Source organism: Ceratotherium simum, chromosome 12 (assembly GCF_057802395.1).
Source record: "Ceratotherium simum simum isolate JZ-2026a chromosome 12, ASM5780239v1, whole genome shotgun sequence".
NCBI lineage: Eukaryota > Metazoa > Chordata > Mammalia > Perissodactyla > Rhinocerotidae > Ceratotherium > Ceratotherium simum.
This window is the reverse complement of record NC_141911.1, coordinates 59,082,432-59,226,610: the sequence shown is the minus strand read 5'-3', so window position 1 is coordinate 59,226,610 and position 144,179 is coordinate 59,082,432. Positions and strand designations below refer to the sequence as shown.

At 38.0% G+C, this 144,179-nt stretch overlaps 4 protein-coding genes across 8 annotated transcripts in view; 1 reads left to right on the top strand and 3 right to left on the bottom strand.

Annotated features, from left to right (window-relative positions):
* Positions 1 to 9,018, top strand: part of EXOSC9 (exosome component 9) — a 12,545-nt gene extending 3,527 nt beyond the window's left edge. The window contains exons 6-12 of the mRNA XM_004426531.3: positions 1,177 to 1,259; positions 3,223 to 3,355; positions 4,437 to 4,525; positions 5,179 to 5,325; positions 5,942 to 6,126; positions 8,416 to 8,494; positions 8,871 to 9,018. Coding sequence (XP_004426588.1) covers positions 1,177 to 1,259; positions 3,223 to 3,355; positions 4,437 to 4,525; positions 5,179 to 5,325; positions 5,942 to 6,126; positions 8,416 to 8,494; positions 8,871 to 8,955 — 801 coding nt within the window. The 3' untranslated portion in view covers positions 8,956 to 9,018. The remainder of the gene's footprint in view (positions 1 to 1,176; positions 1,260 to 3,222; positions 3,356 to 4,436; positions 4,526 to 5,178; positions 5,326 to 5,941; positions 6,127 to 8,415; positions 8,495 to 8,870) is intronic.
* A 678-nt stretch (positions 9,019 to 9,696) lies between these two features.
* Positions 9,697 to 15,737, bottom strand: CCNA2 (cyclin A2). Its single transcript, XM_004426530.3, has 8 exons — positions 15,266 to 15,737; positions 14,242 to 14,485; positions 12,813 to 12,925; positions 12,391 to 12,614; positions 11,484 to 11,691; positions 10,941 to 11,054; positions 10,368 to 10,501; positions 9,697 to 10,016 (listed from the first exon to the last, which is right to left on the bottom strand). The coding sequence occupies exons 1-8, from the start codon at positions 15,476 to 15,478 to the stop codon at positions 9,968 to 9,970; spliced, it is 1,299 nt and encodes a 432-aa protein (XP_004426587.1). The 5' UTR covers positions 15,479 to 15,737; the 3' UTR covers positions 9,697 to 9,967.
* Positions 15,738 to 16,555: 818 nt separating this feature from the next.
* BBS7 (Bardet-Biedl syndrome 7) lies at positions 16,556 to 52,048 on the bottom strand. Of its 4 annotated transcripts, none has more exons than XM_004426528.3 (19): positions 51,854 to 52,048; positions 49,739 to 49,804; positions 43,816 to 43,878; positions 42,316 to 42,491; positions 39,767 to 39,953; positions 37,662 to 37,734; positions 37,113 to 37,229; positions 35,324 to 35,454; positions 31,354 to 31,438; positions 30,207 to 30,309; positions 28,378 to 28,570; positions 27,074 to 27,148; positions 24,669 to 24,734; positions 23,158 to 23,297; positions 21,312 to 21,476; positions 19,196 to 19,305; positions 18,960 to 19,063; positions 18,706 to 18,829; positions 16,556 to 17,787 (listed from the first exon to the last, which is right to left on the bottom strand). In XM_004426528.3, the coding sequence occupies exons 1-19, from the start codon at positions 51,887 to 51,889 to the stop codon at positions 17,654 to 17,656; spliced, it is 2,148 nt and encodes a 715-aa protein (XP_004426585.2). In that variant the 5' UTR covers positions 51,890 to 52,048; the 3' UTR covers positions 16,556 to 17,653. The 4 variants fall into 4 exon arrangements, with proteins under 4 accessions (XP_004426585.2, XP_087293799.1, XP_087293798.1 ...); XM_087437673.1 differs by having other exon boundaries at positions 18,706 to 18,768; XM_087437672.1 differs by lacking the exon at positions 18,960 to 19,063 and having other exon boundaries at positions 18,706 to 18,768.
* Positions 52,049 to 58,291: 6,243 nt separating this feature from the next.
* Positions 58,292 to 123,602, bottom strand: TRPC3 (transient receptor potential cation channel subfamily C member 3). Of its 2 annotated transcripts, XM_087437669.1 has the most exons (13): positions 123,384 to 123,602; positions 103,835 to 104,606; positions 97,809 to 97,997; positions 91,450 to 91,614; positions 88,554 to 88,770; positions 86,909 to 87,142; positions 84,427 to 84,691; positions 81,227 to 81,422; positions 79,673 to 79,882; positions 78,334 to 78,381; positions 76,410 to 76,493; positions 62,479 to 62,554; positions 58,292 to 60,036 (listed from the first exon to the last, which is right to left on the bottom strand). In XM_087437669.1, the coding sequence occupies exons 1-13, from the start codon at positions 123,593 to 123,595 to the stop codon at positions 59,894 to 59,896; spliced, it is 2,811 nt and encodes a 936-aa protein (XP_087293795.1). In that variant the 5' UTR covers positions 123,596 to 123,602; the 3' UTR covers positions 58,292 to 59,893. The 2 variants fall into 2 exon arrangements, with proteins under 2 accessions (XP_087293795.1, XP_087293796.1); XM_087437670.1 differs by lacking the exon at positions 78,334 to 78,381.
* Positions 123,603 to 144,179: the final 20,577 nt, after the last annotated feature.

The following is a 144,179-nucleotide window of genomic DNA, read 5'->3' as shown; positions in this document are numbered from 1 at the left end:
ACTGATGATGCTGGTGCAAGGAGCGCATTTTGAAAACTATTGACCTATACTGTTTACATGGTCTTTCTCTTTTGTGCTGAGTATGTCAGTTTATATAAATTACACGCTAGAATAATGAAAGTGCACCGTGGTGATAGTTTGAGACCTGAAGTTGCAAAAGGAAACATCAGATGCCCCAAATTCTCTAAGCAGTCATTCATGATGCTGCTGTTAGGCATTAGACTGGAACAGACTCTTTAAAGACTTACAGACAGAGACAGAGGTTTATTAACAATAGAGACATGTTCCTTTAGAGAAAGGAGTTGGTATAAGGAAATAAAAAAGTAGAGAGCAATTAGTAGAGAAAAAAAGATATCAATTAAAAAATACTGTTGAGTTATTACTGGCGGTAATGTAAAATGGTACAGCCACATTGGAAAATTTTGGCAGTTTCTTAAAAAGTTAAGTCTTAACTTATACAGCCCAGCAATTCCGTGCCTGGGAATCTGCTCAGGAAGAATGAAAGTGTATGTTTACTCAAAGACTTATGTGAATGTTCATAGCAGAATTATTTGTAATAGCCCAAAACCAGAAACAATTCAAAGGTGCATCAACTGGGGAATGGAAAAACAAAATGTGGTATATTCTTACCATGGAATACTATTCAGCAGTAAAAAGAACCAAACTACTGATATATACTGCAAGATGGATGACACCTGTGAAGTTGAAAGGAGACAGACGCAAAAGACTACAAATTGTTAGATTCTACTTATGTGTGATGCCCAGAAAAGGCAGGTTTATAGAAGCAGAAGTAAGATCAGTGATTGCTTGGGGCTGGGAGCGCAAGTGAGAATTGACTACGAACAGGCTCAAGGGCATTTTGGGGGGGAATGGAAATGTTAAAAAACTGGATTGTGGTGATAGTTACATGACTATAAATTTATTAAAAAGTGAATCATATACTTACAATGAGTGGGTTTTATGGTATATAAATTATACCTCAATAAAGCTTTTTGACCAATGCTAAAGTTTTAAGGAACCTGAGTGGCAAAGTGAAACAGATGATTATAGAAGAAGTTATTTAGGTGCTTACTGAGGAGTAAAGGAATTTCATGTTTTTAATATTTGATGTGCAAGATGACTTTTTGTACGTTCATAACATAGTGACTGATTATTGAAACATTTATTTTCAAACAGTATACACCTGAAGAGCGTGATGCTGTACCGTTGAGCGTCCACCACATGCCCATTTGTGTCAGTTTTGCCTTCTTCCAGCAAGGGTAAGTCTCTTCCTGGTCATGGGCTGGAATTGTAAATGCAACTAGGAACTTGTTTATTCTACTCAAATGTGCCGTGGACAAATGAACAAACCCCTCCTTTAATATTAAAGTACCTTATAGTTCTTTTCTTGCTTTGTAAGGGCATTAGTTGGCAAAGAGTTGTTTCAATAGAAGTGACCAACTTTTCTGTAATGAAGCGACTTCACGGTGTTTTTCTTTTCATGGCATACTTACAAATTTATGAATTCACTGCAGCATCGTAGTATCTTATCTTTCCTAGAGATGTACAGGTGTTAAGAGAATTGTATGCTAGGCTCTTATTTGGGAATATGGGGTGAGAATTACTGTGGATTAATGGAAGACAGAGTACTTGGGAGCATATTAGGGGAGCATATTAGATGGTGTTGAAATAGGAGCAGGTTGAAAGAGGGAATGGTTCACACATGGGAAAAAATCTAGTTTCCATCAGCTCTCCAGCAGTTTCTTCACAGCTCACTGTTAATTCCTCCTACAACAAAAAACCTGGAGTCTTAGGTCCATGTAATGGTGTCTTTAAATGAAAATTTGAGCCTTAAATCTCTTTAGAAATAAAGGGAGGGCTGGCCCCGTGGCTTAGCAGTTAAGTGTGCGCGCTCTGCTACTGGCGGCCTGGGTTTGGATCCCGGGTGCGCACCGACACACCGCTTCTCCGGCCATGCTGAGGCCACGTCCCACATAACAGCAACTAGAAGGATGTGCAACTATGACGTACAACTATCTACAGGGGCTTTGAGGAAAAAAAAAAGGAGGAGGATTGGCAATAGATGGTAGCTCAGAGCCAGTCTTCCTCAGCAAAAAGAAGAGGATTAGCATGGATGTTAGCTCAGGGCTGATCTTCCTCACAAAAAAAAAAAAGGGGGAGGTATAAATAAGATATTTTAACAATTTTATAAATAAGAATTAGAGAAAATCTTTCAACTTTTAGTCATTGTGGTATAGAATTTCATTAGAGTTATATAGACCAGCACTGTCCAGTAAAAATGCAATGTGAGCCATATATGTAATTTTAAATTTTCTGTTAGCCACTTTAAAAAGGTAAAAAGGGGCTGGCCCCGTGGCGTAGTGGTTAAGTGCACACACTCCGCTGCTGGCGGCCCGGGTTCAGATCCCGTGCGCGCACCGATGCGCCACTTGTCAAGCCATGCTGTGGTGGTGTCCCATATAAAGTGGAAGAGGATAGGGACGGATGTTAGCCCAGGGCCAGTCTTCCTCAGCAAAAAGAGGATTCGCATGGATGTTAGCTCAGTGCTGAACTTCCTCACAAAAAAAAGAAAAAAGTAAAACAGGTAAAATTAGTTTTGATATATTTTTACATAATATATCTAAAGTAATTATTTTAATATGTAATCAATATCTTAAAAATTATTCATGAGATATTTTACATTCTTTTATTTCTACTGAGTCTTTTAAATCCAGTCTTTTACACTCATAGTACATCTCAGTTTGGATTAGCCACATTTCAAAGGCTCAGTAACCCCATGTGACTAGAGGGTAACATTGGACAGTGTAGAAATAGACAGTATTTTTTTAATGAGCCATTAGCAGAATCTAGAAGAACTTCAGAGTACAGGACATCAGGAAAACTGTAAGATTAACCAAATTAATGTTATGTAAGTTTTTATTAATGAGTCACAAGTCTTTTAATCAGAGTGATAACATTAGGTTTAGATGATTATTTAAATAAAACCAATATGAACTTAGTGTGATTTTACTGTAATAGTTAGCGATATCTACTTAGCATTCATTTTGTGTCCATAAAAAGAATAATTCTCTTGTCTCTTCCCGTTAAAGTGACTCAGATTCACAGGCTCAGAGCTTTACTGGTTGACTTTATTAATGCCATCTTTTAAAAAATACCCATTGTCTTAAAATTGACAAGGGTTCAGCCTCAGATTTCTTCAGCTTCATGTAACTTTCATTTCAGAACCTACTTATTGGTGGATCCCAATGAACGGGAAGAACGTGTAATGGATGGCTTGCTGGTGATTGCCATGAACAAGCATCGAGAGATTTGTACCATCCAATCCAGTGGTGGGATAATGCTGCTGAAAGATCAAGTCAGTGCTTTGATTAATGTTCCATTAAGAGAGGGCTCTTCTTTTTAGAGAGTTTTTCTTGTTTTGTAACTAAAATCCAACAAGGATATTTTCAGTGATTGATGCTAGGATGTGTTAGAATCTGGTTTCAATGCTATCATTATGTTCCGTTAACTGGTGGCTACAAAGTATCCTTCATCCTCCGTTGTGGCTCCCGTGTATGGCCCTCCAGAGTCTAACCCCTCTAGATAGAGGAACACTTTTTTCCTTTGTGAGGAAAGAGATTTCATAACTCTATCAAAAAAAAGAAGTGTCAAAAAGTAGAAGTTAGGTAAAAAGATAGTTTTACTCTTAGAATTAGAATACTACAATAAGCAGTAGTTCTCAAATCCAGCTACATATCAGATTCACATGGGGGCTTTTAGAAAATAGATTGCCGTATAATATACAGTGTAGGTGCTTAAGAGAACAGAAGCTGCTTTAGTTGGAATTCCAGCTCCTTATACTAACTGACCAGTTTATCTGTAAAATAAAGAATAATGGTACTATCGACACCTTGTTAGAAGGATATAAGGATAAATAGACATGGATATATTGCATTGTATAGCATATATTAAGTGTGCATTAAATGTTAGTTTCTATTATTGTCATCATTGTCATTATCATCAGCATTACAACCAGTACCAGATCTCCATTTCTAGAGGTTCTGATCCATTAGGTCCCTGAGGCCTGGGAATCTTTGCTTTATAAAAGCTTCCCAGGGGACACTGCAGCATGTCTTGAACTAGTGCTGTGGATCCCTCACACAGAAAGGAAGTTAGTGCACCCCTGAGCATATAATGTATGTCTGTGGCCTCTTCAATAGTATCTTTTACACTGTCACAGAAAAGTTTTTACGTGTGCTCCCTTAACGTGATAGTCCTTCAGATATTTTAAAACTACCCTCAAATCCTATTTGTGTTTACTTTGCATTATTTTCATATTTGAAAAAAAGTCAGGCTTAAATTATACAGATAGAAAAACTAATCTTGTGTTTTTAGTTTTGTTGAGAAAGCTATTTGGTTTGTTGTCTTTAAATAACAGAATTCACTTTTATAAATAGGTTTTGAGATGTAGTAAAATAGCTGGTGTGAAAGTAGCGGAAATTACAGAGCTAATACAGAAGGCTTTAGAGAATGACCAGAAAGTTAGGTAAGTTTAATTTTTCTAGAACTAAATGGCTTTTTTATAGATTTTTCTGTTAAGGACCTTTCTTGCACAAGAGTAACCATATAATTTTCACACTCAATCTTTCCTTATCTATTAATTTCAGTTGAATATATTACTTAAGGTTTTTTGAAAGTTGATTGAACTCTCTTATATTGTATTCCAATTTAAACATAATCTGTATTGAAAAACCACATAATATTTTTCTTTAAAAAAATTAACACTTAGGAAAAAAGAATCTAACAACTTAAATTAACGGAAAGAACACAAACTGGAGTTGATTCCCATCTCTGCTGCTTGCTGTGTGACATTAAGCGAGATCTAATCCAGCACTTCAGTGTCTTCTGTAATGTGGGAAGTTAGTGCCTACCTGGTAGGGCTGGTTGGAGGATTAGAGAGTAATATACTTTAAGCACTTAGCATACGCCTGGCACATGGTTTAATAAATGGTAATTATAGTAACTTTCTATTATTTCTCTTGATAGACGTAATAAATTGGTGAGGTTAAGTTAGTCAAATAACTCTATTCCATATTTCTCATCCATCAAAATGATAAAATAGTTAACTTTTTTTTTCCTTCCTGTCTTCTCTCCTATATAATTATCATCCCCTTCCCTCCCCCAAAAAAACCCACACAGGAAAGAAGGTGGAAAGTTTGGCTTTGCAGAGTCTATAGCAAATCAAAGGATCACAGCATTTAAAATGGAAAAGGCCCCTGTTGATACCTCTGATGTAGAGGAGAAGGTAGAAGAAATCATTGCTGAAGCTGAACCTCCTTCAGAAGTGTATCTTTATTGGGTGCTTTTTTCAGAAACAAGAAGATTCATAACACTTTTGGATTGTTAGGGCTTTGTGAAGGGTGTGCATCCTGAAATTTGTTTTCTGAAACACTGTACTCTATTAGAGAAAACATTTAAGATACAAGACAAGGTAGTCACGAGTCATATTAAGTCGATGGTATAACATCTACCCTTCTATTCAGCTATCCTACAAAACCCAGAAAATTCTCTATTTTAACAACCAATTTACAGCATTTCATTTTTCTTTGGAATATTGTTCTGTAATCTCAGTGGCATGGTCAAGCACACTTTATACGCTATTGCATTGTCCTTGAAATTATTCATCCATTCACCAAATTTATTACTACAACTAAAATGTTAAGAGCCAGTGTGTCTCTTGATATTTCTCACCATTGTGTCCATAAAATCTTACCTGAGTTATAAATTTTATTTTTCTTCCTCTTTGTTCAGCCATCCATAGTATGTATAGCTATTAGTAAGTTTTTTTTTTCCCCAAGAAGTTGTGGCACACTTCACTCGGTCTTAAAACTCTCATTCTCATCTTTTCAACACTGCATCAAATAGCAGTGTTTTTGTTATTTAGTTTTCTTAACGTGTTAAGTGTTTCTCAACCTGTGCTATGGACTCCTGGAACTGCTCAAATTGGACAGGGAGTAGAAAACTCCTGGGGTGACCTTGAAGACTCTGAGAAGGAAGATGAGGATGAAGGTGGCAGTGATGAAGCTGTCATTCTCGATAGTATAAAGATGGACACTGGAGTAGAAGGCTCTAATGTTGGAAGCCAAGGTAGGTGATACTTTATGGCGTGTGTGTGTGTGTGTGTGTGTGTATCTATAAAATATATACCCGTATTTTAGGGATCTTATATTTAGCGGTTCCTTTTTTAGAGGGGCTAAATATTTTGTGATTTAAATTTCAACTAAACTGTTGATGCTAACTGCAATATTAACTCTAATTCTTTTCTAACAGAATATGCTTATCTCTATGTAGTGGTTCTCTTTGGTATGTAAATGTAATGTCAATTTTTGATTAAAAAATGTTTTGTGGGGCTGGCCTGGTGACATAGTCATTAGGTTTGCACACTCCACTTTGGTGGCCCAGGGTCTGTGAGTTCGTATCCCAGGTGCAGACGTACACTGCTCATCAGGCCATGCTGTGGTGGTGTCCCACATACAAAATAGAGGAGGATTGGCACAGATGTTAGCTCAGGGCCAATCTTCCTCACCAAAAAAAAATGTTTTGTTCTTTTTTTCGTTTTGTATATATAGCTGGGCCAGTTTTAAGGATGAGTTTCTTTTCTTTCTTTTTTTCCTTTGGGAAAATTCGCCCTGAGCTAACATCTGTTGCCAATCTTCCTCTGTTTGTGTGTGAGCTGCTGCCACAGCATGGCCATTGACAGATGAGTGGTGTAGGTCCACGCCCGGGAACTGAACCCCAGGCCACCACAGCAGAGCATGCCAAACTTAACCACTAGGCCACTGGGGCTGGCCTGGGATGCGTTTCTTAAAGATCTTATTCCTGCATGCTATTTTTTTCTTTGTATAGTTTCTAGACTTAAACTTAAAAAGCCCATATCATAACATGTACTGGAGTAGTGCTTTCCAAATAGAACTTTCTGCAGTGTTAGAAATGTTCCATATCTACTCTGTCCAATATAGTAGCCACTAGCCATGTGTAACTATTGAGCACTTGAAATGTAGCTTGTATGACTGAAGAATTAAATTCTAAGTTTTATTTAATTTTAGTTAATATAACATGAAATAGCTACATGTGGCTACCATATTAGACAGAGCAGTATTAGAACATACAAAACTCTAGAAGTACTTGAAATACTGGGAGTCTTAAGATATTCCTTGCATCCTGAAACCTGCAGAATTGGAGAAATTGTTTTTACCTGTGAGTATTTTTAAGAAAACCAAATTCTTGCATGGCGCATACTAGAAAATAATCATGAATTTTTTTTTATTTTAATGTAGTAAAAACAGAAATCATGCAAGGGTGGATTTAGGAACTAGGCTGGAAGAGAACTAAAGGAAGCACTTACTAAATCTGGCTGAGAAAATAGTGAAGGTGATACTGTTTAGGTGTGTAATGCACATACTTGCCTGCCTTCAAGGAAGGAAATTCTTGCCTGTAAACATTACTGAAAGCCTGCTGGGTTTTTTGTAAGGAAAAAAATCCCCACTGATTAGGACCTCTGAGATTAATAAGGTTAATAGTTAGACATTCAGTTACTGGTTTGAAGAGTAATATTTTCAACTGAGTAATGAAGGTGGACCTAAGATAATTGAGAAAGCCTTTCTAAAGCATATAAACAAAGGGAGAAACTAATTGAAAACTCAAAATATAAAACTCAAAATATAAAATGGTGTATCAATTGATACACCAACAACCAAAGAAAAGGGTTAATTCACTTTTTATACATATATCATTAACTAAGACTCAGGAGAAAAATGGGCAAAAGATACAAAGTAATCCTAAAATACAGATGGCCAGTAACATATTTTATGGCCAACCCTGATAGTAATAAAGGAAATAAATTCAAAGCAAAAAATGAGATAGCATTTTTTGACTGCTATATTGGGCAATATTAAAAATACCAGTATTGGCAAGGGTGTAGAGGAAAATGGGTTCCTTCACATACTGTTTCTTGGAATGTAAATTGGAACAATATTGCTGGAGGGATTTGGCAAAATTATCTTTTAGAATGTGTATGTGTTTTGCTGCAATAATTCTGCTTGTAGATATTTTCCTTCCAGTTTTGTTTATAATGGAAATTAAAAATTTAGATCTCTAAAACTAGCAAATTCTAAGATAAATTGTACCTTAAAAGATTTTTTCCTGTAACTTTTTAATTATGTATCAGATGGTTATGTAATTAAAGAATATTTAGTAAATAAAGTACACATTGCTTTTCAGAGCTCTAAGGAAAGAACCAAGTAGATCTGTAAGCCTCCATCCAAAGAGTAACTTGGGCTCTCTGTATAGAAATGGCATTTTAGAACTGCTGATATAAATCCACGTGGAAATTTTCCAAGCGATTACTTATATTGCTTTCTTAACATTTTCTTAAAGATGCCCCTATAATACTCTCAGACAGTGAAGAAGAAGAAATGATCATTTTAGAACCAGACAAGAATCCGAAGAAAATAAGGTAACAAATTTCTGGTTTATTTCAAATGTATATACATACTCAAGACTTAGAGGCTTGTTCTCTGGTTTATTCTCACCTTACCCTCCTATAAACAAAGACATCCCTTTTTCATTAGAAATCCAGCTGTTCTTTATGTGGTTTCTTCAACCTGAGATTATAAACATTAGGACCTAATTCTGTAAAGTTGGATGCCTTTCAAAGTTACTGTATTTTACTCTCATAGTTGGCAAATGTTATATTCTACTGGAAAAAAAGTAAGTCCTATTTTGGTGATTCAAAATTTAACAAGCAAAATGGTGTGAGGCTGGTAAATCATCTGTGGAATCAGCTTCTGTACTAACACTGTTAGTAAATTGTTAATTTACTTTATTCACAGAACACAGACCATCAGTGCAAAACAAGAAACAGCACCAAGTAAAAAGCCAGTGAAAAAGAGAAGAAAGAAGAGAGCTGCTAATTAAAGCTCACATAGTTGTATATTTGTGTATATAACTATTAAAAGGATATTTATTCAGTGCTAACAACCTTGGGTATTTTTTTATTCACAAATCCATTATAAAATCTAGTCATTTTTTTATACAGTCATGCATTGCTTAAAGATGGGGCTATCTTCTGAGAAATGCATCCTTAGACAATTTCGTCATTGTGTGAAAACCAGAGAGTATACTTACACAAACCTAGGTGGTACAGCCTGTTACACATCTAGGTTATGTGATACTAAACTGATGGGGCCACCGTCATATATGCGGTCCGTCGTTGACTGAAACATTGTTATGCAGCGCATGACTGTATAGTTTTTTACATTATGCTTTAAAATAAACCTCTGGAGAATTTTACATTATGCTTTAAAATAAACCTTCTGGAGAACTTCTTAACAGATTTTAGATAATTGTCACTTTGGTTAAGTATAAAAGTTGATGAGGAATGAAAAAGCATTTTCATAGTGTATACAAAGGGCTGAAAGAGTCTTACGATCATCACCACTGATAAGTAAGCGCAGATTTATTATGTCCACATCAGCACATTGGTTCAGTTGCTTAGGAAAATGAATGTCAGAACTGTTGTCTGTTTTCCTAAAACTACTTGTTAATTTTAAGAGAAGCCTTCCCAGTCCCCATTCTGTAGCAAATCAAATTAATTTTTCTGAGTGACATCTCCAAGTCAAATTTTTACCTCAAATTAAATTTGACTTACAAACCAAGTTTTCCAAATCAATTTATTAATTCTTATTATGCTGACAGGTGGCATCATTAATACTTTTAACAAAATGACTTAAAATTAGCCAAATATCTAAGAGAGTTACATGTACAAAAGATATACAAATTAAAACCTTTAAAAAGTAATAGATACCATAATTTGTACTTGACCATAACTTCTGTATTGAGAAATGATTGATTGTAAAATTAAAACCTAAGATAAAAACTGTACATCATATACTTTGAGTGATTTACATCTTAAGGCAGTTTTTCACTGTTACACATTTAGTGTCTCTGGTGGGTTGAGGAGAGAAACACCATGATACCTGTAAGTAGGAAAAAATCCATTTTTAGTAAACATTCATTGGGTGAAGATCATGGAATGATATAAAGACTAGGAACTCAAAAATGCTATTTCTATCTGATTGAGTTAATGGTTATAAAATCATTATCTGGTCCCCAAAACATGCACGCATGCCCCATTCCTCTTCTCCCCCAAATGCAAGACAGAAAGCATTAACTACAACCTATTCAAAACACATGGCCTGCTAAGAGAATAGCTTCGTAAGGCTGTGCCTGCTTTGTGAATCCTGTGATAAAGTTAAAATGTCAAGGATCTTTGAACCATATAATAGCCTGGAAAAGCAAGCTTCTTTAATATCCATGTTAATTCTTACTTTGAATTTTTGTACTTTTCTCTTATTGACTGTTGTGCATGCTGTGGTGCTCTGAGGTAGGTCTGGTGAAGGTCCATGAGACAAGGCTTAAGACTTTCCAGGGTATATCCAGTCTTTTGTACTAATGATTCAGGCTACAGAGGAGGGAGTAGAGAACCATTGAGTCTTGTTTTAGTAACGCATTAAACACGATTTAGTAGTTGGCATTAAGCTTGAGTTTTGTTAAATTTCATTACTAACACCTCCACCTAACATAGCTTCCAGTCTTCTCAAGCCGTTATTCCATCTCTTTTATGCTGACATTGATCAATTTTTACTACTTTCCCTGCCAGCAGCAGGTCTTAGGGCCTGAATTCTTTAAGCACACCTTTCAAATCCAAGTAATAACTAAGCTTTCTACCTAACAAACATGCTAGTCAACAAGTCAGGTGCTTTAAACAGTGCAGATGGTTGAATGGTTTTTCCAGGTCAGTACATCTAGACAACCATCAGTTGTATAGGACAGTTATTTAACATATCTGGCACAAGCATTTAAGTCACAAGGTAGATGTGTGAAGACATGGTAATACATACCCAGCTCTGTCCTGTGACTGTGTAGAGTGCTAAATGAAAGGCCGCTCCAGCAATAACTGATGGCAAATACTTTAGGTAGGGGTCAGCATCTATCAAACTTAACTCTCCCAAAAACTGGAATGAAAAAGTAAATAGACTTGATGATCACGAGAGTGCTAGGATTCAAACCTCAAATCTTTGCCTTCTGACCGAATGTTGTCCTAACTGGCTCTATAACAACCGTAGAGAAAAATTTCCATAGCCTCATCTCTGAATATATCCACTATTTTAGTGGTTTGCTCCATTCTCATCCTGTACTGTTTTCCTCTTAATAACTTTTAAAACAATTCTTCTGGCAACCATTTCCCTAGACTTCCTCCTCATACCACTACTCTTGGTGCTTTCCCAATTTATATTATCTTTTGCCAATGGTAGGCTTTCTTCTGAAAGCATTTATCTGTCCTCAAAATACTAAATCCCTTGACCAAAGCTGTATAATGAAACTAGGGCTTGTCCCTAATGAAGACCTAAGAATCTTCATTCAAAAAAATGAAAAGAACTTACCATTGCTAAACTTTCAACTTTGCAGTTTGCAGACTGCTGGTGCAGAAAGTATTGGGTAAGAAACTGATTTACTGTTGGTGCAGCTAAGTCAAAAGCAAGGACTTTCAAAACTAAGTGCTCCATTCTCAGAACTTGTTTCTTGGTATAGGTATCATCTGTAATGTACACAAACTCTGCTACTTCTGGGGGGTATATTTCTTCAAACTTTCTACAATGAGAAAAGTTTTAGGTAATCAGTCCTTCTAAAAGAGAAGCAAGCTTGTTTATCCCAATTCTGAACTCTCTTTAGCAGAATACATAGAATGAATCCAAAACCTACACTTTCCACCAACTGCCTGTTACCACTGATACTTGATCATTTCTAGCAGAGACTGGGTAAATGTAAATTAAAAGACCCAAATCAATAACAGACTTTTGAGATACTTCTCCCAGTGCAGTCAAAGGAAATAAACGAGAGGCTAGAGACTTCCCAAAATGAGAACAATGCCAGAGTTCACCAAGTAACTGAAAATTTAGGAAATTATCTTAGAAAAATAAACGTTTTGTGTTTTAGTTTTTAAATTTAGTTTTCATGTCTTAATGATGAAAAGGTTAAGATTTTGATTATATGCCAAAAAGCACTTTTTAGTGGAAGGAACCACATTTTTAAACTTTGTAATCTAGGACTAGTGTATTAAAATGTACCCTGTCTCCATGTTCATTCAAGAAGGTACCCTGAAATCCAGATCTGGGAAAACTAATGTTCTAAATTAGAAAACACTTTCACCCACACTGCTGCCCATAAAGTAGCCACTGACTCTCTCTGCCTTGTGTAGTACGTTAAAATGTCACACTGGTAAAAATCAGTTTCTTCCCTACACAGAAAGGTAGTGATCACTTTTAATCCAACAAACCAAGCTGGACTTACGAGGCTAACAGCATAGCAGCAGTGCCCACAAGCTGAAGTTTTCCTCTCAACACAGACATCGATGAAAGGAACCTGTCAATGTAGTTCACAGCTAAATGCAGGGTCTCATTCTGTAGTTTATATTCTTCTCCTACTTCAACTAACCAGTCCACGAGGATAGCCCTCATACTATTAGTGATGTCTGGCTGTTTCTTCATGTAACCCACTTTAGGCTTACATTTAACCTGTTGAGAAAGTTACTTAGTATAGTGTTAAAATTGCAATAGATTCTTCCATTAACAAAGATGCTATGGGCTAGAAACACAAGTATAGCATTAGAGTAATTTACTAACCGTAAAAAACTTAAAAACATTATCCTCTCAATTTCATTTCTCCAAATTGAATAAATAACATTATAAAAAGTGGATTCAGAGAGCCTTTACCTCCATTTCCCTAAGGTATGTGTGAATATCCTCATGGTAGTCTGGTACTTCATTAACACTTACTGGCTTTTCATCTTCCAATACAATTGACATGTCCATAGCATGTGGGGACTCTAGGAGAATCCAAAAGTGTGATTAAGTTCACTGTTTAATTTTCTATTTAATTTAATAGCTAAAAGTGATTGCCCTTGTAAGGATTCCCATACTATGAAGCATTTACTTCATCCAACTAAAAAGGGCTCCTCAGGACAAAGTACATAGAATATTTCCCTCTGGTTTTAGTACATCTGTCCACTTAGCTTTGGAATGATTTTAGTTAACAAGAAAAAATACCGTTAGGCCACTAACAGGAAAATGAGTTTGAGGATCAGGCATTATGTTCAAGTAGCATTCATCTTCCAGGAGAGAGAGGAGCAGAGAGCACGGTAGTTCTGTTAGGACAAACTTAAAATCCAAGTTTTGAGATAATATCCAGGATTTGCCCCATGAGTTTGCAGACCCCAAAGTCTGACATATTCAAAGCACAATCTAGGCAATAACTAGAAGCAAGGCTAACAAGTGTGTTGATGAGAAAATTAGGTTTGTTACTGACAGTTCAAATTAATACTACAATCAACAAGTGATTTATTTTTTGTAATTTTAAATTATCTCTTGAAGCAAAGAATATCATCCATTATTCTTTTTACTTCAAGGTTCACTGACTTAAAATTTGTTGCAAGTTTTAAATAAAAATACACAAATTATTTCCAAAGGGACTTGCCTGCTATTCCCAGACCACCTCTCATCAATAGAAGTAAAACTAAAACAAGATTGGATTTAGTGAGCTGACCAGGCACTCCACAGCCCTATGGTGAAGAGGCAGCGCAAACTGGGGGCACAGCTGTCTACAGCAGCTGCTTTGCTTAATATGTGGTTCAGTGCCAACAGCCACAGTTCAACTGCTGACTCACAGGAGGACAGTGTCCCTCTCTGGTATCAGACAATCACGCAGACCAGTTTTACAGAAACAAAATTTTAAAGCTGAAATAGATGTTAGACATCACAATATTTAAAGCTGCATCCTCAAAGAGCATTCTCGGCAGTGGTATGTACAAAGTAAGTCTTATGACTACAACTGAAATCTATTCTCCCAATCAAGCAAACATTTCCAGGGTCAGATTAAAATAAGTGAGATTCAATTAAATTGATGCGATTGGCAGTGTACCAAAAGGAGCACCTGATCAGGCTCTGGGTCCTTTCGTAGGTCACTAGGTCATGTATTAGAAATGAGGCCTAAGTCACACCCTTTCTAAACTTGTTACATTAAACTTAACTCATTATGTAGTAAGGATCAGGTAAGATAATGTCTTAAAATGCAAATTATTGTTAATCCAATCTATTTAATAATTATAATTACATTGATCTGACACAGATGTTCTTTAAAACTTACCAAAACTACCATCCATTGGATAATCAAGAGGTGCCAGTGGTTTTCTTGGTCCAGGCAAAGCAATAGCTGAATTAAAAGCCAGGGCATCTTCACATTCTGTTTTTTTAGATTCACTTGACCTCTTTTGAGTCTCTTCTTCTGCTTCATCCACATGAATGGTAAATGCAGGCTGTTTACTGTTTGCTTTCCAGGGAGGAACAGTGACATGCTCATCATTTATAGGAAGATCTTTAAGAGGTGCAACCTAAAAAGAAATGAATAACTGGCTTTGAGGCTATTTAAATGGAGTTTTGCTTTCTTTTATGGGTCTCAGCCTCCAGTTTTACTCCCAAATACTCTATCAGGAAAATTAAACTTTTTGGGGCAAAGGCAAGGATTTGAGGGATTGAAAAAAGAAGGGATGTTCCAATTTGTCACACGCATTCCTAGGAAGGTTATAGAAAGAGTCATACTAAGTGGAATTATGCAAAACTAATCAAGGCCACAAGATGGGTGGAGCGGCAGGCAGAAAGATGACAAGTTTAGGAGAGAGATGGCAAAAGTGTCGGTTCACCACTTTCGCCCCAGGGTGGAGCAACAGAGCAAATCCGGTAAAATGGCGGAATTTACCAAAAGCAAAGTATTATTATACCCTTTCGTAAAGTAGAGGTAATCTCTTAACCATATGGGGAGGAGAAAGGGGGTCTGGGTCCTAGAGCAGCGCCTGGGGTTTAAAAGCAGAGAGGAAGCCGCAGAGTCGTGCAAAGACCACACTCATGTTGTAGGGCTTGGTGTGACCCCATTATCTATAGAAACATACCTCAATAGAGATCAGACAGGCAACATAACGCACAGTGCTGGCAAGGAGAGTAATGGGAGAAACTACCATAGTGGCATCCCACATGCCAGGAAACCAGGGATCAAGGGGACTCCAGACCGAGGCCTCCCTAAAAAAGCCCGAGGATGCTTTCTCGCCACTCCTCTGCCTGCTAAACCCATGGAGAACTCCTGCTCGGCCCACCCTCCTGCAGATAGATCTCTTTACCCGTCGCGTCTTGGGCCTCTGCTGCGGCGCTGGACCCCGCGCGTTCCCGGCCTTCAGCACCGCCAGCCGGGCCCGGGTCCGGGGCTGCTGGGCGGGCGCCGCCTTCTCGGGGTTGATGTTCTCCTGGTCCTCCAGCAGCGCCGTCTGCTGCAATGTTAGCAGCGCAGAACCCGCCTCGCGGGCCGCAGGCCCGGGCGCGGAGCTGCCCAGCATCACTGCTCCCGGGGGCGCGGCGGGATCAGCCTGCGGCGCCAAGCAGCGTGCACTCCGTCCCGCCGACCGGCCGCGCAGAGGAAGGCTTCAGCCGTGGCCGCCCGCCGGAGCCCGGGCCCGCCTGCCCGCGCGCCCGCTCGGGATCGCGCAGGACCGGAGAAGTTGCGAAAGGCGCAGACAGGCACTGCCGGGCGTGGAAGGCGACAGACGCCCCCGAAAAGAAGCGAGCAGCCCGCCGGAGCGGCGGCTGTTCATGCAGTTCAAGTATCCCGCGACTATTGAAATGGACCAATGAACAGGGCCGCGGCCCGTGACGTCACTAGAGGCGACGCGGTCGCAGGCGAGTGAAGGCTGCCGCGAAGGCTACCGCGTAGGGGCGGGGCAGAGGAGCGTCGAACGGCGGCGGGAGGAAGGACGCCTGCGCCGGCCGGGGAGGCGGGGCCAGAGAGGGTGACTTTAAACGGAGCCACTAGGCAGGCTCAGGGCAAGGGCTGTCTCAAGGGTAAACTGACTTAACCTGGAGCGATTACTAGTGGGCCGACCAACCTTTAGCCCCGGGACCTCCAGTTAGCTTGACGGACTTGCTTCCCACGGTCTAAAATCGGGCCCGGCCACTCGCGGGCCTGGTAGTCTTCAGTGTCTGCGTTCGCAGTCCTCTTATGTCATTGGGAGGAATGCTATCCACACGTCATACGGTTGTCGTTAGGATTAAATAATGTGCATAAATCACTTAACACGCGGCTCACGTGGTAACAGGTACTCAAGTGGCAGACTATATATCTTAGTATTTAGGGGTTTCTTTAGTCTTATGCTTGTTATTTTTCCTAATGAAGATGCAATTAATTTAAGGTGCCACCTTGAACTACTTTTGATATATATCACAAACGTACTACAAGAAATTCAACTAGACAGCCATTAATTTTTATCTATTTTTCCCCAAGCTGTGGCAGCCAACACAAAGCACCCAGTGAAATTCTGGTGACCTAGATATAATTATGTGTTCCATTTAGAAATGAAGGTTGTTTAAATATAGTAAAAACAATATGACCTTATTAAAATAAAACTCTTAGCAATATGTGCCTTCAACAAATTTTCACATTTAATATACAACAAAGCTTGCACATAACTAATAAATATAATGGTATATAATTAATAAGCATTATTGTTTTCTGACAAATTCATGCATGTGCCCTTTTTGAAAACAGAAAGAATAGCTTATTTTCCATTATAATCTTTATGGCATTTTAAAACAACCTTTAAATACAATATTCCCCTGAATGTGAATAAAGATGAAGATTAATGAACAAAAGTCCCATACTCTTAAAGTCATATTTCCCTCCATATATGATAAAAAGGAAATTAGTGGATACCAGTGCAGGAAAATCTAAGAAGCCATCACTATTTCTGGACTATTCACATGTAGTAGACTTATATAGCTCTACTGGGTACACGACATCAAGTTAAGATCCCCCCAATCTGTGCAAACTCTGCTTATTTCCCTGGGCACAATTTATAGCACTGAGCCAACTCAAGCATCTCATACACTGAGTATGAGTCAAAAAATATTACCAAGCAAGATCGAAATCAGTTGTAAATCAATCTCAACTCCTAGAAAAAATAATTGGTAGGTTACTTCCACTGGATGACAACATACATAGTAAGCAGGCACAAACCAGGCACCAGAACTCGGGTTCTGGTCCCAGCTTTACAAAATAATAGCATGTCCTCTTAATCACTTAAACTCACTGAGAATCAGTTTTCCTATATGATTTGACAAAATAATAATAATAAATATACGTTGTGAAGATCAAATGAGGTAACATATGCAAATACATTTTGAAACCTTTACAGTTTATATATGTGTGCAGCTTGTTAAATATTTGAATATATTTTTATTTTCCAAATATTATTTCTCAATTTAAAAGTTAAAACATCCACTTGCAAAATATCCACTAAAATCTCTTATAATCATTCCACTTGTTTTTTTTTTTTAATTCTCTTTATTTTTAAAAAGCTCCATTTGTCAAAAGAAATAGATGCATTACTAAATATCTCAAATATTTTTAGATGATATTACACAGCATCTGAAATAAAAGTGGGTACAGTTAGCTTGTAATTCTGTTTTAACATTTTTCATTTAAACAGACTTCTTTGAAACTTTACCTTGTTTACATTTCATGTAGCATCAAAGAAAGCAATTAAGGCATTTTGGTCATAACTGTCCAGAATCTCCAGTAAAAGAGGTACTTTGGTTTTTACATTGGTGCCTTTGAATTTGAACTTATCTATGAAAAGATCAGTGATCATGCCTACAAAGAAAAACATTAGTTCTAATTAAGACACAGTGTTTAATGAAAGTAATTGCTTGAGAATCGATTTCTAAGCACCTGTAATTCCATTATTTAATATACACAAACCCCAAAAGACTGATGCTTAAAAAATATTTATTTTGGGGCGATTTTAAGACAAGTTTCAAAATATAAATCATTTGGCTAATAATCCTCTTAACAACTGGTTACAAGCTATTAATTTAGACAATCAACTGCTGACCAGTTTTGAACTGCTACTGGTATATATAACATCACAACAAGCAGTTTATTTTTCCTACCAAGCTGACCATTTTGACATAGTGTAGACAGATTCTATCCCTAACAGCTTTATTTGAATTAAAGTATTACATTACATATTGACCATTCTTGGGATTTGACTTGAAGGCAAATATTCCTAGGTTCCTCTTGCTCTCACTCTTTTTTCAATACAATTTGTGAAACACCTAACTTCTCACCACCAAAGCAAAATGAGTTTTGAACTGTAAACTGACACAGCACATATACATATCCCTTATTAAATTTTGCCTAAAAAATATTAAATGCTGCAATTTGATATTTCACAATAGCAACAAAACCTGAAAATTATTTGTGTGAAATATAGCCTAAATTTTAATGCTCCATAGGTAATATTCATTTCACACCAGGTTTCTTCATATATATAGATTAATTATTGCATTACACTTATTTCACTTCTTAATTTTTACTTGCATTTTATCAAGAATATTAAATATTAAAACTAACGACAAAATAAATATTTGGTGCAATAAATTGGTTGTCACTGGTTCATGACTGCTGTAATCTCTGCCTGTCTCCTTCTGCCCAGCTTCTCTCACATGATCCTTCGCAAATAGCCAGTAGAAAAGAAATATGGCAAGGTATTCTAGAATGTCCACTAACCATAAAGTCTTTCAAGATGTGCAGGTTGCTTTTTGTATTCTTCCTGGAGATGATCTGCCTCTTCTAGAATACAGCGATATTCTGGTATCAGAAAGTTTGTATTTCCCTCATGAACCTGCAATTCCTTATTTAAATTTAAAACAGAAGCACCTTAATGTTCAAAATTCAATCCAGTGTAGCTTTAAAGTCTTTACAATTTTAGAAATCTCATTACAATAAAATAATGATCATGAGTCCATGACACATTTACTTACTTTTAAAGCATCAATTAACTGCACTTTCTTAGCCAAAAGCAGCTGGTACTCCAGCTTTGGGTGGATTAGCTTTAAAGTGTGCTTGACTGAGACTTCATTTATCTCTAGAAGGAGTTGAGCCAAGCACAATTAGGTAAGTCACTTTGATCAGAAACACTCTTATTGTAACGACAACAACCAAAAAACCCCAGAAAGAATGATTCATTTTTCTTTCTTTTTTTTTTTTTTTTTTTTACCGTATGATATGTTGAGGTTAATTTTCCTTTTTGTAGCTTCTTTAGACAGCACATCTTTTAGGATGGATATAGTAGAAATGTTGTCAGATTTAAAAACTCCTTCTCCTTTTCTATAAAATTAATATATTTTTTAAAAGAAAAGCTTTAGAAGAAAATACATCAGAAAATATGTCCAGTAAATACATATTTTGTGACTAGAACCTAGTGTTTAGATTTCATTTGATTTTAGATTTCTTTATATACATATCTTATTAATATAAAGAATATTTAAATACTGTTATATTACTGTTATATTAATTCGAGTTCTGAACATACTTGTAAAACTAAACAAAACTTGTCAGATATACGTCTCCTAAAGATATGACAATTTATAAAAGTCTTTCATTTAAAACAACTTTTTTTCATTTTCTCTAATAAAACTTCCAATAGCTAACCCCTTATGTATGTAAAATGCATTCAGAATTGCTTACTTACATATATGTTTTTCTTTGCTATAATCACATAAATTACAGCATGACTATGTGTTTCATCCTTAAAAGAAAGCTGATATCAAACCTAAGAGTAACATCATCTGCTCTCCCATTGCCACTTCTTCTGGTCACAGGACCCTTCCTTCTCTTCAGGGAACCACTCCTCTCTCTCACCCTTCTCAATCCATATGGTTTTACTGGCATTGGCCTCAGTCCCGTCTCTGGGACCTCAGGAGGAACCATTTAGCAGTGTATTCCATACCCCTGACCACAGTAGTCCATGGCTCGACAATGATACTCAATCCTGGACTTTTACTGAAACTAGTGAGAGAGAGGCTCTATGGTAGCTGAAGAATAAGTAGAGTTTTGACTGTTAAGAAAAGAATATTTAAGGACACAGAAGGGGAAAGTGTAAAAGTGTGCTATTATAAAAATATATAATATGTCAGAGGCATATCAAAACTGTCTGCTATAATTAAAGTGTGAGGTTCACTGTGGTACTTCAAAACAGGGGTCATTACTACAGGTTTAGACACAGATAAGATTCCCTGAAGGGTACAGGGAAACACCACCACAGAACTGAAGCTAAAACCATTTAGCTTGGTCCCAAAGGCTGCATTCTGAGATAAAATTATGTGTTCACTGCTGTTTTCAGAACATAGCATGGTGAAGTCTCAGCTAGGAAGCAGGAAGTTAAATACCTCAATACTCTGCTTAGGGAAAGAATCCTTAAGAGACAGAGACAGAGAGAGGATAATAAGCCCCTTCCTCTCCAAACAAAACGAAACTGAAAAACAAAAGATCAAACAAAAACAACCTACAGATGTGAGAGAGAATAAAGACCCTTAAGAAGTGTGAGGGTGCAGGCTCAAAGAGGAGATGTAGAGAAATGAGCCTACCCATGAAGTAGGCCATTTCACATTCAGAAAGAGGAACAAAGGAGAAAAAAAAATCAGCCTCTACTGTATTCAGAAGTAGAAATTATGGGAGCCTATGAGAGGTGAGTGTGAAGTGACAGTGAAGGGGGCAGGAATGCAACCAGGAGCTTGAGAAGAGTGTAAACGAACAGAACGACCTCACCTCATAACATGACAGCCTCAGAAGCCTGCATGTTCTAAGCTCTGAAGTTCTAAGCCATTTCCTATTTTTGCAAAAAGAAATTCAATTGGAATTTTTATTGGAATTAGGATAAATGTTCCAATCAATTTGGGAAGGACTGCCATGTTTACAACTGCCATGTCTTCATACTGATGACTACAGAATATATTACTCCATTTAATCACATCTTTTACGTCAATAAAATTCTCAAGTTTTCTTCTTGTAAGTTATGCATATTTCTAATAAAGAACATTCCTGTAGACTTCATATGGATATTCTGTTATTGTTACTGCTACTCTGGAAGGGTCTTTCTAAACAATTTCTTTTCTAACTGGTTATTGTTGGGAATGGGAAAGGCATTGATCTTGCATACTCGCCCGTATTCAATCATTTTTTAAAACTCATTAATTCCACTTGTTTTTCCATAGATTCTCTTGAAAGTATAGGTTTTCAATCATATTATTTGCAAATTATTCCTGCGTTAAATGAAAATTTAGAAGCTCCATTTATATAAAAACACATTTGAACCAGTAGTAAGTTTTATTTACCTGTAGGTACTTTCAAGTTGTGTATCCAGGAAGGTGTTCTGAAAGTAGAATGTCACACATTCTCCTGCTGGAGGTTTTTCGGGAACCTCAGGCAGGCAAAAAACCACCCAGGAGTGAACTTCAGCAAAACTGAACTGGCCTGTTAAAGTCAGTGTATTCATGGGTCTGTAATTTAATAGCAGAGGTACACATTTGTGCGTGGGAATACGTGGAGGCAGAACAGGTACACAACACATTAACAAACAGAATTTTGCAATAGTAGCTAAACAAATATAAAAAGTCTCCATTTAATTTTTCTCAGACTAATCTTACCCATTAGATAAATGAACATTCTGATTTCATGAAAAAAAAAATGAATGCTTATCTATACCTGTGCTTTTAATATTCAGTTAAGTGACATAAATAGCTTGTTTTCATTATAACATGCTTTACAAATAAAATTCAGTTTACTCAGGTAGATTTCACTTTTTAAAAGTTCATCTAGTGTTTCTACTATATAAACTACAAAACATACTTACACAAGAATCTCCTTAGGGAAAGAATCAGCGTAATGTGAAGGCAAAGAATTGGGCCTTTAGGTAAGATAGACATGCATTTGAAACCTTGCTCCATTATTTACTAGCTGTGTGCCATTGGGCAAGTTAGGAAATGAAACCTTGTATCTTGCAGGGATATAAAATAATACTTTCTATCTTGCAAAATCACACTCACACACACATGCACAAACAAAAGGTTGTAAAATAAATCAAACGGATAATTATAAAGAGTTAAGAAAATGCGAAGTTTATGGAATCAAAGACTCAGAAGAAATTTTAAGAGGATCCAGAATTAAGAAACCTAAGAACTAGAAGGAACTTTTGACCCTTTTGACCCATCCAGACCAACCCTCTCATTTGCAGATGAGAAAACTAAAGCCCTGAGAGATTAAATTACTTTCCTAAAGTCACATAGGAACAGACATAAGATTACAATCTGAGTCTCTTGATTCCCAGTTTGCTGTTCTTTCCAGCACACCATGATACCTCCATTAACAACTTTGACTTTTAAGCAGGAAGACACCGCAAAAAGAATCTGTTCTCTTTAATGTTTTCCAAAAATCTTCCTTAGGAATATTTCTCCTTACATCTTACTTAAATTACATATCTGTAAAATTACAAGCTGCAATAGAAAAAACATGGGCTTTGGCTTCAAATCACAGCTCTGTTTCTTATAGCATCAAGTTACTTTTCCAAGCCTCCATTTCTCATTAGTAAATTACCACCTGTCTTGCTATAAGACTTAAATTATAATCTCTAAGCACCTAGCACAATGCATGAAAAAGGAAAAGTATTCAATAATTGTTCGTTTCTTTCCCTTCTCCTTCATTTAAACCCAGGTCTCTCATCTTCACAGAAGAAAGCAAAACTACAAACAGGAGGATGCTTAAGTTAGAATGTAAGTCAGAAACAACAGGGACTATCACAACCAATTGCTCTAGTAGTATTCCCTGAGGTGAAACAGAAAGGAAATACAATGTTTGAGACTAATATAGTGAGGTCCTGTTCACAGAGAACTCAAATGCTAAACAGTATTTGCTCACGATAGGAGTTTGAGAGAGAGAACTGTTACTCTACTGATCTCAGAATGGTAATATATGAGAAAGATAGGAAAGTCCAACCCAAACCAGCCTCCCTAAGCAGACAAAGAATCTTATATCTATTAGAAATATTAATCCATAGCATTTAAATATTTATTGAATTTTTAAAATATACAAATGGCTACCAGAATTTACACTACAAAAATAAAAAGTAAGTTTATCTGCATCATGTAATATCCTAAAAATAAACTGCTCTCTCCTTTGTCCTACCTGTCATGATCAATAAAATGAGTTCTTTGATGGAGTGAAAGGGGTTTGATAAGGTACTGGCGGACCTGACAGGTTTTGGGTTGAATTCTTGGAGTCACATATGCTTGAAGTGTGCCATACTGGCCTTCGATTGAGCGAATCTGATTCAACACAAAAGAGGACGGAAAATAAGAATAATCTAGCAATATAAACATTATCTTTAAAATGTCGAACACAAATAATCAAGTACTTATGCTTTAATCTCCTCTGTAGTATTTTAAAGGAAATAATGACATTCTATTAAACAACTACTTTTTTACCACTAGAATAAAGGAAAATTTAAAAAATTTTGGCAGTCCAAAGTAAAATTAATCCACCTATAAAAGTTATCCCCACCACATATTTTTAGGTGATTTGTCTATACTTAGCAATGTTATGCCATTCCAAAAGACACACATTCTCACATACTACCCTATCACATCTAAAAATACAGGTGTATAATATATTTTATAAGATTCACATCAAAAATGGTTAAAATTTAGACACTTTTGTTGAAGGGATAAGTAAGTTTTCCAAATAACTAAAACTTATATGGATTACTTCATTCTCTCAGAAATGGGGGTATTATAGACTATAGCTGTTATTATAGAAATCTTTACAGAAAAAAATGTTTCCAAGAACTTAATTCTTGCCTTTCTATGAAAATAAATGTATCAAAAGTAAAATTAAAAAAAAATCTCTCACTTCAAATTAAATAACTAAAATAGATTTGTGTGCTACAATCAGTATTTAATTATAAAAGTTATTATGTTACTAAGTTGCTAGAGAAAATTTTAAAAGATTTTCTCTAGAACAGGTAGTAATAACTGACAGCACTGGAATGCAATCAGAAAAATCCAGATAGTAGGAAACTATAGGGCAAATGCTCAGATACTTCAATAACCAATTTACCTTATTTGGACCATGACTAGATTGAACAAACTGTAAAAACAAAAATCAGTGAAATCTGAACACTAAATACTTGATGATATTAAGGAATTACTGTTAGCTTTTCTTAGGTGTAATAATAGTATTGTGATTATGTTTAAAAAAAAGAGTTCTTATCTTTTAGACATATGTATTGAAATATTTACAAATGAAATTATAAAATATCTTGTATTTGCTTTGAAATAATTTGGAATGCAGAGTGACAGTATAAACAAGACTGCCATGAGTTGATCATTGCTGAAGCTGCAGTCATTACTTTTACATATGTTTGAAACTTTCCATAATAGAAAATTAGAAAAAAATTTCCAGTTAGAGAAAATTTAGGATTGGTAATTTTAGAGAAGGTGACTGGTTGGGTGCTAAAAGCAGAGAAAGTCGTTTGGGCTGAATTAAAACCTAACAGGTCATTCAGAAGTCATTACTCCAAAAGGACTCATTTCAGGGAGAAATTTAATGCAAAGAAATGATATGATATGTTGCATGATATACCAAGGAAAAAAAGAAAGTTCAAACTTTCAAGTAAAGGTAATTTCAAACATTTTTACCTTGAGTTCCAGCCTTGTGGTATTTGCCTGGCACCGATAAGTGGCGAGAAGAAAGTTGTCATTTGACTGGGAAGAATTCAAAGTTGAGGAAAAGGATGAATCCATGTTTTTAACAATAAAAATAGCATCGATAATAATAATGGTTACTATTCACCGAGCACACATCACTTGGGTCGCACTGTGCTAAATGCTCTTTGCTTATTCCTACAAACAACCCTATGGTAAGTTTTACTAAGTAAGTTTTAACAGATGAAGAAACTGAGGCATGAGGGGTTAGGTAAATTTCCCAAAAGCTTGTTAGTGATGAAACTGGAATTCAAATTCATATCTTTAAGACTCTAAAGCTCATGCTCTTTCCATCTTCAGTCTCTACAATAACATTTTAAAATATTAACTGTTCTTCTAAAAATTTAACTGATGGTGCAAACTCCTAATGCTTATATGATAAAGACAAAAACACCAACGTTTGGCGTTGAATGTCTTTGATCGTCACACATACTTATACAGGACTGATAAATATCTATCTGCGTATTCCCAGCAAATAGCACAGTGCCCGGCATTCTGCAGGCATTCAATACATGTCTGTTGAATTAAATTGGAGAGGTTACTTCAAGTATTATAACTTCTCGAAACTGAATATTAAATTACTAAAAATAGAAAAATACATCTGGGTGCACGAATTACAAAAATAGACAAAGCAACATGAAATATTTGATATGAAATTTTCACGTACTGCTATTTCCCTATTTTTAATAAATAACCTAATAAATGAAAAGGATGCTAATATCAAAAAGAAGATTTTAACCTTTTGATTTAAAATAATATAAACTTAATAAACACAGAGGATCAATCAACCTAAAAATAAACATACTTTTGTGTGATTAAAAACAAATGTTATGTACTTAAGTATTTATCGATAAAATGACATAGATTAAAAGAAATAAAGTGTCTGGGATTAGGTCTGTGATGGGGGAGGAAGAGAGCGAAGAGCATAAAACAAGACCGGCCATATGGTGAAGTCAGTAATGAGTACACGGAGGTTATCATACTATTCTTTCTACTTTAGTATATACTTGAAATCTCCACAAGATTTTTTAAAAGCCATCATTCTAGAAAATAGGTTTTAAATTAGTATAAAATACTAATTTCAAAGAATCCTGTAGTGATGCAAATAAAACAGGTTAATCTTTCATAGTAACTTAGGAATTAAAGATTTTAAGTTTATATTAACTTGATTTTTTAAATGATCACAAAAATGTAGGTCCTAATCTTTTATGTTTTATTCTCAAACAGGGATGACAAACCCTATATGATAACGTAAAACAACTGTTATAGAATTTCTTACTAAAAAAGAGCTTTATTATGAAATTACATTGAAAATTATTCCCTAATATGGCTATCAACTTTGTTCTTTATCTACTCCTTTTATTCCTCCCTTTTTTATATGGATAACTACTTGCCAACTCCAGTCATCTCCTGCTCTGGCTTGCCTTCTCCAGTGCAACTACTCCACACCTTATCTTGCCCCTGACTTCCCTTCAGGAGCCACACCTAGCTCTGAGACAGCTAGTTTGTAGTACGTACTAAGCAGAAAGATGAGACACAGTGAGCATGCCCCAAAGTTCTGACTCAATCTCTTCCCAGGGTCTTTGCACATTGTCAGTGCTCAATAAATGTCTGCTGAATGACGGGTAAGCAAGATTCAACAAGCCCAGAGAAAGTGAGGAAGGGCAGGCAGAAGGAACAGATCATGTTCAAATGTAGAAATGTGTGAAACTGTACAGTATTTTCAAGAAATTTTAAGAACCTCAGTTTGGCAGAAATAACGTGCATGGGAGGGAAGGTGGCAGCTGGTGAGAGAGGTTGGAGATGTAATCAAGAGCTGAATCACGGAAAGTTTTTTATGCCACAATGAGGAATCTAGACTTACATGCAGCAGGAAAAAAGGAATCTTTAAAGGGTTTGAGAAAGAAATGACACAGTGATGTTTGTGTTTTAGGACGACCTCTCTGGTGGCAGTGTACAGCACAGCCTGGAGGTGAGAGGCAATACTGGAGGCAGAGAAACTGGTAAACGGGCAGTCCAAGCAAGACATGATGAGGGCCTGGAAAGTTAACAGAAGTGGAAATGAAGCAGACTAGAGGTACAACAGCCAGGGAGGCAGAACTGGCAGAAACTCATGACTAATTGGATTTAACAGATCAGAGGAAGGAATCAGGAACAACAGCCCAGTTTCTGGATTATCTGAGGATAGGGCGAGAGAGCAGAAGCAGATTTTGAGGGAAAGGCTATGAAAGGAAAGACTGAAGAAGAAACATCAAACCTTAGGAGCATTTATAGGCGTTATTCAAAATGGCATAATAGAAATGAAAGGGTCTTAAGAATTCTGTATATTTTTTACTTACCTCAGAATCACAGCTGCTAAAGCTGACAACAGCAGAATTTTTATCCACATCAAGTAAATCTATTGGAACATCACTCTACAGTCAATATTTAAAAAAAAAAAGGTTCAGATGGAAAACTAAAAATTTTCACAAAACATATTTTCTCTAAGAAAGGGTTCTCCTTAGTTTTAGTTTATGTTCATCTTTAAATTTAACAGTATAAGTTCTCTTAATTTATATTTGATAATACTTATTCCTAGAACATAAATATAATAAAGAATAAATTTTATATTACAATGACCTACTTTTTTCTAATTTAGATTATCAGAGATCATAGAATACCATCTCTCACTACCCCCTTAAAAGCATAATCTTCCTATTTTTGTCAGTGCTAAAAATGTTACCCATGGGCTGCAAATAATCATATGGCCATTCTGATTATATCAGTTCACTTTGATCAATTTTAATTTCACCTACGACACAGAAAGGAGAGAATTTTTGGTCTCCTCTGGAAGAAGAGAGTTTCTAGGACAATGCTGTTGCACTGCGTTCTATGTGAATGGTGCTCCTACAGTTGTTCAGTGCAGCAGCCTTCGGGCTAGTATTACTTAAGAGAGACTTCTGCCTTTAAGTTTTAATTAATAATCTCATCTTTCCCCTACATCTTTTTAAACCTTCTCTTCTTCCTCCTGTTTATTTCTTTCTCATTTTCTGATGGGTTTTCCATCTTTTGCTTGTTTTCCATTCATCCTACTATCACCCTTTTCCATTCCCTGAATATCTTCCAATTTAAAGAAAAAATAATTAAATATATTGATGGATTTGTGTATTATTATCCTAAATCCTAAATTTCACCCTTTGGGATTATCTACTTGGCCTATTGATCTACCTAGAAACTGGTTGTTAACGAGCTAGCTGTGCTGTAAGCTATCATTTTATTATTTGGAGCTTTAAAAAAGGTTCTAATACAGGCATTAAATACTGGAGTTTTTAAATTTGCATCTCTGTTAAGATTCTTCTAAAGGTTAGCCAAAGAACAAAACCCTTAGTGTTCTTTCTGACTTCCTGAAACTTACGTCCATCAGTCTTTTATTTAATATGTATAGGATAAATAAACAGTAAAGATATAATTTAGATATGAGCGAACTGATTATTTAATGGAAGATTAAGATAAACCTTTAAAATTACTATCTAAACTAAATATAACACTTAGATAAACATTTTAAATTACTGTCTAAAACTAAAAGTGTTCAATAATTAGTGCATATGACTGGTTTGCAAAATAGATCCAGTCATAAAATGAAGAAATGAAACACTTTGCTTACCTGTATTAAGACATTATCTATTGCTGTCTGCACCTCTAAGATAAGGCTGTAGCTGGCATCATCTTTATTTAACGTAAATTTGTCATTTACACTAAATGAAGGTACTGCTGATTTCGCTTTGCTCGACTGAGAAGACTGCTGATATTTCTCTCTTTCCTGTAGTACTTTAAACTGCAGATGTTCCAACTCACTCCTAGAGGAAAATATATACAACCTTGTCACCTATAAGTATAAACATTTGAGGTCCTTAGACTATTTACAAATTTGAGACATTTACTTCTGCAAAATGGATTTTTATTGGTTGAGCTGGAACTATAACACTAATAGGAACAAAATTTTTGTTTCTATGATGGACCAAATGATTCCACATTATTTATCTCTGATCTAAAAATTAACACATCTACTCAGTCCCATATCATCAATATTAATAAAGAGTTGTAAGTACCAAGGCAGCTAAATAATCAATTCTATACACAACAATCAATTCTAACAAATCTGGTTACAGTCACATATAGTACGAATCAGAAGAGAAACTGATTATACTGGGGCAGAGGAACATATTAGATTTAATGAGAAGAAACAAAATGTGTGAAACCAGTAAACATGTACCTTTCAGTAAGACGTTAGGGGAGACAGACAAAATAAGGAGGAGGCTGCAGAGTATTAACATTTTGGGGGACCACAAGGATGATCATGAGCCAGTGGTACAGCTGAAGTTCTACCAAGGGCTGGAGAGGATTCTGCTGAGATTGAAATTAAGAGTCTCTCCAGTTAAGGGGAAAGGCCATATGCAAATGAAGCAAATAGTAATTGGGATAGAACAACATGAAGCTCAGCTAGCTCCAACTTAGGAGGAAAAGTCTGGGGAGGAGCTTGGAAGGGATATGTGCAATGAACAAAGAAAAAGACTCATTCATCCAAGAAACATTTACTGAGTGCCTCCTATGTACCCATGTTCCAGGTGCCGAATGAACAGAACAGACATAAGCTTCTCATGAGCTTACATTCCAGTGGTATCAGGAGGGGGTAGACTTGGTTACAAACATAAGGTACTGGGTTGAGGATGTGCCAGAGTAGTCATTAATTTTACTTGGTAGCCCTGTTGCATGAACATTAAAGCTTGCTTTCCTGGTGGCTTTGGTGAACTGACTTGTGGTGAACTTGCGGTATGGCTTTAGTGAACTAGTACTTGTGGCGTTTTGCTGCCTTAACTTCTGTAGCCCTCAACTACCACCAAAAAAACCACAGCCCTCCCTCCTCCAAGAGGCTGGCAAGGGTGGAAGCAGAGACAGCAGTCATTAAAAGTTTCAGCAAATCTCACTTCATTGTATAAGGCAATTTTACTTGAGGCTAGGGTCCTTGTCAAGGACTTGTCAAACTGAAAAGGCCACGAAAGCAATCCTTGAGTCTAGGGGAGTCAGCATTATTCACTTCCAGTATGAAAACTTATAAGCCAAAGTTACAGACTCAGAAGGGTCCCCAGGAGCACTGAATGTTAGAATTAGTGAAGAATAGAGCCATCTGTGTTGGTTTCTTTCTAATGTCTGAAAACTAAACATTACAACTATCTATAATCAAACAAATGAAAAAATACAATTCTTGATCTAAGAAAAAGTCAATATAGAATAAAGCATACAAAAAGTATATTTCTAACTCTACAATATTAATCAGCACTTACTAATGGTCTCACACTAATAAACTTTCATTAAAATAGGTGATAAACTAATTAATTGCATAATTCCTTCCAATAAAATGACTGCATCTATAACTAACAAAAGACAACAACCACATACTTCACGAAATGAAAAAAAAAGGCAAACAAAAATTACCGTAAAGAAGAAATTTTATTCTGCATCTCCTGATTAATTTTCAGTTCTTCTCCTGGTCCGCTTTCCTTATGAACAGGCTCTGTTGTCAGACCTGTGACCCAGCCTGGAGAGATGAATTACAATCGTGCACCACTAAGTGCTGCTGGTGTCAAAAGAAACCCCAATATACACTCCCCTTTGTCCAGCAACATCAACCTCACTTAGTGTTAGGACTTATCCCTCTTTAAAACACGAAACAAAACACAGAAGAAATCAAGCTGGAAAATAGTCAAACCAAAAAGAAATTACTTAAGCATTTTTTGATACTATTTTTGTTTTGCCTGAAATAGTATACTACTATGATTAAGGAAACCTTTAACTCCTTAATTTACAGTTTTAGTTTTCAAGTATGGAATAAGTCAACATATTCTAGCAAATACAAAAATAGCTGACAAATAAGAATTGTCTTTCAAAAATTATTTTCATGGAAAGTTAAATTCTCATATGACCATTATGAGAATGTAAAAATGACCCACTCAAAAAGCAAGTTTTAATAAGAAATGTACACAGTAACAAAACAGAAAGTTCAGCAAATACTTCTTTTAAACCAAAGAATATCATTTAATTTTCAAAGATACTCGAGACATGCTAATGAGTACCCTTAAAAAGTATTCAAATGTTAACGATTTTATAAATTAACACACCCACTCCTTCTCTCATTTTTTTTTTTTTTTGTGAGGAAGATCAGCCCTGAGCTAACATCCATGCTAATCCTCCTCTTTTTTGCCGAGGAAGACCAGCTCTGAGCTAACATCTATTGCCAATCCTCCTCCTTTTTTTCCCCAAAGCCCCAGTAGATAGTTGTATGTCATAGTTGCACATCCTTCTAGTTGCTGTATGTGGGACGCGGCCTCAGCATGGCCAGAGAAGCGGTGCATCGGTGCACGCCTAGGATCCGAACCCCGGGCCGCCAGTAGTGGAGCATGTACACTTAACCGCTAAGCCACGGGGCCTCTCCTTATTTTTTAACCAATAAAGCTTTTAATGCTGTAGGTAAGAGTGACTTACTAATAACACTTTTTAAGAAAGTAGTCATCAAAAGCAATTTATTAAATTTATATTTTTATTATTCATTCTTTCTTCAGCTACCAATCACCATTTACCTTACCTGAATATGTGGATACCACGATTTCATCATAGCCATCTTTCCCTACACAACCACCCTGGATAGATGTGACACTTTCAGACAAAGCCTAAAATAAATTTAAGATCAAGTACTTTGTTAATAACTAAGAATTTCACAGATATGTTAAAATAAGCCATAAAACTTACTTTCCTGTCCCCAGACACTTGACATATATACTGAATACTTATGATGTGCAGACACTGATTGGAAAGGCAAAAATCCCGCACAAATGGCAGAAAATTCCAGAGGTTTTAAATTTTGGGAAACAAGACTGAAAATGAGTCATCTATTTGTGTGCACCACTCAGCTACAGTAGTCATCTAACGAGCAAAAACTGATTATTCAAGAAAGAAAAAATTACATAAGCAAAACTCTCAGTACGTTTAGTATATTATCTGTATTCCACAGACCACCTCTTGAGTGTTTTCTCCAAATAGTTTTTTAGATGGATAAAGAAGATGATAGCCTATATGGAACCTTTAGGAAATTTGTTACTATTGACAGAAACCAAGTTTCTCAGATAGTTCAGGATTTATATCTCTTTTAAGCAATACTTCAACTGGTCAACTAGGAATCTGTATTTTTAACAAGTACTCTAGGTCAGTGGCTTTCAAGCTATTTGGAAAGCAAGCAATAAATTTTATATTGCAATCTTGTATACATTCACACATGAACATATACTCATAACCTAAATGCTTTGCGTTGTACTCTGATATATTCTAATCTAATCTATTTCATTAAAAAAAAAATGTGTTGTCAACCCACTAATGGGTTTTGACCAGTAGTTTGAAAAACTCTGCTAGGTAATTCTTATCAGGCAATGACAAGAACCACTGTTTTAAAGGAGAAGGTGAAGAGAATGGACACTAGCAGTAAAAATGCTAGTTCTCTTAACCTTCCCTGTAGGAGACAAACCTCTGAGCTCTTCTGCAAATCAGGCTATCTTAGCTGTTCCTGAGGTTAATTACCTGAGAAACTCAAGTACCAAAGGTCTGATTATAAGTTTGCATAAAGTTAGGTTCACAGGTACATTTTTAATAAATGTCCCAGTGGATCGCACATACACGAGAAGTCTTGAAACTTTTTTGTACATGTTCCCGCTAACGTAATCCTGAAAAAAACCTATGCATCCCCCTCTATACTTTTAAAGATTTTATTTATTTTTTTTTTTTAAAGATTTTATTTATTCATTTTTTCCCCCCAAAGCCCCAGTAGATAGTTGTATGCCATAGGTTCACATCCTTCTAGTTGCTGCACGTGGGACTCGGCCTCGCGTTGGACGGAGAAGCGGCGCCTTGGGGCTTGCCCGGGATCCGAACCCGGGCCGCCAGCATCAGAGCGCGCGCACTTAACTGCTAAGCCACGGAGCCGGCCCTCCCTCTATACTTTTAACCTGACCTTTAGATTTTTCATCACAACTGTAAATAGTTACAAAGAATGTAACTCTGGAAGTTTTAGATATTATCATTTTAAAACAAAACTGTCACATCCTTTAATCATACCCAATGAGTCTAAATACCAGGACAAATTTATACACACAATCATTTGACTTAAAAAATGGAGAAACAAATCCTTCTTTAACGGTTGGAAATTTTACCTTGTTCTTTTTTCTCCTTGAACTTTTACTTTCATTCTACTCGCCCCACATACATTCTTCTTAACATAATATACTCATATGCTTGAAATTTTTATACTTCTCTGCAACCCCCCCAAAAAAATAAATTGAAATTTTTATCTTTTGTGATCATAAAGCTCTCAACATTAGAAATTTCTATCTTTATCATTATTGGTATACACAATTGATAAGACAAATATACAAGTTTGACAAAAGCAAAATTCTATACGAAATGTATCTTGTGAGATGAATGGGACTTTTTTCTTCCAAATTATTCATGTATCACAAATAAATATTATTTGGATATTGCTAGAGTGAGACTGGGTTCAACATCAGTTCTATTCCTATTTTTCATTTTCACAGATAAAAGTACTGATCAACCTTAGTCACATAAAGATGTTGACGAGAATTAAAGAAATTTTGTTGTAGCAAGTTCATTCAATTGTTTAAACATCTTTCAAGCTATATATCTAAAATCACCAACCAATCTACCACCAAAATGTTTTGTAATGACACATCATCTCACAACTCGATTAGGTCCTCCTTCAATTTATGGAAAGCAAAACATCAGAAACCATTTGATTTACAGAAGGACGTTTTACCTAGTCAACAGAGTCATACATGTGCTCACTTTCTAAGTGGTGTATCGAGTAACTATTAATCATAACTTTTACACTTTCATTCACTTAGAATTATCTTATTTAACCCAATTTATTCAGAAAAAGTTAAAATATCAAAAAGCTGTTAATTTCTACATGTTTTTTGCCAGTGCATTTTAAAGAAATTCATTTATCTTACGTACTTCAAACACAATTTTGTAAAAGTCTTAGAATGGCAGATTTAGCTAATTCAACTTATATTTAAAAAACAGTCATATAACCATAAAACAAGAGATACTAGACAATATAGTATAGACATGGTTTATGTAAGTAACAACATGGAATGCCAATCAGGGGACCTAAACTCACAAAAGAAGACCTTGGGTCATTCTTCAAAACATTGGCAAATGAATATATATTTATAAGTTTAAGTTAAAATATGATGTCTACAGTGTGTGTATATATATACATATATTCTCTTTTTATGATTTGCTCCTTAACTTTTTTGAGTAACCGACCACCCACCTGACTGTGTCAGACAAGAGGTCTTCTCCTGATTAGGAAAACAATAAAGAGTGACGGCATGAACCCAAGATGAGGCAGTACATATCTGCAGCCTTAGCATAATCTGAGAGCAGTACCTCTGTCATTAGAAGAAAGAGTTGGAAGGCAGAATCTCTTAGTGCCATATCTGGCAGAAGAGGGAAATGCTACATTATTACTGGGGTTTGGAATAGAAATCAAAGAGGAGACTTGGGGTCTGAGGAAAGTTTCTCAGGGGCTGATGAGAAAAAAACAGGAAATCATCAACAAAGGATTATTATACACTTTTAAGCCTAAACTATTATTTGCATCATTAGCAAGATGACTTTTTACACCAAAATAAGATGAACAAATATGAAATAAATCCAGAAACTAAGTTGCATGGTGTTTTTATCCTCATATTATCTGTATAATATACTTTATCTATGCACCGAAACATCTGCATTTGATGATCTTCAGTTAAAGTTGGGCCTGGGAGGGACCACTATTAAAGAAAATAGACAAAGAAAGAAAAGTTGATAATGAGTTGTGGCTTTTTTAAAAAAAAAAACCAGCCTCAAAGCATCCTGCATGAGGCAGGATAGGGAAACTCTGGACTGGAGAACACCACTTCATGAAAATGAAAGATTCAATTTATACAAGAATGCTTCTCCATGTGACTGCCTATCTTGGGATAAACAAGCTTAATTACATTTAAAATACGTGAACTAAAAATTACTCTTATCTAGTATTTCTTCTTACACGGTTGATTTCTGGGTGGCTAGAACCGAAGTTGCTATTTTTCCCTCTCTGCTTGAAGATATTTTTGATATTGTCCTAACAATATGAAGTTTACTCCTAAAATCTTACTACTTTAAAACAACACGGTCTCATTTATGTTACCCAAACACACACATGTAACTCCTGTAATCTATTATACATTACAGAAACTAAGGCAAAATATTTAATACTTTAGATATACAATATTTAGAAACCAAATGAAGAAGTAATTTATTATTCAGCTTGAAGGCAATAGTCTATTATTCAAACACAAAAGTAGCCTAGAGAAGATTTTCATAACATCAAAGCAGCAATATTTTAAGCCAAATGTAAGATTTTAATATACTTCATTTACTAAAACTCAAACCATCATAGTCATCTCTATAATTATTTGATGACTAATCAGCACATATAGTCTTTTTAAAAATAAACTTACCTGGTCAAATCGTAGAACAGGTTCATTTGCATTATCAAAACTATACACTTCCACCATTCCATCATCTCTCCCAACAAGTAAATCTTTAACCCCATCACCCACAATGTCAAAGCTGTCAACACACAAAATACCTTTAAAAAAGATGATACATGTGATAAGTTATTAATAAAACTAATATAGTCAAATATATACCAAGTAAAGATGAAGAAAACATATATACCAAATCAGAATGGAAAAAAACCCAAAAAACTTGGAGCATCATCAGGTGTCCTTCTCTTTCCCATCCACATTCATCCATTTCCAAGGCTTTAAATATAATCTATATGGCAATGGCTCCTGAGTTTACATCTCTAGTTCTGGCCTCTCCCCAGAGTTCAAGATTCATATATCCAAGTTCCTATTCAGCATCTTCTCTTAGACATCCATTTGTATCTCAAACTTTCCATGCCCCAAACAAAATTCTTTATTCTCCTCTTTATCACATCCCATCAATAGTGCTCCTTCCCCAGTCTCCCCTCATCTCAGGTATGATACCACCCAGTTTCTCAGGCCAAAAATCTAGACTGCATCTCTGATTTTTCTTTTCTTCTCACTTCCTATATCAAACCCATTAGCAAATTCTATCAGCTCTATCTCCAAAATATATACTGAAATTTTCTCCTTCTTTCCATTTCCAACTACCATTAGCCTAATCCAGGCTTCTGGTATCTCTAGCCTAGACCAGGATAAATTATAACAACTATAACTTCCTAACTGATCTCCATGTTTCCAATTTTGACCTGCTTCTGTCAAAATCCATTCTCCATGGAGTGTTTTTGTTTGTTTTGTTTTGGTAAATTAGATCATCTCATAACCCTATTTATAGTTCTCCAACGACTTCCCACTGCACCTAGATTAAAATTCAAACCCTTTTCCAAGCCTCACAAGGACCTACATAATTTGGCCCTACCCTACCTCTCTAACTTCATCTCACGCCATGCTAATACATCTAGCCACACTGGTCTTCCTACTGCTCCTCAAATGCATCAAGCTTACCTCTGCCTCAAGTCCTTTGCCCCTATTTTTCCCTCTTCCTGGAACATTCTTTTCCCCCAAATCTTTACATTATTAACTCCTTTTCTTATCAATCAGATCTCAGCTCAAATATCACCTCTTATAAGAGGCCTTCCATGACCACCCAGTCTAAAAGTCGCCCTTTACTCTGCCATCTATCACTCTATTACCCTGTTATGTTTTCTGCAGGTGACTAGCTGAGGCTATCTTATTCATTTGTTTATCCTCTGTCTCTCCTTGCAAGTATTTGTTGAAGGAATAAATGAATATATGAATAAATATGCTGTACCTATAAATAGCCATTTCACTACCTACCAAGTCAGATATAAATCCCCCTTAGAATGTATATAAGTTTCTTAGAAAACAAGAATATTCCCTGACCTATTGCACTTCTTCCTTGCCTAATACCAAGTACTCCCAAATTCCAATTAATTCCCTACACCAAACAAAGAAAAATGGATTTGAGCATAGAACGACGTTATAGATGGACATTAGCCCACAAAAGCGTATCTAACTCAAACTACTATTAGCATTTCTTACTTAAAAAAATTACACCAAAAGTATGATACACCTGCTAAATAAACAAATAGTAAATAAATCTGAGGTGGCCCTATGAATTGCTAAGCTAAGTCTGCCGTGTATTATGAATAAATAAAACAGAATGAACTATATAATCTAGGATATTTTATTTAATAATCATTGAAATTTCAGAATCTGAACTACAGCAAAAACATACCTCCCCTCGTCTTCTCATTTCGAATTTCCCATTTATGTATTGGTTTGGATGTAGTGATCTGAATAAGCCCAAGTTTTCCATCTGATGTTCCAAACAAAAGGTCTTCTCCAGAATCACCTAGTTGTAATTAAAGTCAACATATTATATTGATGCCACAACTCATAATATCTCTTTAAAATTAAAATATTTCCATATATATTGACTTTCATGTAAAAATCTCATTTAAAAATATTAAAAAAGACAGAAACTTAATTTGGGAGGATGCTTATATATTTACAGAATTTTATAACCATAAGAGATAAGACTTCTCATCATCTGATTTTAAGATGAGAAAACTGAAAATTAAATCCAATAACTCATTAGTGTTAGTTACTGGCAAGTTATGAGAAGACAACTGTCTCAATTCCAGTTCATGTTGTTTCTACAATTTCCCATTTTATTCCTATTTTAACTTAATACACAGTTAAATTATTAAAAACCTGAAATATCTAGACTTAACTAAAATAATGCACTCCCTTATTTGACTGTGAAAAATGAAATCCTGATTACCGCCATTTCCATTGTGCAGTGCTAAAACAGTAGGAGGGCCAGGCACTTCAACTTCATACATCACATCAGACCCCTGAAGGAGAATAAGCATTTTAAAACTGAAACAAAACACACATTTAAAATAATATAGGCACTCATAGATAACATCAGTATTCATATGAAGTACTCTAGAATAAAACTGTTGAAAAAAATTAGGTCATGAATATTAACTTGCATTTGTTACCAATTTTGCATGTTAACCCATTTTAAAATAAAATATATATAAAATGTAAAGATCAAGGAAAGAAATATTTAAAATATTCTCCACTTTCAATACTTTTCATTTTAAATACTTTGTTGGCTTGAAAACTTGACACTGGTAAATTTTCCTATCAAAACTTGCCAGAAACAAGTCGCTTCTTCTGTCCTAACTTGAGGGCTTTAACTTACAGTACATTCAAACATTTAAATAGACCCAAAGGTACTTCCTAAGGAAAATTTTGGCTTTGCCTTTGGGTTTTTCCAAAACCCACTCCAGTGAGAGGCAGAATGACCTGCTATTTAGGTAAGAAAACAAGCTGGATCCTTTTATTCGTCGTCGTTTCAATTTTGCCACTCACAATGCTTTCATTTAGTGTATAGTATTTGTGAAGCTGTTCAAGAATGAGGTAGAAGTACTTATACTCACATGGAAAAAAAACAATGATAAATTATTCAATGAAAAAAAAATTTGCAGAATTATAGTAAATATGGTATGATACCATTTTTGTCTAAAAAATTTAAATATATATAGAACATATAAGAGAGCCATATGCTTTATCTTTTATTTAAAATAACACTTTAAAATTCACAGATACCTACATATAACTATATGAACACAAAAGAATACATACAAAACTGTTTAAAAAAGGCTACCTCTGGGGCAATGAATTGCCTAAAAAGGCAGACAGGGAGAAGTATAGAAGTGTGCAGGACAGAAGAAAGGTGTCAACTTTTTACTTTCCATAAATCCTTAGTGATTTTTGTTTTTTTTTTTAAATAAGCATATGGTTCTCTTGTTAAACAAAATAGAATCCTAGAACTCAGCCAGATCAATTTCTAATTGAATGCTAGCCAGCTCCTGTTAAAAACCTTATTCAAACAACTCATATTTGGGTACAGAGACTAGGGGAGAAATTAATCGTTTACGCCTCTAGAATGAACCTTGAACAATACTTTACTTCCCCATAGGCAAAAAAAAAAAAGCTCAAAGAACCACTGGATTTTTCCTTCTGTAAAAGGGATGATGCTAAGAAATGGCCCTCTGGCTATGAAATTCCAAGGAGCCTGTGGTGGCACAGAATAAACAGCTAGACTTTTTGTTCACTACACTGTCATCATCAGCCTAAGTTTCTGATACAATTACTCGTTATATGTTATTTAAATTTAAACGTTTTTTATGGGTCCTGATGTGTGTATGTGTATTTTATTGAAAGTCACTTTGAAGAAGACATAGCTGTAACTATTATTACTAACAACAATGGCCTTAAGCAGTTGTTTTAGCCAATCACAGTTTTTAACAGACATAAGGACAATAAAATGACTTTTTCCTCTATCACTCATTTACTTATCCAATAAAAACTTACTGAGTGCTTATTCTGTTCCACATACTGTCATAAACACTGGAAAAACTCAAATGATACATCCCTGATCTCAACTATCCCTTGTTAAAGCCTAACACCTGCTCCCCAACCCAATTTCCTCCTTCAATTTGATTTTTTGGCAGAGGGTAGGGTGATGGAGAAAGAAAACAATGGAAAAAGAAACACCGGCACAGGTCCTCTGTAGCAAAGGTACTCTATTCTGATTGTGTCAGCTCAGAAATTATGCATGGGGGTGGGGGGAAGTATCTTTTTTCCATATATGCCTCTCTAAAAACTTGCCAAAGATCTCAACACATTTGCCTCAAGTAAAAAAAAAAATTAGTTGATCAATTAAAATATTAAAAACTTTTTTTCAGATATAATTTTAAGTAGTACATTCAAAGTGGTAGTAATAATTAAAGTAATTTATCTCAAGTACACATTGTTCATCAATATTCATTTACCTAAATGATGAAAAATTATAAAAATGCAAAAAACAGCAACCTGTAAAACTCTGAGAACTCTGTCCTGGCAGGCCAAGACCGGTGTCATGCGAGGCAATCTTTCCACTGGCAGGCAGATGACATCATTGATTTTGTCCCCAGAAAGGTAATAATGTTGGTCTTTGCAGTCACAATAATGGTTATAGATGTAACTCGCACTGAGAAAGAGGTCTGAGCCAGATATGTGCCTGAGAACATTAAAAGTAATTTAAGATATACATATTTTAAAAATAAGCATAGGAAACTCCTGAATTTTTTCAGAGATAAAAATAAAAGTTTATTTATACAGTTTGCTATCATTTGATCACAGACTTAGAGAATATAGCTTCCCTTCACCCCCAACTTAATTTTTAACCCTTTGGTATAACACTTGATTTTGAAAGCTGAAAATGAGGACCTTAAGGTGTCAGACTTCTCAAAAACTGAGCTCAAAAAAACTGAAAACAGACAAGACAATGATAATTGTTTATATCTGAAGACAATTAATATGTCAAGAAGTAATTTTTTTTGAATGTGTACTATGCGCCAAGCACTGTCCTAAGTGCTTTACATGTATTAGCTCAATCCTCATAACTCTATATAAACTAGAAAACATTATTATTCCTTTTTACAGGTGAATAATAAAATGTAATAACTCACCCAATGGCATACAACTAGTAGATAATGGAGTGGACTGCGGCTCAGGTAGTTTTTAACTCTAGAGTTTAGCTTTCTTACTACCACACTAAGGTGCCTGGAAAAGGCTATTTGAAGCGAATCTACTTTAAACTAAATGATAAACAGTGGAAAAATAATTTCATTAGAATTTTATCTTGAAAAAAGAAAAGTTAATTTCAAATTATATCTAACGAAATTTAGGCAATAACCACAACTATGTTCTAATTCTTAGACTGAATCAAGTTTTCACTTTGGGAGAAGAAATTTTTTGACAAAACTTATATACTAGTGTATTATCTTTCACTTCTGGATTGCTATCGCCATGTGATCATAAAGAGGGTTATTTTATTTGAAGCTTTCACCTATTTCTCCACCTCTAAGGTCTATTTAAAAATTTTTTGCTACTAAAATTATTCCTTATCCTACAATGATCCTCACTGATTTTATCTTCTTCAATTATTGCTTAGGCGGCCTCACTCTGTGGCTCTGCATATGATTTCAGTAGTCCTCTTAATATCATTTTTATCAATCTAATGAAATTCTATAGCTTTTCCAAGATTTGAAACTTCATTTTGAAATCCATCTGCATTATATTTGCATTATACTGTCCAAAGCACTACTTGCCAATCACTATTGTTGACAAGAGTCGGGAGAGATGGAAGTATTAAGCAGGGAAGGATGTGTGAATGGTAACCAGTTTTGTAAGTGGTTAGTTTCCTTATTGAATATATTCAGGTTACAACCTCGTTTTCCTATGGAACCTTATAAATGTGGAGATTCAGATAATAAATTTTCAAAAATTGAGTAAAGAACCTTTCCATCCCACCTCTGCCACTCCAGTAAAAACATTTAAGAAACTAAGCTAAAGAGGCTACGGGCTAGGAAACTCCTTACCTTCCCACCTCTGTCCACATACCCTTCTGAATGTGGAGGTACGCTAATAATTAATTACTTTGATTTTAGTATTTCACAATTATCATTGGCCACGTCTATCTACAAAAGCATTTCAAAAGTATTACATTCTTGTTAAACCACTGAAATTACTTCCACTTACCATTGTGTAATTCTTATCTAATCTCACCAAGCCAAAGCTTCACAGCCTAGACATGAGGACACGTGCTGTGCATTATACAGAATTATCCAAGACAGCTGTGCATTATACAGCACTCTGGACTAAATCAGTAGTTTCCCAACCGAGGTCTGGCTGCTTATACAATCTGGCTGCATCAGATTCAAATGAAGAACTTTTTTCTTTTAACCCCCGCCTAATAATTCTGATCCTGCAGGCATGAGGTAGGACAAGGAATCTATTGTTTTAAGCTTCCAAGGGATTCTCCTCAGTAGCAGGTTTGAGGAACAGTGGATTAAATGAACTTTTAAAACACTTTCTAGCTCCCCATGATTCAAAAACTAAAATTTTAATTGCAAAATTTCACATAACAGGAAGCCATTAAGGAGCTATTTTTCACTTAAAGTCTTACCTGACTCATCTGAAATTATACTCTATTGGTAGTCACCAATTTGGACGGCTAGCCTTTTAGCAAAATGATGCTACTTTCAAAACCAGAACTACCAGAGTCAGCAAAGAAACAGGAAGATAAATACCTGGAAATTTCTTTCACTTTTTTCTTTTATACCTTGATCGTGAATCATAACTGAACCAACGAGTCAAAAATAAATGTATCAATACTATACAAGTCTTAAAAAGAAAACAACATTTCAACAACCAATTGATTTTGTATTGATTCTAGTTCAAATTTAATTTCTGACTAAAGTACCTTTAATCAACTTTATTTCCCAGAAAACCTATTGACGTATGCTACTTAATCAAATGTTTGTCACTATCCAAAATACTGTAAAGGCATACATAAAAATTAAAAAGAATAAACATACATAGCTTTAATGCTTTCAGTGAGGTTTGTTTCAAAAGAGAGGAACTGTTTTCCTCTCTTTGTGAAACCTCTAATCTCAGATCCTGCAGCAATAAAAATTTTCTCCTGGGGTGTGTTAAGAACCCCTCCTAGTTCCAGTCTTGCAATCTTCTGCCCCGGTAAAGTCTTGAACACTGTCTGCAAAGATCATTGGGGAAAAAATTAAGTACACAAGTTTACTGTAAGCATTGTCCTTTACCGTAAAAAATGCTGTGATTTTAAACTTAAATAAAATTTTATTTTATTTTAACTTAAACTTAAAGTTTATTTAATTTAAACTTAAATAAAATTTTAAACTAAAATATTATAGTTCTACTATATAGACACACCTTTAGATACAAATGTACTTACTTTGGTGGGTCTTCTGGTTTTTTTACTAAATATCTTCAAACTTTGGAATATTTATTCCCACACATATTTCAATGACATCATTAAAATCTAAACTCTTGCAACTCAAAGTAGGGCTCACTAAGCAGCGGTATTAGCATCACTAACTTATTAAAAATGCAGAATCTCAGCCCCATCCCCACATCTACTGAACGAGAATCTGCATTTTAACAAGATTATCAGCTGGTTCCAATGGACATGTTTTTACAGTTTAATGATCTTTTTAAAACTAATCTCTCCTGGTTTTTTTATAATTTTTATAAATTTTAGTGTATAAATAAAGGACTATAGAATTTACTGAGAATCTCAATATATAAGTTAATATTTCCCTATTTAATTAGAAACAACATTTGTATCATTAATTTATTCTTGGTTATTTTCCATTTTATTATTGACATTAGTCTCTTAACTTCCTCCTCAATGACTTTATACACAGAGGATAAAATATCTGGGAGGATATATGAATAATGGAATAACGTTACATTATGTTATATAAGACTCCATCTTAGCAGACTGGACAGATTTTCCTGCTGGCCTGAAGAAGTAGGTCACCATCTTATGAGAGGGCCTGTCAGAGGATCACATAGCAAGGAATTATGGAGGTCTCAAGACCCTGAGAGCAGGCCCCAGCTTACAGACAGCAATAAGGTGGGGACTTCAGGCCTACAACAGCGAGGAACTGAATTCTGCCAATAACCATGTGAGTGTGGCATAGGACCTCGAGCTCCAGAAAGGAAGAGCCTGCCTGACATCTACACCGCAGCCAGGTGAGACCTTGAGCCTGGACTCTTGACCCACAGACACTGTGTGATAATAAGTGTGCGTTGTTTTAAGCCCCTAAATTTGAGGTAATTTGTTACACAGCAAAGAAAACTCCCTAGGCTGTCAAAGGTGTTTTACAATCAGCTAGCAAATGACTCTTGTGCTGCCTGCAGCCTCATACTTCACACAACTACTTCCCTCACAACCCATTTTTCATTGCATTTTAGAAAATTTTTAATCTAGGTTTATTCATTAAGTAGGGTGTTTCTCTTTTAGAAAATCCTTTCCCCCCGAATAAAAAAGCGATACATACCACTGCTTCTCCTTTCTTCATGCCAAAGCACAGAACTACCCCATCGTGATCTCCAATAACCACCTGGAACAGATTGAAGAGAATCTCAAATTACCAGTTTTACGCCCTATTAACTGTATATGGGGAAAACAAGATTTTCAATATATAAATTATGATTTTAAAAGTAGAGATCATAAAATCTAGGAAAGAGAACCCCACAAAAAATAATCCTCCAAAGAATTATAGGAAAGGGCCAAAGAGAAGGCTATAGAAAATCATTATGGAAGTAGTTGGCCATATATTCTGTTCCTACAATGTAAAGAGAACAAGACAATAGGGACAGAAATGGCATGGAGATAATTTTATTTTCTTAACTGGAGCATAAGAACATTTTTCTGTGTGTGTGAGGAAGATCGGCCCTGAGCTAACATCTGCCAATCCTCCTCTTTTTGCTGAGGAAGACGGCCCTGGGCTAACATCCATGCCCATCTTCCTCCACTTTATATGGGACGCCGCCACAGCACGGCTTGACAAGGAGTGCATCAGTACGCGCCTGGGATCCGAACCGGCAAACCCCAGGCCACCGCAGCAGAGCGTGCGCACTTAACTGCTTGCGCCACCAGGCCAGCCCCATAAGAACATTTTAAGATTAACTTTCAAAACAGATTATCAAATAAGATTGTGACTGACCTATCTGATATTTTAAACCTTTTTAATGGAAAAATTTTAATATATGCAAAAGTAGACAGAATATTATAATGAATTTCCATGTATCCACCACCCAGCTTCAAAAATTACCAGCATGTGGCCAATGGATTATTATTATTATTTTTTTTATATAAATTTTTTGTTTATTGCAGTAACATTGGTTTATAACATTGTAAAAATTTCAGGTGTACATCATTGTACTTCAATTTCTGCATGGACTACATCATGTTCACCACCAAAATACCAATTACAACCCATCACCGCACATGTACTGAATTATCCCTTTCACCCTCCTCCCTCCCCCCTTCCCCTCTGGTAACCACCAATCCAATCTCTGTCCCTATGTGTTTCTTTATTGTTGTTATTATCTACTACTTAATGAAGGAAATCATACGGTATTTGACCTTCTCCCTCTGACTTATTTCACTTTGCATTATACCCTCAATGTCCATCCATGTTGTCACAAATGACTGGATTTCATCGTTTCTTATGGCTGAGTAGTATTCCATTGTGTATATATACCACAGCTTCTTTATCCATTCGTCCCTTGATGGGCACTTAGGTTGCTTCCAAGTCTTGGCTATTGTGAATAACGCTGCAATGAACACAGGGGTGCATGTACCTTTGCAAATTGGTGTTTTCAAGTTCTCTGGATAAATACCCAACAGTGGAATAGCTGGATCATATGGTAGTTCTATCCTTGATTTTTTGAGGAATCTCCATACTGTTTTCCATAGTGGCTGCACCAGTTTGCACTCCCACCAGCAGTGTATGAGAGTTCCCTTCTCTCCACATCCTCTCCAACACATGTTGTTTCCTGTCTTGTTAATTATAGCCATTCTGACGGGCGTGAGGTGATATCTCATTGTAGTTTTGATTTGCATTTCCCTGATAGTTAGTGATTTTGAACATCTTTTCATGTGTCTGTTGGCCATCTGTATATCTTCTTTGGAGAAATGTCTGTTCAGGTCTTTTGCCCATTTTTTAATTGGGTTGGTAGTTTTTATGATAAAAACTCTGAATAAAATGGGTATAGAAGGAAAGTACCTCAACATAATAAAGACCATATATGACAAACCCACAGCTAATATCATCCTCAATGGTGAAAAACTGAAAGCTATCCCTCTAAGAACAGGAACCAGACAAGGATGCCCACTGTCACCACTCCTATTTAACATAGTACTGGAAGTCCTAGCCAGAGCAATCAGGCAAGAGAAAGAAATAAAAGGGATCCAAATTGGAAAGGAAGAAGTGAAACTGTCACTATTTGCAGATGACATGATTTTATATATAGAAAACCCTAAAGAATCCACCAGAAAACTTTTAGAAGTAATAAACGAATATGGTAAAGTTGCAGGATACAAAATCAACATACAAAAATCAGTTGCATTTCTGTACACTAACAACGAAGTAGCAGAAAGAGAAATTAAGAATACCATCCCATTTACAATTGCAACAAAAAGAATAAAATACCTAGGAATAAACTTAACCAAAGAGGTGAAAGATCTGTACACCGAAAACTATAAAACATTGCTGAAAGAAATTGAAGAAGACACAAAGAAATGGAAAAATATTCCGTGCTCTTGGATTGGAAGAATTAACATAGTTAAGATGTCCATACTTCCTAAAGCCATCTATAGATTCAATGCAATCCCTATCAAAGTTCCAACAACACTTTTCACAGAAATAGAACAAAGAATCCTAAAATTTATATGGAACAACAAAAGACCCCGAATAGCTAAAGGAATCCTGAGAAAAAAGAACAAAGCTGGAGGTATCACACTCCCTGATTTCAAAATATACTACAAAGCTATAGTAACCAAAACAGCATGGTACTGGCACAAAAACAGACACACAGATCAATGGAATAGAATCGAAAGCCCAGAAATAAACCCACACATCTATGGACAGCTAATCTTTGACAAAGGAGCCAAGAACATACAATGGGGAAAAGAAAGTCTCTTCAACAAATGGTGTTGGGAAAACTGGACAGCCACATGCAAAAAAATGAAAGTAGACCCTTACCTTACACCATGCACAAAAATTAACTCCAAATGGATTAAAGACTTGAATGTAAGACCTGAAACTATGAAACTTCTAGAAGAAAACATAGGCAGTACGCTCTTCGACATCGGTCTTAGCAACATCTTTTCAAACACCACGTCTGACCAGGCAAGAGAAACAATAGAAAAAATAAACAAATGGGACTACATCAAACTAAAAAGCTTCTGCACAGCAAAGGAAACCATCAACAAAACGAAAAGACAACCTAACAATTGGGAGAAGATATTTGCAAACCATACATCTGATAAGGGCTTAATCTCCAAAATATATAAAGAACTCATGCATCTCAACAACAAAAAAACTACCAACCCAATGGATTATTTTGAAATAAATACAGAAGGAGATCTTAACACTTCTCTCTCAGAAATTGATAACCAAGAAGACAAAAGATAAAAATACAGATTAGAAAAACAATTACTTTTGGTATAATACACAGTCATACGTCACTTAACGATGGGAATACGTTCTGAGAAATGCGTCATTAGGTGATTCTGTCATTGTGCAAACATCATAGAGTGTATTTACACAAACCTAGATGGTATAGACTACTATACACCTAGGTTGTATGGTACTCAGGAACCTAGATGGTATAGCCTACTACACACCTAGGCTATATGGTACTAATCTTATGGGATCACCTTTGTACATATATGTGGTCCATCATTGATGGAAATGTCGTTATGCAGTGCATGACTGTATATGCACATATGCGTATACGTGTACATGTACACATATGTAGGGGCGAGTGTGTATAAATAAATAAATAAGTCACTCATCCCAAGAATTAAAGTATAAATGTTCTTTTCAAGCACACAAGAACATTAGATAACTGGCCAAGTATTAGGACATAAAACAAGTCTCAAATATCAAAAAGTTGATATCCTGCAGACCATGTTCTTAGGCCACTGATTCTTAACTTTTCTGGAGGGATTACAAACCCCTTTGTGCATCTGATTAAAGCTGTGAACTTTCTCCCCAGACCAATGAACATTCACGAATAATTATGCACACATTTCCAGGAGATTTATGGATCTTGGTATTGACAGAGACTTTTCTGATGAAAAAAATACATTAAGAAGAGTTAAGGTTTTTATTTTTTGACAATACACGACTCCAATAATTTGTAAAACAATAATCTATTACAAGGATACCCAAAGTGTGGTTCCTGGACTCTTCAGGGATCAACGAGAACCTTTTGGGAAATCTCCCAGGTCAAAATTATTTTTCTAAGTAAGTCTTTATTTTCCTTTTTCACTAGGTTGATACTTGCAATGATGGTACAGAAGTAATGCTGGGTAAAATTACCAGTGTCTGACAAGATTCAAAACAATGACACCAAACTAAATTATACCAGTAATCAGTAATCTTCATCCCCATTTGAGAGTAAAAAAAAATCCAGTTTCATGTAAGAATGTCCTTGATGAAGCAATATAAATTATTAATCTTATTAAACCTTGACACTTGAGTACATGTCTTTTTAATATTTGGTGTGAGAAAACAGGAAGAATGCATAAAGCACTTTCGCTGTGCAGTGAAATAGTATTGAGGAAAAGCGCTTGTATAAATTGTTTGAGTTATGAGCTGAACTATCCACTCTTTTCAAGAAATGCCATTTTTAAGAATGAAAGAACAACCAACAACTATTGTTATTAACACTTGAGTATTTCGTGAATGTTTTTTAAAAACTGAAAGAAGTGAGCTTGTCATTTCAAAGGAAAACAACTGACAGTATCTGCTACCAATGACAAAGTTTGAGCTTTCAAGTGAAAATCAGTAGTTTGAAAGACCTGTATCTGCCACTGTGAGCTTGACAGCTTCGAAATACTTAACGTTTCTGATGGGTCAGCAGTGATATTAACAAATGTGATCTGTTTGATATTCTATTATAAAATGTGTCAACATTTGGAACATCTCTATAACTCAAATGAACCAATAATCTCACACGACCATCCCAGGATGCTATAAATTCATGCGTGGGTAAAAGATACATTCAAAGTATAAGAGATCAATGGATTTTAATGTACCAAAGTATGAAAAGCTAATCAATACAGTTTCAGATTGCACACTGCACCTATTGTTTTAGAAACTACCACTTGTCAAGTATAGGTATAGCATCAAATATGAAAAGCAATAATTATCCGGAAAAGCTATCTAAATACTCCTCGCTATTTTCAACTACGGATCATGCAAGCTAGATTTTCTTCATATACTTCAACCCAAACAACATATCTCAGCAGACTGAATGCAGAAAACAGACATGAGAATCCAGGTACCCTTGCTTATGCCAGACTAAAGAATTTGCAAAAATGTAACACAATGCCACTACTCTCAAAATTTTTTTTGTTTTTGAAAATAGTTATTTTTCATAAAAATGTTATTTACGTAAACATGTAATTTTTTTATTTTAAAAAATAGAATAATAAATATTTTAAACATTTCTTAGTCTGAATTTTAATACAGTAAGTATTGATAGATATAACCTACATAAGCAAAAGTTCTTTGGGATCTTCAATAATTTAAGAGTGTAAAAGGGTCCTGAGACTGAAAAGTTTCAGAAGTGCTGATCTAATAGACTGAATACTACAAAGGACAATCAGAAATCTGTTCATTTATCCTGACAAAATGTTAATATATCAGGATACTGTATCTATTCTGCAGCTACTAAAATATCCTACTAGTCTTCTAAGAAATTATAATTGTATTGCGGAAATTATAATTGTCTTGTCTCACAGGATCAATATTTCTATAAAATTAACCAATATTGTTAAATATAAAGTTCAACATCAAAATACTTAGTTAATCTTAAAAATATGATAAAGTTTTCAAAAAAGCATTTTCTCTTTATCCTATTGTGTTTTATATATTTTTTCTTATTCATAATCTAGCATACACAAGTACACACAGAGTAAAATTATCACCAGTAAAATGGAATATGTTTTTTAACAAGTTTGCTTATACTCTTTACTAACTGTACAAATAATTATAATGTCCAAAAAAATTACTGTTTGTAAATGTCCCTTAGTCTCCCAACCTCTGTTCAAATTAAAAGAAATTCATTTCCATTTTAACACTAGCATTTTAAAAAGAACAACTTACCAATAAAGAAGGAAAATATAAACCCCTCCTCTCACAGAGCTAAGGAGATGTGGAGAAATCAGCACCTCTACAGTACCTTTTGCGTAGCTCTATGTCTTGAGGCAGGAAGTAGCTTCATAGTCTTGTGAGAGGTCACTCCCACCTAAGGAAACACACCAGCCACCAGTGAATGTACTCTAATATACTGTTATTTGAATTATTACATCAGAGATTAAAAGGACCAGCAATTTCAGATCACAGTGAGTCTTACCTTTTTATTGCAAAAAGTAGTGATATGAAATAACTATCAGTGATGAACTTTTATCTAATGAAATATGCCACAAAAGTCAAGAGTATAGGAAACAATCAAAAACAGTAAAAATTTGTCTGTCAAAATTTATGTTGTCAAGCCAGATGTAATTGTGATATTTGTGACATACTTCACAAAAAAAAATTTCTAGAAGCCTTCTTTTACAACTTCATACAATTGTTAAAGAGTTTCTGTAAAGTGATTAAAAATCTTTGGAAACAGATTGCAGTTATCATTAAAAATGCAATATAGAAAACTTTTGCTAAAATACCAAACATGCTGATGGCAATGACATCTAATCCAACTGATAGGAAGATTATTTTACAAAAGGTACAGACGATGAAAAGAGCATGGCTTGTTCAGCAGGGAACTGTCACTAGTGGTGCACAGTTAGGGGAGGAGAATAGGAGAGAAGTTGGAGAAAACAGATCATTAAAGAATTTACATATAGTATAAATCTATAATTTTATTCTATATTCCAGGGACTAGTACTAAATTTAAAATAATCTATTTAGATTAGCATTTTGTTTTTTTATAGTAATATTTACTCATTTTTTAAAAATATAATTTTATTTATTTATTTATTTTTTCCCCCAAAGCCCCAGTAGATAGTTGTATGTCATAGCTGCACATCCTTCTAGTTGCTGTATGTGGGACTCGGCCTCAGCATGGCCAGAGAAGTGGTGCGACTGTGCCCCACCGAACCCCCGGCCTCCAGCAGCGGAGCACGCGCACTTAACTGCTAAAAGCCTCGGGCGGGCCCTAGATTTGTATTTTGAAACATCAATCTAGCAAGTGATGTGAAGGATGGCTTGGAGAGAGGTGAAGCTGGAGGCTAGGAGCCCAAGTAGGAGGCCATTTCAATCATCTAAGCAAGAGAAGATGAGAATCTGAGTTGGGGGTTATGGAGATAAAGAAAATGGGACAGAGGCCTCTCCGTGGCCTAGTGCTTAAGTTTGGTGTGCTCTGCTTCCAAGGCCAGGTTTGGTTCCCAGGCATGGACATACACCACTTGACAGGGGCCACGCAGCAGCAGAGACCCACATACAAAACAGAGGAAGACTGGCACAGATGTTAGCTCAGGGCGAATCTTCCTCATTAAAAAAAAAAAAGAAGAAAATGAACAGATTCAAGAGATATTTAGGAGCAAGAGCAGCAAGATGTGGCGACCAGCTGGCCATGGAAAATATTAAGGTCGGAAGTACCTACCATAACTCCCAGGGAAACTGACTGCGCAAACGGTTCGTGCCATCAGCAAAAATAGGCTTAGCAAAAAAGGAGATGGAGAGGAGAGAGAGAAAGACGACGGCTGAACTACGGAGGGGCAGGGTGCTGTAACAGAGAGAACATCAGCCCTGCAGTCAGAGACTTTGCTTTAAACAGGAACTCCGTCCTTTTTAGCTTCAAAGCAAATGACCTTCTCGGAGCCCCTGGATCCTCATCTATATTACCTACTTTGAGAATTTTTAAGAAGATTAAATATTTCTGGATGTTAAGCTCCTAGAATAAACGAGATGCTCAGTAAACGGTTTTCGTTGCTTTTATTATGATCTGGCTGCTGGTGTTTGGAGCTCCGGAGAAGGGACTGGGTAGGGAAGATTCAGGAGGTGGAGACCCCCAGGCAGCTGCAGCGGGGAAAGCAGGGCCCTGGGGAGGAATGTGGGATCGCGTGGACGTGCGGAGCATCTTCAACCCCCCGGCGCCAGCACCGCGGGGGCGTGGACTCGCGTCGCGGTTTAGCGGGGGCTGCGCGTGAGGAGGGCGACGGGAGGGCAGCACCCCGCCCCCTCATCGCCGCCGCCCCCGCTCCCGGCGCCCTCGACAGGCGTCAGTGGGAGGCTGGAATCCCCTCGGGGAGCCGGGCTCCGCCCCGCGGCGCCCGCCCCGTGCCCTCGGGTTTACCTGTAAATAATCCGTTCGGTTTAAATTCAGATCCATGACGGCACACGGTTGCGCTGGGCAGCGCCAGGCCGGGACAGGAGGGGCAGAGGCTACCAGACGTCAAGGCTCCCAGTGAACACTGCTCGCGTCACCCTTGAGGGGCAAACCCCAACTGCTGCGGACCTCGGCCGGGGGATGCAAAGGCGGGGCGTTAGGACAGCGGCGCCCTGCGTGACGTCAGTACGTTCACGTGAGTGGGCCCTGGACGAAAGTAAAGCCCCGCCTCTATCCCGGCGGACCGCCCACTGACTTAACCTGCTCCAATCATAGGCGAGAGGAGGGGAGGACGCGGTCCAGGAGACACCCCCCCCCAGGTGGTTTCCAGGGAGACCGGAGACGCAGACTTGGCTCCACCCCCACCGCCGCCCCGAATGGCACCACGAAGTTTTAGGTGTAGAGCATTGATGTGAAGCATGATTAGATTCTGATCTGTTTTACTGACACTGGGAAGGGTCCCTCAAAGATTAGGTTCCACCGTTATAGGCGTTAGCTTCAGAACAGCAGCAGTTCTCAAACTTTTGGCCTTAGAACCCCTTTACAAAACTCTTACAAACTACTGAGGACTCCAAAGACCTTTTGTTTATATGAGTTATCTATTGATATTTACCACATTAGAAATTGGAACTGAAATTTTAAAAAATATATTAAAAAATAAACTCATTACATAAATACTTTAATGAAAAGTAGCTGTATTTTCAAAAAAAAAAAAAAAAGTGAAAAGACGGGCCTTGTTTGCAAATCTATTTACTGTCCACCTGAATAGTAGACAGGGGAGTCCCAGATCTACTTCTGCATTCAATCTGTTGGTATATATTTTGAAATATATGAAGAATTTGGTCCAAAACAATAAGTGGTAGTTTCTGAAAAGTTAGTTGCAATGTGGAATGTGGCTTCATTATGAAACATCCAAAAAAATCCCATTTGTTAATATCACCATGGATTTCATCAGAAAAGTTCTGAAGTATTGGAAAGCTGTCAACCTCAGAGGTGGATATAAATTTTGCAAAATTCTAATTTGTGCTTAAAAGCTCAAATTTTAAGCATTGGTAACAAATGTCAGTTGTTTTCCTTGAAATGATAGTTTCCCTTCTTGAATTCACAAGAAAGTGTATACCAAATATCCAAGTCTGAATAATCAAAAAGGCAAATAACATTTTAGTGTTTTGAAGCAAGTTTCAAAATCACAGACCCCCTGTAAAGGTCTCAGGGAGCTTCAGTGTGGCCTATAGTGACCCAGGATCTGACCGAGAGCTGACGTTCCCTGACTCACTTTCATCAGTCCTTCCTTAGTGCACACAGTGCTCTGCCTACAGAAATACTAGAGACAAATGACATACAGCCCCTTCCCTGATTTCTGTGGATTACTAGGGGCGAGTTCACAAATGCTTGTGAAATAATAATTAAACCCCTGAGAAGAGGTGCTTCTTAGGAAGAGATATTTTTTCCTACAGAGGGATCTGAGAAGGTTTTGACTAGGTACCAGGATGTTCCAGGAAATTCTTTTTCTAAGGCTAAAATACCTCCATATTAAAATAGACAAAAGTGCCTGAAGATGGGCTAGCTGTGTAGCAATTTGGGGAATATATCAATTTAGACTCAACAAAAATACAGATAAATTTTAGAATTGCAATATAAAGCCATAGAGGGGATAGGAAAAAATAGAATTGTATAGAATTTAGGGAGTTGGAAGGTGTATTAGTTTGCTAGGGTTGTCATAACAAAGTACCACAAACCGGGTGACTTATACAACAGAAATTTATTTTCTCACAGGCCTCACAGGTAGGATACAAGATCAAGGTGTCAGCAGGCAACCAAATCAATCTTCTGAGGCATCACTCCTTGGCTTGTAGATGGCTGTCTTCTCCCTGTGTCTTCACATTGTCTTCCTTGTGTCTTGTCTGTGTCCTAATCTCTCTCTTCTGATTAGGACACCAGGCATATCAAATTAAGGCCCACTTTAATGACTTAATTTTACCTTAATTACCTCTTCAAGGCCCTAGCTCCAAATACAGTCACAATCTGAGGTACTAGGGGTTAGGACTTCAACATATGAATTTAGGGGGGATATAACTGAGCCCATAACAGAAGAGAATTTGTCTGATCTTAAGAGGAATAGAAGAAACCACAAAGAAAAAAACAGATATGAAAAACAAAGATTAAAAATGTCAATGTCACAAAAATTTTAAATATAAACAAAAATTTGGGAAAATAGAATTAATATCTTTATAAACCGTTCATGCAAATTAAGAGAAAAAGATATACTATGATTCCAATAAACAAACAGGTAAAAACATGAACAGAATTCACAAAGAAAGTGGCAACTGAGCAAACTTACAGAAACCTGTTACTTGTAATCAACAATATTAAAGCAAAGACCTTTTTATTTTGCCTTTCAAAATACAAAAAAGATTTAAGTGATACCACTATATGTTGTAGAGAGAGCATGTACTCATCAGCTATGATACTTTAAACTGGTAATAAAACTTTTTTCAAAAGCAACTTAGCAATATGTACCCAAACCTATAAATATATGATTATATTTTTAACCCACAACCCCGATTCTAGATATTTAGTCTATGAAAATATCACAAAGTAAGTAAGAAGTCATAATTGAGGCACTAGTTAAGATAAGGACCTAATTGTCCAATAATAGGGGGATGGTGCATCCACTTTGTGAACTATTATGTAGCCACTGGAAGTGAAAATAATGAAGACTGTGTAACAATGTGGAAAGTATTCAGGATAATAATAAAAACAGAATATAAAATTGTGTGTATACTATGATTACAATTGTAGGAAAGGGCTGTTAAGAAATACATCACAAAAATTTTAGTTGGTTACAAATTGAAGAATTATAAGCTTCTCCCTCCTGTTTTTTGTTTTCCATAAGATGTTTGCATTATTTTTAATAAAACTTTGCAGTTTAAAAATAAAATTAAAAATTAACCAAGAGATTATAAGAATCTTTAACTCTGCATAGTTTCCAGACTAGGCAAGGTTCTGATAAACAGTTATCTAAGGATTTGGATACCAAATCCTCCCACTGTCTATTTTCTTGTTTCCCTTCTCAAGTCCTGGCAGTATATGTTAACAACTTAAGGAAAATGGTATTAATACCATTATTGCTATGTTTTTGCATTATAACAAACAAATCAAAATATTGAAAACTTGGTGAAGTGGGCAGAAATTGTCTTTTCAAAAATAAGTATGGGGGCCGGCCCAGTGGTGCAAGTGGTTAAGTGCGCGCGCTCTGCTGCAGGCACCCAGGGTTCACCGGTTCGGATCCAGGGTGTGAAACAACGCACCACTTGGCAAGCCATGCTGTGGCGGCGTCCCATATAAAGTGGAGGAAGATGGGCATGGATGTTAGCCCAGAGCCAATCTTCCTCAGCAACAAAAAAAAAAGAGGAGAATTGGCAAATGTTAGCACAGGGCTGATCTTCCTCACACAAAAAACTAAATAAATAAGTATGAAAAGTATTTGGGGCTGGGTGAAATCTTAGACACCATTAATACAACGTTTTCCCTTTTGGATTCAAAACCACTTTCATAGTAGTATATAATCTTTCAAAGGCCTAGGGAATTTTAATAATTATTTCATTTTTTCATTGTGTAATTTTGTAATTAATTTTGTGCAGAAAGGAAAAATTTTTGTATAGAAATGTAACTTTAAAGAAAAGGCATTTTATTTTAGATTGCTATATTATTTAAGGTAGCATTATAAAACTCATCTATACAATCTTTACAATATTTGTACTAAAAACATATACTGACAAGGCTTATTTTCCATTTAACAAGTAATGTGCCCAGTGTTTATTTTACTTTAAGTTAATTGTGTAAAAGAAAAGAGTTTATTTTGAAGATCAAATTTATTTTAAAACATTGAAATGAGGCCATAATATAGCATCAGAAATAGACAAAAAGAGCTTATATGATATTTGGAAATCTTTCATTTTGCATCTAGAAAAGGCAAGTGATTTATTATTTTTTTAAGTACTGTGTTTTGTTTCTAAATGATTAGCAAAGGTTTCAAACTACTAATTTTAAGTACTTCTCAAATAATTAGCAGGGTAGGGACATTTTATTCACAATAAATGAAACGCAAAGTTAGACAAAATTGCCACTATATTTTCTCTTTTTAAGCATATTTTAAGGTACTAGAGACATCTTGGTGGGCTACATTAAAAAAAATAGAAAATGATTGCATCTCAGATGTGATAAAAATCGCCTTGAGACAAATTTACAGAATTATCATGCACTTCAGTGGCTTATAATCTATGTTGTGGTCTTAAAGCAATCATGATGAGTATAAACTAAACAACTTAAGACTAAGAATAAAGGCAATTTAAATTGCATTAAAGTTAAAACCATCGACCCAATTAGAGGTGGTGGGCTGAGTGACTGAGTCATAAGTATACACATTGGTCTCCAACATGTGGTACCAATTTGGAAACTTTCAAACTTGTTTTAAAAGAAAAAAATTAAAAAATATCCCTTTTAGATTGATTTTTAAAAAAGGAAGACATGAAGAAAGAGATCATTATCACCTTGATGATGATATCACCCTCTAAAACACCTTGACGATGCCCAGAGATCAGGAACCTGTCCCTTATGCTATCGCTATAGTCTGACCCTGTTTAGCTGAACAAGGTATGAGACCAAAGAAGTTAAGTGATTTGTCCCAGGCCACACAATTGACAATTAATGTGCCTTCAGTTCTCTTTAGACACTGTCCATTAGCCACTTTACCTTCCCATTTACAAAAGCTGCTTTCATTTGGCTTACACCTTCGAAATTGAAATATTTTGGACGTGACTGGGTAAGATAGTTATCCTAAATTGTACTAAATTTGCTTTTAATAATCAACGTATTTATGTCATTTCTAAGTTTAATAGTGCACAGAACTCTTCGAAGACACTGGCTACTATTTTGCATAGTTCCCTATTTTATTTCAAGTCTATGAATCCAAGCTTCTCAACATGTTGTGAATTCCATCAAGTCAAGGGTCTTCAGTAAATTTAACACAGAAGCACTTACAAAGTGCCAAACTTCTTAAGCAGTAAGCCTACGAAGCAACTTGAGTGTTGCCTCCTTTCCTTTATCTTATCTGTAACTGAGGAAAAAAAAAAACTAAGAGCGAAGAAGTCAAAAAGTAAGAGATATTGGACTTTGATAATCCTCTAATTAATCACAAGCACCCTAAATGTCTTTTTCTGGACAAGTTGTTTTTGGTCATGTTAAAATGCTCCCTTTTCTGAGTTGCCCCACCAACTTCTTTGAGCTTTGCTTTTAAGCCCACTGTGCCTGTTATAACAGTGAGTAGGGCAAGGACTTGCTGGCCCAGAGCTATCATTAATCTGAAAGAAGTATTAATTCCAACAGCAATCCCCTAAACTAACGCTCACCTCACTCCTACTTTCCACAGTAATATCTACGTCTTGGGGTGGGCTCCCCAGAAGCAAATCCTAACACGATTTGGATGTGGAGATTTACTGAGGGAACACTCTAGGAGAAAGGGATGGAGGGAAGCAGGATGAGACAGGGAAGAAGCTAAACAAAGATTAGGTTTCATTTGGAGTCTGCCTTCAGCCTAATCCCTTCCAGAGCGTTGGAGCATGAATTGCACCAAAAAGTTGGCCCTACCTTGAGACAAGGGGCCAGCCTTTTGTGTCTCCATCCCAGTCAGTTGGTTACTGGTGTGGGGAGGGGGAGGCATAACATCCAGGGCAAGGCTGCTTCCTTTCAGCTGACAGCAATTCCCTGGGGAAGTGAATAGCTGCACCCTGTTAAGGAGCCAACACTCAAAGTATCTGAGAGATGCATGCACTGGCCCATTAAAGGGCATCTGGGAAGGGCACCAACAACATCCGTAGCATCCACCACGCCTTGGCATCACATCTTCCTTCCTGACTACCACCTAGAAACTATGAAGAAAGGAAAAAATGAAATATCAAAAACATACCAGATTTACACAAGCATAGTAAAGAAAGGAAAACAACCTATGTTGAAAGCTCTACAGTTGTGAGAGGCATGGACTAAAAAACAAAAAAACAGTGTATGTACTCACATGGCATGGATGCTGTGAGCTTTATCTTCATTTAAGATTCCACCAATTCTTCACTCAAGAATGCCTCCAGCTGAATCTAACACTTTTTCACTCAACATTTTTCTCACCCAAATTAGGAATATTACTAAGTATTCTGTTCCACAGCTGTAAACAAAAACTTCTAAGCCTGGAATCCTAGACAATACTATAAGACTGCAAGTATTGTCTATTATGGAAACTCCATGTCTTTACTGTTTTAACATAGTATGGTAACATATAACAATGAAAAAATTCAATATTTTATTCAGCTCTGAGGCATAACATAAAATACATAAAGTTTGAAAAACGTTTAACACAAAATACTATTAGCATAGCACAAAAGTCAATGAAATATTCTACAATGGCAGCAAAAATGCATAAAGTTCTTTTCTTAATTTAATTAAGTCCCCAAAAGTAGAAATTAAGAAATAATCTCTAAAGAGCTTTACGTGCTTCCATTTACTGTTCACCTTAGTCTTCTTGTCTAGAAAGCCTTCCCGTGTGAATTGACTTTTAAAGTATCATGTATTTAGTTGGTTTTTAGGATCCATGAAACTATCTTTGCACTATGATCACAATTTGTATTCCTGTAAGACTTGACAGGAACTGACGGAAGAGAATCAGGACATTAAGCATAACTCTACTAGAGATTTAAATCTAGCCAGTTAAAAAAAAATACTTTGAGTGTTTTATGGTCTGTGAAGAGACGAGGGAACTTACCTGCCTGTATCCCCTTTTCTAGTAAAGTCATGAGGCGTTGTGGATATTGCCACGATTCAGCTCAGTTATATAATGTCGGACACAGATACATCACAATCTATTTTGTGTAGAAAGTGTAACTGAAACGCTTTGATAAGAGCATTGTAAGCAACGATGGCAGGAGATGCCTCAAAGAGAAATGAAACACACCGGGTGACGCCTGGCCATGCCTCTCCAGGTGCACAGCCACTGCTCTTTCCTATTTCTTCCCATAAGCATACCTCCCAAAAATCAGAATGGAGCTAATGGGCAAGATATGAAGTCAGCTGTTGATATCTTACTTAGCATTAAAGCATCAGAGGCGGAAATCAGGAGGTTATAACAAAGTAACAACCCTGCATAACCCCCAACTTTAAAAAAAATTCACCACCCCTTTGACTAAATTCACATTATCAACAAACAACAAATGAAAATCTAAGACAGAAAGTGAACAGTATATACTTTAGAAAAATCTTTAATGTGTTGTTTTGAACAATTCTATGAAACTTATGTAATGTAATTATATTTTCTATTAACCCATTTCATGTTAAATTCTTCATTCAAGGCTCAAAGGTTCTAGGATTATCAGTGATGCCCAAAATGCTAAGAAAATCTGACCAAGTCATAGTTGCTTGTAAAATTTCTTCAGTTTCTATTTTTTAAAAAACATCTCATTAGCACTTGAACAAGTATGCTACATAGTGATGGCCTTTTTATTTTTATTTGTATTTTGTTGGCAGTTCAGTTCAGTTGGTTTCAACAACATTTATTGAGCACCTACTATGTACCAGGTTCTGTACTAGATGCTAGAGACACAAAAGATGAATAAGACATGGTCCCTGTGCCCAAGGAGCTTACAGTCTCTTGGAGGCAAACAGGTAGTGCAAAGACATGGAATTTATTCTAAAATAGACAAAAACGTCAGTAACGTAGTAATATTGGGCCTGTAAATACAATGGCATGTCATCGTTTGTAATGTCAAGGCAGACAATTAAAATGAAGACCACTTGTATGTGATAAAACAGTAAAATCATTAAGACCTAACTTCTAAAGATTCACATGATAAAGGTAGTTAATACTAAAAATTTACACCATAGTTTTTCAAGTATTTCATACTTAGAAAGATTATTGCCCACATTTGTGCTATATAGTCAAAGCCATAATTCCAGGTTACTGCATCATTCACATCTCAGCATGCTGGGATTCAGTTTCTCACTGAGTTTATGAATCAGAATGGCTAATTCCTCAGTTGCTTGGCTCTTGTCCTCCAAAAGTTCATAACGAAGGCTGGAGATATCTTGCTTGATTTCTTTCAATTCACCTATAGCATTTGTATTAAAAGACATGTAATTGGTAATTTGCTCTTTGGATTTAGAAAAGAACAGAGTGAAATTCATACAATATGAATACATTTGCCTCATAACGTCTCCAAGGTAGTTATTTTAGATTTTTTCCTTTAAAATGTTTAAGAAATGTCTGTCTTTAAAAACATACTGACTTTTGAAAAAAGCTATATAAAGAGTCCAGCTATGTTTTTAATAGTAAAATTCAGCTAAAGTATTGTCCTGTGGCTCAGCCAACTTTTAACATAGCATGATTTCTCTGTTAACCGATCGACAACCAGGGTTATCTCCTTTCTGTCTATAGGGAGTCCCTTTGGTTCCCTCAGCCATCAGGGTTGACTTCTACATAAATCATCTCCCACTGCTAGAATGGAAGGAAATCCTAGCAAAACAAAACTTTACTAAAAATGAATCAATTGATTTAACAGGCAAATACTCACATGGAAGAAGTAAATTTTAGGTCAAGTTTGAAGTTAGGGAAGGGATGGAAAAAGAGTAGGGGTGTTTATTAGGGAAGGCAATGGTGATGAACATGGAGTCAAGGAACAAGAAGACTAGTTTGTGTGGCACATTGCATGGATGTATAAGGAAGGAACAAGCAATGGTGAAATTAAGGAGTTCAGAAGTGATGCCACTAGCAATGCACACATACATGGGAGTCTGCATATGAGATGCCTGGCTATTAAAACACAACCATTCTCCTAACTCAGCTTGGCAGTATTTTGAACATATGTAGATTGCAATTAAAAACTGGATTCTCTTGCAAATGATTGAAATGTAGATAAGCCATTGACCTTGAAAAGTGAAGGCTGGGACAAGAATTTATTTGCATCTAAGTGATGATTCTTCAAATCATGGGTATTTTAACAGCTTTTTATAGTAGAATCACGTGTAAAACACACCTTTGGTGATATTTCCTGGTATCTTTATGATGCTTTAAAGTGTAATTTCTATGTTCTTTTATTATATATAAGTAAGCACCTTTTTATTTTAAGGAATTCTAACTCTTCCTCAGGAATACATGAAAACATTTGCAAATTCCCTTTGTGGCAAAAAAAAAAAAAAAATGCTTCCTTTTGCATATGGCAATATAGAAGGAATAAACTGATTTAATCTGAAATCACAAAGCCAGTCTTTGGTGGAAGAAATGGATTCTCACACCATTCAGTATCATATTTGGACCATAAGCCCAGCTGGCCCCCGTTCACCTCCCTACTGCCATATCCTTCTTCCCCGTTTTTGAGCTATGGGGAGACTACACACTAAGTGTTGTATTTAGTCTATCAACACAGGAAACACAAATTACCCTACCTCTCTGGACTTTAGTTTCCTCATTTATTAAATAAGGAGGTTAAGACATAGGATATACTTTCTTAGAACTTTGTTCAAAACTCCAAATTCTCATTGACTCATTTTCCTCTGTGGTGCAAGGGCTTGGAAGATGCTCCTTGTTTTTGATGCTGTCAAGGCCATCCAATTCCCCCCATCACTTAGGTTTTTTTTTTTTTTAGGAAGGTTATGGTACAACTGATCAGATTTCCACTTTCTAAACTACAACTCCATTCTAATCCTGTCTCCCTGAGACTGTTTCTAGGTCACCATGATTAGATTTTTGCTGGTTCTCATTCACACATTCACAGATTTTTTTTCTACATACACATACCATTGGATTGACTCAGATGTACAAGGGATTCCTTGCATTAATCAAATAATGGCTTCAAAGCCCATCAACAGTTTTATTTACTTTAGCCCTTTCTTTTCTTATCAGTGCAGCTAGATTAGTGGGATCTCATTGGTGTTGGAAGCTATAATTTCCATTTCTAGGGCAACTTATTTCTCCCAGGTTGATTTCTTCCCAACTCTGGGTCTGTGCTTTGGCCTACCCGCCCCAGACTCTGAGGGAAAATTTTTGTAGTCCAGACAGATGACCTGCCTAGGATATGCCTGGAAAAATAGGCACATTTAAGTAGGGAGCCAAGGAGAAAAGTGAAACACCAGATGAGAAAAATGGGTGAGAGATTTTTTCTGGACAACAAAGTAAAGAGTGACCTCTGTTTGAGCCAACCATTATTTTACTTGCATCTCTGGAAAAATGTTAATACTGATGTGAACTCACTGGAAAAGAAATGAAACCATTGACGACCTTATGTAATAGGGATTTAAAAGCTCCCAGGAAGATGGTAGTCTTTATATTTTAAGAATCAGTGAGTAGAGACAAATTGTCTCTGATTGACATTTTTAGTAACTGTTTTTTTAAAAAAGATAGAGTTTTAGAAATGTAACATACGATTCTCTTGTCAATCTTGGAGGAACTCAAACTGTTACCTGAGATTAGATTTTTAAAGTATCTTTCAATATAAAGTTTTCCGAGTTCACTAAGTTAGTTGTAAAAGAATGTTTCTCAACTTGGAGATGCTTACCTTCATTAACTTCATCATTTTCTTTGTCCACTTGTGCCTTCAAAACATATCGCTTTATAAGTCTTTTCATTATCTGCTGTTGGGCAAAAAGAAATGATTTTATCACCAATGATACGCGTAAGGAAGCTGATCCTATTCTCCAAAGAGCCTTACATACCTGTAAAGCAAACATAACTCAGCGGAGAGAGATTTTATATAACTATTTACAGAAGAGTCACTTGGAGTTCAGAACTTAACCCTTTTCACCTCCTATTGAGACTTACTGTATAATCCACAAACTTCCCACCCGCCACCCCCAGAATGGAAGAAGCTTTAAAAAAAAAGTTAAGTTGGAAGATTTCAATTCATGGTTTCTCTTTCAACTAATGACTTCTCTTTAAGGTATGTTGATACTACATTATCATCTATAGACACTACCTTATTTTTGTTTAAAAAAATATATGGATATATGCTCAATACAGAGAAGAACAAAAGAAATAAATAAAACATCAATTATCCCACCATCCAAAGATAATCACTGCTGTTATTTTGGTGTATGCCCTTCCAATACCTTTTCTTTAATTTTTGATATATATACTAATTACTATATGTATTACATTTTGTTTTCTAAATACCATATATTCTGTTATATTGTACGTTGTTTCCTCATAGCAATATATAGTGAATATATTTCAATCTAAATAAATGCTCTTACTAGATAGTTGTTTATCCATATGGAAAAAATTAAATTGGAGCCCTACTTCATACCATGCACACAAAAATTAATTCCACATGCATCTTAAATGTGAAAGACAAAGCTTTTAAATCATTTAAAAGAAAGTATAGGAGAATATATTTATAAATTCAGGATAGAGCCAGATGGTTTTTAAACAAGATAAAAAATATTAAATACAATAGAAAAGATTGATAAATTTAACTTCATTACAATTAAAACTTCATTAAACTTCTGTTTATAAAGATATCATAAAGAAAGTGAAAAGGCAAGCCACAAACTGGGAGAAAATATTGGCATACTTATAACTGATAAAGAATTTGGATCCAAAATATATGAAAACTTTAATTCAATAAGAAAAACTCAAATAACCCAACAGGAAAATGGGCAAAAAACAAGCAGGCATTTCACAGAAATGGAACCGTGAATGGTCAACAAGCGTATAAAACAATCTCAACTCTTTTCTCGGGGAAGTACGAATTACGATTAAAAGGAGATACAATTTTACACCTAAAAAGGGAAAAAAATTAATAAAATCTTATAATGCCAAGTGTGGGAAGGCTATGGATCAATAGGACTTTTATACTTTACTGGCATGAGTATAAACGACCACTTTGGAAAACAATTTGGTGTTATCCTTTAAAGTTGAACATCTGCATATCCTTTCACCCAGAAAGTCCATTCCTTGGTATAGAGTCTAGAGAAACTTTGCACATGTGAACCAAGAGACATAAACAATGTTTATAGCAATCTTGTACGAAATAACAAAAAAACTGGAAACAACCTAAACAAATATCAACAGGAGAATAGACAAATCATGGTATGCCACACAATATAATGTCATTGCATTCATTAACGAAATTAACAAACCAGAGCCACACACACCATTGTGGATGAATCTTAGAAGCATAAATGTTGAATGAAAAATTCAAGGTGCAGACTTCACGAAGTATGAAACTATTCTTATAAAGGTCAATAGTAAGTAAATCTACATGATGCGTTTTTAGCACTATCTATATATGTAACATATAGATTTGAAGAGAAAACCAAAGCAAGAGGATGAGAAACCCAAACTTCAGGATAGTGATTACCTCTTAGGTGGAGGCAAGGGTATGGGCTAGGGAGGATCAGCTACGTACAGGCAACAGACAGATAATGTTATCATTCTCAGGTGGGTGATGGCTTCATAGGTGTGCATGTAATTATACTTTATAATTTATTATGCATTATACATATTCTTGTGCATATATCAAATATCACATTAAAAAGATAATAAAGGAACAATTTTTTAAAGGCCTGAACTAAAATGCAGTTACAGTGAGAATGGAAAATATACCTCAGTTTTAAGGAAGTAGAAATTATGAAGCTAAGTGACCCATTAGATGCCAAGGTCAAGTAAGAGGGAGGAATCTAGGATGATTCAAAATGTCTGTCTCAGAGAATAACGACAGATCAAGAGGGGGCCCATGCTATCAAAAAGGAAAAACCCATTTTACCAGTCACAGCAAAATATAAAACCTGTTGAGTTGTGTGGAATCTAGACCCCAGGACAGACTCACAGCTGGGTGGATCTTAGCCTGGACTCATTCATTCATTCACCAAATATTTACCGAGAGCCAATTCTGTGCCAGGTATCTTACTAGGTACAGGGGATGCAACAGTGAACACAGGCCCTACTCCAATGAAACTTCATGGGAACAATTCACTATGACGGGTGAACATATCAGGGATATAATTAAGTTTAGGGGACAGCGAAGGCAGATACCTATAGAAAGAAAATACAAAGAAATGTATATCAGCTAAAAGCAGCTTGAAAGGCAGTAATACAAATGAGTGGGGAACAAAAGACTATTCAAGAAATAGTGCTGAGACAATGAACTATCCTTATGGGAAAGCTAAAATTAGATGTCTACCTCACACCATATACCACACCCCCCCAAAAAGAGCCAATTGGACAAAAGATCTAAATGCAAAAAGCAAAAACTTCTAAAGGAATAGGGAAGTGTTTCTTGAAAAAGCTAACAGAAAGGATAAGCCATAAAGAAAAGACTGATAAATCTGACTATATTAAGACAATTTAAAACTTTTATGCAAGAAAGGATACCAATGAAACGTAATATTGTGTCAAGTGAGATTTTTCTCATTGTCCCGGAATTGCTGCTAGACCCAAAATGTGACAAAGGATGCTAAGTACCCCATGGTCTAAGACCAAGGTGCCACCAACAGTTGGGCCAGACTCCTCCCTAAGGGCTTACTGAGAGTCACTAGACCAGAACTGAACTTAACACCTACCTCCTCCTCACCCTGCATAAGGAAAGGACTACGACATGGGAGGGATCATGGGGTTTGTGGGGAGAGAGATTATTCTCTCCCTACCCTGTATGGTAGGGAGGGGGCGCACCCCCTCCCTAGAAGCTAAGGGAAGGGGGAAATCCAAGGCAATCACTCACAGAGATTAGAGTTGCCTAAAGGAAAGGGAGCTTGGCATCCTGCTCCCCATTAACTGTCTATTCCGGTGGACTTGCTGACCTGCTTCTGATAATCAAGTCGGGGAGAAAAAATAACTGAAATAAGAGAGGAACAGCTACTGGCTCAACCTGTACTCTCATTATTTGACAAACAGATAAAAATCTCCACTATGTCGGGTAGAATACACATCAGTGGGAAAGGACAGTCTCTTCAACAAATGGGCCTGGGACAATGGGCAGCCCTCATGGAAAAGGTGAAAATGAGATCCACACCTCAAGTCAGAGCCAGATCTCTGCGTCTGGGAGCTGTGCAAAGGGGGAGCAGCCCACACAGCCTTTCAGACCCTCTAAACATGCCCCTGCCCAGTTACAGAGGCAGCACTTTGGTGCCTGCCACACGGAGGACATCACTTGGTCAGTGTTAGAGCAGTAGCGACAAATAACAAGGAGGAAACTGCAATCTACAGTTCACTCAGGTGGAAAGGTGTTTACTCTTTGGCTGCTGCTTCTTCCCACTCCACAGAACAAAGGATCAGCACCTAGAGAGTGAGCAGAGGGAGGTACATACAAAGGAGACTACAGCCTTCAGCCACTAGAGTCACAGGAAGATTTAGCTGTGCTAGGGGTGAGGAGGAGAAGAGGGTTAAATCTGATTTGGAGATTTAAGTTTCAGAATAAACATAACTGTCTCTTTAACTACAAAAACGAAATTTTCTAACAACCAAAAGTCCCTGGAAAGTTATGGAGTCTTGAAGAGATGTGGTAAAGGGATCTTCCATTCAGCAGAAGAGAAAAGTTCAAAATAAGACAGTGAGAAATCACTGAAAATAAAGAACTTTTACACATTTACAGGCTGAGCTTCCTTAATGACCCCATTACACAAACTTAAAAGACAAACCAGAGTGAGAGAAGTTGCCTGTAAAACATACCAACAAAGAATAAGTATCCAGAATACTATAGAATTTTGACAAGTCAATAAGGAAAAAATAAATAGCCAAGTAGAATTAGGGAAAGGAATTTAAATTCACAAAAAAGGAAACCTGAATGACCAACAAACATATGAAAAAATGTTCAACCTCACTGGTCATCGAGAAGAGTAAATTAAAATAATAAATACCAATTCATACCTATATAAGTTTAGCAAACATTTTTTTCTTTTGAAAAAAACCCAAACCTACAGAAAAGTTCAAAATAAGGTGAATTCACATAGACTTTTCACTTAGATTCACCAATGTTAGAAATTTGCCACACTTGCTTTATCTTGCTCTCTGTGTATATTATTATTATATTGCTAAAGCACTTAAAAATAATTTTCAGACATTATATCCCTTTATCCCTAAATACTTCTGTGAGTATCTTCTAAGAACAAGAATATTCTCTTATATAACCATGCCACACAATAATCAAACTTTAGAAAAATTAACATGGATCAAAAATTGTTTAATACATAGTCCATATTCTGTCTCATTTTTGCAGTCAAGGATCACACGCTGCCTTTAGATGTCATGTATCTTTAGTCTCCTCTAATCTGGAACATTTCCTTGGTTTTTATCTTTCACGATGCTGACATTTCTGAAGTACACAGGGCAGTCATTTTGTAGTTGGCAAAATTTTAAAAATCTGATAACACCAAGTGCTTGTGAGAACACTGGGAAACTTTTGTACCCCATTACTGGAAATATAAATTGATATAGCCACTTCCAGGCATATAACCCAGAAAAATTATGGTTACAGGCTTAACATTTTCCCCTTCAAAATTTGGCATGTTTTAAGCTTTCCGTGTATTCCACAGAAATTTTCACCTTAACCTTTACAGCTTAAATATATTTTTCCACCACTGCACTAAGTTTAGCTTCACTACAAAGCAAGAAGACAGCTGATATTGGATGGAAACCAGTTTCCCCACCCAGGACACTGCCTGGTAATAGTCCATCCCTTACTTCATGTTGGAAAGGTAATTCATGTGAATTTGAAAATGATGTGCAGCTCAGAGAAGGGGCAAAGGCTAGCCATTTCCATCCTATTAAGTATCTTGTCTGGTGAACCCAAGGCAATACTGTGTAGCAGTTAAGAAAGTGGGCTGCGAGGACAAACTGCCTGGATTTGAGCTGTGACTCCATTATTTACAAGCTGTAAAACCTTGGTGGCTTAATCTGTACAATGGAGATGTTAAAATCCATCTCATAAAAGAGATACAGGTAAATTACATAGTAGGTGCTCAATTAATATAACTATTATTCTCTCATTACCATTTATGCTTCTGAAAAGCAAATCGTGATTAACCAATCTTAATGATGGTACTATAGGCAAGGATCATGAAACGCATACGTAATAAGTAAAACTACCATTATAAATATTACCTTTACCTAAATTTCCAACTGATTCTCTAATCAAAGCCAGTACCCAAAATTAAATTGACCAATAAGAGATTCATCTTTTTTCCCTGTTGGTCAAATTGCTAACTAACGTAATAGAAGTCAACAGACCAACCTTCACATTCCACAAACCTCCAGGAACTATCCAAATTTCTTAGTATGATCCTGTGAATCACTCTTTAAGGTAGACATTGTGACATCGTAGAGTAGACTATGGATTTTCTCTGTCCAGGATGTGGAAAGCCTAGATGGTAATTACCTCAAACGTCACCTCTTGCAAACAAATCTAAGTTCATTTTCCAATCACCCACTAAGACAGGGAGAAGGGGGGCCGGCCTGGTGGCATAGCAGTTAAGTTCTCGAGCTCTGCTTCAGCAGCCCAGGGTTCGCCAGTTCAGATCCTGGGCGCGCACTGACGCATCACTTATCAAGCCATGCTGTGGCGGCGCCCCACATAAAGTAGAGGAAGATGGGCACGGAAGTTAGCCCAGGGCCAGTCTTCTTCAGCAAAAAGAGGAGTATTGCCAACAGATGTTAGCTCAGGGTTAATCTTCCTCAAAAAAACAAAAAGACTGGGAGAAGGAATGAGATGTGGGTGGTTGGATATGTGGGTATGTCTTTCCTTCTCTAAGGCGTCAAAGCTTTTCTTTTCACCTGCTCATTTTTCACTGATTCAAATTCAACTAATAATTGTTAAGCAATCTATCAGGTACTTTTGCATTCACTTTCTCATTTAATCCTACAGAGACGCTAAATTTGACTGTCATCAGTAGATTCTATAATACAAATATTAGCAATCTACAAAGTATGACTATAAGGTAATAAGACTGATGTGGACAAACATAAAGAACTCAGAAGTAGAGAGTAAAATTTTAGAGAGGGAAGGGACCTTGTAGTCACATGTTTTTCATATTCTCCTACCACTCTTTGTGGACAGATCACCACTGCACAGCCACTGAATAAACATCTGTAATTCAGAGCCTGCTACTCTTTCCAGACAGCTGGTTTAATCTGTTTTTAGACAACCGTAGCTGTTAAAAAACAATTCCTTTGTATTGTGCCCAAATCTGCTTCACTATACCTTCTAACCACCGGTTCAAGTTCTGTTCTTTAGAAAAACAGAGAATAAATTTCCTTCTTCTACTTGATTGGCTTTCAAATATTCCCCTCCTCTGGGTTTCACTGGGTTCCCATACCATTTTATTTATATTTCACTGACATCACATAGCCATATCACAGAGTTGTGTGAATGTTCGCCTACTTTTTTCTTTCCTTACTTTCCTCCCCACCTTAACACCACCCTTCCACTTCAGGAGAGAGATCCTTGAAGGCATGGACTGTATATTTTGATGGAATAAATGAAAAGCAATAAGAAAAGTTAATATATATTGAGGTATAATACATGAGGCAGCCATTTTGGTTTAAAACTGATTCGGCCTGACCTTGTTTTTCCAGAATGGCCTGATGTGGCCTGTCAAGCATGCATTCTACATCTGCTTTAAACATTTGCAATATCCCAAAGCAAAGAATGCTGCCTTTAAAGATAGGGGTGAATGTCTCCCCCACCACATCAACATTTATTTAAAGATAAACATTCTTTCCCAGAAACTAGGGTCGGATTGACCTGCTGTGTATAGCTTGTGACTAATGATTGCTGTACATAGCAAAACATCTTGTGACTGTAGTAAAAAAAAAAAAAAGCACCTCTGTCATATTTGATATATGTTCCTTGTTCCAAAACAGTATACAACCATGCTGTTCACCTCACTTCTCCAGAGTGCTTTGTTCCCTGGTGGAGGTCGCTCTCCCAGGCTATAGTCCTCAGGATTGGCTCATATAATAAACTCACCTCAATTTTGATCTATAGATTGATTACTGAATCTCGTATCCTTATAATCTAGGACCATGCATAATAGAGGGTGTCTTGAATGTGCCATAAAGCTCATTGTGAATGAAGCTTAATGTGAATGCCTCATATTGACTCCTTTAGAAAAAAATTGTGATGTGCTTCCAGTAAAACCAAGCCAGCTACGGCAGCCTTCATGGATTGGACCAGAGACCACCATGTGGGCCAAAGGCAGTCTAACACTATCTGGGCCAAAGGTGTCCCCAAGCTGAAGAAGGCTGTTAAAGCAGAGCTGCCCCAAGAGACACCAGAGGGAATAAGACCCAAGAACCTACAGACCAGCTTCTGTGGAGTCTTACAAAAAATTCACATTTATTAAGGTCACCTTAGCATACCTATGTACTTTTAACTTGAACTAACACAGGTATTCATGAGCGGAATTCAATCATAGCTACACCTCCAAGCCTTTATATTCTCCAGGAAATCATCCCCAGTTTTTTCAAAAAATTCTTTACACACATAACAAAAATTACCTCAGCATGCTATTAATAATTAATGTTAATATAAATAATACTGCCATTGATCAAAGCATTTTTGAAACTCTTCCTCCCTTGCACTTTGAGGCACATTCGAATCTCTGTCTTTGAAGTACTTGTTTTGGAGAGGAAACACTCATCTGGAGGTAAAACACATAAGGTGATGACCCGATTGGTGATGGCCACGTGTTTTTTTAAAGGTGGATGTGACTATTTTTTTAAAAATGTAAAGTCATATGGCACTGAGTCTTGTTAACAAGGTGAATAATTAGCTGATTCCAGTAATGAGAAAACAATAAAATATTTTTGGGTGTCTTATAAACTAATTAAAAAGCAATTCTTTAGAGACATTCCAAAAATGTTCTGAGCTATGGTAGCACCATTAGAATTAGTATATCCCAAAGGTCATGACTTTGAAGGAAAAATCCCCATTTAGCAGATTAAGATCTGGATTTTCTTTAAGGTAAGTCCTATATTATAATCATAATGCATGAAACAAAAATCCATAACTAAACCAATTGTTATCACCCATGGAGTTCATAATAAAGAGATTTTATCTAAATATAATGAAGTCGTTTATATGAAGTTTGGTGTTTTGTATAACCGATTGAGACTTTTTTTCTCAGAGTTTCTCTTTTTCCACTACCACTTTTTGGGAGCCACAGAAGATTACACCACAAGCATAGGGAACTCTTCCTTTAGAAAATATGAAGTACAGCATTCTGGAGTCTCTAGGCATTCAGCAAGGATCATCTCACATAGAAGCATAACAATTTTCCGCTACGAGAAGTTTGAATTTGACAGTAAATTTAGGAATTTCTCCACTTCTAAATCACTCAAAAGCAACAAGAATAAGAAACAGAAACAAAAACTCCTTCTTTAATGAAACTTAGAGGCATCCATACTCCTTTTTCTTTTTTTTTCTTTGTAAGGAAGATCATCCCTGAGCTTACATCTGATGCCAATTCCCCTATTTTTACTGAGGAAGACTGGCCCTGGGCTAACATCCATGCCCATCTTCCTCTACTTTATATGGGATGCCACCACAGCACGGCTTGACAGGCGGTACGTTGGGGCGTGCCTGGGATCTGAACCTGCGAACGCCAGGCCGCTGAAGCAGAGCACGTGCACTTAACCACTGTGCCACTGGGCCGGCCCCCCATCTATACTCTTTTTCAGAAAGGTTATATGAAAAGGTGAAATGAGGGAATGGGGAAATGCCAATAGCAGACATTCATGGCTGAGAATTTCCATTGACCTTTTGATACAAAGTCTACAGAAGCTGAGAATACAGGAGTGAAGGAGAAACTATAAGGAAAAGCCATATTTGCTAGAAGTAACCAGTGAGGTGGAGAGGGAGAGTCTGCCTTGTGAAGAGTCCTGTAGTGCTATTCTTTGCCAAGAAAAAATGAACTCACATATACAATCCTGTGCCTAAAGGAAAATTCTTGTTAGCCTGGAAGGTGGCCTAGAATTCTCCAACCCCACTCCAACCTCTTGAAAGCAGCTGGATTAAGAAGAACTTATTTCATTCAAAGCTGAAAAATAATCAGTAAGGAATCTACATAAAGACTTATCTTAAGATAGTCCAAGAAAAAAAGGATAAAATAAATAGCAAATAAAGAACACTCACCAGAAAAATGTTAAAGAAAAGATGAAAATATATAATTCTATCACTTAAACATAATTTTAAAAAAATATGAGCCAATTATGTCTTTGAAATAAGAGCACAAGAGGTCAAGGAAGATATGGTGAGCCAAAAGAAGGAGATGATATATAAGCTCAGAAATATCAAGAAGAGGAGAAAGAAAAAAATAAAATCATCACAGAAATGAAAGGTAAATTTGAAGTGACACATATGAGGACAGACAGGAATAAGACACAGTATAAGAAAAAACGAGTCAAAAAAGAGAAATGGATGAAAGATTCAAATGGAACAGAGAAAAAATGGAAGACAGGCAAAGAAGATTCAGCAGGCATCTAATTGTTACTTTTGAAGAAGAGATCCAAAATAATGGAACAGAAAAAATATTTCAAGATATAATTCAAGGAAATTATTCAGAAATAAAAGAAGATTTGAGTGTAGATTGAAAAGCCATCCTCTACCAGGAAAAATTCATACAGATCTACCTACAGAGCAATCAATAGCAAGTTATTGGATTTAAAAGATAAAGAAACTATGGTATTCAAATCAAAATTCAGGTCAACTATATGAGAAAAACAATCAGGCTGGCCTCGAATTTTTCCACATCAACATTCCATTCTTGGAGCAGTGGAGCAACGTTTACAAATACATTAAGAAAACAGTCATATCTAAGAATTTTACAGCTAGTCAAGATAAATATATAGAAAATTGAAAACAGTTTAGAACACGAAATAACTCAGAGAACATAGTTTCCATGAGCTCTTTTTGAGGAAACTACAGGAAGACAAACTTTAGCTGACAAAGAGATTAACGGAAAATTATGGCAGAAAGACTGGTGGTGAGGACTGACTCTGTTTAACTGTGTGACTAAAACTAAAACAAACGTGGGTTATAATCCTGAGAAGGCAGTGAAGGGGATCAGAATATGCCACCCCAAAATATATCACGATGGCACAAGGATTATTTTGAGTTGAAGGCAATTAAGAAGTGGAAAATGCGGAAAGGGTTCACTGGTCTCCTCCTGTCTGCCTAAAAGCAGGACATAAATTTCCCCTTGTGAAAGTCTTCCCCCTCTTCTCTCCCACACTGGGAGGAAGAAAAACCATCATCACTGGAGACAAAAAGTTGGCACCAAGATGGGTCTGCACAAACAAATTTTACTGAAGTAACCCTAATCTTCCATTACTTTCCCATGTATTTGCCTTCCCACAATTTACTACCCCCAGGAGCCCAAACCTTTTCTTTTGTCTTGTCACTTCTCTACAAATTTATCACCCTTTGTTAAGATGGTATATAAGCCCCAAATTCTAACTACCCCTTTGAGTTACTCATTACTGAGCTCTCCTGTGTGTATGCACTTTGCATGTGTAAATAAAAATTTTGGTTTTTTCTCCTGTGAATCTGTATTTTGTCAGTTTGATTTGCAGGCCCCAGCTACCGAAAATAATGGGTAGAGGAAAGGTTTTTTCCCCTCCCCTACTGTTCTAATGAGTTAACTAGCAAAAGCTGGGAGGGGAAGGGGAAAAATGGTGAAAGATAAACACATTGCTTTTCTCATATTTCAGAGCCGGAAGGTCAAAAGATAAAACTTGAAACTTATAAATCAAGTAACAGAGATATACGTATGTGTAAAGACATAAAGACAAGCACCAAGACAAATAATATAATCCACTTCAGCAGAGACTACCAATTCTCTTCCTCGGTTTTTTAGCTCGGCACATGGCCACGAGGAATTAAAACTCAATTTCAGCCTCCACCTCCAATAAGTTGTTTTGTGCAACTTTACAGAAATTCCTTATAGGAGGAAGCACCTTTCTTCCCTATCACCTTCTGACTGTATTTTGTAAGGCAGAAATAACAGTCAGAGCTCCAATAATTTTCCTGGACTATGGGATCATGTTAGACTGAAAAAATCTGAAAAAAATTGTCACTGAAAAATTCATGACAAAGTAATAGGATAGAAAAATCCTGGGTCCTTGACATTGGTAGGTACCTAACACCAGCCCTGGCATGACTACCTCCTGATTTCTTGAACAGGAGACAGAAATACATTTCTTTGTTCTTTTAGCTACTTAGTGGTTGGTATTTGGTGGTTTTGTGTGATTTGCACCAAACTTAATCCTAATTAATTTAAACAATATGAGGACTGCTTTAAAATGATACTGAGTGCACAAAAGAAGATCTGAACACATGGAAAGGTAGATCAAGTTCTTGAAAAGGAAGACAGAACATTATAAAGATGTCAGTTCTACTTAACGCAATCACAATAAAAATACCAACAGAATGTTTTGCAAATGAGACAAGCTGACTCTAAAGTTCAAATAGAAAAATAAACAAGAAAGAATGCCAGGAAAATTATGTAAAATAAGAGAGTGTGTGTGTGTGCACCTGTGTGTTTTGTTTGTTTTTGTTTTAAACTATAATAATTAAAATAATGTGGTTCTACAGCATATACAAATCCTAGAAATACATCTAAGTAGATATAGGAATTTAGTAAAAGATACAGGTAATATTTCAAATCAATAGAAAAGATAGATTGTTCAACATATCCAACTGTATAATCATCTGGAAAAAAAATAAATTGGGATCCCCACGAACACATGGCATCAAAACATATTCTATATGGATCAAATATTTTCATATAAAAAGTGAAACCATAAAAGTATTAAAGAAAATATGGGTAAAAAATTTCTTAAATATTCTCATATGGAGCAAGATCTTTCTAAATAGGGGACAAAATCTGAAGCCATGAAAACATTGTAAAGTTGACTACATAAAAATAAAAAATTGGGGTAAAAACACCCATAAATATTAAAAAGACACACAACAAACTGGGGAAAAAATTCTCAACTCACATCACCAACAAAGGGCTGATTTTCTTAAAATAATTCTTAATTCTTAAAAGAATTAATGAATTAATTAATTCTTAAAAGAACTTCTATTAATTTATAGCAAAAAGCCCATCAAGAAAAATAAATATACATTGAGTCTTAAGCATACAGAACACCGAACATAAAAAGATGGTCAAGGTCATTCATTACAAAGAATGCAAAGTAAAACTACACTGTAATATCATCCTCACCTACTTGACCAAGATAAAAACCTTTGGTAACCCAGTGATGGTAAATTAAGGAAGAAATGGGCACTCTCATACATTTATTGTGAGAATATAAATTGGTACAAGCTCCATCAAAATCAGTTTGATAATAGCTAAAAAATTAAAATGCATATATACTTTAATCGGACAATTCTGTAGATTTGCACGTTTCAAATATCATTTATACAAGGTTATCTACTGTAGTCTTGCTTGTAATAGCTAAATATTGGAAATATCCTCTATTTCCATCAATAAAAAACTGATAAAGTAAATACAACCACATAATGGAATATAACGTAACCATTCAAACGTAAGGCTTTGACAATTAGTGTGCCAAGCAATTCTGCAGAATTTGCTGCTTCCAAGAAAATCGTATGAAGAAGAGGCTTATACCACTAATTGACATCACTATCCAATATAATTTCCTTGATTCCCATTCTTGTGATCTTGTACACCTCAGAAATCTAAAGATTTGATAGTCAAAATGATCAACTAGATGGAAAATAAAGGACTATAACCTCTTCTGAGTTGGAGAATAGTGTAAAATGTCTAATATCTAAATCTAATATCAAAATGCATAAGATACTCTGGGGCCAGCCTGGTGGCGCAGCAGTTAAGCGCGCACGCTCCGCTTCGGCAGCCTGGGGTTCGCAGGTTCGGATCCTGGGTGTGGACCGATGCACTGCTTCTCAATCCACGCTGTGGCGGTGTCCCATATAAAGTAGAGAAAGATGGGCAGGGATGTTAGCCCAGGGCCAATCTTCCTCAGCAAAAAGAGGAGGATTGGCATTGGATGTTAGCTCAGGGCTATCTTCCACACATACACACACACAAAAATGCATAAGATATTTTAAAGTAGTACTGATGAAACAGTAGAGCCTAAGAATCCATTTGAAAAGTGGATTATCTGGAGAAATATATCAGGTTTTCACACTATGAGAGCTTCATTTTCCTAATATACCATATCTCCCACTGCTTTCTCCAGCTTAAGTGTAAGTGCTCTTGGAAATTGTGGCAACACTTTGCTTTCAACATTGCAAAGGAACTCTTCTTCCTCAACCAAAAAAAAAATATGAAGGACTTGGACTCTGATTTCTGAAGTCCCTTTCAACTAACGTACTATTTTCTCTGTTCTGTTCTCTCCTAATAGTAGATCTGAAGAATATAATTCTACTCACTATTCACACACACACGAACACAGAGACATATATGGAATTACACACACATAAAGAGACGTCTAATGAACACTTACCTGATAACGTGTAGGCTGATTGAGAATGCTGTTAAAACTGTGTGATTCAAAAACTCTTGAGTTAGACTGAGTGAAGAGGTTTAACTAGGAAAAAATACAATTAACCTAGTAAATTAGAATACATTCATTTGGAAATCAAAAATATAATCTACTTTATTCTTCTTGATACCATTTTTGGAGTCAACACTTCTGAGAAATATCTTGTGGAAGTTGAATTTTATAAGTGATTTGATACATTTCCAAAGGGAAAAATTAATATGAGCAACATGCCAACATTTATCAAAATCTTGGCAAGATGTACTGTAATAAAATTGTTTAATTGAAAATATATTTTTAAAACTTGGCTCGTGCTCAACATAATTGTTCCTGGGGACCTTGTACACTTTATCAAAATGTATTCACGGCATCTAGAAGGCAGTTGCATAGAAGTGACTCTGCCTCTGAGCCTACATTCCTTTCCTACACCTGAACAGAAATACACTGCAAGTTGGGATGGTATCATTTGGTATTTTGTAATCCTAAAATATGAGCCAAAATAACACGTCTTCCTAAGTATCTTGGCCTTATAATGAGCGAAGTTTACAACTTTGGAGAGAACTGGGCTAAAGAATTTGATTTTCTTTTCTTTTCTTTTCTCTTTTTCTTTTCAAGGTTTAACTTTTGAGGGGGTAGGAACAGAAAACAAGAGGAGCACACTGTTACTGCGTACTCTTCACGTATTTGAGCAGGACCCGCCTCTTATTCACGGGCAAGCTGCTACCTATAAGGTGTGATTCAAAGGCAGGTCTCCCCTATCCAAAAATACGTATTCACCTCACCACCTGACTTTCCACCATCATAACTCAGGAAGGTGCGGGATGCTAGAGAGGAAGGAAGTGGCTCTGATAGGCAAGGATCTTCCTAACTGTTCTCTTACGATTGTCCCAGGAGAAAACCCTGGCTAACAAAGTTAATTCTCCTATTTGCCATTGGAGGTCAGTATCTGACTGTTGACTGAGGTTAGCTGTCTAGGTTAGCACAAAAGATTTCTTGAGGCGCCTTCCTTTCTTCTAAAAAAGAAAAACAGAAACATAATTTCTCCAAGTTTTTACTAAATTCAGTACACAGAGAGTATTTGCAAATAATATTGAAGAGATTTAAATAGCTCCATGCACAATTTAAAAAATAAAAGCAAAATGGCAGTTTTTAACCAATATGGGGAGACGGGGAAGCCAAGGAGCCTGGCGCCTGAGAGAGCAGCGCTCAACCTTCCTTCTATTTCCAGCAACCTCTCTGAGAAAAGCTATTCTTCCTGCCAATGGTGCCATACAGGCAGGCGAGAACACCCTAAATCGGGCACAGTGCTCCCCTCACATTGCTGTGCACAGCTGCGTTTCCTTTACATGGGTCTGGGCAGCCACAAGCCACCTGAAGACGCTCTTCTCAACGTGACTGTTAGCATTTCCCCCTTCTATGTTATGACTATTGGGAACAAACTCAGTGAAATCAGTTGCCAACAGAAAGAAAACTTTAAGCTGTGACGTGCAAGAGCTGTGAGTCCCCATGCTTGACAGGCTCCCTTTATTAAATGATAAAGCCTCAGTTAATAAATCCCCAGAGAAACAAAGCGCCTTCAAAACAAAGTCAATGTCAGCAGTAGCAGGAGTTGCCCAGGATGGCGATTGGAGCCTGGTCCCTTTAAGAGACCAGCTACCCCTGCAGCTGAAGGTATAGCCCTGGGGAAGAAGTGGGGCAGTCACCAAGCCAGAGCCACAGCTGCGGAACAGGAGGCAGCCAGGTGCAGCAGGAGGCGCTAGCATCTGATGCTGGAAAACTCGGATTCCACCTGCTTCACACTGGCTAGCTCCTGTGCCTTTGCGTAAGTGAGTTATTTTAGTGGCTTCAGTTGTCTTATCTATAAAATGGGAATAATAATAATACCTACCTCACAGCGTTGCATGAGGTTCAAATGTACAGCAAAGCACTTTGAAAACTGTGAATGAGGAAGGGCACTGATATTTGTTGAGGCTGGAACTTTGTACATCTCATATCATCCTCATAATAACCCTACAAAGTTTCCTCTCTTTCAGATGAGATAATTAAGGCTCAGAGCGATGAAGTGATTTATCCATGTTACTCACTAACAAGCCATAAGCACCAGAATTCAAATCCAGCTCTAACACCAAGGCTCTCTTCCTTACATTATTTTGCTTCTCACTGTATACATATGAGGTGTTATTTGAAATCACGGGATGTCACAGCCAATCACTGCCTTGCAACCTAACAGCCTTGAGAACCCACATCCAGGTCAAACAAGAAAAGGTTTAAAAGGCCATCTTCTTAAGGAATAAGATGCCAGGGTATTACAAATCTTGGAAACGCACATCTATTTTAAAAAGTGAGAAATTAAGTTGCACTAATTCAGTCTTTCTTCCCAGCTTCAATTGAGAAAAAATATCTACCTCTGCTCAGGAAGGCCTGAACTTTACGGAGATAACATCGCAATCTTGTGGGCTCCCAGGGTGTTACAACTACGGACCATTTCTGCAACTTGAGGCAGAAATTATATTTTAACTCCACAAATTTTCTCCTTTCTGCCTGGCTCCTTATTATTTGAAGTTCTTTTCATATAATTCTGTCTCCTATACCAATTCTATTCCTAAAAATTAAGTTCATGATAATAAAGTGCTATCATGAAATTCATCTTTGTTAAAATCAAAGTATGACTCAACAGGGACAATTCAAGGACAAACTATTCTTGACTATTTATAGAACGGGTATTTATGGTTAATATTTGAGGATGCTCTTCGGCCTGTATCAATTTTATGATATTAAAGGAAAAAAGATTATTTAGCCCAATAAAGGGTTTCTACAAATAAGAAGCATATGATAGTGGTGAACTATACATACAACCAAGAGGAAAATGTGAGGTTAAAACTATTTAACTTCAGAATAACAGCTGAGAAGCATGGAACACAAAAAAACAAAGTGTTTTCTAACAACAACTTTTCTGTTTACTTTTAACAAGTTGAAGAATTTTTTTTTGTTTATTTGTTTTTAATCTGGTAATTTACACGAAATTCTAACCAAAAGCAAGGCATAGACTAAGTGACTTTTTGAAACACTATGAAGATATAAAGTATTAGTCTATGAAAGACTATGGGATGGACAGTCACTTTCAACATCTTCCAAGTTCATGCATAAAAATTATTGAACAAACATCAAAAGACAAGGAGAAAGACAGAACATTTATCTTAAGGTCTTGGTAAGTTCTCGATACCTACCCTGGACTTTGAGTTACCCATTCCCATTTCTATATCCTTCTGTAGCCTTCTCCTTCTGCATTTGGAAAAGTTAATGATCCGCATGATGAAATAAACAAATGACTTTGGACTAGGAACTAGACTGAAGGGTGGAGGTAATGTTTTTCCATCATCAAAATAAGATAACCAAAGTTTTGAACGAGCAAACTTCCATTCTACGTCACTGTCATCCTGTGTCACAAAAATAGAAAAGAAATAACAACTCATTTTAAAAATTTAATATTCTAATAATTGATTCCAGTAGAGTTTTACAATGAACCTAAATTATGCTTTTGAAATAGGTAAGTTAATTATATATATTTATCTGCATATAATCTCTACTGGTGTACATATTTTGAGTATCACTTTTATGATATTCATTTTTTTCATTTTTCTCTTCCATATGCCTCTATCTGTACCCACTGAAATTTAACCAGAATTTCCTGTCCCCCCAAAACAAAGCAAAAACACAAGAAAAATTCAGGGTCAAGGAATGATGAAAAGATTAATTGCTCCCTGCCTCCCCACCTCCTCCAATTCTGCATATTCAGCAATAACTCCCCACTCTCTACCACCCTCCCTCCTCATCCTGACCCATCCAAGCCAGGTTGTAGATACAGCATATTATACTTCAAGGGCAAAGGAAAAAAAACAGCACTCAGATGAACTGCACTTTGGAGTTTATGTGTCTGCCATATGTCCTCAAATGTCACATAAGGCCCTCAGTGGCCTGTTCCTGTCTTATACCTCTTTTTATCCTCAGTGCTGCCCCATGGTGGTGGCCATAACAAGCCTAACTGGTAGAAAGGATGAAGAGAAGAAATGAAGAGGAGGGGTCCACAGGTGGAGGAAGTTGGCTCACTCATTTCACTCACTGCCCAGACTGCCATTACCACACCCAAGCAGGTGTTCAGGGAACCAGCGTTTTCATTTCTGGAGGACCTAACTTCTGCTTTGAGAACACTATCCTATGTGTTTCTAAAACACAAGTGGAGATTCAGTGGACTTAACAAACAGCAAAGCACTAAAAAGATACCGAGCTCTAAACTGGAAGACACAAGAAAACATATGTACAACGATGAGGGAAGGTATCAAACCAAGCCCAATCCAAAACAAAAAGTGAAGTGATTTCTAGAATACTAAAAATTCTGACTAGATAAAGAACATCATTATGTTTGCCAGACATCCAGTGATTCCTCTACCAGCACCTTTCAGATGGTTGGCTGGCTAACCTAGGAGAGAATAATTTCCCTACAGCCAATACTTCTAGCCACAAATTTCAAAACTTCGGAAATATACTAAGAGAAGGCAGAGTGATGGTAAATTCATGGGGACCCTGCTGTGCCTGTAAAAGACACTGGAAGGTGCATGCCTATCTCTCCAGGCGGAAAACACAGAGAAACGGCCCGACTCTCTCTGCCTGGGTGTAAGCCTCTTTGTTTACACGAGCTGAGCTGCACGCCAGGGCACAAAAGCAGGTCAGTATGCTATTACAGGATGGCAAGGATAGACACCATGGATAGAAAACAGGTTTACCTCGATTTCTTGATATGAGCTATTGATCATAGCAATTAGCATGTTGAGTAAAACGACCACCATAGTTACATTGTATATTCCATAAAGAACGTATCCAATATTCTCTATGAATTTGTGATCATATTTGAGCACAACGGAAGTCACTTCAGACAACCCAAATATTGACCAAAACAAAGTCTTGAAACTTTCTTCTACACTGTTGAAAGAATAAGGTACACAATAAATAAATGAACAGTTTTCACATTAAAAAGTCAAAAGCAAAACAAGTTAGGGTCTGAATACTGTACAGATGTAAAATTCCATCATAAAACATCATTATCATAAACACCAAGAGTAGAATCATTTTATTGTAATATTCAAAAGAAATTATTTTCTCAGACTTTAAGGAACTGCTGACTAAATGGTGCCAATTCCTAGCTTTTCTCTTATCATCAAGTGAAAATTCTCTGAACTCAGCAGGGGAAAGCAGAAGTCATGCCACAATACCACTCCTTTCTCCTAGAAGGATGAAAGTGTGGAGTTTGATTTTGTAGGTGGTTTAGAAATATAAATCAGGTTTTCTGGCACAGAACAAGGTTGGAATTAAAATTATCTACTCACTTCAAAAAAAGTATGTACAAACATACTCCTTGCAGCACTGCAAGGGGGAAGAAGGAAAACAACCTAAATGTCCATCAGTAGGGGAGTGGGTAAGTAATTCTGGTACATCCATATAATGGAATGCTATACAGCCGCCAGGAAAAAAATAAGACGGATCTATCTTCATGTTTATGTAAAATGTTATTTGAGATATGGTATTAAGTGAAAAAATAAGATATAGCAAGGGTGAAATATTCTACTGTTTAAATAAAAAAAGAGGAGTATACAAATACTTACATTCTTGTTTATGCAAAAAAATCTCTCTGAAAGTAACCAAAAGAAACCATTGTCCCCGGGAACTAAGGAGAGTAAGAGACTGGGGCCCAAGGGTGAAGAGGGCAGAGGCTTTTCATTGTAGACACCTCTCTACAAATTTTTTTGCTACAAGAATATATTACCTACCTAAAAGTTACACTTAACTGGAAATGAAGAGAAGGGAACAGAATGAAAGATTCCTGTTCTTTTCTCTTAATTTATATAACCTACTTCCCGATTCTTCCATCACAGCAATTAGTACTTAGGCCCTCACCAGACTAACTGCCTACTTTTACCCCTTAAATGACTTTTGCCAACCGAATTTGGCTGGTTTTGTCATATAACCAAGTTGTCATCACTGATTTGTGAACCGCAAGGATAATCCTTAAACAATTACACATGTAGAATTCCATTACAAAGAAAGGTTCAAAAGCAAGTCCTTTTTCCAAAGAAGGATTTATGGAAACAGTACTTTTTTCGATTTGTTATAACAAATTCTAAATAACCATCTATAGATTTGTAGGTTTTATTACTAGTGTATTTATTAATTAATTCATTCAGCAAATATTGAGGAGCACCAATCATGTTAGACCCTGGGGATAGAGGGTTGAATAGAGAGGCTCCTCTTCCTATGGAATTATTCTCTATTACGAAACATTCATTGTATGATGTTAGAGCAGAGGTGCTAAAAGGAGATAAGGAAAACTACGACCTTTTTGTTCCTGCCATAATTTAATAGTATCACAAAATTCTCCAACTCCTTTCTCTTGCTCCTTTGCAAACCTTCCCGCCCCTGGCTTCGTTCTCTCTGACTCTGTATGGAGTGGAGAATCTATACGTGTAGGGGGAGGGAGTACTAACAAGGAGAGGACACTGGCAGGGCCTGAGCTCCTACTGTGGGCATGAGGATTTATATAAATTACCCTACATATGCCTCACAATGACCTGATTTAAACCTGTGTAAATAAGGAAACTAACACTGAGAAATGTTAAGTAACTTAACCAAAGGCCACAGCTAGAAAATAGCAGAGACTGCATTTCCATCCAGGTCTGCCTGATTTTCGAGTCTACATTCTTTCCACTATATCATGCTGCCACATCCTCACACAAAATAGTGAAGAAAATGGAATGTATAATATGAGTTCAAAGGAGGAAGGGGGCACGGGTGGCACTGTGTGCAGGATCTCTCTGTCCTTCTTCTACTGGGTTCAGACAGATTTTTATTCTTTATCACAATAAAGTGAGTTTCAGGGACTGTCCCGGTGGCTTGGTGGTGAAGTTCTCGCACTCCGCTTCGGTGGCCTGGGGTTCAGATCCCGGGCGCAGACCTACACACCACTTCTCAAGCCATGCCATGGCAAGCGTCCCACACACAAAGCAGAGGAAGATAGGCATGGATGTTAGCCCAGGGCCAATCTTCCTCAGCGAAAAGAGGAGGATTGGCAACAGATGTTAGCTCAGGGCTAATCTTCCTCACCAAAAATTTAAAAAAGTAAAGAAACAATAAAGTAAGTTTCAGTTCTCTTTTACCCCTAAGACTTGCTCTATATTAATCATTTGAAAAAATTCATTTCAAAACAATTCAGACTCCTGGAAGGGCTTGCTATTCTATTTTAGTCTACAGGGAACTTATTGAAGGTCTAGTTTGTTTCCAGCTGTGCCATTACAGGGTTCAAAGGGAGGCAGGGAGGGTTTATGATCTCCCCACCTGAAAGGATCACAGCACAGAGGTAAGGCCCACCTTTATGACAACAAAGCACCAATGGGTGAGAGAGGACCTCACAATCTGGATGTCTCCATGCTGAGGGAACTTAAAAGGACAACTAAGGAAGCTAAATCAAGGAAGACTTCACGAGCAAGGTGAGTCTTCAGGACGACCAAAGGAAGGAAGGAGTATTACCATTATGGTGGGCTGTACAACTTTTAGCTATGATTTCTTCTTACTTAAATCCATGTACTGATTAATGATACATTAAAATAAAAGCTTATGCCTCTTTTTTGAAACAGTAGTAATGGTTAAAAAATGATGAAACTAAATTTAATGTCATATATAACGTAAGAGACATCCAACATTAAAAATTTGTTACCCAATTCTCTTAAGATAGCCAGTGCTGTCTAGGATTTTTCCAAATTCTGATCCATCCTCTGGTAGAATGCTCACTAAGCTCAAAGAAATGAGACTTTGGAGCAATGTAATCACACACAAGCACTAACTGTTTTTAATGGCTTTTTGCTCTTAAAAACATCTTTTATTACAATCATTGAAATTTTTCCATCATACCTTTTTTATAAGATGTCTTACTTACGTGGTAAAAGCAGCATTTACTTTAGCCCCAAGGTAGTAAGAATAAAGTATGAACATGCCAATCATAAAGGCAAGAAACACCATAATAAAGAGGACCATGAACTTGAATATATCCTTCACAGTCCTTCCAAGAGAGATCTGTAAGGGGCCAAAGCTCTCATTTGCAGGGAGGATGTATGCGATCCGAGAGAAGCTGAGCACGACGGCTATGGCATAGAGGCCTTCAGATATGATCTGAGGGTCGGAAGGGAGCCATTTATCTCTGGCTAGAAAAACAGAGAGAAGAGATTTAAAACGGAACTTTCTATTCATTGCTAACAATGCAAAATAAATACCTTAAATAGGATCTCTCTTACAGGTTGGTGGCTATTATCTCAGTTGAAACTACTTGAGATGCAATTAACTGTCTAGGCACTATTTTTCATGTTAAACCAGAAACATAAGAATTCTACATTCATATAGATTCTTTTAATGGAGGAAACACTATTATAAATATACTAAGGTGACTTTACATTGAGTAGAAACGGAATAAAGTACAGAAGATGAAGAAAGAGGGAAACACTTCATTAGACACAGACTGTGTCCAGGCTAACAAAACAACGGATTTGCCTGACTCATCCCCTCAGTTACCAGACTTATTGACCAGCTATTTTGTCATCCTATAGGCTCTGTTGGCACAAAACTTCTTTTCCATATTTCGTGGGGAAATTAGTTCATCTAACAGTCTGTGCAAGTAAAATGTTCTATTACGAGAAGGAAGAATGTCACTGAATCACAATGGTGCTGTCAATGTGATATCTGAGCAATATAATTTGCTCCTGGAAAATGTAAAATGCTACTCAGGTGCAAAAATTTTGGACATAGATTCTAAATGAGGACCTCCAACACCTCTTTCAAGGTCACTTAGTAAGTTCACAGCAGACTACTGGATACTCATTTCCCTGGAAGGTCAATGAAACACTATGTGGTTAACTTTGTGAGAACTGGGTCACTCCTGGAAGAATGGATGCACTGTAGACATTTGCAACAACAACAAAAATTAACACTTATTGAATGTTTAATATGTACCAGGCACTGTTCTTTCAACGATCTTATGGATTTGATGTTATTATTATCCTCTTTTTAGAGCAACCAAGACTTAGAAAGGCTAAAATCTTGACCAAAATCATACACATAATCAGGAGCAAAGCCTGCATTCACAAATTTCCCTCCAGACAATAGTCATTAGATACACATAAATAAACTTAAATAAATAGTTATTGAAATAGTCAAGATACACATATATTGAAACAGTCAAGATATACATTACACAAATGGCCAAGATATATATATATATATATATATATATATATATATATATATATAATATATGTTACAAAGATATATATTATACAAGATACATACTATAGCTAATTTTTTAATTTTAAATGGTAATCATTTTCTCATTTGATCTGGTCTCCTTGGTATATAAAAATCTTTGCGTGCTGACCATAAGAGATAATGTGTTTAAAATTCACAGTGTGTGAAATGTACATCTTATATTTTGGAGCAGGCATCCAGCCTTCTTCAATAATGTTAACATGCTGCTTCTACTTATCACCATGTAAGCCTTAATTACACTTATAAAGAGTTATTCCTCACAATCAGAACACATTTAAACTCTGTGCCTGAGTTTCCTTATCTGTAAAATGAGGATTAGACAATAATGTCTAAAGTCTTTTCCATACTTAAGTTTTTGCAACTATATGAAAATTTGCTAATTGTGGCTCCCCAACTTGGCCTCAAGGGAAGGCAGGCTAACATTGCTTAACATCGGTTTGTGCTGGGCAAGGATCCTTGCACACTGCATGTCAGCTGGGATTTCCCTGCTGTTCACAACATAGGGAAGTTTAGCATGAATTCCATTCCATGTCATGTTGAGGAGGAGCATAACATCCTCCCCAGGATTTCTGCCAGTTCTCCAGAGCTTACATTCTCATGGTCACTTTAGCTCCTACTTCCCACCTCTGCTGAATTTTTGTTCACTTCACTTGTATAGCAGTTTAACACCTTTTATTATTTTATCTTCTCCAGTCAATGCTCTCAGGGACTCATCTCCCACATCATGTAGTTTATTGAGCTATTTTTTTCCCTAAGACAATTTTATTCTCCTAAAAATATATAAGGGTAATTACATAAAAAATTATGTAAAAAAATATATAAAGGTAATTTTATCCCACCTTGCAACACTTTCTTTTTATAGATTTTTGAAAACCAAGGCACAGAGAAATAAATTAACTTGAACAAAGTCACACAGCAAGGGAGAGTCATAGCCTTGATATGAACCCAGCTGTGTACAACTCTAAAGCTCATGCTTTCTCCACTGTCGACACACATTCAACATACATGTCATACTAAACATACTCTTTACTGGCATTTCCTTCCAAAATGTGGTTCCAATTCTCTTCCTAAAACATAAGAGGACCCTGCAGCTAATAACTCACCGTAAGTGAAATACTGTATCTCTGGTGGAAGCGTAACTTCACTGAGGTCGCTCTCTTGGACATAACTGTCCACATACTGTTGTGCTTTCGTTGCCTGAAGGAAAGCTAGGAATCTCGCCGTGAAAGCAGCAATGAAGATGGAGAGCATCCCGAAGTCTAGCACATTCCACAACTGCAAAATGTACTCCCTAGGTCCTTCTAGCCAGAGCTCTTTACACTCAGACCACATCATTCCTGTCACAACACACACAGAGGGTACAGATTAGATTTTACAGCTTACACTAGAAGCTATTATTTTGTCCACCATCAGTCCCCATCTATAAAATGCCCCATATGTCAAGCACCACCCTAGGCACCATAAAGCACCGAATGACTGTACACCACTGAGGCCCTGCGCAGAGTTGAACGGAAGGAGAAGCTTCGGCTAAAGGAATGATTCACGCCACCAAGTTAGAGTTCGGGGAAACACAGTCCATGTGGCAGCAGCAATGGAGCTGCTCATACAGAGGGGTGGGGACGGAAGGGGAGAAGGAAATAAGCAAGCAAGACTCTTCAAGTCAAACAGTTTTGCCCCATGAGACTTTTGGAGGAGAGGAGAAAATTCTTCTTTATAAAATCACAATGGTTAAGTATCAAACCATAGTGATTATTGGAGAAATAAGCCTCTAAATGAGAAACTTACTACAGACTTTTAACAAGAACAGTTTCCAAATCATCCAGGAACACTTACATCACTCCCCTACCCTCCATCCCCATTTCAGCTTCCTGCTAGGGGGTGAGGAATATCATTGGAAAAAGAAGAAACCTTAAGCAGGAGGCTCTAGGACATTATGAAGAAACTGAAAGCAGAAAATGCCATTCTGGGAGAAAAGGATAAAATATCCCAATTTAACAACTTGTCCTGACTATGTAAGGGGAAAATATTGTGGAATTTTAAAAAGAAATGTAATGGCTCAAAATAAAATTCGTAAAATAATTACTTGACCCAAGTTGAGGCCACAGCAGTGAATGAGGGAGAGAACCAACCTATTAATTCAAGAACATGAAACACCCTGGGTGACACAGAAGAATATACGAAAATGACTTTGAATTAATGATCAATAGATAAACTGGTTCCACTCTCCATATTTTTTCCTCACATTGCTTAAAATTTTCACTTTAACATAGCTATTCAAAATGGGCTATTGTGAGGTGAAGTAATAAACATTCTGAAAATGGAAACTCTCCTAAAAAAAAAACTCTGAAAGTAAAGCAATAAACATCCTTTAATCAGTTAATAGCCATTGGGTTATTTTACAAGTACTTCAATTAAATATTTGATCATCACAGTGAGTCACATTAAAAAACTTATATTTTATTCAAGAACTGAAGTTAGATTTCCGAAACATGGTGTATTTATAATTAGGCTCATGTTACTCGTAAAAATTTTTTTTAGTATTAAGGGATACCTTTTAGCATTATCAAGCTGCTAAATTATTCAATTATTTTTCTATTCTGCTTATCTTACAATGGTGATGTTGTCACCATATAATGTACAATAACATTTTAATTTTCTATTTAAATAGAAAATTTAAATAGAAAATGACAATCATTATATAGATATTCTTTTTGGTAGAAATTAGAATATTTAAAATAAAAGGCTTACCAAGAACCCACACCATAATTAGCATTTCAGTCCATGTGAACTGGGTGGTTTTCACCCTGAAGATCTGTTTGGGATAGTCAATGACAGTGATGTTTGGCAGCGTGGTGATGCCTTCGAACCTGTCTGAGGCATTGAACACAAGCAGGCCCAGGAAGATGATGAAAGAAGCAGCATGTGCCACAAACTTCATAAAAGGGCTTCGCAGAATTTTCCCCAGCTGTAATAAGACAAACAGAAGAAGAGGGGAAACTCTTACTAAAAAAATCTGGCTTCCACTTATGAAAATTACTATACAGGATAAAAAAAAACAGATGAAATGAGAACACTTTCAAAATTCGACTTCTGTTTCTGAAGAGCTATACATTGTGAAAATTACTCCTTGTAAGGGATGCTTCCTCCAAGAATAATTTAAGAAGCCTTCAAACTTCATTGTTTCTAAATATCCAATTTTTCTTATGATATACTGCATTCACAGATGCATTTCTAGAAATCACAAGGCATATATTGGTTATTCTTATTTTTACATGAAAGACTATGCAATGTCAAGGTTTTCAGAGTCTAGAAAAAAAAATTCCAAATTTGTAAAGAGTAATTCCCTATTACTTTATAATTGAAATGTTATGATGATTTTGCAGACTCATTCATTTATAATTGAAATCTTATAATGTGTTTGTAGCACATTACAAACTCTTTGAAGATTAAAAAAACTCTTACTACTGCCAAAGTAAATGTTAGTTCTCACTTCTAAATATTCCAAAATCAAGTTGTACTTTGTATGATATAAAATAGGCAGAAAATATTATAATCAAGATAAATATTTTATCTGTTACTACCCCAATAAGAAGAGAGAGAGACACAATAATTAAAACCTCTAAGTAGGTTAACTTAATTAAAAGTCATCCCTGAGTTTGGAAAATCATATATTTAGTACAAAAGCATTTGTAAAGTTCAGTTTATAATTATTTTGAGGTAACTCCTTTAAAATCCCATGTGATATAATGTCCTTAAAAGCCCCATGTTCTAATAGAAATGAAAAACAATTCCTCCTGTCCCAAGGGCCTCTGCAGTCCAAGCATTAAGTACATTTGGTAGATTTGTCAAATAAGTTCTCTATTCTACATATTCAGACCCTACTTTCAAACTCAGTCTGTGACCTTAAAAAGTACCAAGGTTCACATTTAAAAGACAGTAACTTCAAACAAATGTTTTTCTATGTCCAGGACCTTAATTTGATGTCAACAAATCACCAAAGAATGTCAAACATTTCTGAGATTGAACATGAATGCACACAGACAAATGCCACATTTTCCATATTAGACAGAAAAATAAACAACACATTTACACATCACTGTGCTGTTCTGCAGCTGCAAAGAGGGGACATTCTGGGTAGCACGTAGTGATTTCTTGGGAGCGTCAAGTCCATTTCTTCCAAAGATCTTTTAAAACTTTAAATACCATGAAAAGAAAGCAGCATGCCTATCTTAAAAATGGGATACATGTGGAGAATTCTTGCTATGTTGTCTTTTCACCATAGGATAGGTGAAGGATGGCAGGTATAAATGTGGGCTCCAGAAGCAACTCAATTCCCTCCTTTCCTTTCTCTGCTGGGCACTTTTACAAGTGAAGAGAAAAGAGTGGACTTCAAGATGCCAACTTAAAACCTGATGTAACGTTTTAACTGACTAAGCTGCCCTAAGAACAGACATTTATAAACTTGATCTTTCTAATTCATTTCCCCCAGAAAGGGAAATTATTTGGGTGGAATGATTTTTGTTTTAATGCATGCTCTATAATTATTTATAGTTTTTAGTCTTTAGTGTTTATATATATGAAGAATCTTAAGGTCATTTTCCATGATACATAACAAAGGAACTTAGTCGAGTCATCAAAATTGATCAAAATGAAAAATTTTATGCCTTAAATTGCATGGGCAGCTCAACAATAAAGTAAGATGGATGAACATTCTCACGCATATATGGTGCCTGCGGAGCAGGACTCTGCCGGGCGAGACTGCTGAGCCAGAGATGACGGATTTCCAGGGTCATTTCTAAGTGGCCTTGACTCGTTTTGCCTGAAATTGCCTCTGATTTAAACAAAAGCAGATTTTGGAATATAAAAACAGGATTAAAGGATCTCAGAACAGCTTCTTCTGCCTGGCAGTGCCCTTTATTAACCTAATACAGATTCTGTTAGCATGACTAGTATTCTTTCCACATCTTGTTTAGAGGATCTCTTAGGCACAATTAAATCGACTCTACCCTGGCAAGTTGAGAGCGGGATAAAGGTAGTGAACAAAATGAATCAAGCAAAACTAGATAAACAATTTAAAAAATCCAAAGCCCCCAAGCCCAAATTCTACATTTTTTTAGAATCTCCTGAAAGAACAAAGGGCTAAAGGAACTTGACATGCACTTTCTTGAAGACTTTGGAGAATACCACTGTTTGTTAACTGTGCTTAATACCCTCAGCCTCAGATCTCTTTGACAGGTTCAGATGAGTTCCCTTTCAGTTCTCAGGTCCACTGTTTCTTGGTACCACCACAGTACTGCTGTTCCCCTTTCACAGGTTAGCCCAGTCTACTTATTAAGCTATCAATAGAATTAGCACAAGTGCTCCTTCACTCAAGTAGCTTTTCCTCCTGTCTACCATGTGGATTTTATCTTAAAAGCCTAAGTATTATATGCCTGCAAATGTGATCTATCCCAGTAGTACCAAATACGTTTTCATCCCTTATTTGAATTTATCCAGTCGTTAAAAAGCAGAATTCGTGTTCTTGAGTCAATTAACATTCAGGGTAAAACCGATAAGAGCCTTAAGTAGGAAGCTTTTTCCTTTTTCATCCCATGAGGACATGGTACACCAACCACAGAGGAAACGGCTGTAGAAAAGCCTGTACCCTGCTGCAAGGTGCGATCCAGTAGCCGATGGCAAGAAACGGAAGGCCCAAGGCCACGACCAGCACAACCAGACACTTGATAGCTATGGTCTGTTCCCGCAGGCCTGAGAGGTTCTCGTACCAGATTGTCAAGAGCTGCTGCTGGCAGTTGGGGTGAGCCACAAACTGTTGGTAGAGAGAGACAGAGAGAGAGAGGTAGGTTACCATGCCTTTGTCGACAGTTCGACTATTGAATGCATGTGCATCATCCTAAAGATATTAATGCGCATTTATCCACAACAAGGTTCTGGTAATATTCTCCTTTATGTTCCCTCCATTTTTCAAAATTGCTTCAGAACTAATAGAAAAACTAAAGTGGAAACAAGAGGGCAAAATAGATGTTGTCCTTAATCATAGTTCTTTCTGACTGAAACTCTTCATAATTCACAGACTCCTCTCTGGAATCTGGGTGACACATGCTTTCCTTTGTGGAAATGTGTCCCATCTTGCCGTCTGCCAGCTTACTTGCATTCAATTCAAAATGGAAAAGAAAAGAGTTAACTGGTTTATTGTAGACTATAGCTAAAAGAGAAATGCGTTATTAAGTTTCATGAGCAACTCCTAAAAAGCTACATGTAAGAAAAATACATACATGATATGTCCTATGTATATGTACGTACTACCACTGCAAACGTGCAGAGTCAATGAACCCGTAAGTGTTATGCTGTGTCCACACACTTGCACTGCTTCCAGGAACTGGCGTCAAATGTCATTTCCTTTCTATTTCCGTAATCTGTCCTCCTTTTTTGCTTCCTCTATCACAGGTCAAAAAGCCACAAACATTGATCTCTAGCAGTTCTTTTACAACTACAATTCTAATCAGGAAAGAATGAGCTAATTATACTTATTTCAGCCCTGCCATTTTATTTTATTTTATTTTATTTTGCCATTTGATTTTGCTAAGTCATCTGCCTGCATCTATTTAGAAGGAGAGGGATTTCGTTACACCCTGTCCTTATTCAGGTAGCAGAATGTATTTGTCGCCAGGCCCACGTAAAAAGGTCTCTATGCCAAAAGGTGCCCATGTGCAGCTGCATATACCTTTCTTTGAATGGCCAAGTACACTTTGCCCAAGGTTGGGAATTAATCAGGGTAATTCACAAATCAACTAAGAGTGCCAACATATTTTCAAAAAAGAGTGTCCAATAGGACACTATGGTCCCATAGGATTAGTACCATATAGCCCAGGTGTGTAGTGGGCTATACCATCTAGGTTTGTGTAAGTACACTCTATGATGTTTGCACAACAAGATTGCTTAATGACACATTTCTCAGAATGTATCCCTGTTGTTAAGCGACACATTACTGTACTAGACAAAATCGTGATGTTTGCATTTTACTTATCACACTTTAAAATTCAGCTTAACAGGTATATTTCCTTATTACTAATTCTACCCCCTTCTTAACTGAGATAATAATACACTACCATATGGTTATCTGTTGATCCCTTTTAATCCACGGAAAGAAAATACAAATAGATATTTTCCTCCAATGATTTAAAATCCTAACACATGTACACAAGGAACATTTAAAAAAAGAAAATAAAACCAATACAATAGTAGCAAGTGAGGGAAAAAAAAAAACTAATCCCTCCAGGAGACAAGTTTTGCTCTTTCCAAAGACTTCGAAATAGGGCAGTGACCTTTATCTCTTAAAACTGTTGTACCATCTAAAAAAGTCTCCTTATGCTGCCACACTAGTCATAGCCAGCTGGATAAAAATTAGTATGTTGTTTCCTAACTTCAGTGGGCCAGCAAACTGAAATCATTACAAAAATAATACCTTTATTTGAGGTTTTCTGATTTAAAGGGAGAATGCCTGACACACAAGTAAGTCTCAATCTTTCGATGCAACAAAACTACTGTAGCATTGAGAGCAAACATTTTTTTTCCTGCCAAATGACTAACAGATTGTAAACTGAACCAGCAGTCAGGGCAGGTTGTGGAAAACAATTAGATAATTTTCAACTTAAAAAGAAAAAAATCATGTTTCACTGTCTTTTTATCAATCAGCCCTTATAAGAACTATCTTCATGAGAATACTGTTGTGCAAAAACATGGTAGGAACTCTCTGTTTTTGTTTTTAATACATTGTTGGAGCCACAGTCTATACAATTTAAAAGAAAATATTCTCATGAATAAAAACTAGATCATTCAACTTCTTTTTAAAGTTCTTTGAATTGTGATATGTAAACCAAAAACTTACATGGTGCAATTTTTCTGGATTTCAAACCTACTGAGTGCAAAATGTTCTGTTACCTCTTGGTGCCTGAGCACAAACCTGGCCAAGGGGCTGCACAGCATAGGACTCAGACCGCAGCGGCCAGCACCACCCCCCCCCAGATCCTGTAGTATATTTACCACTTGCTCATTGCGTGGCTCAATTTCTGGACTTTCTCTGCACACTTTCTGCATATACAGTGGATAATTTTACGTGTATATATTGCTGCACGTCTCTTTTCTAGATGATTTTTCTATAGTGAAACCTAATCCCACTATGGAGGAAATAAGAGAGCAAGGAGGATGAACTCAGGAAATGTTCTCCTCTTTCTCAAGAGCCTAGTTTTCCAGATTCGATGGTCTATCAAGTTCTAGTATCTTTTATCTTCATCAAGGGCTTTCTTACAATAGACATAGCTCACCAGAAGTAGGCAGAACTCTCATTATTTCTGTGAGGGGAGGGGACTTATGTTCATCCTCAAGTCACAGAGAAGACAGAGGTACAGTTAGGACTTCTTTTTTGAGCAAATAGTCCATTATTCTAATTGGAAAATAATTAACGTTTTTGTCTAAAAGTTAATTTTCTTGTACTCACTTTCAAAATCAGATTTTGAATTCTCAACAGTACTGAGAATTGTAACTTTTTACTCTTTAATAATTTGAGAGAGGGGAAATGGTATTTGTAAGTTAGTATGCATTTCTTTTATTACGGGAGGGTTTGAAATTTTTAAATATGTTTATGAGCCATTTGAATTTTCTCTTCTGTGAACTACCTGTTCAAGCCCTTTGCTTATTTTTCTACAGGGCTCTAGAAAGTTTCCTTACAAATTTGTTTGAGCTCTTTGGATATTAAGAACACCAACCCTTTGTAAGTTATATTTGAGAAAAATACTTTTCTCAGTTTGCCCTTCACTTTTTTGCTTATCATCTTTCTGATGTACAGAGGTTTTAAGATGTATGAGGTGAAATTATTTATATTTTTGCTTTGTTATTTCTTCTATGCTTTTATAGTGGAAAGCTCTTTCCTACATAAACATTAAATTCATGTTCAGATCTCTCCTGGTCAGGTCTTTTATATTTTCATTTTCTTGATTAACTGCCATTGATTCTCTAAGGCCTGGGCTGAAGACCTGAGCTCTGGGAACTCTGAGGCCAGATAGAAGCCAGCAGCCTCAGAACCAGAGCTGGGGGTAGATCTTGGGCAGATGGCAGAAGAGACTTCTGAGTCTCTAGTGGGACCTAAATGGCTTACCAGTTCATGAAACTGGTTTCCTTGGTGGAATTATGGGTTGATTTGAATAAACATGAGTTTATTACATTATGGGGGGGGGAATTCCATAACATATAAAGTTATTTTGAAATCCCAGTGCCTTGCATCTAGCTGGAGACTCCCTCAGTTCCACAGGGGGGAGGGTTCACCCATCATTGTAATTTTACTTGGTTTTGCCTGGGGGCTAGAAATGAGATGATGGAAAAATGAAGCAGGAAAAGTGGATGAGGGTACTTCTCTCTTTGTTAGATGGAGATGGGTGAGTGTGGAGTGGAAAACGAGGGAAGCCTTGGAGAGAAAGGAGAGGAGAGGAGAGGGGAGGGGAAGGGAGGGGAGAGGAGGAGAGGAGAGGAGAGGAAAGAAGGAAGGAAGGAAGGAAGGAGTGAGGGAGGGAAGGAGGTAGAGAGGGAGGGAAGGAAGGAAGGAAGGAGGGAAGGTAGGAAGGGCGGAAGAAAGGAAGAAAGAAAAGGGAACTTGGGGTTTTTTGGCCATTCTAGAATAGAGTTCTTATATACATTTATTGAGTAAAGATTCCAAATCAAAGATTTTAACTAATATTCCTCTTATAGCATAAAACAAACAAAACCAGAAATACCTGCAAAGTCCTAAATTCCCTTTCAGTTCCAAATACATTTTTTTTCTTGCTGTTTCCTGGTAGTTGACTGATAGCAAATTTATGATTAATGACACCTCATACATTGTAACCTACACACCAATTTATTTAAAATTAACATGCAGGAAGACATTCACTCTGCAAGACACTTTGGTTAACAGAAGCATATCTGTAGATGAGCTGTCTCTGCTAATATGACACTTTCAAAGCCATGATAAAGAACCAGGGACGTCTGAAATCAATTCTCTCCTCTCAGGTGTTAAAGAGAAGAGACGCGTATTGCAAGGTCTGTGAATAAATGTCCAGACGGTTTTTTAAAAATGGTTCAATATCAGTCTTATTCAAAATGATCTTTTTCATCCAATATAGCAAAACCTCAACTAGCAAGAATGTTCTGAGAGGAGGGAAGTTGAGCCAATTTAATTATCTCGTAACTGACAATTCCTGGAAAAGTTATTTACTTCAATATTTTCTGAGAATCTTCACATTTAACTGTCTTATTAAATAGAGGGGAGTCTGTCATTAATGGCTGGCTAAAACATTGTGAACACTACATGTGGAAGTTCTATACATTGTGGTAGAATTGTGTGTGTGTACAGAGAGAGAGAAAGAGATTTCCCATTTTCACTCGCTGCTAGGGTACCAGCATCTGCCTAGGTTCCACTGCTCAGAGGCATATGTGCAGGCCTCTGATTGGGAAGGGCTCACATATAACAGGCAGGATTCAGGGCATCTTTTCTGCTGGTGCGGGAGCAGGCCATCTGCAGCAGAGGCAGAACTGCTCTGTTTGGGCCACAGAAACTCCATTACTAGGTCAGTTCTGGGCCTGGTTCTGAGCAAGGTTTCTGGAAGCTGTTCTAAGGAACAGCTTAGATAAGCTTGTTCCTCCATCTCTCCTAATGATTCTGCAAGCCACCTAATATCCCTTACTAAATTCCTTTCTGCTTAAATTTGCTTTGGTCTGCTACTGAGGACTGGAACCAGTACAGTGAACATGACAACTAAGAACTGAACTTGCTTAAGAGGCATCATTCCGAGAATAAATTTTCATAATATCGAAATGTTATTAGCTAATTCTTATTGAATAATCACCATGTACTATACCTGTGCTGATTACCTTACATGCATTAGCGCATGCAATCCTCAAAACAACTGAAAATGTAGTTATTATTGCTGTCCTCACTATTACTAAGGAGCAGACCGAGGCTTAGACTGGTTAGGGACTTGCCTGTGGTCACTCAGGGAACATGTGGTTAAGTTAAGACTTGAACCCTTGCCAGGTTGGCTCCAGGGCCTGCACTCTTAAGCATCATGCCACATTGCAGGGAGGAGAGAAGACTCAGCTATCTACAGATCGCCCAGTTCATGACACCAGATCTATTCCTGATAACAGCTTACTACTTTGGGACTTATTGGTTTCTCTTGAAATACAAAGAAATTTCAGTTATATAACATATATAAGCTGTTAGAGTCTAGATAATTGAGATTTTTATTATAGTGAAACATCATAACTACAATTTTCATGTAGTTATATAATTTAAAAGCCCTATTCAAGTAGCAAATACACACATATAACAGTTTATCTGCAATAACCAGAGTAAAAAAGTAATCATAACTTTTATTTCTGGCAACTGCATGGCCAACTCCATAGCTGTGTGCCCTTAGACATGTCATTTACACTTGGCAAACCTCCAATTCCTTGTAGAATAGAAATCTCATCATCTATCTCACCTATTTTATAGGTTAAATGGATGATAACATAGGCTTGTCACAGGATTAACATGAGAACGTATGTAACTGTGCCTTACAAAAATATATACAAGTAACAGATTTTATTATTATTAATTGCATTGTAATTAACAACTTACAAAGTTCTTTTGCATATCTTAATCCATTGAAATCTCACTAAAACCCTAAGACAGATAAGAGATATTATCCTCCTTTTATATGAGGAAACTGAAATTTAAAGAAGTTTTATGACTTATCCAAGGACCCGCAATGGATAAAAAGGAGAAAGGATCAGAAGCTAGACTCACACTTGAGTCTAGCTTGACTCACACTTTTACCATGCTACTTCACTTAATCTCTCTCGTGAAAGAAAAAAAATCTTTTACCAACAGCATTTATTCTTATGATTTAAAAACAATTTTCTGGGATTATGACATAGTTGATATTACATATTTACTCCAATAGGGAGCTGGGTGAGTGGGCCACTCACCTTTTTGACTTCATACTTAATGGCAAGTTTGACACGACTCAATGAAGCTTTATGCCTGTGCACGTCCAGGGGCTCTGCCGATTCCAGATCTCCATTCAGAATAGCTTCTACCTCTTCCGAGTCTCGGCAAAGATCCAGCACACCCACCACAAAGTCTTTGCATTGCATGGAGAGCTTCCGATAGTCATTCTAAGAACAAGAGGTTTAGAGTTTAATGCAAAAAATTTGCTTTACTTCAGTGGAAAGTGTTGAAGGTTTGTGTAAATTAGAAAAAGGTGTCCCTTCCTCTGGGGAGGAACCTGCAGCCCTTATCTGGATGCAAGGCTTGTGGAGTTAGATACAGGCTGCACTTGCCCTCACCCACCCCCTTTAGCCAGGACCTGCCTACGACCCGCCCAACCATATGAGACAGCTCTGAAAATGGTACGTATATACATCACTGGCTTGTATTATGAGATGCTGGCTAAATGCTGATGCTGAAAGACCAAAGAATCAAAAAGAGTTGTATTTCTCTTGTACAGATAAACCACAGTTTTCTTAAAACGCAAACAAGACCATTTCTATAATGAAAATTTTTTTAAATGGCCTTTTATCTAACGTGGCAATTTGACATAGAAGATTGACTATATATAAAAATAACTTGTCCAGTTTACTATCCCTTGCCTTCTTGGAGACACTGCTTCTCGAAGTGTAGTCCTCAGACCAGCAGCATCAATAGCTGGACATGTGTTAGAAACGAAAATTCTCAGACCCTCATCCTAGATGTCTTGGTTTAGAAACTGAGCATGGAGCCCAGCAATCCATGTTAACATGCTCTCCAGGTGTTTCTGACACACATATATGTTTGAGAATGACTGGTTTATGGTGAATGTAAAGAGATGTCGGGTAGGTATCAGCATAAAGACGGGGTATTTCTCCTTGTTTCTCTGAAGGGCATATGATCATGTCCTGCAGGACTGCAAGGAGAGAAATGTCTGATTATATGTAATTGAATTCTCAAGGGTTGCAGAATATCAATACCTTCGAGAAAAATTTCCAGGACACTGGAACTAACACCTTGCTAAAAATAATCTGTGAGTCTTTAATTTCATTAGCATATTTATATAGCGCCATGGACTAGTATCAGGAAGTTAGCTGGCAGGATTCCCTATTACATTCCAATTGGAGCTCAATTTCTAGACCATTGGTTCCAGTCAAGGTGTCAATGACCACTTCTTGGGAAAGTGTCTCACTTTCGGAAACCCCAGTTCCACTTCTATGATTTTCACTAACATTCTAGCCCATTAAGAAAGTTAACCAGATAATAATCTAATTTGGTACACTTGAGGAAAATAGAACTCCTCATCTCAACATGTCCTGAGACACTGTATGTGTCTAACAGCTAAGTAATACTTAGCACAGCAGAATTTCTGGGCTTCCAAAAATCATACTTCAAAAGAAGACATGAAGATTTCAACTTTTTCCCTTAAATAATTAATTAATTTAATTTTATGGGCAAAAATCACGTCACCAACTATAATAAACAAGAGGAGAGACTGTTTAAAGGCTACACAGACTAGAATAGTTTCCATTTCAGATATCAGAAATTCAGATAAAGAACAGTTACAGTTAATCCTTTTCTCCTCATAAGAGAACAGATAAAATGAATAAAAACTTCAATCTTTGGTTTCCATTCAAGTGGTACCATGCAACTGATAAAATTAATAAAATGTTCAGTTTCTGGTTTCTATGCAGAATGTCAGTTAAATATCCATCTGCCTTCCATTCCTGAAAGACTAATGAAATATTTTATTATAGCATCCAGGAGAAGTATTAAATCCATGCCTGTTTCCATATAAAGCTCCCCTTTTAATGCATTTTTTTTTTAGATGAAATTTCCTCATGTTACTCTTTAGTTCACACTGTTCTACAAGATTTGGTGCAACACAGGATGGCCATTTCTCCACTGATCACAAAGAAAAGAGGCTATTTTCTATGCTTGAAGAAAACTTAGGAACCACTTCTGCAGTAATACCTAAATAATGACTCATTATCTTTAAAAATTATAATCTGTACATTGTCCAGTCTTCAAGAAAGCTGTGTGGTTTTTTAACATTCACTGAAAGATCAGTCAAGAAACAAAAAATTGGTAATCATACAAGATGCAAGAACACTTTGTTTTCATAACAATTTAAACATTGCCTGCTAGAAGAAGTCTGTTGCCCAAGTGCAGAAAATAATCAGAGCTGGAGATAATTGCGATTTCTTTTATTGCGGTCATGAGATACCATTTTGTCAACATACGCAGAGCTCCCAAGGAAAAATGGAGAGCTCCAGCTAAAGACAGCCTTTCCTCAGCTGCAGAAGGAACTGTCTAAAGTCTGCATTGCACGAGGCGGCTCTGCTAGTTCTAGCATGAGGTCCAGTCTCATGTTACATCACAACTCAGACCATTTGTCTGGTCTGCATTTTCTAATAATTTTCCCTTCATTTGGCTTAATTGTTTTCATCGTGTCACTTTTCCATTACCATGGCCCTCCACAAAGTTTCCAGATGGACCTGCTGCCCACTTTACAGAGCAGGAACTCAAAACCCTGAAGACCTGCTCAAGCCAGAGGAAGAACAATGAAGCTTGGTGCTCATCAAACCTGTCTACAGGTTTCAGCACACTTATTTTAACGTGTGTGGTTTAATCATCATTCTAGTTCTTTTTTATCCTTAAGAGGAAAATTGAAATTCAACTCTAAGCAGACTTGGTTCTGTCAGATCCTTTTCCTCATAACAAAAGAAGCAGGATAGTGTAGTAGTTAAAAGCATAAATCCGAAGCCAGACTTCCTGGCCTCAAATACTGCTTCTACCACTTACTTGCTGTGTGATCTGGGGGAAGTTACTTAACCTCTCTGATGAGACTAAGCCTACCTAATATTGCTACCTAGTGAGGATTAGATGCATGCAGCACGCTCAGTACACATCAAATCCTATAGAAGTGCTTCAGTGTTCCCAGATACAGCATGTTAGATACAATATCTAGGACTGGGAGCCAAGACACCAAATCTAGGCTTAGCAGATGGGACCTTGGCTACAGCCTTTGTTTTCTCATCGGTAAAATGAGAGGTCTGTATAGCCAGATGATTCCTAGAGTATCTTCCTGCTATAAATGCTATCTTGCTTTTGCATTATATTCATTTTCCTCTTCCTTACAACTCTCCTGTGATATAAGTTGAAACTGTTTTTCTACTTTAAAGAGAGGAAAACTGAGGCACAGGGAAGGCAAATGGCTTCTTCTTTTTTTTTTTTTTTTGGCAAAAAAGTGCATCACTGACTCAGAATTAGGAAATCTCACTTTGCATTCTCACAGCTAAATAAATGACCAGCTTTCCCGCCACTGACATCGGGAGGATTAGACCCAGAGTCCATCCTCTCTGATATTCTGTTTCTCAGAATAGCTTCCGACAGCATTTGCACATCCAAAACATTTCTTTAATACCTGTGACCAAGCTGTCCTCCATTAATTTATCTCAATCTGTATCCTAGAATGTTCAACCTCTTGGGGTAATGACCTTCATATGTTTTCGGCACCATGCCTCCTGTATTCTTCAAGGAACTTTGAAAACTGCATGGTGGCTGAGAACCTTCTCTGAAGCACTTAAGTGATGGCAATTGGAGGAGTGAGATGCTAGATCTCAAAGGCCATTGATAAGATAAAATAGGTATAGGTATCTGAAAAGGAAAAAAAATCACCTCTTTTTCACTAAGGACACATTATCTATTTTTTTATTCAAGGCTAGTACTTTGAACTCAAAGTCTCTATGGAAAGAACAGAGCAAACACCGTGGAATAGGACAAATTAGGTCATCTGCTTGCCTCAGAAACGAGCTTCACTGCCACTGCCCTTTCAGAGCTCAGAGTCTCTGGGTCAACGCTGGGAAAGCACTATTTTCTCTGTCTGTCTAAAGCCCTGACAGATGGACATGAGCAGAGGATGAAAGGGCAAAGAGGTGAAAGGAAGGGAGATAGGAAAAAAATAACAAGGACAGGAAAGAATGGGAAAGAAAATGAATATTAAGTCAGAGGAGAGACTTGTAGTCCTTAGAGACTATTTCTGAAGAACAGTCTGTATTTTGGCTCTGAGGGGGTTATGCTACATAAGTGCTTTCCATATAATTCAGAAAAAGGAGCTGTGAGCTTTAGATGGTTTGTGCACATCCTTAGATATCTGGCAGCTTTATGGATGCCCTCTCGAACCCAGTTACGCTTTCTCCACTTTTTGCCTCTTGTAATATTTTCCCACCTTTGAAAGGTTATCAGAGGTGACTCTTTAAGTCAGGATAAAGGAGATTCTAAGTATTATCAATACAGATTTAGCCAGCTTCAGGGGAAAACTATGAATAACAAATTTTCTTACCACTGCTTCACTGAGATGACTTCTCTGGGCAGAATTGCAAACATCACCATCTTTCATAAATTATTAAAACATAATCTTAGAAACTATTCCCTTTTGTAGAATCTCTTTTGCAGACTTTCAATATATATCAAGCAAAATGCATAAAAACAAGGTTTGAGTGACATTTTAAAGTGACAAATAAATTTAGAATTATATTTTTTATTACTACGTCAAAATAAAGAAGTGACCATTAGAACTATTCTACTTGAATGCTTTTCTATTCTCTCTAAACAGAATCTGAAGTTTTCAATTTGCTCTACCTGAGTTCTGTCTAAAAAATAATAATAATTCATTTCGGGTCCAAGGAAATAAATCTTTTTGAATACCACATAATGAATTTCTTCAAAAGGAATAGATACAAGGTGATATTATTTTCTTCTTTGTCTTTCTCCACATTTTCCAGAATTTTTTACAATAAATGTGTAGCTTTTATATCAGAAAAGTTTTAATGGAATAACAGATAAAATTATACTAGGGCCAGATTTCTACCGGGACAAGATGAGGGTTGATGAATATCTAGGGAATTTGGTGTGTATGGAAGGGAAAAAAAATCACAAAACTTTCCTACCATTTTCTTGCAGCCCCTTAACCTGAATTATATTGCTAGTTGCATTTGTGTAAATCTCGCGTAAGTATGAAAAGCTCCAATAAGATCTGAAAGACAGAATAATCACTCTTTCTGTGATCTGACACTAGAACACTAAACTATAAAGAAGATCAACTCAGCATTCAGATAATAATTCAAGGAATTGATGTCTACTATCACCTTCTTAGGTGGACAACACGAGACAAGAACCTGCCGAAAAACCGTCTGACTGACTTTCACCAGAACTACGAAATCTCCTTTTGCCCCAGATTTAATAGGTAGAACCATCCAAAATGTACAGGAGGAAGTAGCAATTGAATAAAAATAAAAATCTTCTATCATTAATGTACAATTTTTATAAAAATAAACAATACTCCTTGACAGCAGATGATGTTGACAAAAAAGTTCACTCAAAAAAACAATCCATTAAAGCAAAACACTTTGCTGTCCTTATATTTCTGGGTTGACCTGATGTCTATGTGTCTCAGCACTCTGAATATACATTTGTGGATTTCAGGGAGAGAGGCATTTTTGTCATATTAATGAAATGACTTTAGTATTTTATATATCTTTTGACTTTAGATCTAAAGGAATAGACAAATGTTTGGGCCAATAAATAGTGCACGCAAAACTAATACTACTTCTGTGTTGGGTGCCATCATACAACTATCTACACGAAGAGGAAGAATTTGGAAGGGAAGTCACACCAAAACTCTCCTTTTAACAAACGGGGAGAAGTCTCGTGGTCTACTTAACGCTTATCCAGAACACAGAGCAGCGCCGTAATTATAGCTCTCCGATCCAGTACATACCCATCCCATAAGCGAATTGATCACAGCACCATGCTGAGGGGAAAATCATCAGATCAGTTCTTAACGCTGCTCCCAATCCCTCGTCATTTTAAATCCAATGGGCAAAACTGATTGTGAAGCCAACTAGGGAAGACGCCAGGCAGCAGCGGGGAAGCGGACTAGCGCAGGGGCCACCGGGCAGCCGGGGTGGAGCGCAGACCGTACCTTGAATTCCTTCTCTATGTTGGCCAGCTTGGCCAGCTCGTTGCTGAGCTCCAGGGCGGTCAGCACGGGGTCCTCGCTGGACAAGGACAGGTACGCCGGGCTGGCCAGCCCCTTGTAGGCGTTGATCCTCGAGCGCGAGTGGCTGAAGGAGTCGTGCCTCTGCTTCTCCATGCAGTCCCCGCACTTGCAGAAATAGTCGTGCGGCCGCTCGATCCTGGCGCCCTTCGTCAGCAGCATGTGCACCACCTCGTACTTCTGGCAGTGCGCCGCCAGGATGATGGGGGTGATGTCGGGCGAGAAGCGCGTGCCGTCCTCGTCGTAGGCGTAGAAGTCGTCGTCCTGCAGCTCCTGCTCGCAGGGGCTCAGGGTCAGGCGCCTGCTGGCCGCGAAGCCGGGGTGGTTGAGGATGGCCTCCACGATGCGCACGTAGCCCTTGCTGATGGCGAGCAGCAGGGCGTCGCCGATGCGCGCCAGGTTCTCCTTCTTGAGCAGCAGCTCGGTCACTTCCAGGTGCTCGTTGCCCACGGCCAGCTGCAGCGCGTTCTGGCCCATGTAGTCCACGCAGTTGACGTTCAGCGTCTTGGACTCTTCCAGCATTTTGCGCACCACAGGGATGTTGCCGTACTCGGCGGCGTCGAGGAAGCGCTCCTCCTCCGCCGTCAGGCTCGTGCCCCGGTCGTTGAACATGAAGGCCGGGCCCCGGACGGCCTGGCGCCGGCCCTTCTCCCGCATCACCGTCTTGCGCCTCAGGGATGGGCTTGCCTCCATGGACCTAATCAGCAGCAACGAAAAAAAAACTGTAGAACATTAGGGCACATTGCTTCCTCCCACAAAGCGGGCCATTTCTGCAGTAGACGGCACCTGCTGCAGACCTGTGGCCCGCGGGCAGCCAGCCTGAAATATACACCTGTACCTAACATGGGCTGCTTGAACCCAGAAAGGAGCCAGTAGCCTTTCAGAACAAGAGTTCCTGTTCAAGAGAAAGTAGCATTCTGAAGGAATAATAATATGAACAATTTCCAGACACCTGAGCCTCCCTTGTGACTCTGGCAAAGATGGAACTCATTGTACCTTGTGGAATGACCTTACTACTGTTCTTAAAAGTCTAGAAAATAGAGGCTAGCAGATACTTGGCACCAAAGCTCTAGGCTTGAAGGCTAAAGAAAATAAAGTTTTCAAGAATTAGCCAGAAGAATCCTCTCCAGCCATTGCATATTTTTAACCAAAATTAATTGACAAAAAAAAAGTATCATCTTGCACGATCTTAATTTTATCTTTTTCTCTTAAGGGTATCCTGTCCCCCCCTAAAAAAAAAACTTATGATTCATTTTTTCAATGACACAGACAAGATTTAGCAATTATAAAATTAGGGTATCAATCTAGATTTAATTTATTGACAATAACTTTGCCTGTGCAATAAGAATTAATTACCAATATTATATAGTTCTCTCTTTGAACTAAAAGGATAGGTATGATTTATGGCTTAAATAAAGTATTACTTTGTGAATAAAGCAACGGGGTGCTAATTGTGTCTCCAGAACAATGTGCACTGGAATCCCAACACCAACCACGTGAGTTGAGATTCAGCTGCATTATAAAAGTCATGTAATTAGTTGACATGTGCAGTGATTTGAGTTCACATTTTAATTTCTGTGATGCTGGGTAAATAATTTCATTTCCTTGGGCCTCCTTACCGCAGGTGTAAAATGGAAATTTATAAAGCTCTGCAGATTTTCCTCATGGGCTCATGAATAAAAAGCTTTTTTAGACGTTCCAAGTCTCTGAAAAACAATGCTAAATAAACAATATAATTTTTAACATTGTGATTATTTTTAATATTTCAATGGCATTATAAGTACAAATTTGTATCTTTACCTTTACCCAGTTCTAACATTCTTGCTGATTGAAATGTTCGATACCTCCCTTTTAAAAATCTGTGACTTTTTTTTTGGTATGAGTCGTACCAAAAGGTACCAGATAAAGCTCTTTTCACATTACTGACTTTTGAAGCAAATAAGAGTGATAAGTTAAAAGTGAATGACTGGGGGGAAAAGGGCTTTCCTTCTATCATATATATTCCAGAAATACCTTCTACCATTGACAAAATAGCCTTCCTAGAGTCAGGGGTTGAAAACCAGTCAGGGGTCTAGAGGTGGACATTAGGGAGCATCTCCAGGAGGTGAACTCAGAGGCATTTACCAGCCCCCACTCAGTTCTCAGCTCTGTGGGCCCCAAACCAAGAGAGTAGCACAGAGGCCACTGGCAGAAATTTCCCAGATAGACAGCCAGGAAACGTGGCCAGGCAGACCTACAGAGGTGAGGATACCAAAGAGGTCCACAGAGAGGCTTGTTAACTTGTCCAAGGGCAGAGTGCTGTGACTGGCACCCCATTCTGACTGCTCAACTAGTGTCAGGTGATCAACTTTTAAAAATCAAATAAATATAGTATTTATATATATACATACACAATACAAGAAGCTTTTAGTTGTAGTTGCATGTGGGACTCTGGGGAGAGGAAATGAGAAGCCATAGGGGAAGGGAGATTTTTACTTTCCACTTGTATCCTTTTGCACATTTTGAATAGTTTTAACCACAGTTTGAATATTTTTATTAAAAAATAAAATTCATGGGGCCGGCCCCATGGCGTAGTGGTTAAGTTTGGCGTACTCCGCTTCAACGGCCCAGGTTCACGGGTTCGGATCCCACGCGTGGACCTACACCACTTGACAGCCATGCTGTGGCAGCAACCCAAATATAAAATAGAGGAAGACTGGCACAGATGTTAGCTCGGGGCTAATCTTCGTCAAGCAAAAAAAGAGGAAGATTGGCAACAGATGTTAGCTCAGGCCTAATCTTCCTCAGCAAGAATAAAATAAAATAAAATTCATGTTTTAAAATTTTATTTATTTTATTCCCTTAGTTGACAAAATTTGTTAAATATAGCTACTTATTGGGAACCATTACATTATAATCTTTCTGAAGCGAAATAAATGCCGTATGTTTTACTATTGTTAGTAGGGTATGGACGGGTGGTGTGTAGGGTAGTGTGTAGAGTGAGGTGTGTGATGTGTGTGGTGTGTGTGGGAGACAAGGAGGTGCAAGATTGGGTGTGTGTGTATTATGTGTGTGTGTTGGTATGATGATGATTTTTAGGTGGTCAAGAACTTGGAAATAGCATTCTCTGAACCACACAGAGGAGAATTTAGTTTCAAGACAAAAACCTATGACAAGGGTTTTAAACAAATCTTGTAAATATTATCATTGTAATAAGTGAGTATGTTTTATTACTATTAATGGTACTGACTTCATTGGGCTAATAGTTTTACTATTAAGCTACAAACTGGTACTCTTCAAATGGCTTGAATTTCCATATTGTAAGAAAGATGAATTTTGTGCTTACCATTGATAATATATTGACATTATCTATGACCACAGAATATATATGCAGAGTATATATGCCTACAGAATTCCAATCTTTACTCAGATGGGTTATCTTTGGAAAAATAAACTCATTATTAAAGTATCACATATTAATAGAAAGGGCTTTTTATCTAATTACTGCTACCTACAAAGAAAATCACTTATAAAAATCCCACCTATGGGGCCAGCCTGGTGGCGTAGTGGTTAAGTTCACACACTCCGCTTCCGTGGGCCGGGGTTCACTGGTTCGGATCCCAGGTGAGGACCTACGCACTGCTCATCAAGCCATGCTATGGCGGTGTCCCACATACAAAACTGAGAAAGATTGGCATGGATGTTAGCTCAGGGCCAATCTTCCTCGCCAAACCCCACTCCACAAAAACACCCCATCTTTTCTCCCAAAAGAGAGTGATTTGAAAATACCAGAAAATGATATTTCATGAATTTTTTCTTTGTATTTCTTAGTACGTTAAGGTTTTTTCTCAGTATATCTTCTTTCAGAATCTATACCTCCATATTGTATATTTGAGGTGAAATGTGGGATTTTAGTACTCTACAACACTGACTACATGAGTCATTTTGATTTTGTCTTTAAAAGATTCTAACACTGAGTTAAGTGTGAAGTCAGATTTCTCAATTAGAACAAATTATACAGCTATGTCAAAATAAAAGAGCTGACTTAATGCTACTTATCTTCAAGGTGAATCCACATAGGAAGTGTCTTTTTTTCCCCTAACATTCCTTACAGTATTAAGATAAATTTAATCTGGATTGAAAGATCAGAATGAGTCACATTCAGTTCATCTACAATGCAGAAACATGGCCCCAATCCCAGCTGGTCTTGACAATGCATCTCCTCTAGTATGAGAAATAAGGAAAGAATGAGGGTGAATGGGAGAGGATGCTTAACTTTAGTAATGCTAAGACTAAAACCATTTTGCCAGACATTTTCTCACCCTCAGATCCCCATCCAATGGGTTGACTCATTCAGCACTGCAAGGGTACATCGTGTAGGGCATTCTTTGCATTGGAGTGCCACCGACAGAAATCAGATGCTCTACATGCAAGCTCCTTCATGGCTGATATTGATGCTGCTAATATCTGACTGCTATGACCTGAACTGTGCCCCCCCAAATCTGTATGTGGGAGACCTAACCAACATACAGATGTGATGGTATTTGGAGATGAGACCCTTGGGAGGTAGCTAGGGTTAGATGAGGTCGTGAGGGTAGATCCCTCATGATGGTATTAATGCCCTTAAAAGAAGAGACACCAGAGAGCTTGCTCTCTCTCTCTCTCTCTCTGTCACATGAAAACACAGCAAGAAAGAAACCACCTGCCAGCCAGAAGAGAGCTCTCACCAGAACCCAACCATACTGGCACAAATGATCTCGGACTGCCAGTCTCCAGAACTGTGAGAAAATACATTTCTGTTGTTTAAGCCGCCCAGTCTATGGTATTTTGTTATGGCAGCCCAAGCTGAGTAAGACACTGACCATACACCTTAAGGCAAAAAAAACATTTTCATGCCTCACGAAATAAACTTTGGATTCTTAGTGCTTGTCAAACACTTAGGCAGATAAAAAGTTCTTTCTGAGAAATATTTTGGTCCACCCAAAGACAAACCTTTCTCCATTCTATTCAGAGGCAAAAATACGAGTAACATTCCTCGGTTTTCATAACTTTACCATCAACTCATCTGACCTCTAACAGTGTTTCTCTAAGTGTGACTTGAGGACCACCTGCCTCAAGATCACCTGGAGTGCCTGTTAAAATGCAGATTCCTGGGCCCCATTCTAGAGGAACTAAATTAGAATCTCTCAGGGGTGGTGCCCTGGAATGTGTATTTTAAATGAGCATCCTTTGCAATTCCTATGCGCAGCAAGGTTGGGAACCTCCAGTGTAAAAACAATGGGGCTATCCTGGATCAATGATCCCAGAGTGTGAGGCCTTTAAACACCTGTCACACTGGCCCTGCCCAAAGTAGTGTCAAAATAACATGTTTGAGCAGTGTAGGCTAAGGGACAAGCAGCCTTATATTCATTCAGGTTTTCTATGCTTTATTACCATGTAAAATTTGATCTCCAGAAAGTACTTACCTGAACCACAGTAAATAAGCAGCCTGCAGACCTGTCTTCACCAATGACTATTTAATGTCATGCCCTTGTTTTTATCAAGGATTGATATTTTTTAAATATCAATTTTAATATGTCTTCTTGGAAAATGCATGTAAGGGGTTAAACAGGTTGTCCATTATAGTATCCATTGCACCTTTTATGAGGATTCAAGCACTCAAGTCATCCTAGAATTGTGTATCAAGAAGCCTCTCTCTCCAGATGAGTTTGCTTCCTTTAACAGTATAAACTATATAACCCTGGCCTTTTCTTTTTTTTTTCCCCAGCCCAAGGTATCCAGGGATTTAGCTTGAATCTAAAAGTGCTCAATTACCATCACTATCCTATCCCAGATTTCTGGCAGTCTTTCTCTCCTCCTCCTGAATGATTTATCACATAGATTTTAAATCAATTATCCTATACTCCAAGTGTTTTAAACCATTTTATGGTTATCTAAATCTTTTTTTAAAAAACAGAGCATTAATAAATACTCCCTCATGCGTGCTACCACGGCACACATTCCTGGATGGTAAGGTGTCCCAGAGGGCACCACAGGGAGTTGAGTTGCTGACTCTCTTTCCAGGCCCTGTCCTCTCGACCTCAGGTCCCACATGTACAACCATCTGTTCCCCGATCACTCTAAAATGCCCCAAATCACCTTCTTCCTTAAATCTGTTCCCCCTCCTAACATTTGCATTTGAGGCGTTATTCAGGTTTAGCAATTTCAAGGTCGTCTATGACTCACTGTCTCGATCCTGTCAGTCACAAGCTTCTCCTTTGGAATGTTCTTGTACTGGACCCTTCCTTCCAATTCTCATTGCCAGCACCACCTTCCAGATCTTTAATAAATCATAGCTGGATTATTACAACAGCTTTCCAGCAGAGATGGCACCAGGGAAGGCTACTAAACTGTACTGAGTACCTGGTCTATACGTCTGTTTTTCATGCACTATATTTAATTCTCATGACAATGCTATGAAGCAGGTATTATTTTCTGTTTCACAAATAAGAAAACTGAGCTCAAAGGAAATTGCCCCAGGTAACACACATAGTAAAATGCAGACTGGGATTCAAGCTGGAGTCTCTCTGACTCCTATTCTTTCCAGTGCTTCGTGCTGCTCCTGATTTTCCACTTTGTACCCCACAGCCATCTCCAGCACCTTGCTCTTCTTAAACTCTGCTTTTACACCCACAGTTATCTTAAAACCAGACCAAACCAAGCCAAACAAAACTAGAATCCTCCGGCTGGCTTTCAGGGATGTTGACAGCCCCCCCGCACCGTGCCTGGCCAACCTTCTTTTCCTTGCTCCCCTGATTCATTCCTCACTGTCCTCAAAACATATTATTCTACTTATTTCTGTGCTACCAAGGGTATTCCTATTATATCAAGGGTACTTTTTGAAAAATTAGTAAGATGGTTTTCTCCTTTGCCTTTCCAAATACAAGATCTTTGCCCTGGTTGACTCAGGCCATCTTGCTGCCTGAGGGGGTGAGCAGTGCAGTATAGAGTTGGGTGGGCATGTTTAGGGGGAAGTGGAGAAGGTAAATTTTAGAAGAGGAATGCAAAGAGAAAGATCAAGGTAATTTTCAGCTTTTTGCAAGAAAAATGAGGTTTTGCAAGCAGAATTTAGGAAAAGGAAATTGTCTTGAGGAAGGATTTGATCAATTCCTTTATTTCTCTAATTCGGAAGGAACCTGATCATAGAGTGCTCTCATCATGCAGACAAGATAGCCCTCCCACTTTTGACAGCAAAATCATGATGCTTATTGTCCTGGGAGAAGAAAAACATAACAGAAGGGAAGTAAAACTCAAGATGTGGATCCAATAGCGTGAGGAAGCACCAAGGGCAGGTATTCTTGCCCCAGCCCAACCTAGTTAAGTGGGCTGTCCGGCCCACACCGCTTGTCTGGAATGATGGGGGCTTTCTCAAGCTACCCTCAGCTCCCATGCAGTGTGGACCCTGCATTGAGAGCAGGGAGCCTGCAGCAAGACTAGGGATGACGGCTGGTTCTGTGAGCTGGATAGAGCTCTGTAGCCCATGGGAGCTGAGCTGAAACCACTGTACACCAGGGAGCACATCTGGGTTATAACAAAGGCAAGTCAGCCAAGATCAAGTTCCTGCTGCTGACAAGCAGCACCCAAGTAGACAATGAACATCGCCTAGAGACAAGAGTCAGAGTACACCAACTCTTTCCCCACTCCAGAGGTCACACAAGCTCCCCTCCCCCAATGCCCAGATGCTACAGAGAAGAGCAGGGAAAGGGGTGGCTTTCTGGGAGCCTGAGCAATTTTTCTTAAAAAGAAAATTTACTTTATAGTATCAAACTAAGCTCAATGAAATCAGCCTCATAGCATCTCTTTAGAGTGTGCTAAACTAGGGGGGACACGAAGACCATAGAGATTCCAACCCCTTGTGGAGATTCTGGAGGGAAGAATCAGCAAGCAAAGGTCCCTTAGACACTGGCTCAAGGCACAGGGAGACACTATCCTATTGAGCAAATCCCTGCGCTGATGTAGGGCAAGACTTCCCTCCTTGTTAATTCACATAACTGCTTAATTGCTTAATTAACTTGCTTAATTTATTGATTGCTTAATTCATTTGTTGAATGAGAGTAAGTGTCTGTTTAGCAAGCTAAAAACAAAAACAGAATTAAAAAAACTAATTCAAGCCACAGGTTGGATGGACATTTGGTTCATTTGTTTCTCTCCTAGTCAGCAGGTGGGAGGCTCAGCAGACAGACCTGTTACAGGCAGATTACAGGAGCTACATGTGGCTGCTCAGCCAAGCTGTCGTGGTTTCCTGACAGCTACACCTACCTCTGGATGTTCCTTTTGTTTCCATCCTGGGCATACTCTTATTTCTGCTGTTCACCAGTTCAAATCCTTCCTACCTTCCGTGGTCCAGCTTACATTACACCTCTGTAAACAGAGGGTAATGTTTCACAGGATAATGACTAGAAGACCTGCAAGATTCTGTCCATTCTGAAATGTTGTCTTTCGATTCTTTCTGAAACCATTCCTGACCACTTCATTGGCCTGAGCTTTTGTAATATTGCTATTCTGCTCCTAAATCTATGTGCTTAATTTTATTTCATCTCCTTGATTTTTGTCTCCTTGATTATTGTCTCCTGTGAAATTCATGTTCCCTAAGTTCAACTGAGGATAAATGCTTAATGCTTCCTTATCTTATGTTTTATACTTCTTATGTCACCTCTATAGTGTCTAATACAGTGCAGTATATGTTCAAAAATACTTGTCAATTGATACTAATTCTACAGATAAAGAGACTCAGGCAGAATGGTAATTAACTTCCTCAAAATCACTAAAAAATAGAGAACTAGAAGATGAGAGAGAGCTCAGAGGTCCTCTCCCAGGCTCTCTCTACTCTCCCATGATGTCTCTGGAGAATAAGAAAATGAATAACAGGTTGCAAATCAAAGTAACATCACTGTATTAAAATATATGCTTAGCTTATGTGTTGGAACATTTTGGTTCTATAAAGAACAGATTCTAAAACGGCTCTTTGGATTGAATCGCAAGCTCTTTAGCACTCAGCAACAAATGAACATTATTAAACAAGTCACCTCAAATCCTTTATTGAAATGAGTGGAGAAATAACCATCTACTCAATCCACCCAGCAAGCAGCCGACAAAGTAATAACACCATCAATGTGAGCCAAAGCAATGAGAATAACACTCAAACTGTTTTGACCAGTCAGTTCACCACTCTGAAGAAAGTGAATGTGCCAACCGGCTAGGATCCAGTCTGTCATTCTGTGAAGGGCAAGAAAAGCATAAGGAGCCACAGAAGATACATAGTGAGAAAAGCACAGAGGAGGGGGAAAAAGTGCGAGAGAGCAACCACCACGTTAGTTACAGTATCAGGGATGGTGATAACTCGAAGTGGTAATGAAGGTGGGAAGCAGCAGACACTGACAAAAGACAAGACAGTCAGAGACGAAAAGTCAAAAAATAGACAAACCCCATAGTCCCCCTGGCAAGCAGGCACCTGTCAGTCAATGTGGCTGCCTCTGGGGACATCTGACATCTACATGGTGTGAGTGTGCTTGGAAGGAGGAAAGGGCATCTGACAAACAGGCTTGATAATGTTGTCAAAAACACACGTTTTGAACATCTCTTAGTGTACGTATTTGTGGAGTGGGAGACACTGACCTTCAGTAGCATCTAAGTGCACCAGTGTGCCAGGCAGCCCAATCAGTTCGACCGTCTGGTGTAGAGGGTGCAGGGGTAGGGGTCCCCTGTCCCACACCACCTACACTGAGCCTGCCTCTACCCACACCGTGAAAAGCTAAATAACACACTGTCACAGTAGCAACAACCAGCAAGAAAAGGTGCTCCATTTAAGAAAGAGGAAAGCACAGCTTTCATTTCTAAAAATTCTCATCCCACAAAAAAATTAAAATGTAGAGATTCCGGCACTCACAGGTCTAGAGAGATATCTGGGTCTCCACAGTAACTAATTCCCTGAGAGTGTCTGTTGGGCTGTGTTATATTCAGAATTCTCCATGAATCATTTTAATAAATCTATTAGACATGTGCTAATTTGGGTATATGCCCTAATGACTCAGTCAGAGACAAGAAGCTGCTGTATATCTAAGGAGGGAAGCTCTGGGCTCCTCTCTGCATCACTTTCCCTGTCACCTCTCTCCTGAGAGCTCTGCCAGACCCCTCAGCAGCTAAAACCAGAAAAGCAAAAGAGCCATTTGACAGCGTGTTGCTCCCTCTAAAAGGAGGACCCCTAACCATTGCCTGCGTGACTTCTTGATAATGCTTCTTAAACGTGGGTGCCCAAGAAAGTATTCAAGCAAACGTCTTCTAGAACTTAGATGTTTCTGTTTGTGTAGACTCCATTAAGTTGACTATCGTATGCGTTGTAATTGTCTGCTTTCATGCCTGTCTCCTCAACGATACTGGAACATCCTTAAGAGGAGAGATGGCCTTCTTTATCTCTACGTGCCGGGCTTTAGTACACGGCTGATGAATATCTATCTGCTGGAGAGACGGATGTACAGATGCATGGGTGCTTAAAGTGAAAGACTGAAGACCTAAGGAGCAGATAATTTCTCCCTTTAGATTCAAGAACACGATTGGTCACATATGACAATGTGTGGAAGTAGTGGTGGAGGGGAATTGGAATAATTCTTCTATAAAAAAGAATGTCATGAATACTTTAACATAAATTAATAATCAGAAATTAAAGTAATGTAAACAATCATTCTTCTTTCAAAGCAGATTTATGTTTAATCACATTCAATTCTTAGTTACACCATGAAAGTAACTGGTGAATTCTACATCTCTTGATTTTGATCTTGCATAAAGTTATATTTTGTCAGGATAATCTGGGGGGCAAACAGAGGATAAATCTTAGAATTAATAAGCTCTAATAATTAATAGTTAAGTTCATTTTCAAAAATAAATTCATTTGCACAATGCTTTCTAAAACTAATATTTATTATTTCAGGAAGATTAGTGACAATGAAATTAGAAGTCAAATACAAATTCAGTCTATAATTGAACAAGAATTGAGACAAAGTGAACTCAATAATAAAATAAAAAACTCCTATTGACCCAAGAGAAGTTCATATTTGGCTATTTAAATACACTAGTCACTATCAATTTTATATATATATTAACCTCTAACATTATTAGCAGCAAAGGGATCTGGTTTTCCATCATTATCATCCAAATCGGAAGTCAAAAGTCTGAGGTTCTTAGATGCTTGCTCCCATCACATCACCCCTCGACCTACTTTTCAACAGAGAATCTATATGCATCAGTCCTATTTGACAAAATGTATTCAGAATTGCAAAACTTGTATAGAATATTAGCATTGTCATGCTCTTTCCTTAACAGGTCACACACTTGTGGACATTTAAATCTCATTTTTTAAAAAGGTCTGGGACCAAATCCATATTGTCATCTATTATTTGAATAGTGCAAAGAAAAGAGGGGAGTTTTTTTTTTAATAGGGAATTTTTTTTTTACTAGATAACTGTAGGCACATATCCTTGACCTAGATGCTAAATTAAAGACAAAACACTATAACAATTCTAATTATTCTCATCAAGTCACTGCTGAGCCCCTTATGCACAAGTGTGAAGTTGGCCACCTCACAGTTCACAACTTCAGACCTTCTATGTGGGGCCAGACTCCCGTGTGTCCACCCTGCACAGGCCACTAATCTGGCTCCCCTGCCAGACTGATACTGGGCAGTGCGGAGGGCAGTGTTGAGAAGGAAGACTGCTGGTCAAGAAAAGAGCCTCTCTCCTCAGAAGACAGCTCTGCTGCCATTACTCGAGCATGTCCCCTGAAGGGGGCGATCTCAATCCCCAGCTAGGAAGTTCAAAGTATTCCTTCCTACCAAGGGCCCAGGAGGTCAGTAAAAACAGTTTTCTTCCTCCCATTCCATTTCCTGCGGTGTTTTATTGCCTACTGTCAGCTGGTGGTAAGGGTTTATGGGATATTGCAGGCAAATGAACAGCTCAATAGTTATGAATAATTCAGAGAGAGAGGGAGGAAACAGACAGACATTTGCTATCCTAGCACAGTAATGAAAAATTCCTACAATTCTAACCCAATTGTCAGATGATGGTTGAGTCCTGGTCCAGGACCCTTTCACCTCTTTGATGTTAAGAGAAGAGAAAACCATAAGTGATGTTTAGCGGGGAGTCAACTGTGCCTTGAGATATCTTTTTCTCCTCTTTCCCCCATTCTTAGTCCTCCTCCTTAGCTTAGAAACTTTCTCAAGTTGATCTGCCATCAGCAGGCAAATTGAAATGATGAATTAATTGGGTCTCATAAATGAATTAATAGTAGTTTTCTGTGTTGCTCCTCCCAGGAGTAAATGCATTTTTAAACTTCTTTGAGGAAGAGAGAAAAGCTTAACCCCAAGCAGGCCACAGTGTGAAGGGCACAGCCCCAGGCCCCTGGAGATTTCAGAGGGGTCGGGGCTGCTGTGATTAGACGTCAACCTTCAGCTTCAGTTTCTCAATTGGTAAAAGAAGAGACTGGATGAGATGAAATCCTTTCCAACGTAAACAGTCTATTTTTCTTCAAAATATTCTATATTAGTTAAATTTAGGAAGCGTGGTACGAAGACGATTTTAGGTGGGGGACTTCAGATGACCCTCGCATCACACTGTACATGTTACTGTCTACTCCATTTGCCTAATAAGATCAGTCATGATTAAGAATATTCTTCCTTCTGCAGTCTTGGTTCTGTTAATCATACCGTCTTCATTAGGGCTTAAATGAACACCTAAAACATCATCATAGGCTGTTTGGTTTCAAGATGATGGAATAGAGGCCTTTCTTACCCCTTCTCTCCAAAATTACCTCCCTTAACAACAAGGAGAACTTACAACAGCAACACAAATTTCATCTTCCATGAAATCAGAAGATATTCATAACCCCAGTCCATAATACATGAAGATGAAAAGGAGATGAGTTGGGAGAATGGTAAATGACTTAGCAGAGAGAAGGAAGGTCTAACCAGACTGCCTAGAAGAAGCAGCAAGCTGATCCACCCTGCTTAATACCAGAAAAGGCCTAGAAATTGAAGGCAAAAGAAATCCCAGAAAGTAGAGATGAGGCAGGAGCCAAAAATGGGGGAACTGGCTAACAGTCTGTATAAGGAGCAGGTAGAAACCCTTCCCCCAGATCTCTAACCCATAACTGATATGATCAAGTGACAAGCCTCACCTCTATAAGAAAGATAGGGTATGAAATCTCTGGAGAAATAGAAGCAGAGATGCTCTAGATAAGCCACGAGGCCCAGAGGAGAGCAGGGACTAAGAACACGGGGTCCCTGCCCAGTTCCAGAATACCAGCAGCCAGGTTTATTATCTGCCAATCCCTCCTCTCCTGAGAAATATTTAAAAAAATACTGCATCTCTGAAATGAGAAAGAATGCTATGACAAAGGAATACTCATAAGACAAGAAAGAGCTCTTAGAGATTAAAAATATAATAGCTAAAATGGAAAAAATTCAGTGAAAGATTTGGGAGCTAGAGTCAAGGAAATATCTTAGAAAGAACAGAGAAGACAAGCATTGGAAAACAGGAGAGAAGAGATACAAACACTAGGGGATCAGCCAGGAGGCCCAACATCCAAATAATAGGAAGTCCAGAAAGAGAGAAGAATGAAAATGGTGGGTAGGAAATAATAAAAAAATAATACATGAAAACTTCCCAGAACCGAAGGGCATAATCTTCAGATATTGAAAGGGCTCACCAAGTGTCCAGCTCACATGATGAAAACTGGACCCATACCAAGGCATATCATCTCGAAATTTCAGAAGAGTACTGATGAAGAGACGATTCTTTTTTTTTATTTTTGTATTTTTTTGTGAGGAAGATCAGCCCTGAGCTAACATCCATGCCAATCCTCCTCTTTTTGCTGAGGAAGACTGGCCCTGGGCTAACATCCGTGCCCATCTTCCTCCACTTTATATGGGACGCCGCCACAGCATGGCCTGACAAGCGGTGCATTGGTGCGCGCCCAGGATCCTAACATGGGCCGCCAGCAGCGGAGCCCACGCACTTAACCGCTACACCACTGGGCCGGCCGCTGAAGAGACGATTCTAAAGCCTTCCTAAAGAAAAAAAAAAAAAAAGTAAAACCACATACAAAGGAAGTCAGAGGGGTTTTAGAAGGGATGTCTTCAGGAAAACACACACAGCCAGAGACTGCAGAAGATTTAGCTAAAGAAGCAAGGACAAGATGGGACAAATATTTACTCCAAGAAGAACAAGTAACTATCAAAGAAAAGAAATGTAATCATACTATACTACTGGACTCAGCAGTGAACAATATTACATGGTTATATAATGAAGACTTTAAGATATTAACCAAAAAAATTGTGATAAACCATGTGGTGGAGGATGGGGGGAGATTAAGAGGTTTAAGTAAGTGAAAATTCTCACCTAAGACAACCAATAACATCTAAAATATAAGAATAATAAGACAGCAGGAGTTAAAAGAGTTAAACATGGAGTGAAATGGAGTGGAGAGAAAGAAAAAGTACTACCGGGGACTTGCTGTTTTTCTTATAAGCCTTTTTAGTCCTAACTTTTAAAACTATATTCATGAATTACTTTGATAGCATATAAAAATAATTTAAAACAACCAACAAAGATGACAACTCTGTATTGTAAATAGTGAAATTACTACTCTAGGGGATAAACTAATAATATAATTAAAAGTTTCAGATTATTAAAGCTCTCAAGCCTAATGCCATGTTGTGCTGTTCTTGAAAATTAAACAATAACTGTGGAGAAACCTGCCTCTTTCTTAATAACACTGACTAATAAAGTCTGACTTTAGTCCATAAAGTCCAAACTCCTGTCCCTGGAGATTCAACAGTCACTTGGAGAATCTCTGATTTCCAACCCCGGGGTGGGAGGAAGATGCTACTTCCAATTTGATGCCCAAGCCACGCACAACACGGTTCTCAACTCCACAGCCAGACGAAGCCTAGACTGGAAGATTTACACAAGGCCACTGCCACAGAAACTAACATCCAACTAGATGATCTGGGTTACAAGGCATTGTGTGCTCATCTTCAGCTCTCCTATCTTACAGAGCTGAGCATCAGAAGCGCTATTATTTTTTTAAAATCCTCTAATTACTCCATGGCTTTATTTATGATTTTTTAAAATAAAAATTGTATATATTTAAGGTATACAATATGATGATTCGATATATGTATACATAGTGAGATGACTACTACAGTCAAGATAATTAACATATCCATCTCCTCACATAGTTACCTTTTTTGGGGGGCGTGAAACGAGAGTACCTAAATTCTACTGTCTTAGCAAATAGCCAAGATATATATGCAAACAACCTAAGCGTCCATCGACAGATGAGTCAACAAAGAAACTGTAGTGTGTGTGTGTATATATATATATATGGAATGGAATATATTCAGCATCAACAAAGGAGATCCCGCCATTTGTGACAACATGGATGAACCTGGAAGACATTATGCTAAGTGAAATAAGCCAGACACAGAAAGAAAAAAACTGTATGATCTCACTTATATGTGGAATCTAAAAAAGCCAAATCCACAGAAGCAGAAAGTAGAACGGTGGTTACCAGCGGCTGGGAGGTGGGGGAAATGAGGAGATGTTGGTAAAAGGGTACAAAGTTACAGTTATGTAGGATGAATAAGTCTAGAGATCTAATAATGTACAGCATGATGACTATAGTTAATAATACTATATTGAATATAGAAGCTCTATTATTGATTCACTGAATAACCTTTAGAAAATGACTTTACTTCTCTGTGTACCAATTTCCTCATTTGCCAAATTATGACAATGGTAAACCAGCCTTAAAGAGGTGTGACTCAAGTTAATTAGTATAAACGGCAGCATGAAGTATTATATAAACACAAATTACTGCCTTTATTATGACAAATTTTTGGCAGCACTTCCAGAAGAAAAACTAAACAGAGTCCTCCTTTCTAGAAGTCTTTCCATTAAAGATAACACTGCTGAGAAATCTAATGATTTTGTGTACTTATGTTAATACACATAAGGATTGATTCTTTTTACTAAAAGTAGGCTCAAGTTTCTTGATTTATCAAGTATTTGCCAATTGTGGGTCAATTTTTCGCTCTTCCTGAAACTCTTCTCTCTAGCAGCCCTGCCTTAGTACTACCTGCTCCTTCACCTTTTTCTGTGTCCTTTGCTTGCTACTCTCTCTCTGCCCTCTAACAAAGAAGTTTCCCTCAGAAAAGGGAGCCTAGGCCCTTTGTTTTTCTCTTCACACTCCTTCTTTGGGTAATATCCCATACTCACATGACTCTAACAATTTCCATCAGATAGTAGACTCTCAAATTCTCCCAAGTTTTAAGCTTGCATTTCCATCTTTCTGCTTGACACCTCTTTCAGAACTATCTGAAAAATCAGATCCTCCTCTTTGTTTTTTTCCAACAATGACATCAACCATCTTACTTATCTAGGTCAAAATCACCAAGTCATCTCTGACCCTGCTTTCTCTTGAAACCCCTCATGGGCAGTGAGCTGCAAATTCCTATAGATTCTGTCCGTGTATTCTCTCTTCCAATCTGTCCCTTTCTATCCCGCCAGTACTACGCTATTACAAATCCTAATCTCAGCCTAGACAGCTATAAATAGTCCCCTAATTTATTTATTCACATTCTGCCAACTGCCACTTCAATCCGTCTTGCTCTCAGAGTGGCCTTGATCAAATTGCTGCTGCTTTGAAACAATCAATGGCTCCCTATTGCCGTCTCCCAGCATATAAGATCCTCCACATAATGCCGCAAACCAGCACATCCGGCTACATCTCACTGCTCACCCACACATACTTGATGCTCCAAGCAAACTCAACTAATATTCCCCAGATATGCCTGGCATTGGGGGGGTGGGGTGTGGTTGTTGAATTAATTACTCAGTCTGTCTCTGCTTCCTATCCTATCTATCTTTTAAGGCCCATAAAGGTTTCCCTGATTTCTCCACAACACTGTGGTTGTCTGTCTCTTTTGCACTTGACCCTTCATAGCTCTATCCTTGTGTGTATGTTTTTATGGTACTTATTTTCTTCTAACTTATAGCATAATTGCTCATGCCCAGTTTCATTTCCACCTGTCGCTCATGAGATTTTAAACTCCTTGAGTGCAGAAAAGTTGTCATCCTTGTGTTTGTGGCTTGCTGTACCTAGCCTGCACATGTAAATGTTTAAGAAATGTCTTTGAATTGAAACTCATGAGAACGCCTTCAAATGCCTTTTTGGAGTTCATCAGACATATTTAAGAACTGAAAAACTCCAAGAATGAGGTAATCTCACCGATGACATACTACTTGGCCCTAGGTTTGCAAATAATTGGGATAAAGGAAGTCTTGGTTTCAATCAATGGTTGAATCAAGAGTTCTAGCAAAGGATAAAAAAAAGAGTCTTGTTAGTGATATAGCAGAAGACATTCTTCCTCCTAAGTCAGTCCGTTTAAAATTCCCGAGTGGAATACTGGAGCACGGAGCAGTGAAATGAGCAACAGGATCACCCTGAGGAATCTTTCTGGTAAAAGTGGGATTCTATCCTCAGCATCCCCGCTGCATTTTAAATTCAGCTATTCTCTTCTGCCTACCGAAATGACCCTGGGGCTTTGACAGGCTGAGCGCCCTCCTCCGATTCCATCCTAGGGCTGTTGGTTCACTTTCTACGCTATTCAACTGCGGCCATATTCTCCTCAAAGGTGGCACAAAGAGCTAATCTCTGCTACAGATACCAGGCTAGTCTCTGGTGTGTACCAAATGACAGGCCCAAGTAAACATGAAGAGCTTGCTGCCCTACCTCCAGAAGAAACGTTTATAAACGTATACCTTCTTAAAATGACTGGGTCTTCTCAACCGCTTTACAAAATAAGTACAACTACAACATTTACTGGTTGAATTATGTAAAGTCAGCAGATAGGAAAGATGCTCTATTAGCAGTTAGACAGCAAGTCTACAATAGGATTTGCCCCAGTGCTTTGTGTAATTGACCTCAAACTTCAAAAGGCAAAGCGAGGAATCTCTGCTCCGCCCTGCATTCTCAGATAAGAGCGCTCTGGTGTCCCATTCAGTGTGGATTTAAGGTAAAAGAAAACAATTTTAAAGAATCTAGAAATTGAGCTGGGTTATAAGAAACCAAATTGGCAAAGAAAAAATGGACAATGTCTTAAAACCTTAGGGAGGCGGCCAAGCGAGCTGGCGGCGCTTTAATCCCAGAGGCTATAGCTTCCCTCCATTTCCTGGGCCATTTCCACTCCAGGCTAATCTTCAGCAATAACTGAACCACATCGGGATGCGTCGCTCATTTTAAATCGGATCTCTTCCCTAGGAGATCTGCTCCCAGCCTCTGATTTCTGTTTCCTATAGGCAAGTCCTGCCCCGCCAGGCGCCGGCTCTGGGCGAGCCCAGCAGTGCGAGAGTGGGGGCCGCCGCAGAGGCCTCGGACCCGGGCTGTGCGCAGCTCGCGGGCAGCAGGGGGCGCTGCACAACCTCGGTCCCTTCCCGGGAGAACCACTTCCCAGCCCAGGCGGTTAGGGCCGCCCGCCACGACTGACTCCAAGTTCTCTACCTAGATCTGTGCGTTCTTCCTAAAAAAGACAGTAAACCCTGCAGCACGCCCAAGGAAGGTGACAAGAGAAATAGAGAGCATGCACCCCAAAACTAATCGCCTTCTTTTTCATCCTCTCTGTGTCTCGCAGCTGATTAAAGGCTGTTTCCAAGATCTGTCAATTAAGAAAAGTTGCTCTTTCTCACACACTAGATCTCCGACCTCTACCTTCCTTTAAAAAAGAAACAACTACTGACCCCGAGCCGCCTGGGAACTACAGCCAAAGTTACCACTAAAGCGGTTCCCGGGGCCGCCCCGCGCCCACTCTCTCCCCGGGGGACCCGCTGGGGCTTGGACTCCAGCTGTGAATGGGCCGTCGGGGAACAAGGCGACCGGACAAACGTTCAACTCACACTCTGTACCGCACGCAGTCCCCTCTCCCCTCCCCACTCCCCTGTCCTGCGTCTGAGGGGACCCAAGTTCCCAGGGTGGCTCCGCGCTGGGACGCTGGGGAGGAAGTCGGGGTTCGAGGGCGCGCTTGGGTCTATGCACCCCTTCCCCTTCTTTGGCCTCCCCGGGTAAGCTCGGGGACCCCGGGGTCCATTTTCCGAGGGGTCGCCAGCCCAGGGGACAGTCGTGCCCGCGTCCTCGGTTGTAGGAGAGGAAGTGTCAGCTCGCCGGGAAGCGTGTCTGGCGTCCGTATGTCCGTCCGCGGGGCTGTTCCGTGCAAGTGAGCCGAGACAGAGCCCCCGACCACGCCTTCGGCGCCCCGCAAGTCCCTCTCCAGAGCGGGACCAAGGGGGCAAGCCCCCGGCCGGGGTCTGTTCCCCCACCCGAAGTCGCCCCGAATCGAACTGCCGTGCCGGGCGGGCCTTGGGGTCCCGGGCACGTCCTCGGCGGCGCGGGCGGCCGGCCCTGTACTCACATGTCGGGCCCCGGGGAGAAGGGCGGCGGGCAGTAGCCGCGCGGTTCCCGCCGCGAGGGCGCGGCGCGCGGCTCGAGCCCCCCGTTGACGCCCCTCCAGCCCCGCCGGCGGCGCTGCGGCTCCGCGCCCCCGTCCTCGCCCTCCTCCTCCTCCTCCGGCGCGGGGAAGGTCACCCTCGCTTGCTCCTTGCACTTCTTGACCTTGGTGGACATCGCGCCGGCCGCGCTCCGAGCGCAGGGGTGCCGGCCGCCCGCCGCCGCCTCCGCGCGCTCTCCCCGCGGCGCCCCGTCCCCGCCTCCCGCGGCCCCGGCAGCCCCGGGCAGCCCCGGGCGGGGAGGCAGGAGCAGAGAACGGCGCGGCCCGCGACCCGGCGGTCAGACGCGGGAACCCGGGCCGAGTCGCCGCCGCCCACCATCCAGCCGTGGGGGCAGCCGCCGCGGCTGTCGCTGCGGGGAGGACGCGGGGGGCCGAGCGGGGCGCTGGCGCTGGGAGAGGCTCTCCCGCCCGGAGGCGGCAGCGGTGCCTCCTCCGTGCCCGTCTCCCGTCTCCGACAGCATCACTTGCTAAGACTGTACGGTTACTCAGGGTGAAGGGGAGAGAGGGAGGAAAGGGGGGGCGGGGGAGTCAATTCCTTATCAGTGAGAGCTGGAGAGGCAATCAGACAGACCAGCAGGTAGGAAGTAGAGAAATCAGGGAAACTTCCCTCCCCATTCTCCCATTTCTCTTCCAGAGGATCTGGAGCCCTTTTCCATGTAGAGATACAAGTTTCCTGAGGAAGGGAGAAGGAAATCGTCCTGCTTGTTGTTCATTTTCCTGCCGTCGTATTTACCTTGTTCGACTCCGCATTTGTTTCAACAAGCGTCACCTGTTGGTCGTGTTACTCGGAGACTTGGTTGAATCTACATAGGTTTAAGTATATTTCCCTAAGTGCCTCTGCACCCCAAGAATAGTAATGTTTTAAACGTGAGTGATGCTTCAGTTTTGTTTTAATGAATCTCAAATACGTCTAACAAGATTTGTATACTTCCCGAGAAATATTTTCTAGCAAAATTTAACGTCTTTTTAAAACAACAGCAAAACAAAAATGCATTTTAAAATTCAAGAGCAGTGTTTCTTCTGGGAGAAAAGACATGGAATTTTAGTCAGAAGGAGTCTTAGGGATAAAGGAATTTATCCCTTGTTTTAGAAATAAGAAAACTGAGGCCTAGATAGACTGAGTAAACTTCTCAAGGCAGGTAGCTAGTGAGAAAACTCAGGTTAGACCCAGGCAAGTGTATTTTCCAAGGCTTTCTATTGCCTCAACTAGGCAGCTTTCCAGCAAGTCCGACTTGGAAGAATCACAAAAATACCAGACATGCTATGAGGAGATAAAATAAGATATTCATTTTTAACTGTATCCAATTACACTGTATTTTTGTGAGGAGCAATTCTTCCCAAATGTAAACAAAGGAAATGTAGCTCTTTTGAATTTAATTCTTAAAAAGTAAATAAAATATTGTGTGTTTTAGTAAGTCGATGATAAGTGTGTATGTTGAAGGAAGCAATGATATTTATTTATACATCTGATACAGAAGAAACAAGTAAATACTGTCTAGTGCTTTACAGTTGGAAGCACCTTTCCGGTATCAGCACATACAGAAGTAGAAGTGTTAAAATCCTTCCAGTATAAGTTTCCAGACCCCTCCAATTCCACCTCTGAACTATCTCTAAAGCAGGACGACTGTCGCACCCCAATACCACTGCCTCAGTTCAGGCTCCCACTGTCCTCCCCGCGGTCTGGTCTTTCTGCAACCTGCCTCTCCTGGTACCATTTCATCCTCCATGCTAGCAGAGAAACTATGCTCAGAGCAAGTCTGATCATGACTTTTCTCTGCAAAAATCTCTGGTGGCTTCCTGCTGCTTTCAGGTTAAAATCCAAATTTGGCATACCCAATCCTTCGTGGTCTGACCCTAATTCTTCAGTCTCTCCTCCCCCCTCCCTCATGCACATCCTAACTCCAATTACCCTGAACTTCTCACTCATCGCCTGACATTCTAGACACCTTCCCATTTCCCTGCCTTTGTCCGTGGTGTTCCTATCACTGAAATGTCTCTCTGCTCTCATCTGCCGGGCACACGTCTACTGTTCCCTGAAGACCCAAATTAGGTGTCGCCTCCAGTCCATCACCTCTCCTATGTCCCAGTGAACTTCCCACAGCTTCTGGTCCTTGCCCATGGCACTCCGCGAACTGCAATCTTACCACTGATCACACCGTACTGAAATTAACTCTTTATGTGCCCTTCTTGTCTTTAGTCTGTGAATTCCTTGAGGGTGGTTTGGGGTCTTATTTACTTTGAGTTACATGGGAGTTCACCTTTCTGTCCTTGCCATTTAACTCAGTACCTGAGGTGCAGGACAAGCTCGATAGAAGTTTGTTGAATGAATTCAGGAAGTCTACAGTTTCTTTATAATTGCATTAACAAGTTCGTGAACTGCTTTTATGAGGCTCTGGATAGAAGCACTGTGGGAATGCTGAAGTCACCAGGGTTTAGTCTCATAGACTGTATTAGTTTGCCAGGGCTACCATGACAAAGTATCACAGACTAAGTGGCTTGAACAACAAAAATTTGTTTTCTACAATTCTGGAGGCTAGAAGTCTGAGATGAAGATGTCGGCAGAGTTGGTTTCTTCTGAGGCCTCTTTTCTTGATTTGTAGATGGCCCTCTTCTCCCTGTGTCTCCACATGGTTTTCCCTCTGTGTCTCTGTCCTGATCTCCTCTTGTGGTAAGGACACCAGTCATATTGGATAAGGGCCCACCCTAATGAGCTTATTTTAACTTAATTACCTCTGTAAAGGCCCCGTCTCCAAATACAGTCACTTTCTGAGGGGCTGGGGGTAAGGACTTGAACATATGAATTGGGGAGGGGCCACAATTCAGCCCTTAACACACTAACTCTCCTGGGCAGAGGGAACTGTTCCACCTGGAGTCTGCTAACATTTATATTCTTAAGAAGCGCGTCCCTGGGATTAACGAAAACCCAGAGGAGAGGAAATCTAAAAGAAATTAGGTTCTTAGAAGAGAGAGGAAACATGGACCTCCCTGGCATAAGTCAGCTTTGTCCTTTTTGTTTTCTTCTTTTGTAAAAGAGGATCTGTCACTGCATATATTTTGTTGGCTGTCTGTGTACTCATAAAATAAGTGTTTGCCTATATTCAAAGTCCATTACTCCTTTTGGGAAAAAAGATCAATATTCAGAAAATCCTACTGTTGAGGCAGGTTATTTTCAAGTAGAAGTGGCCACTGAGGCATAAGTGAAGCATAACTTTCATGATACGTTCAAATAAAAGTGATTGTTTTTAACCTGGTAGCAGAAGATGGTCTGCAAATTTCCTCCTAAATCTCTAAGAAAATGTTGTGCCTTCTTTAAAATCTGTTTCACACCCTGTGGAAGGCTCCTATTCTCTGTCTCTCTGTTCCCTCTCTCCCTTTCTCCAGGGCTGTCTGCAACACACCTAATAAGAAGACACTGTTGAGCAGTAATTCTTGCACCCCAGGATGAAGGTTAGACTTGGCAATTTTCTCAAGGGATCAAGAGCATGGGAACAGGTATAATGTTCCAAACTGCACATTTCTTTTCCTCTGTAAGAGTACAAGCTGTCTTATAAATGGCTTTTGCTTTTTTAAAAAATAGATTTTATTTTTAGATCAGTTTTAGGATTACAGAAAAATTGAGTGGAAGGTACAGAGATTTCCCATATACCCTCTGCTCCACACATGCATAGCCTCCTCCATTATCAACATCTCCCACCAGAGTGGTACATTTGCTACAACTGATGAAGCTACATTGACACATCATTATCACCCACAGTCCATAGTTTACATTAGAGTTCACTGTAAGTGTTGTACATTCTATAGGTTTGGACAAATTTATAATGACATGTATCCACCAAACAGAGTAGTTCCACTGCCCCAAAATCCTCTGTGCTTTACCTAATCACCCTCCCTCCTCCCTAAACCCTGGCAACTACTGATCTTTTTATCATCTCCATAGTTTTGCCTTTTCCAGATGTCATGTAGTTGGAATCAAACAGTATGTAGATTTTTCGTATTGGCTTTTTTACTTAGTGATATGTGTTTAAGTTTCCTCCATGTCCTTTCATGGCTTAATAGCTCATTTCTTTTTAGTGCTGAGTAATATTCCATTGTCTGGATATACGACAGTTTATTTATCCATTCACCTACTGAAGGATATCTCGGTTGCTTCCAAGTTTGGGCATTATGAATAAAGATGCTGTAAACATCTGTGCAGGTTTTTGTGTGGATATAAGGTTTCAACTCCTGTCAGTAAATACCAAGGAGTGCAATTGCTGGATATGGTAAAAGTATGTTGAGTTTTATAAGAAACCTCCAAACTGTTTTTCAAAATGGCTGCACCATTTTGCATGCCCACCAGCAATGAATGAGCGTGCCTATTGCTCCGTGCCCTTGCCAGCATTTGATATTGTCAGTATTCTGGATTTTGGCCATTCTGATAGGTAGTGGTATCTCATTGTTTGAATTTGCGTTTCCCTGATGAGGTCTGATGTGGAACAACTTTTCATATGCTTATTTGCCATCTGTGTATCTTTTTTGGTGAAGTGTCTGTTAAGATCTTTGGCCCACTTTTAATCTGGTTGTTTGTTTTCTTATTGTTGAATTTTAAGAGTTCTTTGTACATTTTGGATAACAGTCCTTTATCAGATGTGTCTTTTGCACATATTTTCTCCAGTCTGTGGCTTGTCGTCTCATTCTCTTGATTCTTTGCTTTTTAAAGTGAACTTAAGTCATTAATTTTCTCAGCAGCATAAACTGATAAGATGGGAAATATTGCATATCAGAACCATTGAACCTGAGAAAGGAGGATCCCAGAACTTATGATGTAGTAATTAATATTCTACGCCTTTTACACAGAATTTACAGTGTCCTATAAATGGCATATCATTAATGCTTGCAGTTCTTTTATAGGCCAAGGAGGTCTCAGGTAGTTTCCTACCTTAAAACATTTGTTTTGAAAATTTCTCCATGAGTCACAAGTTTGGAACTCAGAATTTACTTTATCATAGAAATAAGTTGTAAGCGATGGTTATATTTCCTGGGCCACTCACAAATGCCTAGTTACCTTAAACTTGCTTCAGAGACAGTATAGGGAGGTATCTAAGAACACATATTCTGGGCCAGAGGCATGAAATCAAATCCCACCTCTGCTGCTTACTAGCTCTGTGACTTTGGGGAAGCTATGTAACCTCTCTGAGACTCAGTTTCTTCCTCTGTAAAATGAATATACAATCATAATACCTATTTCATAGGGCTGTTATAAGGAGTCTCCATGTTAATTGCACATAAAACTGTGCCTGGCACATATTAGGTACTGTGTAAGAATTAGCTGCTGTTAGCTCATTATTGTGAACTATAGAACTAACAATAGAAGTCTGAAGTTTGGGTCCTAAAGCAAGGGACCTACCCTGTGTGATTTAGATGCCGCTCTATAAGGGCATTTACTAAATTGTATAATTGTATTTGGTAAATAGCATTTACTAAATTGTGTAACTGTTGTCTTACTTGTCTGTCTCCCCCACTGGACTGACTGTAAGCTCTGTTGGGGGTGGGGACAATGTCCTATCTGACCTTGTCGCATGAGTGTAGTCATAAGGCTGGAAACAGAGCAAGTGTTCCAGCAATGGTGGTAATAGTAGCAAAGGCAGTTGCAACAGCAGATGTTCGATAAATACTTATGGACTGAAGATCCAACAGTGAGGAGAGGGAGGAGGACAACATTCTTCCTCGGCTTGGGCACAGTGCCAACTTCAAGTAAAATCTGAAAATTGGCGAAATTTCTCTTTGGCGTCTTCCTACTCTGTCTCCCACATCTTTTCCTACCTTATACCTCCTGTCTTCCCTGGCTCCTGTGGACTCAGGGACTTCATATTGTTTTAACTCTCCCACGATGTTATTTCTCTGGCCTGCTATACCTGCAAAGTGTGCCAGGCTTCACAATTTCCCTTCTATCCCTTGCCATTCGAAATTGCTGTTGTTCAGGGCAGCCAATCTCAGCTAGCTGTTAAAGGGAAAGTGTCTTTCTTTTGGGTTTCTGGACTCAATTCAAAAGTGTATGTGGCAGGCCGGCCCAGTGGTATAGTGGTTAAGTTCATGCACTCTGCCTCGGCGGCACAGGGTTCACGGGTTCCAATCCCGGATGCGGACCTGCACACCACTTGTCGAGCCATGCTGAGGCAGAGTCCCACATACAAAATAGAGGAGGATTGGCACAGATGTTAGGTTAGGGCCAATCTTCCTCAGCAGGAAAAAAACAAAAGTGTATGTGGGGAGGCTTCCCACAACACCAAGCAATTCTTAGACATCAGCAGAGTGTCCAAGAATCCAACTCAATTCTGACACTATCTACCTAGGGACAGCATCAGATTCCACAGGTTAAGGGTACAGTCTTACAAGACTCCCCCCAACACACACACACTTCAGATGCTAGTCACAAGCCCAGGTTGTTACCTGTGCTTCCGACCAACCAGCTACAGACTGGAGGTTCCCACGTGATCTCCTCCTTGGACTTCAGATGCCAGTTGCAAGTCTAGGTTGTGACCTGTACTTCTGACCACCTGTCTGTAAATCAGAGGCTCCCAAGACCCTCTCCTTGGGTTTGACTAATCTGTTAGAACAGTGCACAGAACTCAGAGAAACATTTTACTTACTAGATTACCGGTTTATTATAAAATGATATAACTCAGGAACAACCAGATGGAAGAGACAACCACCATAGGGCAAGGCATGGGGAAAGGGTACAGAGCTTCCCTGTTCTTTCCAGGCATGCCTCTCTCCTGGAATCTCCACCTGTTCACCAACCCGGAAGCTCTCCGAACCCAGTCCTTTTGGGTTTTTATGGAGGCTTCATTACATGGGCATGCTTGATTAAATCATTGGCGACTGGCAATTGAACTCAATCTCCAGCCCCTCTCCCCTCCCTGGAGGTCTGAAAGTTCCAACCCTCTAATCACTTGGTTGGCTCCATTGGCAACCAGCCTCCATCAGTAGGTGCTTTCTGGAAGTCACTCATTACCATAACAAAAGATGCCTTTATCGCTCTCAACACTTTGGAAATTCCAAGGGTTTTGGGAGTTGTGAGCCAGGAACTGTGGAAGATCAAGTATATATGAGAAACATATAATTAGTCATCTGAATGACCAACTATATATTTCTTATAAACCAGAATATTGCAGTCTTACACTAATTCACACTAGTGTGTGTGGATACCTAAGAGTCAATTCTCCAAGAGCTTTACATTTTTCAAAAACTGCAATGAATATCCATTTAGTGGAATTACTAGCTGTGTATTAAAATGAAGTGAGGGGACTACCCGGTGGCATAGTGGTTAAGTTCTCGTGCTCTGCTTTGGCAGACCGGGGGTTCACGGGTTCAGATCCCAGGCACAGACATATTCACCAATCATCAAGCCATGCTGTGGTGGCATCCCATATACAAAATAGAGAAAGCTGGGCACAGATGTTAGCTCAGGGATAATCTTCCTCAGCAAAAAGAGGAAGACTGGCAACGGATGTTAGCTCAGGGCCGATAGTCCTCACCAAAAAAAAAAAAAAAGTGAAGTGAAAGTAAGATGCTTTTTGTGGGGACAGGGGACAGGTGAGAAGCTGCCAAATAACAAGGGGGCCTTGCGGGAATTTCCTACAGGGTTTCTAACTTTCATTTTACTACTGCTACTAAAGTTACCATTCCCAAATGATTTAAATTTGCCCCCCAAACCCGCCATCAGCATCTGCCCATAACATTGTCAAGAAAGGTTCCCAGATGGAGGAGAGAGTGGAAAATGGGCCAAGAGGCAGAGATAGGGGCTTTATGTGTAGTTTCAATCTTGAGAAAATAGGGACAGAAATTCATTGTTGTTGGAAGACAATTCTCCGTGAGTGCCTTACGTTTCTATACATCTTGCAAACAGAGGCAATGGCTACCTTTGTTCTGGAATATCTTTTCAAGAGTGTTTTTATGGCAAACAACCTTGGAAGACAGAGATAATGTACCCCTGCAGCAAAAAGCATGTTTGTTTACCTTTCCATATAATAAAGGTAATGCTCCCCCTGGGATAAGGGTCAGAAAAGATTCAGTTACCAAAACTTGGGTTCCTCTCTTTGGATGCCACCCACTGCATGTGCAGGTGTCATCTGAGCCTCTTCATGTCACTCTGTGGGAACTGGGACTCAGGAACCTGGCACAAATGCTGACACTCTGGCTACTGCTCTTGCTGTGAGTAATAAACTGTCCTTTGTCTCTGGTCCTGGAGTTTTGTGTCTTCTGCCAGCATCCATGAAACTGTGACTGACATTTTTAGCTCGCAAATAGTGTAAAATCTCAGACCCTTCATAGTTCTTGGCAATTATTACATTCTGCAGGTGAAAAAATTCACAGCTCTCCTCAGAGCAGAAATCTCCAAGAGTAAATTAGGTTCTTAAAGGGGTTATAATAACTTTCCCATGGGATTAAATTCATTATTAATTTTTCTATGACCAAGTACTCTTTTACATACTTGCTAATAATGATTTTTTATGTGAAATCAGTAACAAAGGAAATCAACGCTCTCTACTTAGTAAGATACAGACTTGAATGCTTATGGTTTTGTATTGACAATCTGAGGAGTGACTTGATGCCAACACTGCTATGCGAGAGCTAGAACACTGTTGTGTTTGGAGACTTGAGGAAAAGTGAGGGTGAATCTTTAGCTTTCGTTTCCTTGACCTCTGTCTGTGTGAACATACAGAAATCAAATCTGCCCAGCAAGGGTAAAAAAAACTGCTTCACCCTAATCCCTATGATCCCTGCCCACCCCCTTCCAAAACCTATTTAAAGACATGTTCCTCAAAGTCATATTTGTTCTTCCTTGAGGGAGGGAAAAAGTACTGATTACTTACAAATGGGAAACTGGCAGAAATGTGTCATATAAGTCACCTGTCAGAAAGGGAGTTTGAGAAAATAGAGTAGTTCGGTCTTTCCAGTCAGAGTATCTTCACCTTTAATGAAAGGAGCTAAAATACTTATTATTTATATTATTCCTAGGCAGGGTGAATCCTTAGGACATGTTAAAAATGATGATAAAAAGTTAGGTGTAATTCTCTTTCCTTTTTCTGCTCATATAGCCCTTTAATGTCCAATTTATTCTGTGCTACATGCACATCTCTTACAGGTTGCAAATGCAATGCCATTCTAAGGTCTGAATTGTTCAGTAATAGCATTAGGATAAAGTTGTTAGTCTCTGCATTACCAGTTTACTCTGCTTTGTTTTTGTTTTAAAGCACATGTTTCTACTCACCACCAATGGATGGAGAGACTTGACTTGCCGACACCCCAAGTCTAACCAGGCATGGATTCCGGGCAGGGAAAGTGGGCCTCACTTAAACACTCTGGATATATAAAGGACTGTGTTTCCCCATTGCTTTAAGCAATGCCCTTCCTAGCCCCCATTAGCTATCTCTAATCTTCAAATATAACTCCTTTATCCAGTAACTCTTAACTTCAGGCAAAAGTGTTAAGAGAAGGTAAAAGAAAAGAGAATAGGAGAAAAGATTCATAAAGTTCTCTGTTTTTCCCTATATTCACCTGGAATAAATTATCTTGAAAACGTATGGTATTTCCATATATACAAGATGCTCAGTGGTCTCATTTTAATGCAAATTTTGATTAAGAATTAACATTACAAGATATTTGCACAGCAACATAAAAGTATGTAACTCAATTATTAATACTTTTTTTTGTGTGTGTGTGAGGAGGACTAGCCCTGAGCTAACATCTGATGCCAATCCTCCCCTTTTTTCTGGAGGAAGACTGGCCCTGGGCTAACATCCGTGCCCATCTTCCTCTACTTTATATGGGACTGCGCCACAGCATGGCTCAACAAGCGGTGCGTAGGTGCGCCCGGGGATCTGAAGCGGCGAACCCCGGGCCACCGAAGTGGAGCCCGAGCACTTAACGGCTGTGCCACCGGGCTGGCCCCTCAATTATTAATACTTTTTATTTGATATTATAGTAATCCCCCCTTATCTGGGGTTTCACCTTTCGCAGTTCCAATTACCCACAGTCAACCGAAGTCTGAAAATATTAAATGGAAAATTCCAGAAATAAACAATTCATAAGTTTTAAATTGCACGCCGTTCTGATCAAATCTCGTGCTATCCTGCTTCATCCCACCTGGGATATGAATCATCCTTTTGTCCAACATATCCACCCTGTATACACTACCTGCCTGTCAGTCACTTAGTAGCCCTCTTGGTTATTAGATCAACTGTCGCAGTATCGCAAGTGCTTGTGTTCAAGTAACCCTTATTTTACTTAATAATGGCCCAAAAGTGCAAGAATAGTGATGCTCGCAGTTTGGATATGCCAAAGAGAAGCCATAAAGTGCTTCCTTTAAGTGAAAAGGTGAAAGTTCTTGACTTAATAAGGAAAGAAAAATAATCGTATGCTGAGGTTGTTAAGATCTACGGTAAGAATGAATCGTCTATCCATGAAATTGCGAAGAAGGAAAAAGAAATTCCTGCTAGTTTTGCAGTCATACCTCAAATATATATGTATAGGAAAATCATAGTATACATATAGGGTCCGATACTATCCTCGATTTCAGGCATCCACTAGGGGTCTTAGAACGTATACCCTGCGGATAAGGAGGAACTGTATAATCATTATAATGTCTTTAAGGATTTTAGGGATAAAGGGAAAGGAGAAGATTATACTGTATAGAAAATCATGAACTATATGAATTTTAAACATATATTAAAAGACATCTAGTTTGATCACCTTATAATGCTTGAGTCCCTCTGCACTGTCACGGCTAAATGTTCATACATATACATTAATGTCTTTATTGTGTAAACAGTTTTCTAAAATGTGATCCACTTGCTTCTATGGATTCTTTTTTAATGCAATGAATCCTTTCTTAGAAGAGGTTTAGATGCCAGGGAAAAAAATTAGTGGTGTGGCTTACATCTTAATCAATGAGTCAAATCTGTGAGTAACTGCCCTTATAAGAAAGGTGGTTGCATCTCTTAGTGATGGAATAAGTGTTCCGAGGGGAAATTCAAGTGGTATCTGTGAGGGTTCCTGGGAAGCACTGACGTCCAACGCCACCTATATCTACAAGGACTGGAAAAGTCCAACCAGACGTGTACAAATCAAATTCTGTAGACAGTTGAGTCCTCATTGAAAGTTTGGGCTTTTTAAATTCAAGCCTAGAATATAACCCACTCAGAACTTCTATTATAATTATTAGTTGGAGAGAGGAATGGAGAGCAATTAACAAGGATCTATGTTATTGTAAACCAAAAAGAAGATAGGTTGTAGAGTTTTGCACAGTACATTTAGGCTTGACTACAAAACAGAAGAATAGTCTAAAATATAATTTGAAAGTGGAAGCTTTGAAGCTTGGCTTAAATTTGATTTATCTTGGAAAGGGAACTTTGTCCAAGGGACTCTGTCAGCACCCTGTGAAGGTGCTACTTTCTGCAGAGCCCAGGTACGATAATGAAAGAGTTGGTATCTGTACCAAACAAACAATCCCTGCGCACAAAAGTATTTCTCATAAAAGGTATACGTTAGTTTTGGTTACTGAACAATAAAAAGGAGTCATTTCTTTAAAACATTTTGTTTGTTTTATGAGGACATTTTCCCTACTCAACTGTTCAGCTAGCAGCTTAAAATTCTGAAATCCCAAAGGGAGAGAGAGGTTTCTCACACATCACAAAGAAGATGGCAGTCTCCCAAACCATAAATGGCTTCAATTTTCATGTAAAGTCAGCTTAGTGAATCACAGGTGGATTTTTACCAAAAATGCATTGAAGGGCCTATGCCACCAATAATACCTTATTTAAAAATAATCAGCTCATCCTTGGCGAGAGATATCATGTGTACTGTAGCCAAATACATTAAAACATCAACAAAGACACTTTTGGAGATAATTCGGCTAAAGCCCAACATCCACAAATGAATTGATTTCAGGAGGAATAATAAAAGCTCATAATGAGCAGCAAAAATGCATTAAGGATTTATATATTAGTACTGGTAAGGGGAAAAAATGGAATAATTTAATTAGAATGACTTTTTGGGAGAACATATAAGAAGATCTTATTCATAAGTTTAGATCTGTTTTCAGAACCTACTTTTATATAAATGCAAAATATACAATTGAGTACAAAGCAGGAACAAAATCACCAGTACCTAAGGAAATTAAAAATCCCGAGATATTAATGTGGCCATGAAGGAAATGATCTTAAATACAGAAAATGTAAGACTGGTGTATCATATGAGACAGTCATGATCAGAATCCACCTACTTTATCTTCCAGAATCTCAAATCGTCATCATCATCAACAGCAGCTATTCTTTTCTACTATTCTTTTCGGTTTATGTGGAGTGAGCATTTATAGGATGATATGCTAGAAACCTAAATTAAACCCATATGCCTAGGACAGTGGGATCTCTACTGCTTAAAACCCTTCTGTCTCCTCATTGCCTCCAGATAATGTCCTTTACTTAACACATAAGACCTTTGGTGATCTGGCCCTTATTTATTTTTCTAGCCTTATCTCCTGCTACCTTCTCTTTGGAACTTTGTATATGTGTTCCCCCTGCCTAGAATATATTCGTTCAAAAAAGTTACTGAGCAACAACTATATGCTCTTCTCCAGATGTCTGCCTGGCAAATTCTTCATCCTTTAAGACTCAAAAATCTCCTCCTCCTTGAAGTTCCTTCCTCATAGCAAGTGAATCACTATCCTTTCACCCTTTTGAATAATGCCACCACTGTACCTTCTACACAACCTTGTGCAGACTGGAACCATATGGCAACTTTTTTTTAAAGGAGAAAAAAAAAAAAACTACACAAGTGAATATATTCCAATTGTTAAAAATTTAAAGAAATTTGAAGCATTCAAAGTAAGAACTGACAATCCTTTTCACCTTCTACCTCCTTCAGTCCTACTCTCCTCTTCAGAAAAAAACTGCAGTTCAGAGTTTGGGGCATATTGTTTCAGGCTTTTTTCTATATATTTATATACCTGATAGGCAATTTAAAAGCACAAACCCTGGAGTGAGGCTGTTTGGGACAAAATTCAAGCCCTACTCCTTAACATTTTTGGAGTCTTGGGCAAATTACTTCTCCTCGCTGGGTCTCAGTTGCGTTAGCCATAAAATAGCAATAATAGTAATAGTACACAGCTGATTTAGTGAGTTAATACATAAAGCACGTAGAACAGTGCCCTGCACATAGTAAGTTCTTTAAAGTGTTTGCTATATATGCTGTACAAGTATAAGTTTTTATGTTGCTTTTAAAAATATATAAATGAAATTATACTATACTTACTGTTCTGCAACTTCTAATTTTGCTTAACAATATATCTACCTTATTTTATAATATGGATATACAATGCTTTACTTAACCATTCATCATTTAATTTGTTTATGATTGTCACGTGAGAGTATATTGCAGGAAAATTCCTAAAATTTTTGAGTCAAAGTATATATTCACTTTATGTTTACTCTGCTACTAAGAAATTCCCCTATAAAGAGGATGTAACCAGTTAAATTTCCATCAGCAGTCCTGACCAGCAGGGGTCAAGAGTGAGTCCAGTACACACTGAGTATCACACTTCTGGAGTCACACGCCCTCACCAACAGGTGTGGAGAAACCTTTGAGATGGCCCTTCCCAGCCTCCTTATCTCTAACTGCTGAGGTCATGAGGAAGCCCTGAATGTCCTGAATATCTTCTGTCCCCGCCCCTAACAGTTGCAGCATTCCCACCACCCCATTGCGTGCCTTGAGTCTGCCAGGACTATCTTCATTATGCTCCTTATCTGTATGTTTATGTCACTCGCCATAAGAAGCTCTAGGTCACCCCTCCTCTCCCATCAGCCCCACCCATTTCTGCTTCTAACCCCATTGCCCACACATCCCTCACCAAATTCCTGAATCCCTTCCACTGTTCCTTCTGGAACTCAAGATCCATCCTCAGCAAAATCTGCTGCATCTTCAATCTCTTTTCTGAAAGCTTCCTTCACCTTCTTGCCCTACAGAAAACCTGGCTGTCTTCTGAGGATGCTCTTCCCCTGCCTTCTTCTCAAGTGGGGACTGTTTTCTCTACCACACCCTTTGTATTTATAGACCTGGAATCAGGGTAGATCTCTTTGCCCTTTTTTTTTTTTTTTTTTTTTTTTTTTTTGCTTTAGACCATTCTCCATCCCTTCTCCCCAGCTTGAGTCTAATGTCATCAAATGATATTACCCACTAACCCTCATTGTTGGGATTTTCTACCTGTGCCTGAGGCACTCCTAAATTCTCATGATTTTAGCTCCTGACTCACTGTCACTCTCTCCAGCACTTCTCCTATATTAATTTTTGAAGATTTGGGATATATGTAGGTGATATTTCCAACACCCTGGCCTCTCAGTTTCTTGAACTCCTTTCTTCTATCTTGTCCTGCACTGTCCCTCAGCCATTACTCCATGATCATGCCCTAGAATTTGTCATAAGCAGTCTCTAAAATCCCTCCATAATCCCAATTCATGCACCTCGCTCTCTGACCTTACTACTCCCTATGCTTGCAGTTCATTCCCTCAAGTAGCACAACTCCAGCAATGCTTCAGTCTTTCCAGACTCTCCAATCCATTGATGTTATCCTTTTCTCTATTCCACATCCCCCCTTACCCAACTTAAATTCCATGACCATCATGACTACCATTTCCTGCATCAAGTCCTCAACTCCCTTGTCCCCCCTCCCTTCCTCATATTCATTTGGCAAATAACTCGGCTATTCCATGCCTCTGCTTGTATAGCTGAATGAGCCTGGAGGAAAACACGCAATCCTGCTGCTTGACCTCACATTACATCAAGACCAAGAACCCCAACTGGACTCACGCTGTCTGACCATCACAACACGGAAGCAGGGGGATGGAGGCAAGTAGAAGTATGTGAAGAGTCATGTTTTGTTTGGAGAAAGGATAACAATATGGATTACCTCTATAAGATGACAGAAAAATGTATATTTAAATATGTGTTATTTATGAGCAACCACTATTTTTTTTTAAAAGCAATAGAAATAGATTCTCTCATAGTTCTGGAGCCCAGAAGTCCAAAATCAAGGTGTTGAAAGGGCTGTGCTCCTTCTGAAGAATCTTTCCATGTCTCTTTCTAGCTTCTGGCAGTTTATGGCCATCCCCGGGTGTTCCTTGGCTTTATAGATGATTCATTCTAATCTCTGTATGCATCTTCACACGGCCTTCTTCTCCCTGTGTGTCACCACTATTGTTTTTAACAAATTGTTTTCCCTTCAGGATGTTACTCCTGAGGATAAGGACTATGTTTATTCATTGAGTTCTAGCAACCTGGTGCTCGATAAATGTTTGGGTAATTTGATTTCAACCAGAACACTCCTTTGTTATAGGTAATGATGTAAACTGATAAAGATGATGATGATGGTGATGATGTGGACCTAGACACTTCTTAAGTGTGTTTTATCTAAACATTATCCTTTCTAAACTTTGATAGTCTTTATGTCCTTGTTAAGCAATAACTGGATGCATTTACAAGACGAGATTAAAAATTTTAGTTCTGAGAATATTGTGAATTCTTCAGAGCAGAAGTCCTAGATTCTTTGGAAATCCTCTCTGTCCCATGGCCTAAATCCATTTTGTTTCTTTTCCTCTTGCTACTTTCTTTTATTATTCTTTTATTTCTTGGCCCATATTTAAGGTATAAAACTACTTTGGGTGCAAGGGATCAAACTGGATAACAGGCTGATAATCTTAGGAATAATCCTTTCCCCTAAATCCTTTCTTTATTAATAATCTGATGTTTTACCTCTGATAAAAATTTTTTTTTTGAGGAAGATTGGCCATAAGCTAACATCTGTTGCCAGTCTTCCTCTTTTTCTTTTTTCTCCCCAAAGCCCCAGTACATGGTTGTATATCCTTCTAGTTCTTCTATGTGGAGTGCTGCCTTAGCATGGCTTGATGAGTGGTGAGTAGGTCTGCACCCAGGATCCGAGCCAGCGAACCCCGGGCCACCAAACCAGAGTGCATGTACTTAACTGCTACACCGCCGGGCCGGCCCCCCATAAAAGTTTTTGGAGTAAAAAAAAGGTCACCAGCTACCAGGATGCCTAACCGATGAAAAGAAGTAGAAATAATTGTTCATGAACTGATTCCTTTAAATGGCACATTCAGAGATATTTTAAGTTTTTTTCATCATCTGTTTTGGTGATGGAATTATTAAAAAAAAAAATGATGGCCTGTGACAGATGGTCTCAGTCTCATACTTTATAATTAAATAAGTATGTCATCATGATCTAGAATTTTAGAGTTTTTTAAAAAGCCACATAGATTTTTGCATGTGACACAAATCAAGATTGAAATTAACCAATGTATCAATGTATGGAGCATTTATTTATTTTATCTAGAATGCACTTGTCTTCAAACTTTCCTAAATTTGCAAGAATTCTTCCCCATATTTCCTTTTAATAACTCACTGAGATATGATAAATTGTGCAGAAAAGAAATGCTAAGCCTTTTGTGTGCTCCATTGTTAAATGATTTAAGGCTTTGATTATCTATAATCATTCTATACTCTAAAAAAAGAAACTAGTAACTTTATCAAGGCTTATATTTTTTTCTGTAAAATCTTAGTATCTTATTTCTTAGTCACACTTAAGAACTCAAGAGATTAGTAATTTTTCTATGTGAAAATGTAAAATATGCAATACATGATTGTACAAACCCATCTAATTCCATTCTTTGTATCTTTTTAATCAAACATCCTCTATTATGAGAGCTCAATTATTTGATTAACTATTAATTGATATGTGTATTTGATATGATATGAACATGGGTATTCACAGTAGAATAACTTATAATGGAAAAAATTAGCAACAATAGGATTTTGGTAAAGTAATTATGGTACTCCTATACAATGGAATACTTTACTGGCACAAAAGTCATGTTGTAGAAGAATATTTATTGACATGGGAAAAGTTCATGATATACATTAAGTAAAAATTGTGAGCTATTGAACTTTATGTATAGCTTTATACCATTTTTTCCTTACAAATCAACATAGCAAAAAGACTCTAAGAACTTTCACCTATTTCTGGGGGCAGAAAGGGAGTAGAGAAAGGTGTCTAGGATTTATGATGACTTTTAAATTTTCCTTTAGCTCTTCTGTGTTTTTCAAATCTTCTGCACTGACCTCTGTAAGTAGAAAAAAAAATTTAAATCAAATTGCTCAAATTAAAATCAGTTTTCATTTAATTTCATTATCCAAATCAACTAATATTTATTGAACACCAACTTAGTGCAAGACATTATAGGAAGACATTTTAAAAAGACAATATTTCCCGGGCCGGCCTGTTGGCGCAAGCAGTTAAGTGCGCGTGCTCCGCTGCGGTGGCCCGGGGTTCGCCGGTTCGGATCCGGGCACGCACCAACACATCCATGCTGTGGAGGTGTCCCATATAAAGTAGAGGAAGATGGGTATGGATGTTAGCCCAGGGCCAGTCTTCCTCAGCAAAAAGAGGAGGATTGGCAGTGTTAGCTCAGGGCTGATCTTCCTCACAAAAAAAATAAAAATAAAAAGACAATATTTCCCGCAAAGAGCTTCCAGCCATGTTGTAGAAGAACTGGATGTAAAAGTATAATATGTTAAAAAATCAATAAGGTTTAAATAACAAGTCAAGCCAGAAATAGAAAGGTGATCAGCACATATGATTAATTATATCAACAGTTATTGCTATGGGGAGAATCGCTTCTCTGTTTAACATTCCTGTGTTTAATCTGATGCACTATGAATCTAACCAACTCATGCTTTTTCATTCCTATTTGTCCATAAGTCTAGTTGTGTTTCATTAATGACCTCATCATTGTGAATGATCCTGTTCTTGTGTTCGGTTTCAGTGGCATTGAGCAAAGCACAGTTCTAGAAACTCCTAGTTCCTTGACTGCAAGCCACTTAGTAACATGTAAGAACTTTACAGTATACAGTTGTCATTTAAATCCCTACCCTTTGTCTGAGATTCAATTTAGATATAGCCTGTAAAACTTTCTTTCTTCCCTAATTCCTGACGTGGATTAAAAGATAGGGGAGAAAAAACCAAAAGAGACGTATCTTTTTATTCCGAAGCTTTTGACATATTTTCTCAGCTATGGAAAGGAGAGTACAGTCAATCATTTAGTCAATGGATATTTCTTAAGAGGTATATAGAAACGTGCTAGCACAAAAAACGATGCTGCATGTCAGTCAGTGAAGTGGCAAAGTAAAGGGGGTTGAGCTGAGGGTACCTAAATGTATTCAAATAAGGACCCTAACCTTGATTGTTTTCTCCCTCAATATTTAACCATGTTTGTCAAGTCTTCCCGTGGGAAAGACTGGGAATGAATTATTGTCATTTAGAGAAGCCACTTCCACTGTAAAGAAATACATTACTTAGCACCAATAGGAAAAGTAGTATTCTTACCTATAATAATGGAAACTGAGGCTTTAAATTTCCCTGAATGTTATCTATAGGGCAAGTAAGACAAATAATTATTGAATCATATTCTTCTGTCACACTATATAGATTTTCACAGATTTTCTTCCAGAGTGACTTTCAAAACCCTGTCTGAGGATGTGTATTTCCCCCCAGAGAGGACTTAAGCATAGGATAAATTTAAAAAGTGGTACAATAAAAGTGATAATAGGGTCTTAATGACATTTCTTAATGCCTGATAAGTGAGAAAGATGCAAGGATAAATATTTCCCCATAGCATTTGTGAGTTGTATTTATCAAATGAAAATTTTAACTTTTTCCTCTGTATTATTGACTTCCCCTCCCTTCTTTCCCTCCTTCCTTCCCTCCTTCCTATTTTCTCATAGTAAATTTACACATGTTTGAAATTAGATTTCCATAGCTACTGCTAAAGAGTGTGTCTTTTCTCATTGATTTAACAAATACAAAAGTTTATAAATCCTCTTCTCTGGGACAAAGCAAATACTGTAGCCCAAAGATAAACAGCAGTAGTCTCCTTATTGAAAGAGAACTTTTCAACAGCTCCTTTAAAAGCTAAAAATAATTTATTTGAAATAAAATAAGCATAACCAAATGAATGCTTTATTCAAATAACGTATTTTGTATAAAAAATTTTAGATCACTATTTTCCCACAATACTGGAAAACTGTTTCTCTGAAATAAAAATTTATATTAAAGGAGGACTTCCTAACATCGCACTCACTCTTACATAATTATAAGCCTGTTAAAATACACAAATTGCTCATTTAAATGAATGTTATCATTTTCAAAACATAACATTTATTGGGCACTTTTCTATACCTGAAGCTAGAAATTTTGCTAATAAAATTACTGATGGACTAGAGAGAAACATTCTCCTGAGGAACTGATTTTTGTTTCCTCTCGGAGTCTTTGGTTACATTATTCACTTTATGTGAGGTAAATTTAGGATTTTTAAAAAATGGAATGACAGTTGTTTTTCCTCTGCTGCTTTTGGCCAGATGAATATTCTTGACATTATATTTTTACCTGTAAATGAAGAAGTCCCAAATAATTTCTTAGGCTCTAAATTTCCAGAGGACAAGAAGAATAGGAAAAGGGTCCTGCGTGCCTCCAAGCAACCTGAGAGGTAAATGCAGTAGTGTGTATTGAAGGGTTTGGGAGGAAAGACACTCTGCTGTCAGGCAGTCAGAATGTTAGAGCTGGGGTCTGAGAGATCTCCTTGCCCAACAGCCGCATTTCACATGTGAGGAGAATGAGATATAAAGAAGCCAGTGACTTCCCCCAGGTCACTCAGCTAGCCAATTCCCTTAACAGCCGGCACTTCTCTTTCTCCTTCATCATCCTCCCAGTCACTTGAATAAGTTGGTCTTAGCCTCTTTCTCTTGATTTCTTGTGAGCTGAGCAATTCTTTAAAAAGCATGCTTTTTAAAATTTATTAAGGAGTTTGTAATATGACAGCAGAAAGCCATTCACAGCATCTAGTCTGCCATACCGCCTACATTGAACACAGCCCTCAGTTACCTTTGCAGTTCCTATCCTGCTGCTTCTCACTAATTCAGCATCCTTCCCTCACCCCACTCCACTTCTGAGTCTGGTCGCTTTGCATGACCACACCTAGTGCCTAGATGCTTTGTTTGTGCTAGTATAGCTTTCATATTCATACTCCTCTACTCCCAAGAAATGAACTTGCCTACTTTCTTTTCTGCCTGGAGAAATTCTGTCTGTCCTTTAAGCCTAGAATAATGTCACCTGCTCTGAAAACCTCCCCTAACCACCATGCCTCACCTCTCTCAGGGCAGAATTAATTACTCCCTCCTTTGTGTGCTAATAAGATTACCCCTCCCTGATTGTAGAATAGAGAGCTGGGGTTACTTGAATAGAGATCAACCTACGAATTCGGTATTAAAGGACCATATCTTATTCATCTGTGTGTCCCTAATGCATAATATGGCCATTCAATAAATCTTTTGAGAACTGAATCTAATTGTGGAGTCATGATTACAGTCTTGGTTGCCCAACTCCCTGTTTCACTCCTGGTAGGCATTCACTGCTCTTGGGCATTGCTATTATCACCCAGAGAAGATTTTCTTGGCTTTAGATGTGGGAGCTTTGTTTATATCATTGTCCTTCACACTTACAGAGAATATCCTAATAGAATTGTTTCTCTGTCTCACTACTTTCTGTCAATACTATTTAAACTCTTAAAAAAAGATTGGATTCTCAGCATAAAATAC

Bases quoted from the DNA above. Each gene is read 5' to 3' on its own strand.
- BBS7 (XM_004426528.3), bottom strand. From the start codon at position 51,889: ATGGATCTGAATTTAAACCGAACGGATTATTTACAG. The intron at 23,298-24,668 runs GTAAAAATGTTT...GTGTTGAATCAG, and splicing joins CCACAAGGCTGGAACTCAAG to ATTCGCTCAATCGAAGGCCA. The intron at 18,830-18,959 runs GTAAGTAAATGT...AATTTAAATAAG, and splicing joins AGTTAATTGATGCTTTAAAA to GAATTGCAGGTTCATGAGGG.
- CCNA2 (XM_004426530.3), bottom strand. From the start codon at position 15,478: ATGCTGGGCAGCTCCGCGCCCGGGCCTGCGGCCCGCGAGGCGGGTTCT. The intron at 12,926-14,241 runs GTAAGTTTTAAA...GGATTCTCCTAG, and splicing joins TCCAATGGATGGTAGTTTTG to AGTCCCCACATGCTATGGAC. The intron at 11,692-12,390 runs GTAAGTCCAGCT...TTCTCATTGTAG, and splicing joins GCTGCTATGCTGTTAGCCTC to AAAGTTTGAAGAAATATACC.
- TRPC3 (XM_087437669.1), bottom strand. From the start codon at position 123,595: ATGTCCACCAAGGTCAAGAAGTGCAAGGAGCAAGCGAGGGTGACCTTC. The intron at 84,692-86,908 runs GTGAGTTATTAG...CTGTTTTTCTAG, and splicing joins GATACAGTATTTCACTTACG to CCAGAGATAAATGGCTCCCT. The intron at 81,423-84,426 runs GTAAGTAAGACA...TTCTTTCAACAG, and splicing joins GTAAATGCTGCTTTTACCAC to TGTAGAAGAAAGTTTCAAGA.